Below are 142,590 nucleotides of genomic sequence, written 5' to 3'. Positions count from 1 at the left end.
AATGCTGTGGGTATCACCACCAGCACTAAATTTGGAACATTTAAATATGAAGGAAATTCTTGTCTATAATCTGTGTTGAACAAGTGATTGATAGCAGTTCATAACCTGAGGAAAATGCTATGAATAAAATGTATTTACCTCTAAATTTAGAAATCCTCCCTTCTGGACATGGAAGACAATCATAGCAGCAGAAAGGTTTTTCTTCCTTCTTGCTCTTGCTGTAACCTGGATGGCAAGCGTCATTGCACGCAGAAAGCGGCTGTACCTGTGCATAAATGAAATTAGTGGGTGTTTAAACACTGAGATCCAGCTCCAAGGGCCTTCTGGCGGTTCCCTCACTGCGAGAAGCAAAGTTACAGGAAACCAGGCAGAGGGCCTTCTCAGTAGTGGCACCCGCCTTGTGGAACACCCTCCCACCAGATGTCAAAGAAATAAACAGCTATCCAACTTTTAGAAGACATCTGAAGGCAGCCCTCTTTAGGTAAGCTTTTAATATTTGATGAATTATGGTATTTCAATATTTTTCTGGTAGCCGCCCAGAGTGGCTGGGGAAACCCAGCCAGATGGGTGGGGTATAAATAATAAATAAATAAATCATCATCATCATCATTATTATTATACATTCAAATTTTGGGGAGGAGAAGGGAGTTTTATGACAATCTCCTGCAATAAAGATAGAAGCAAGGTAATTCTTTATAACCAGCAGTAAAGTATTGCACTTATGTGAAAGGACAACGTGTCGCCACTTATCCCCTGCCCAGTGGGTCAAAGTAAGGATGAGGCACTTTTGGGATCAAAATTAGAATTTTATTTATGTACATTTGATGAGGGCTGTAACTTGATATCCACTCTGATAAGGCACAATACTTTGTATGAAATAAGCACACAGTACAGAGATAGCTGAAAGGTTCTTACAATTCTAACTTTAAACATGCCTCAGAATAGACTGTTTTCGTCTAGAATGGCCATTGGTCTTACACTTTGAGTAAACCACTTCCAGCCCCATCTAGGATCTTCATTTTCCCCTCAGGGAAAACAAACTGGATTGCCATGTCTAGCTAACTCCTAATTCAGACCTACCATCTGACAGTTTTAACCTATCTAGGATCTAACCAGGCTCTATCCAAGCCCTTTCTAGGTACTTTCCAAGCCCTAAAGCAATCCTATCTCCACTAACTGTCAGACAGGCCCTATTTGACCATTTAACTGTCAAGTTCTAACTTCAAATTCCCTACTGTCTCTCCTGATTGGGTGACACTCAACCCATTGTCTGGATGCTCAATTTACATGCATCACAAGTTATATTTCTCCAGTTCTCCTATCAAAAGGATTTGTGCTACCAAAACGATGGATGGACAATTATTATTTTATCATTATTCTTATATATTTATTTATACCCTGCCTTTCCCCCTGACATGGACTAAGGGCTGCTTACGGATGAAATGCGAACAGCTAAAAACCGGCTTGGGGGAGGTCATAAAAACAATTAAACATTAACAAAAATAACACTTTACAGAAGCATAAATGATCTAATAACAATATACAGATAATTACAATACCTGTTTAAATGCAGTTGGCCATACAATGTCTTCCACGGAAACGCTCAGGATTTTGTCTTCAGGAGCTAAGGGATCTATCCTTCCAACTTTGGCTCGAAGAAAGGAGCGGTTTGGAAATGTCACCCAATTGATAATATCAAATCCAGCAGTGATATCCCCATTATGATTAAAGCAAACCTTTTCTCCAGCACTGTTGTTAAATGAGACTCTCCTAAGGTAGCGCTGAAGCTAAATTGAAACAACAAAAGGCAAATAATATGCATATATAAGATGCTTCAAATAGACTGTATACCACCCTATACTTGGAGGTCTCAAAAGCACTGTGCGTACTTCTCAAAGTGTTGCAAAATTTCCTAAGCCTTCAATCATTGTCATAATTTTTGCAACCAATCTATTGCCATCAATAACATGCACAAGTCAGATAAACACAAGGGTGGAATCTACACACATATAAAAACCGTTCTGAATATGCCTTTTTTAAAGCGTTTTTTAAAAAAGAGAGAGATCCAAGAGGCAAGGGCAAGACAAGGTTGTGTACAGGATTGTAAATAAATGCAAACATTAGAAAATGCCAACAAGCCTCTAAGGACCTCGTTCCAAATAAGACAAATATAGGGTAACCCCTAGAAGGCCCAGCATGATTCTTCTTAGGCATGGGGTCTAAAATGGTTTTTAAAGTGAAAGCAATTAAAGTTTTTGTTTTTGTTTTTTGTTTTTTATGAAGGAAGTCATTTGAGCACCAGCCCTTTGGGCCTCACTCTGGGGCTGCTGGATCTGGGTATTTACCTGCCATGGCTCTTGATTTAGAAACTGCTGACCTCTTCCTAGCACCATAGTTCTGTGTTTGAATATGAATGAGTGCATGGGTTGCAAAGCATGCGCAAATTCATGGGGGAAACAGGAAAGCTATTGCTAACATTCAAGGCAGATATAGACATTCTCCAGAAAGAAATGCATCATGGGGAAGAACAGGGGGAGAAGACTATTGCCAGAATGTCCTGCTTAATGGCTTCCCCAAGCTGTCTGGTTGTCTGCTATAGGAAGCCCTTTGACTGAGCCAGCAGGATCCTTCCTTTGTTCTTAGTGTATTCAGGACATTACCTTCCATAACTCTTGATTCTGAAGTTTTACTCCGTCATCCACTGTCACTCTGCCTTTGTATCTAGATGGATGCATGGCCTGCAATGCATGTGCTACAGCAAAGACTGCGTTGTACACACTGTAGCTGTGGCCAGTCAGGCTCATTTCAAAGACAGATGCAGGAAGTGTCTCCAGCTGTTCTTCCCCGCTGCAGGTGTCTCTATCGTCCCTTTCTATATCAGTTTTAGGGAGAGAACAGTCAAAAGCTGTTTCCCAAAAGACCCTAAGAAAAGCATCTTCTTTCTCTGAGGTAGGACTTCTCCCCTGAATAAATTTCTGGAATCCCACAATCTCCTTTGAATGAACTGCGATGGATAGAGCACCGTGTATGATGTCTATTTCCCAATCTCTTTGAAAGGAAACTGATGTAAATTCCATCTGTGCCGTCATGATCCAAACTTTTGTCTTCATTGTTATCTCCTCCAGTTCTGAAAGCCGGGGAAACATTCTCAGAAATATCACAGTATTTATTTCACCATGTAATACCACGACGTTGGCAGTGCTACGAACAATAACCTTGTATGTATTGACCCACTCGGTCACCATATCGTTCGTGCCAGTGGTAAAATACAGTGTTGGCAAATTTTGTATAAAGTCGAAGCAAATACCTCTCTTGGAAAATTCAGGAAGCACAGTCTGTACAAACCTCTCTCCATTGTCGCCATTGATAAAAACCACCCCAATCCATATCCACCTGAAAAACAGCAGCAGCTGGAGGAGTCCTGCAGCCTGATGCTCTTCAGCAGGAAACATCCTTTGGAAGAACACTTCTTGGGTTTGGTCATTTATTATTGGAGCAGAGCCATATCCAAACTATAAGAAAAATAAAATAAAATCCAGAGATATGAAATGTTAAAAGTTATTTCCAAAACCCTGTTTATTCTTCATCCTCTATAATGACATTTCCTAGACATGGAAAGTCTGATGCTGTCCTTTTCATTCATAAATATAAATATAAAATATGAAAAGCAAAATTTTATCAGAGGAGAAAGAAAGAGTAGTATAATTGGTTTGTTTCAATCCATGGATACACATTACCTGCGAAATCTTGTAGGTATATAGAGTCATTGCCACGAAGAGACACACATTTGAATTAGGACCCACAATGAAAGCTACTGCATTATCATGCACATCACACTTGTAGTTTGGGATGAATCTGCCCCTTGTGGAGAGAAGTTCCATTGAGGCCAGATAGGTCTCTCTTGCAGTGAAATGGCTGTTATAGATGTGGAAGCCCAGGGTGAGGTTGGAGAAGATCCAGAGATTTTCATTGATCTCATTTACAGCAAATATGAAGGACAGGATGTGCTGGTAGGTCTGAGTCATATATCTGCAATCAGATTTTCATGCTGTGTCAGAGCATCTCTGCTTCAGAATATGCGCATCTCTGAATTTTACCCCATTCTATTTTGAATCCACACATACACATTCGCTCTGCTTCACATCTGCAGTGATATCCACTTTCATTTATGGATCTGTACATCTCTTCTGCTAATATTATTCTAGTAATGCCTATTACACTGATCTACTCTCACAGGGTGGGGCGACAAAATTGATTGGAGGAATTTACATGTCTTAGAAAATGGATCTTTGATGGGCAGGTAATCTAAGTCATAGTGATTTGGGGAGAGGTCTGAAAGGGAGATGTGTACTGCCTTGTGAACAAGATCTTCAGGTGAGGGAGCTGTGTGGTCTTTCACACATTGGAATAAAGGTGCATACCCTCCAACATTCCTCAGATGAAAATGGGGACATATCTCATCCCCCGAAATAACCCTCCTTGACCCCCCCATTTCTCCCCTCCCCAGGGTATTTTCTATCAGGAGAAGCAAGTGGCACCACCACCACACCAATGGGACACAGCCCACACCCTCTCCACTGTCCTGAGAAAACCCCTCCATCCTGATTTCATTTCACATCATTCCAAAAAGAAAAAAAACACACCAATAAAGAAATTTTAGAAACGGCAAGCACTGGGGTTTTGGGGGGTTTTTTTCTTTAAAAAACAACAACAATACTCCTTGCACTCTGCCAGGGCTGTCTTAAGCATCTGCGGTGCCAGGGTGCAAAGATCCACCCAGCACCCCTAGGTTGCCCAGAGTTGTTGACCCCCAAAGTTGTCGACTTTTTTTAGGAAGTAGTTGTTTACCTTTAGAACGGTTGCAGGATGTAGGGACTCACGACACCAACCAGAGGGGGTGCCAGTGCCCCATGCACAGGGGCGTATGAAGGTGGCTGTGGGTTCCGGGGGGGGATGTTGGGTGGCACAGTCCCCGCCATGTCCACCCGCTGCCTCCCCCCCCACTGCATGGCGGCTAACTGTTTTGGCTGTGAGCACAGCGCCCGTAGTGCCATGTAACGTTGTGGGTGCTGCGCGACGCATCCTGTTGCTTGCGCCAAGTTGCGGATTCCTTTGATGGGTTTTCCACTGTCGGAGCACGCCAACAGTGGAAAAGCCAGCAAAGAACCTGCAGTTCGGCGCATGCAACAGGATGCGCCGCGCAGTGCCCACAACATTACACACTGCTCTGGGCATGGCGCAGAAACCGTTAGCTGCCATGCAGCTGGGGCAAGAGCCGACAGCCGAGTGGAGCAGAGCCCGTTGGAGCACCATGGGCTCTTCTGCTGTGGGCAGCTCGGCACGAGTTCGGCAGCGAACATTGGAGTCTGGGGAAGACTCAGCATCAGAGCCCGTGGCACTCCGATGGGCTCTGCTCCGCTTGTCTGTCAGCGGACTCCTACGCTTGGCCTGGGACTCTAGGCTTGCCACCCATAAGAGCCCGACGCCCGGGTGCCGTGTACCCCTAGCACCAACAGTTGAGACGGCCCTACACTCTGCTCCACTTCCCCTTTCTTCCAGGCCAGGGAGGCCCTGCCCTCTGCCTGCCCCTGAGAGCCAGCGCGTCACACGGGCTGGGCTTAGCGACAGCAGCCTCTATTCCTTTTCACACACTCTCCAGAAGCCACTAGAAGCTGCCTGAGGGAGGAATCCAGCAGCGGAGATCATGGAAAGGCAATGGGATGCCCCCTTGTTCAGACAAATGCTGGCTCATCCTCCTCCCCAAGTTTGGCAGTGGCTGCTGCTGCTATTATTATTGCAATATCTATAAATATATACATAAATAGATCTCAAAATCTAGCCACAAATCTAAACTGTGCAGAGGTGGCTAGCATCCTTCAGATGCTGCTGAACTGCAACTCCCAACATCTCTGACCAATGGCCACCATGGCCTGCGTCAAATGGGAATTGAAGTTCAGCAACATCTAGAGGACAATAGCTTAGCCACGTCTGTCTTAAGAAAGTGACTGAAATGTAGGCATCATTCATCCTAATCAACACTCTTAAAAATGAATGAGAGTTGGAGGAAGATGCTTTGGATATAAGCACCGGAACTACAAACCATCCACTACCACCAATGCACACTGAGATGTAGAGAGTGATGGAATCCCAGTAATTTTACTCCTAGTTTATTCTAAGAATCTTAATTGAGCAGATAATGGTTTAAACCTAAAACTAACAAATGTATTATGGCATAAATGTTTTTTTGCTTAAGTGCATTTCATCATAAACTCTAACCCATGAAAGCTTATGCTATAATAAGAGTCCCCCCCACCCACCATTTCTCTTTTTTTGCTGCAACAGAATAACACAGCTAGACCATCTGGAAAATGATATGATCAAGAAATTAATTCCTTACACAATTTCATCAAGGAGTTCATGAGAGGGATGTTTTTCGAAAGTTATAGGGCTGGAAAATGTGTAGATCTGAGATATGATGCCAGCAATGATGAGGTCTCCTGACTGATAATACTTGTGATTTACTGGAAGAGGGTCACTGATACCACATTGAGCTACAGTTAGACTCCACACAGCCTGAGGAAGCAGCAGCAATACCAACAGCATTAAACATACCATCTTGAACACACATCTGTCTTAGCACTTATTCTCATGTTCCCTGAGCAGCACTGAATGGTCACTCTTTTGACTTATTGACAGCCAAGACTATACACTGCAGAGTATCAGCAGTCAGAGTGACCACCACCTGCCTGTCTTAAGCACCTGCTTTGGATGCTACAGGGAATGTTAATAGCACCCATCAGTCATGGGCCTTTGTTTTTGCTGTGGCTAATGGAACTCCCTTGGGACTCAGAGAAGACGACGAAGTAAACATGGCGAATTTGATAATTATTTGGCAGCAGTGCTATTTTTTCTAGAAAAAGAGGTGTCGGAAATCAACGTGAAGGCCTCCCTTGTTATCCTAGAATGGCAATGGCTCCCACCTGAGAGGTGCCGGAACTGAGTTCCAGTGAGTTCTGGCTGAAAAAAAGCCCTAATAAAAAAGCCCATATATATGTACTTTGTAGCAAAAAAACAGGTATGGCTTGAACAGTGAGGCTGTATTTAAGCATACCATTATGAGGACCATCTGTACTATGCATTTAAAGCAGCAGCATACTAATTTAAATAGTCATTGCTCCCCATCCCATTTTTTTTTTAAACTGCTGTTTATTAAGGGTCCTCATGGATGTTAGGAGACCCCCTCTCCCCTCACAGAGCTACAGTTCTCAGAGAGATTGATTGCTATATCACTCTGGAAATTGTAGCTCTGTGAAGGGAATATTACAGAGGATCAGAGGTTTATAATCTTCTCTTCCAGGTCGATCCAGGTTTTCATTAGCTCCTGATATAATGAAACTCAGTTGTTTCAACTGAAAAGCCCCATAAGACAGAGACCAACTGATTTTATATAGGTTCATTTTATAGGTAATCTAAGCTTCTTCCTTCTTTCCCATATGGTGGCACTGTATGAGACAGTTCTTCAAGTTTCCAGAATGTAATGTCCTTTTGATATAAAGGTAAAGGTAAAGGTACCCCTGCCCGTACGGGCCAGTCTTGACAGACTCTAGGGTTGTGCGCTCATCTCACTCTATAGGCCGGGAGCCAGCGCTGTCCGCAGACACTTCCGGGTCATGTGGCCAGCATGACAAGCTGCATCTGGCGAGCCAGCGCAGCACACAGAACGCCGTTTACCTTCCCGCTGGTAAGCGGTCCCTATTTATCTACTTGCACCCGGGGGTGATTTCGAACTGCTAGGTTGGCAGGCGCTGGGACCGAACGACGGGAGTGCACCCCGCCGTGGGGATTCGAACCGCTGACCATGCGATTGGCAAGTCCTAGGCGCTGAGGTTTTACCCACAGCACCACCCGCGTCCCTTTTGATATACAAGCTTGCAAAAGAGAAAACCTTCTCTTCTTTCATTTGTGGACAGGTGCAGCCCCGTTTTGTTTGTAATGATAAATGCCCTTTGGGTTACCATGAAGCAAAGAAGGAAGGGGAGCCATTTTGTTGCTATGACTGCATTCAATGTCCTGAAGGGAAGTTTTCTAACCAGATGGGTAAGAGACATCATGCACAGAGCTTTTCAAATGAAGCGTCACTCAGGTATTCAGAAACCCATTTCCCTTGTGTGGAGAAAATTCTTCAGAATTCAGTGAAGGATGTGGTTCTTGATATGAAGATATAGCATGATATACTCAACCATTGCAGTCCTAAGTCATTGAGAGCTGGTCATTATCTACACCAAAAAGGAAAAAAACGCCACCACTCTCTCAGAAGAAGTTATAGTGTTTGTTCAGAGAAAATCTGAAGATTGCAGAGTTACAATTTTGGAGGGAAAGTTAAAGTTATAACAGCCTTTCCATCTTAAGGAAAAGGCACAAAGAGGGTTCAGCATGCTCAGTTACCATAGAAAAGGCCAAGGGAAATACAAAAATAACTTTCAACTCATATTTATTATTTTGGTTATTTTAATATTTATTATTTTAGTAGAAAACAAATTGTGCTGCACTGCATAGAACCTTGAATTTTATTTTTCAGACATGGATGACTGCCTTCAGTGCCCACAAGATCAATACCCAAACATGGAACGGGATTCGTGTATTCCAAAGGACATCAGTTTCTTGTCTTATGGATCTCTTTGGCAGTTCTTGCTCTTTCCCTTTCTTTCATCACAGCTTTGGTGCTTTGGGTCTTCATTAAGTACCGAGACACTCCCATAGTCAAAGCCAACAACTGGAACCTCACCTACACACTCCTCACCTCCCTCCTTCTTGCCTTCCTTTGTGGTTTTCTATTTATTGGTCAACCAGAGAAAGTGACGTGTCTCCTTCAGCAAACAGCATTTGGCAAGATCTTTTCATTGGCAATTTCTTGTGTGTTGGCCAAGACAGTCATTGTGATCCTTGCTTTCAGAGTCACCAAACCAGGTTCCAGGATGAGGAAATGGGTGGGAAACAGCAGGCCACCTCCATAGTTCTTTCCTGCTCCCTGATTCAAGCCGTTCTTTGTTGTGTTTGGCTGGCTACGTCTCCCCCATTCCCAGATTTGGATATGCACTCTGTGACTAAAGAAATTGTTCTGGAATGTAATGAAGGCTCAGTCACCATGTTCTATAGTGTCTTGGGGTTTTTGGCCTTGTTGGCTGTTGTCAGCTTCACAGTGGCCTTCCTAGCCAGGAAGTTACCTGACAGTTTTAATGAAGCCAAGTTCATCACCTTCAGCATGCTGGTTTTTTGCAGTGTGTGGCTGTCCTTTGTCCCCACTTATCTGAGCACAAGAGGAAAATATATGGTGGCTGTGGAGATCTTCTCCATCTTAGCCTCCAATGCTGGTGTCCTAGGCTGCAAATTTTCCCCAAATTCTACATTATTGTGTTGAGACCTCAACTGAACTGCAAGGAGCAACTAAAAAGAATATTGACATATCTGATATTATATAGCCCTTATCCATCTTAAATCAGCTTTGATAAAGCAATCAGATATTTACAATCAGTGAAAACAGTGGGGATCTAGTAAAAAAAATAGATGTAATGTAATAAAGCATAGAGAGAAAACGGTGGTGGGAAGGCCCATTTAAGAACATCAAGTACTAATAATCATACAAATCAGTGCCTGGACCCACACAGTCCACCCTCTATGATATGCCAAGTTGGGCCAGGGTCAAGGGAGCAGACTTATTTAAGCAGGTTGTCTACATGCTAAAAGCAATAGTAGAAAATGAAAACAATTGGGATCTAGTGAAAAAATTATGAGTTATTGATAGACGTAACAAAATAAAGCATAGAGAGAAAACTGATGGGAAGGCACAATAAAAACAACGCTGGAGAAAAAATTGGGATCAAGTGGAAAGATCATTATTTAGTCTATCAATTTGTAGTGGTACGTCATCAATTGCAATTTGTTTTATATGTGAACAAGTAAAACAGTTAAATGATGTAAAAATTAAAAAAAAAGTTAGAAAAACAATACAAAATAAACATCTAAAGCTGAGACCATTCCACCTGGCTGAAAATGCTTGTTGAAAGAAGAATTACTTTCATTATTCCTGGAAAGCACCAATAGTGGGTGCCTGTCATATCTCAACAGTGTAGAAATGTTTCTTCACAGGTGGACCAGAGGAAACTTCTTAAAAAAACCACAATAGGCTTGTTTGCACCTGCAATTTGAAGAACCTCTAATTCTGCATCCGTGATTATCTACCCAAGAATTATCCAATTGACCATGATTACTTCAACTTTTTCTGTAAGTCCCAAGGGAGTTTCAGGAGCTAATATGAAAACAATGACCCAATGTGGATGGGTGTGATTAATATCCAGTGTGTTATTCAGAGCAGGGCTTAAGACAGGCGGGGGACCATAACTGGTATTGTAGTATTGGCTGCCAAAAGGTCAACTGAGTGGCCATTCATGTTAGGCTGTGTTACTTAAAGACACATAATTGAATAGCAATGAGGGCATAGGAATATCGATATTCAGATAGATTTCGTGCAAAATGAGGGGTCTTAATGTTGCTCAGTGTAATATGAGTGAACCTTTCACAGTAAACCACAACTATTATCGTTCCGGAAGCCTAACCATTGCTGCCATCATTTCTCAGATCTACACACTTTCCAACCCTATAAACTTCAAAAAAACATCCCTCTGAAGAACTCCTTGACGACATCTTGTAAGAATTTGATTCCTTTAGAATCAAGAAAATGTACCTGTGTTAATTTTTTGTAGTTAGAACAGCCAAGACTCGATGACTGGCCATGAGCTTAAGACATATTTTAGGGCTGTGACTAGATTATTATCAACCTTTATAATATTTTGCATCAAACATATTGCAACTTATGCTATAGCTGTTTATAGTTACCTTTGTCACTCAAAATTATATATTGTCAGGTGTAAACAATGTTGTTCTTGTTGTTAAAAATCCATATGTAGAATCCATACAAAATTTATTTAATATATAGAAAGACACCACAAAAGAGTGATCTGATTATAAATGAAAATGGAATTGTATGCACATCTTTTCACAATTAAATAGGGCATTTTAAATCTTGAACCAGCTTTCTCCTGGTAAATAATTTTCTTCTATATTCACAAGAGGTTTGCTGAGACTGGATTTGCGATTTAGGTTTCACCATAATTGTGTTGGATTTTCTGGACTGGACCACCCCTCCGCTGCAGGTTCTATGGTTTCCTATTTAACTTTGCTTTGCCTTCAAGTTTCTTTATAGTCTTTGATCAATTTTAGTAGCATTTATATCATTGTCATCTCACCCTTTGAGAGCTGATCAGTCTAGTAGAAAGTATAAGAATATATCAACACAAAGGAGCTCACATCTGCATAAAACAAATTTTTATATCAATAGCATTTACATGTATGAACCTGGCTTTTGAACATGAATGCATATGTCTGGTTTCTGAATAAGGTAAAAAAGGTAAAGGTAAAGGACCCCTGGATGGCTAAGTCCAGTCAAAGGTGACTATGTCGTGAAGCTCTCATCTCACTTTTCAGGCTTAGGGAGCCGGCATTTGTCCTCAGACAGCTTCCCGGGTTATGTGGCCAGCATGACTAAACCACTACTGGCACATGGAGGACTGTGACAGAAGCCAGAGCACAAGGAAACCCTGCTTATCTTCCTGCCGAGTGGCACCTATTTATCTACTTGCACTGGTGTGCTTTTAAACTGAGATTGGCAGAAGCTAGGACAGACCTCACCCCGTAACACAGCACAGAGTGCCACCCACTCCCTAGCTTTTAAACATTGCACATGAATGCATATGTCGGGTTTCATTTATTGGGGTAAAATTCAGAGATTCGTTGAATAGAGATGCACCACGTCCTGTATTCTAAATGTGAAACACTCTGACACAGCATAAAAATCTAATTGCAGGTTGATTACTCAGAGCTACCAGCACATCCTGGCCTTTGTATTTGCTGTAAAGGAGATAAATGAAAATCTCCAGATCTTTTCCAACCTCACCCTGGGCTTCAACATCTACAATAGCCATTTTATTGCTAGCAGGACTTATCTGGCTTCACTGGAACTCCTTTCCACATGGGGAAGATTCATCCCAAACTATAAGTGTGATGTGGGGGATAATGTTGTAGCTGTCATTGGGGGACCTAATTCAGATGTTTGTTTTTTCATGGTAACCATTCTCCATATCTTCAAAATCCCACAGGTAAGATTTGCTCCTGAAGCACTGGACTTTAAGAATTCAGTCATGCTTCTGATGCCTGTTAGGGGGACTTTACTGATTCGGAGATGGAAAGCAGCATGCTAGAGAAACTTGTTCTAAAGTTCTTATTTACAAAGGAAATAAATAAATTTTTTGTAAAACAACATTCTTTATGCATATTTATAGGTCGGGTATGGCTCTGCCCCTGTGATTAAAGGTCATGCTCAAGGAGCTTTCTTCCAGAGGATGTTCCCAAATGTGGACCGACAGAATGCTGGGATTCTACAATTGCTCTTGTTTTTCAGGTGGACGTGGATTGGGGTGGTTTTCATAGATGATGACAATGGGCAGAGTTTTGTACAGACTGTGCTTCCTGAGTTTTCCCAGAGTGGCATCTGCTTTGACTTTGTAGAAGCTTTGCCATCACTCTATTTTACTGAGGATGTTGATGAAACGTTCGTTGAGTGGATTAAAACATATAAGATTATTATAGATAGCACTGCCAACGTTGTGATTCTACATGGTGAAATTCATACTATGATATGCTTGAGAATGCTTCCGCAGGTTTTAGAAATAGAGGATATTACAAGGAAGACAAAAGTCTGGGTTATGACCGCCCAGATGGAATTCACATCAATTCACATCCAAAATACTTGGGACATAGACATCATCCATGGTGCTTTGTCCATTGCAGTTCACGCCAAGGAGGTCCTAGGATTCCAGAAATTCATTCAGATGAGAAATCCTTTCTCTGCAAAAGAAGATGTATTTCTTAGGATCTTCTGGGGAAAGGCTTTTAATTGTATATTCCCCCAAAGTGAGGTACAATGGGAGGCTGGAGAAATCTGTACGGGGGACGAGAAGCTGGAGACACTTCCTGCGTCTGTCTTTGAAATGAGCCTGACTGGCCACGGCTACAGTGTGTACAACGCAGTCTTTGCTGTAGCACATGCTTTGCAATCCATGCAGTCATTCAAATTGAAACATGCAGCAAAGATGGATGGAGGAAGAGGGAAGCTTCTGAATCAAGAACCATGGCAGGTAATTTCTTGAGCCCTGAGATTCAGGAGAGTTCATGCATGCCGTCATCAGCACATCATAAGTTCACGGCTGATGCTGGCATACTTTTGCTATTGTTTGGGGAAAATAATGGTGTGTTTCTACTTGTTACTTTTAAAAACATTTTGGAACCCAACTCCAAAAAGAGTTCACATGCACAGTGTTTACCCAAGGTTTGGCAAAATACCACTAGATCCTTATTCATATATTAAAGTTGTTGAAAACCACTCCCAGCCACTAAGGAAACCTGCTTCTCCAGCAACACAGTTTGATCTAGGAGCACCTATAGTCTTCACTTTGTCCTTCAAGAACAGGGAAACTGAATTCATACCAGATAGCTGACTGCTTTTTCAACACTTATGTCACCAGGTCTTTCCCTCATGTGATTTTTTATGACATGGCAGATATCCTGATGATAGGGATATAGCTCATTAAAATCTGATGGGTGATGATGATGAAGATGTTAATATAGGGTAATCAGATTTACTGCATTAGCAGGGTGCTTTACTATGATTATGAGTGAATATGAACTTTCAAGGGGGCCGCTAAAACGTAGTTTGTTGACTTCCCTGTTGTTTCAATTTAGCTCCATGACTTCCTTAAAAGAGTCTCCTTTAACAACAGTGCTGGGGAAAAGGTTTCCTTTGATGAAAATGGAGAATTAACAGCTGGATTTGATATTATCAACTGGGTAACATTCCCAAACCACTCCTTTCTTCGAGTCAGACTTGGCAAGATAGATGTCATTGCTCCCAAAGAGAAAACATTGAACATTTCTTCTAATGATATTGTATGGCCTACCAAATTTAACCAGGTATGGTCAATACATACCTAAATAACTGGAACGAAAATTACTTTGCAAAATCTTGGACTCTAAGGCTCTCATTCTGTGAATACCTACTTAGTGGTTAGACCCATTTAATACTAAACTATTAACCTCCAGTTTTGAATGTCATTTGATATTTTAAAAATATAATGAAAAATTAATCAACATGTACCCACACAAAATGCCCCTTTGACATAGTGGATACAATTGTCTCAGACTTTCACTGATTTCATGTCTGTACAGGCACAGCCCCTTTCTGTATGTAATGAATTCTGCCATCCAGGCTCTAGGAAGACTAAGATTGAAGGGAAACCATTTTGCTGCTATGGCTGTGTTTCATGCCCAGAAGGGAAGATTTCCAACCTGACAGGTAAGGGATGCGAATTTTAAATTGAGAGCACAGAGGAATGTAAAGAGATGAATAAGTGGTAGAGGAGGCAAGTCATGAAGAAGGAAAAAGCAGATTGGTTTTACTAAAGCCTGTTTTTCTCCCCAGACATGGCTGACTGTTTACAATGTCCAAGCGATCATTATGCAAACTGTGAGCAGGATTTATGTATTCCAAAAAATATAATATTCTTGTCTTATGGAGAACCTTTGGGAATAAGTTTGGCCATTGTTGCTCTTTGCTTTTCTTTCATCACAGCTTTCGTGCTGGGAATCTTCATTAAGCACAACAGTACCCCCATAGTCAAAGCCAACAACAGGAACCTCACCTACACCCTCCTCATCTCCCTCCTGCTTTCCTTCCTCTGCCCTCTGCTATTCATTGGCCAACCAGAGGAACGGACGTGCCTCCTTCGACAAACTGCCTTTGCCATTATCTTCTCAGTGGCAGTTTCTTGCATTTTGGCCAAAACTGTCATAGTGCTTTTAGCCTTCATGGCCACCAAGCCAGGGTCCAGCCTGAGAAGATGGGTGGGGAATAGACTGGCCATTTCTGTTGTTCTTTTTTGCTCCCTGATTCAAGCCAGTCTGTGTGTGGTGTGGCTGGCAACATCGCCCCCGTTCCCAGATGTAGACATGAACACAATGGCTAAAGAGATTGTTCTGGGCTGCAATGAAGGTTCAGTCATCATGTTCTACTGTGTCCTGGGCTTCCAGGGCTTCCAGGCTACTGTCAGCTTCATTGTGGCTTTCCTAGCCAGGAAGTTGCCAGACAGTTTCAATGAAGCCAAGTTCATCACGTTCAGTATGTTGGTCTTCTGCAGTGTTTGGGTGACCTTTGTCCCAGCCTATATGAGCACTAAGGGGAAATACATGGTAGCTGTGGAAATCTTCTCCATCTTGGCCTCCGGTGCTGGATTACTGGGCTGCATATTTTCCCCTAAATGCTACATCATTCTGCTAAAGCCTGAGCTGAACAGCAAGGGGCAGTTAGTAAGAAGAAGGAATGAACAATTCTGAAAGTATAAAGCCCAAATTCAGCTGAAGTTCATGCTGATTGGAATGTGCCTCTTTATTTTCTTAGCCTCAATCATCTTCTGGGAAAGTCAATGGACGTTTTTGACACTTTATTATATGTTGCCTTGGGTACAATCTCACTTCTCATGGAAAGACTCAATGCCACTTCCCAAGTAGGAGAATTTGGGTCATCTCAATCCAGTTTTCTAGAGGACCTCTCATAACCACCCACAAGCTGTGCAGTGGCAAAATTGTACAGCTATATATTTTTCCAGCTTACTACCTCTTCAATTTAGGCAGAGACCTTTTCGTTTTCTCCTCTTCCCCTTTTATCCATCTTTTATACTTTCTACGAGTTTGTTAGGACCAGGAAGCACAATTCTTCAGAAGTGTACCCCTACAAGGAAATATATTTTGTTTTTAATTGGGAAGTTTCTCTCTCTCGTGAAAATATTTCTACACACACACTTTCTTGATTTATTGCAAGGAACCCCAGACACAGCTGCAACTTCAATCTCTCACCCAAAAGTTACTGTGAAACTCTCGTTCTATTACTCTTCCACCCCCAGGAGAGGAAATTTTTAGCTTCCAGTTTCTCCCTCCTATCTGTACCTTTTCATTTCCCTTAATGTCACATCAGCCAAACCCCAGTTGTTTCCATTTAGCCATGCACTGCAACTCCTGCACTGCCCTAGTGCTTGGTATGCTATATATATGTAAGGCAGCTCTGCACGGCAATTCTATCTCTGCATTAGTATCTGTATATAAAACTCTTAAATATATCCTAGGGGAAACAACCACAACATAAATAGATTTTGAATCACTTTCTGCCAATGTTCCCCATCAAGATGTGTAATGGTTCTAGGGGTTGCTCGTGCGTAAGCCGGTGCCAACACCTGGCTGGGTTGCCTGAGTGAACCTTTTTTGACCGGACAGCCACTCACCCGTGGCTGTTTCAATCGCTGGCAGAATCCGTCAGTGGGCGTTTCTTGAACTTCTTCCAGCAAAGAAGCTCTTTGACGCCTAGTCTCCTCCTACTCTCCCTGCGCGGAAGCCTTCTGCGCAAGGAGGGTGTAGGCAGCGGAGGACCCTTACTCTCCCCGCTGGTCCCCGGCAAGGAGTCATGGGACCGCCTCGCCGATTTCCCCATCTGCCCCCCTTCTCCACTGGTGCTACGCTGATTCTCTTCCCCAGAAGATGGGCTGCCTCTCCCCATCCCTCTGGAATCCCTCTGGAGCTTGCTCTTTCCCTCTGGCACTGATGGCAGTTCCCTGACAAGATGGATTGCAAGTTATATCAAGCATTGTTCCTGAGCAAGCACCTTATTGCTACTACCAGTACACTGTCAAGCTTCTTCATTACTAACTTTATATCTTAAATTCATAGTCACTTTATACCTCTAAGCCATGTTCCGCACCCAATAAGTGTGTGATGCCTTTGCCTGGCAGTGCTGGTGGCCCATAGATTGCAGCAAAATGCTGGGCAAGGTTTTGCCCAGTACCTTCTCCGTGCAAAAGACTCATGGGAAAAAAATGTCCCATGAGCCCTTGCAAAGGGAAGGGAAAGCCTATATAATGCTTTTGCTGGAGATCAGGACCAATCAGACTGCTGGTTTTGAGTTATAAAACCTTCAATGGATCAGAACCACAATAGCTCAAAAACTGCATTTCCTTGTATGAACTAACCAGGACCCTGTAATCATCATCTGAGGCCCATCTTCACGTTTCTCCTCCATGAGAGGTCCAGAGGGTAGCAACACGAGAAGGGGCTTTTACTGCTGCAGCAGCTGCTTGTTTGTGGAATGCTCTCTCTAAGGAGGTGACAGTCCAAAATTTTCTTCCATAACCAGGCCTTTAGCCTTTAACTATCTGTGGCCTTTTAGAAGTGGGCAGGATGTTTCAAATGTATTTCTGTGTCCTCTTGGCTTCAATGTATCTATGTGCGGGAGTGGTAGGCTGACTGTTTGTTTGATGGACAGTACTAATAATAATACTAATCAGTGCCTGGTCCCACACAGTCAACTCTCTATGATACGTTCTAGGAAGCCAAGTTGGGCCAGGGTCAAGGGAGCAGACTTATTAAAGCAGCTTTTCTACATCCCAAAGCTGCAATAACCTAAACAAGCATGGGATTTCATTAAACACTTTTGATTAGGGTTATAGCTTAATTGTTACTCTGAAACACTTTGTTTCTGCCAAAACGCTTTACAGAGACAATAACTTAAAACTCTCATTTTAACGTGTTCGGGAATAAACTGATTCATATTCTAGGTTGCCCTGCCTAACTAACCCCTAATCTCATCCCAGTTATTAGCTGATCCAACTGCAGTCCTGAAAAATCTTCTGACTCTCTGGTAGTACTTTCTCAGCCATGTTTGTGCTAGTTGATCTCTACACTCAGTGCAATAAATAAATATTATATATGCTTTTGTGTTACATTTTGTCCATCTACATGAAAATGAATTGAATTGAATATTGTATGGATAGGAATTTAGGGCTGGATCTAACTAAATTCTGCTTCAATAAAATTCCCGAAAATGCATGGAGCTTATTTAATCATGACTATTCATTTCAGTTGAGCTAATATGGGTTTGGCTGATGTTAGAGACAAACTGAATTTTGTAGTTCTTAGAATATGCAGACCAGGTTATTTCTATCAGTAAATATTGCCAAGTTCCCCCATTCTCTCTCACTGCTTTGGACCCAAAATCTGCTGAGAAGAAAGGGTTTGGAATAGGTGGACCTTGGAATGCTCTTGCTGAGCTCTGCCAGAACAATATCCTCATACCAGATCAGTCAGGGCTATGTAGTGTAACTTCCTCAACCTGGTCAGCTACCTCAACCGGAAGCAGATGATTATATAAGCTCGACAACATACAAATGTTTTCAGAAAAAATAAAAAATTACAGACTGTGGAAGAACTATTGAGGGAGGGAGGAGTTGGAAAACTGGGTAGGTTAGGAATATGATGGAAAGGAAACTCGTGGTTGATACTAATAATACAAATCAGTGCCTGGACCCACAGTCAACCCTCTATGACAAACTCTAAGGAGCCAAGAAGGGCAAGGGTCAGGGAACACACTTATTTAAGCGCTTAGTCTACATCCTAAGGCTGCAATAATCTAAACCAACCTGGAATTTCATTTAAACAAACGTGGTAAGGGTTATGACTTAATTGTTATTCTGATAAGGCACTACATTTTGTTTCAGTCAAAACTCTTTACAGAGATGGTGAAGAACACTACTTAAAACTCACTTTTTTTAAAAAAAATCATTTAATTTTAATTACACCTTTTTAAACAATATTTTCCTACCTCTCTCTCCTCCCCCTACTTCCCACCACTATCCGCCTTATCGCTTAAATATTCATTCCAGATTTCTTCATATTTATCCATTTGTAAAGTCTTATATTCCACAAATTTGTAATTTTCATCAATTAATTGATTCAATGTCAAAATACCTTTTTTATCCAATTTTGTCAAATTATTACTTGATTTCCATTTTTTAATTTTGGGTTGCCCCATATTGTTAATTTCTCAAGCTGATAGGAGTCATCCTTATTATTTTTATTTATATTAATCCAAATTTTTATAGGTGCTTTAATAGTCTCCAGGATAATAGGATATTTCATAAAATTGGAGCCGAGTTTAGGATTCAACTGATTTCTCATAGATTTTTCTCTACTATGCTTCATGAAGCCAGGAACCCACTGGCAGCCCCTTCTAGGAACTTTCATAATCTAGGTTACCCTGCCTAGCTAGCCCCCAATAAAGCCCTTTTCAGGCTCTAATCTAATCCCTGTCTGAGCCATATCTGACATTTAAGCTCTATCTAAGTGCTTCCCAATTCCTATTTGACAGTTTAACCGTAAGGGTCAAACTCTAAACTCTCCACTCCTTCTCGATTGGTGATACAACACTCAGCTCAGCTTGGAATCTGTGTCCTGAGGGCTTTAAAACTTTTTGTTTCTACCCCTTTGTTTTGTTTCTATGTCTATGTACCTTCTTTATTATTGCAAAAATAAAGATGCAATAATATTAATGAATAAATGAATAAAATGTCAACTTTGAAGCCAAATACTGACTTCTCTTGTGGTACTTTCTTCTTCTGAATATCTTATTATACGGAAGGCCTTTTGTTGATGTAAATCAGTAGATGCCTCAATATCTCTTGCTATCCCAGGGAGATACATGGTTTATTCTGCAAGGTCTCACAGAAATTGTAATTCTGAATAGGCACTTATCTCCCTTATAATTATCTAATTAATTTTGATTACATGCTGCTACTTCTCCGGGTCTCAAGGCAGCTGTAGTAACCATGACAAAAACTACAAGACACAAGGATTTTATAACTATCCCCCATCCAGTTTGGTGTGAGGGTTTTGTAAATCTGACCATGGACATATTAGATGACACATCATCCTGTGTGGGGCCATTCAAATCAGGCTGTGGGACTCAATACAGAACCCAGTAAGGTATAATGTGGAGGCAAGAGAATGGGTGGAGTGAAGGAATTCTTTCACAGAAGCTACTGCCATTGGCAGTCCTGGTCTTTTTGCCTCTGGTGGCATACAAGAAGCCTGACATCAAATGCAGTGTCAACAACTCTCTTCCTATTCTCCACAAGTTCTACCAACCAGGAGACTACATCATTGCCAGCATTATAGCTCAGATATATAGATTTTCCATTCCAATCTTTTTCAGAAAACTGCCTTCTAATGACATCTTTGAAGACAGTGTGTAAGGCTTTTTTTTTTAAGTTCCTTTGTAATGCCATGTATCTGAATGTCATGTTTCTGTCCTAGCTATGCCACATTACCCTTCAGCATTGAGATGATACTGCTTAGGAGTATTTAAGAATACTGCTTAGGAGTATTTAAGAATTTCCAGGTTGTAAGGAAGAAACCGTGAGAGAGCAGTGACTGGAGATGAGGATTATTTTTTGATTTTGGTCCTTTTTTATTACTATGTTTATTGCTTTCTCTGGATTGTTTCTTATTTGCTGTGAAAGTATTGATAAGTGGAAATTGCTGTGACTTCAACATAGAGCATCTTCATTGTCCAGAGGAGGTCACTGTTTCAAATCCCTGACATCTTGAGGTAGGGGAGAGAAAATGTCGGAGACCCATGACCAGTTAGTGTAGACACTTCTGAGCTAGAGGGCAGCTCCCTATGTTCCTAAGTTATTTTTCATTACGTTTGATTTTATTTATATTTAACCCCGTTTTGAAGAACAACACTAAAGGTGATAGTCAGCTAAGTCATATTCAGAGTAAACCCATTGAAATGAAGGGAACTGGGTTACTTAGTTATTTCAGTGCGTTTACTCAGAGTATGATTTATGCCGGATATCATGGTATGTAATTAAATACCTTGAAAATTTACAGAGCTATTGGACTGTGAGGAATTCCCAAGATGTTCTGAATGCTGCATCAGCATTGTGCTGGTGAGCACAACTGCATGTAACAATAGTTCCTCATGCATACTTAGATCTGAACCATTATACTATAATGTATTCAGTAATAATGCATGGAACTTAAGAGAAGCATATGTCATATTTGGCAGCAAATTCACTCTCATAGTGCAAGTAACTCTGTTTGCAGGGTGATGACCCACATCTACCAACATATCCTGGCCTTGATATTTGCTGTCAAGGAGATCAATGAAAACCCACACATTTTACCTAATGTCACCCTAGGTTTCCATATCTATAATAGCTATTTCACTGCAAAATGGACCTATCATGCCTCACTGGAACTCTTCTCCACACTGGGCAAATTAACCCCCAACTACAAATGTAATAGACAGAACAATCCAGGAGCAGTCATTGGGGGACCTGTCTCTGAAGTCTGTCACCACGTGGGAGATATCCCAAGCATCTATAAGATTCCACAGGTAAGATGTATGAATGCAGTAGGAAAGGTTAACAAGGCATTTGCTCATCCATTTACATGTAAACAGTTTCCTTTCAGAAGTTTTATTTGCAATGTTTTGTCATGTGAGGCTTCCAGAAGTCAGAGTATTAAAAAACTCCTTCTGCATCAAGCCAGGAGCCTATCTAATCCTGCATTCTGTTCTCAAAATGGCCAATCAAATGCCTTTGGGAAGTCCACAAGCAGGACATAAGCACAACATCATTCTCCACACTTCACAGCAACTGGTATCCAGTATCTAATTCAATATCCTGTGTGATTGTGCATAAGATTCCACAGATAAGATGCATGCACTTTGATTGCTAAAACCTTTAACATTTCAAGGTATGACCTTGCATAACATCAGACATATAAAATAGATAATTGAAAATGAGATATTTCATGCAACACTGTCAAATAAATAACAAATTCCAACATATAGTAAAAAAGATTACCTAACTCCAAATGATCAGCAAATATATTGCTTTCAGTCAACTTGTGTCCAGTCAAGGTTGCAAGTGTTCAAAAAATAAAATAGAACATTAAGAATAACAAGGAACAATATCCAAAGGATCTTAAGCGGAATTCCAATGTAATTATTGAATCCTGTAACACAATAATTAAATTACGGTAGCCTGTAAAGGTACAGCAGTAAACCGAAGGTGAGAAAGCCAATAATAGATGAAAATTTTGAAACTGCCCTCCTCTGCATAGTGGAAGTAAATCATATTATTTATATGGTTTGCAGGATGAAATAACTGTATTATATAAGTAACATCTTGTTATAAATTTGTCAAAGCAAAAAACAATATCATGGGAAAATACTGCACTTATTTTGTTTGGAAGCTAGACTGCTATGAACAATTTCTATATCTTACTGTAATGAGGACTTCTGGAATTTCTGTTGCTCATCATGTTATTAAGAATTTTTTTTTTAATCTCCTGCTTTATCTTCTGTAGTGTCTTAGAATATTTAATCCAATGTCTCCTCCTATTTTCTTAGTGATCAAGGAGGTCAGTTAACTCTTTGTTAGTTTGTAGAAGGATTTTCTTTTCTTTTTCATACTCGGTACCATAGCTTCCTTTTTGTTTTTCTCTAGATGGTTTTCAATACTGTCAAAGGCTTTTTCTCAAATGCAGAGTGTGGATTTTGTACTTTGTCATTAACTGCTTCCTTCATTGCTGTTGCAGAAGTGACCTCTCTGTCTTCAAATTTCTCTGCGTTGATGGTCAGTGTGTTCATTGTTCTTACTCTATTTCTCTGCATAAAATTACAGCAAATCAGGAAGAGGAGACACATAGTTATTTTTTTCTGATGCATCTGTTTGCAAGAACAAATAAATCCTTAGAATCAGAAGTTCTGTTTAGTTTGATCAAATCAGTTATAAAGACAGGGGTCAGAGCTGCTTAGCTAAAAGCTAGTAGTACTCAATTTAAATTAAGGGGGAGATCAAAGGAGAAGGAATTCCTTCTCCATCAGACAGCTTGTTATACATCGTCTATGTCTGACACATCGATCCTGATCGATCAGTCAATCACAGGGTTGATCTGGGTCGATGGCAGCCCCAAGGCAGCTGGAGCACAGCATGCTCCTCAACAACCAGAAAGACAACGGCTCCAAAGCTGGGCTTGAAAGAGCTCTGCAGCCCAGCTGGTTTGAGAAGAGACAGAGAGAGTGAGAGGTCCTGGGGGGGAGCGGAGAGAGGTGAGAAGGAGCCGGGTCTCTGATGAGGGAAGGAGGGATCAGGACCAGCAACAGCATCACCTGCACAGAGATGGAGGGAGGCAGGAGGAGAAGATAGGCTCTCTTTAAAAAAAATATTTTTATGGAGTTTTACATTATTGTTTTTTCCATAATCACATCATGGCAAATAATAACTAATTAAATTCCCTGCATCCCCCCACCAGACTTCCCTCAACTTCCCTTTCTGGTTTATTACATTTAAACTTGTCTGCAATACTTTATTGCTTTTTGAAGCCTAAGATTTTGGGGTGAAGGAGGTCTACCCTCAGTTTCCCATCACTGCTCTCATTAATCACCATTTTATTACATCTGTCAAGAGCTCATGACAGATGCAACCAACCTGCTATGGCTTCTCCCCGGAAGTCCAGGACCTGGCTCCAATTCCAACCTGATTGCTTCCTGCCAACCACCATGCACTCCTCAAAATAGATCTTAAACAGCTGGAAGGAAAGTGCTAATATAAAAATGAAAATGTTAAAGTGTCATCTAAAGTATCATTCACACTCTGTGGCCTGGTGGAGCAGCAACCAGTAACGGCAGGGTCAGATGGGGTGCTTACCTAACCTCCCTGAACTGATGTCATTACAGTGCTTCAGATGGGGAGGCAGGAGTGTCAGAGAAGTCAACCTGATACAAATGCAATAGTGGGACTGTCATATTGACATCAACAGTGTATTTGCACTACAAAGACCTCACTTCTGCATCACCACTCCTACATGCCACAGAATCTCTGAACACACCTGACTGGTCTTTTTCTCCTCACACAACTTTTAAAATTTCCATTAGATCATATACGGCTCTCCGGCAGTGATAGATAAGAAAACCCAAGCTGCTTTCTATCACCAAATGTTCCCAAATTTGGAGCATCAATATGAGGCAATTGTCCGGATACTGCTATATTTTAAGTGGACATGGATTGGAGTAATTTCTGGGCAGGATGACAATGGAGAGAGATTTGAACAAAATGTGATCCACAAGTTTGCCCAGAGAGGTATCTGCTTTGATTTCATAGCGAGAATTCCCAAAATGTCTTTTACCAGTGATATTGAGAAGATGGTGGAAGAAGGATTTGCAATGAAAGAAAGCATTATGAGGAGCACTGTCAATGCATTGGTCATGCATGGTGAAATGGAAACCATGCTCATCCTGAGGGCATTCTCCCATGTTTTAGCACATGAGCTTCCCTCAACAAAGAGAAATGATAAAGTTTGGATTATGACAGCCCAGATGGAGTTCACTTCCTTTACTTTACAAAGAGATTGGGACCTAGGCTTCCTACATGGTGCTATATCCTTTGCTGTTCACTCCAGTGAGGTTGTAGGATTCCAGAAATTTCTTCTGTTGAGAAACCCTTCTTCAGAGAAAGAAGATGGCTTCCTTAGGGTTTTCTGGGAGCAGGCATTTGGGTGTCACTTCCCCAACTCTATGGTAGACCTACAGGATAAAGACATCTGCAGTGGAGAAGAGAAGTTGGAAAATCTTCCTGCGTCTGTTTTTGAAATGAGCATGAGTGGCCACAGCTACTGTGTCTACACAGCTGCCTTTGCAGTAGCACATGCATTGCAGGCCATGCATTCATCTAGATACAAAGGCAGAGTGATAGTAAATGGAGGAGTAAAACTTCAGAATCAAGAGTTGTGGAAGGTAATGTCCTGAATACACTAAGAACAAAGGAAGGATCCTGCTGGCTCAGTCCAAGGGTTTCCTATATCAGACAATCAGACAGCTTGGGGAAGCCATCAAGCAGAACATTCTGGCAATAGTCTTCTCCCACTTCTCCCACTCCCTATATCAACGATTACCAGGCATAAAGTTTTTCAAGAGTTTTGGAATGAAGTGGGAATGATCCACAGCCTTTGACATATCCATTGATTGTTTTTTCTTTATCCCCGCTTTCTTTAGCTTAACCACTTTGTTAAGAGAATAGTATTTAATAACACTGTTGGGGAAAAGGTTTCCTTCAATGAAAATGGAGAGCTAGAGGCTGGATTTGATATTATAAACTGGATCACATTTCCAAATCAATCCTTTCAGAGAATCAAAGTTGGAAAGATAGACTCCATGGCTCCCCAAGAAGAAGTGTTGAGGATTTGGGAAGAAGACTTTGTGTGGCCCAGCAGTTTTAACCAGGTGAGGTCCATTCATATTTTGCACCATATCTATTACTTCCAGAGTTATTCACAGTTCCCAGTGTTGATATACAAGCTTGCAAAAGAGAAAACCTTCTCTTCTTTCATTTATGGACAGGTGCAGCCCCTTTCTGTTTGTAATGATGAATGCCCTTTGGGTTACCATAAAGCAAAGAAGGAAGGGGAGCCATTTTGCTGCTATGATTGCATTCTGTGTCCACAAGGGAAGTTTTCCAACCAAACAGGTAACACATATCATGCCTAGAGCCTATCAAATGTACTTTCACTCAGGTATTATGACATTCATTTTCATTATGTTGAGATAATAGTTGAGAATTCAGTGATAAATGTGGTTCTTGATATGAGGTAAAGTCTGATAAAGTTAACCATAGCAGTCCCAAGTCATTGAGGTTGTTATCTGCACCAAAAAGGAAAGAAAAAACCATCACCCTTTCAGAAGAAGATATCATGTTTGTTTGAAGGAGAAACTGAAGATTGCAGAGTTACGAAAAAGAACTTTTTGGAGACAGCTAGTGGTGTATTGATCCTTCCCTTTTATTAGTATTATTTTTTAATACTTTATTGACAATCTTATACAACAAATATAGTCGAAACAAAATAAAAAAATCCTTCCAGTAGCACCTTAGAGACCAACTAAGTTTGCTATTGGTATGATCTTTCGTGTGCATGCACATTTCTTCAGATACTGAATTTTTTAACAAACAATAAACTTAATTTATATTTCTACTGTCTCTTGTTTTCTTCTCTATTTATTAACATAGATTTAAAAAACCACCACATAATTGGACTTCCTATCATTTTCCGATGTATATTTTCTGATTGTGAATATACCTAACATTATTAGCTTATCCTGTTTCCTTTCTAATACATTCTTAGAACAGTACTTAACCTTTGACTTATTTCATTTATATTTCATTAATCCAGGATCAATCAAATGCTGCTATAGACTTTATACCACTGTTGTAATTTCATAAATATCTCTTATATTTTCCCCATTTTTGCGCGAATGCTTGCTTTGTGTTGTCTCTCAAGCTGTTAGTCACTTGCGCCATTTCTACATATTCCTGTAACTTGTTTTGCCAATCCATTATAGTTGGAGAATTTTCTCCTTTCCAGTTCATTGCTATCAATGTTTGGGCTGCTGCTGTTTCATATAAAAATATTTCTCTTACATTTATCGGAATGTCATTGCCTATGATACTTAGTAAAAAGGCCTCTGGCTTTTTTAGAAAGGTTAACCCAATTTTTTTTCTCACTTTGTCATAAACAAGACACCAAGTAGATGTTTACAAATTTGTACTCTATATTAAAAGAAGTGGTTGGAATAATGTGTGGGTGGGAGCAAAACTAAATATAGAATTTTTCACTTCTCTGACTATGAAACACAGTACTCACCAGTTTATACCTATCAAATGACACTTTTTGACAGAAAAACAACGTATTCCACAATTATTTTTAGAGATCAATTGATTAGTTATTTCTAGTCAATGAAAATCTGGCATATATACAAGTAAAGAGCAAGTAAAATTCTCAAGAATTTTCATGTTAAGTGATAACACATAAACTGAGTTTCACCCAAAACTCTTGCATTGAGGAGTGTGAGGGGAGAAGGGAGCAAATCATCACTGAATGTGGCTGAATCTTGGTTATAGGAAAAGGAAACAGAAGAATCTTTTGGATTATGCCTTTCAACTCATATTTAATATTTTGTCATTATTTTGGATTATTTTAGTAGAAAACAAATTGTTCTGAAATGCATAGAAGCTAGAATTTATTCATTTTTCAGATATGGATGAATGCCTTCAGTGCCCACAAGATCATTACCCAAACATGGAACAGGATTCGTGTATTCCAAAGGACATCAGTTTCTTGTCTTATGGAGAAGCTTTGGGGATCACTTTGACTGCTTTTGCTCTTTCCCTTTCTTTCATCACAGCTTTGGTGCTTTGGGTCTTCATTAAGCACAGGGACACTCCTATAGTCAAAGCCAACAACCGGAACCTCACCTACACTCTCCTCACCTCCCTCTTTCTCGCCTTCCTTTGTGCTTTGCTATTTATCGGTCGACCTGATAAAGTGACGTGTCTCCTTCGACAAACAGCATTTGGCATGATCTTTTCAGTGGCAGTTTCTTGTGTGTTGGCCAAGACAGTCATTGTGATCCTTGCTTTCAGGGTCACCAAACCAGGTTCCAGGATGAGGAAATGGGTGGGGAAACAGCAGGCCACCTCCATTGTTCTTTCCTGCTTCCTGATTCAAGCCATTCTTTGTAGTGTTTGGCTGGCTACGTCTCCCCCATTCCCAGATTTGGATATGCACTCTGTGACTAAAGAAATTGTTCTGGAATGTAATGAAGGCTCAGTCACCATGTTCTACAGTGTCTTGGGCTTTATGGGCTTGCTGGCCATTGCCAGCTTCACTATAGCCTTCTTAGCCAGGAAGTTACCTGACAGTTTTAATGAAGCCAAGTTCATCACCTTCAGCATGCTGGTTTTTTGCAGTGTGTGGCTTTCATTTGTTCCAACCTATCTGAGCACAAGAGGAAAATATATGGTGGCTGTGGAGATCTTCTCTATCTTAGCTTCCAGCGCTGGTTTACTAGGCTGTATATTTTCCCCAAAATGTTATATTATTCTGATGAGGCCTCAGCTGAATAGTAGGGAGCAACTAAGAAGAAAGGATTGACAAATCTAACATTCTGTAGCCCATATCCATCTTAAGTTAGTTGTGATAAAGGAACGTGGTATTTCCAACCATTTTGGTATTATCCCATTCAATTGATAGCCATCATGTCATAGTTTAATCAGAAATGAGAACTATGTAACTTTTGCATTTTTCTTCCCTCAATAAAATGTAAATATAATGCAAATGGAGGAAAAGATACATTCAATGTTCCTTGGCCACCTCAAAAATAAGCATTAAAAAAATACTCACACAGCAGCTGAGGATTACTGCATAACCTCCCCCTCCCTTTAGATAATTTTTGAATGCAATTTATTTTCTTAAGACAGAATGCTTGAATAATTTGCATAATTAATTTTTGGAACAAAACTAACACCTTCCTTCAGTCTTCTCCTGCAAATTGGGGTCATAGCCACATTACACACCCTTTAGAGGTTTATTTTAATTGCTTTTAATCTCAGTTAACAATGTAAACATGCAAAATGATGTCATTATTTCAGCGAAAGGGAATACAGAGCTTCAGAAATGGTTAAGGTAAATATCAGCTGGTGCTTATAGTAATGTTTCAAAGTGTTGTTGTTTAGTCGTTTAGTCGTGTCCGACTCTTCGTGACCCTGTGGACCAGAGCACGCCAGGCACTCCTGTCTTCCACTGCCTCCCGCAGTTTGGTCAGACTCATGTTTGTAGCTTCGAGAACACTGTCCAACCATCTCATCCTCTGTCGTCCCCTTCTCCTTGTGCCCTCCATCTTTCCCAACATCAGAGTCTTTTCCAGGGAGTCTTCTCTTCTCATGAGGTGGCCAAAGTATTGGAGTCTCAGCTTCAGGATCTGTCCTTCCAGTGAGCACTCAGGGCTGATTTCCTGAAGAATGGATAGGTTTGATCTTCTTGCAGTCCATGGGACTCTCAAGAGTCTCCTCCAGCACCAGAATTCAAAAGCATCAATTCTTTGGCGATCAGCCTTCTTTATGGTCCACCTCTCACTTCCATACATCACTACTGGGAAAACCATAGCTTTAACTATGCAGACCTTTGTTGGCAAGGTGATGTCTCTGTTTCAAAGTAGGCAGACAATTAAAGCCGTCCTATTTTTAAAACACTTTCTCAGGTCTTCACTGAGGCTGAACCAAACAGCAAACTATTTCAAATTTGATCCCAAAGTTGTTCAACTATTTCCTCTCCAAAACTTTCTTCCACTTTAATTGTGTTGTGACGAGGAGAGGAGGAGCCCATTGTGTGAGAATTTTGTATATTTGAGAAATAACGTCCTTACCTAGAGGCTTGGACCTTTCAAGAAGTTGTTCAAAACTATTTAGGTTACATAGTGCCTGAGCTCATATACTTGTTTGGTTTAGAACATGCACGACCTGGTATATCTATAGCCAGCTACAGGCTATGTCATTCAATATAAAGTTAATTTCTGAAATAGTAAGAGGTTTGTGATTATTTTCTTTAAAAATCAGTTAATTTGTAGAGCCCCATTTGAGTGTGCTGACGCTGAGTTTCAACTTCTTGTATTTTATGAATTAAGTTGCTATTTACTATATGTTTCTCTTTTAAAATTCCATTTCTATCATTTATGAGTGTTTTCCCTAAGAAAACTGGAAGCAGATTGTAAGGGTCAAGTTTCCAAGATTTTATTCCAATCCTTGGGAAAAATCTGTGTGCCAATATCTCGTTCCTATATCTTTTCAAGAGGTCCCATAAATCTCTAAATTGCCACTCAGCAATATAGTGTACATTTTAGAACATGGGTAGGCAAACTAAGGCCCGGGGGCCAGATGCGGCCCAATCACCATCTAAATCCAGCCCATGGATGGTTCAGGAATCAGTGTGTTTTTACATGAGTAGAATGTGTCCTTTTATTTAAAATGCATCTCTTGTGGAGCCTGCCTGGTGTTTTTACATGAGTAGTATGTGTGCTTTCATTGTGGGGCATAGGAATTTGTTCATTTCCCCACCCCCCCAAAAAATTATAGTCCAGCCCCCCACAAGGTCTGAGGGACAGTGGACCGGCCCTCTCCTGAAAAAGTTTGCTGACACCTGCTTTAGAAATTAATCATGTTCTCTCTCTACCCCTTTGGTTTAAGATATTTTTAAATTGTGTTAATGACCTTAGAGCTTCTGGTTTTATATGTTTGTTAATAATAAAACTAGGAATTGAAATAAGAAAAAATCAGTTTGTGTTATGGTTTGGGGCAAAATTCCTTTGATCAACAGATGCACGTTGATTGAAATTCCTATTTCATAAGGTAACCAATTTTATTCCCTCTATATGATGTTGGACTACAACTTCCATGACCCCTGACTTAATGACCATGCTGCTTAGGGTTGGTGGAAGTTATCAGATTCAGTATGCCTCTGGATGCATCATCCTTCCTGCTCTGAAAAAAGAAAGCCCCAAAGGTGTATCCCCATATATTTCCCCTCCAGTACAGCACCCTGGGGTGCACCTTGCCTCTGGGCAGCTCAGTATGAAGAGAGCTCTGGCAACCCCTGCTTGCTCTCGCTCTCCCCTTGCTTTTGTGATCACTGACCTCCCTGAGACAAGAGGCAACAACAACAACAGGTTGATAATGATGCAAAGGGAAGCACCAAAGGGGGTTGGAGCAGTCCCCATGGCATAGGTCCCCTGCCTTTCATTATCTTGCTGGATCCTAAACCTTCATACAATGCGAAGGTCAGAGAGAAAATAAAAACAGCCTGCAGCCCATCTCCATAATTAATTCCAATGGGTTTTCAGTAGGAAGCTGAAGATACTTCACACTTATGTGCTGAAGGAAGAAATCACTAGGCACAAGGCTGCCAAGATCCTGACACAAGCCATCTTTTGGAAGCAGCACAGAGATCACTGACCTCCATCATTGGTGCACGTTTGGGCAGAAAAAATGGCACAGGTCTCACTGCATAGTTACTGGTAGTTTGACAATCAGCTTTACTGTTCAGTATCCTGCTTTGGAAAGTGAAGTGAAGCATGAAGGTAAAGTCCTGTTCAGCCATTTGGAATTGAGATTGGTGTGCATGGGAGGGAGGGAGGGAGGGAGGGAGGGAGGTCCATCCCTATCATTAGGCGTAGTGACAATGGGCCGCAGATGCTGGGGAGCTAGCAACAGTGGTGAGGTGCTGGAGAACAGCTGTGTGTCTTGTGCCCCCTTGCATTTCTGTCCCATCACTAATGTCAAAATCAGATTCAACCACTGGTCTAGTTGATTTCAGTACATGGCAGTACACTTAATTAAAGAATTTGTCACTTTTTCATATATAAAAGTTCTTAAATAGTTTATATAAAATAATACTAAACATTCCGATAGAAATACGTATACAATTTACCAGACTGATCTTTAGCTGATTGAAATTTGATGTTTAAGAGTCCTGAACCGTGGTGGAGGAAGGGGGGCAGTGTCCTCCATGTTTTCTTCTGTTTTGAAAAGGGGAAATGCAAGGGGACTGTGAGGTCGCTTGGAGCAGCAGTGCAATAAATTCAGGGTGGGCAGGGGAAGGGGAGCCAGGGAAAGAACTGAAGGTTTCAGCTGCAGTGGAAAAATATTGTCAAACAGCAAGTCTGCATTTCACTGATCAGTAGGTCTGCCCATCAAGAAATAACAGAGTGGGAGAAATATGATCCATTAGTTTCTCAAAGGCAGTCAATATTCAGCTTAACAGACATGGTGCCAGGGCTCGCCACCACATTTTGTACTTTGCTGCATCTCTCCTGGAAAAAAAATCATGCAGATGCCCGAGTTCTTACATGGTCAGACTACTGCTGATCCCAGGTTATTATCATCCAGACTTTGAAATTTTCCATATATGCAAGAGCAAGAACCTTTTTTCTGATCTACGGAGAGTGAGGGAAAGATCAGTCTTCTCCTTTTGGTTTCATCTTCGTAAGAGAGAATCTTGCCAGTTAAAGGAGAAAGAACATTCTCTCAAGTCAGTGGGCACGACCACGATGCGTACAGCCTTTGCCTCCTGTGGCTGAGTGGGAGACTGAGACTGGAGTCACAGGGCGGTGTTCTCTGAACAAGTTCTCTCCTTCAGTGGACAGCCAGATGCCGCCTTTCATTTAAGGACCAAGGCACACTGGTTTGAGGGGGGGAAAGGGGTGCCCAGGTGATTTCTGTAGCCCAACTGGTTTGAGGGGAGAGAGAGAGAGAGAGAGAGAGAGAGAGAGATGGTTGGGGGAAGAGGAGGGAGGCGAGAAGGAGCAAAGTGGGATCAGGACCAGTAACAGCATTGCCTGCACGGCTTTCATTGGGGGGGGGGGGTTGGCTCTCTTTGACAGATTTCAATTTCGGGGGGGGGGGCAAAGAAATTCCACACCGGGTACCACCTAACCTTGCTGTGCCTCTGGTCCCGGGGAAAGGCTAATTGTTCAAAATATGTTGGGCCTTAGTGACATATAGACATACAATGGTACCTCGGGTTACATACACTTCAGGTTACAGACTCCGCTAACCCAGAAATAGTACCTCAGGTTAAGAACTTTGCTTCAGGATAAGAACAGAAATCGTGCTCCGGCAGCGTGGCAGCAGTGGGAGGCCCCTTAAGCTAAAGCGGTGCTTCAGGTTAAGAACAGTTTCAGGTTAAGAACAGACCTCCAGAACAAATTAAGTTCTTAATCCAAGGTATCATTATATAGATAGATATAAATAGTGCTTTTTCTGGGGGTACACATGGGGTACACATTACTGGCACCTTCCCTCCCCCCATGTTAAAAGTGTATCTACTGTAATATCTTCATGGTGAGTACCGGCACCTTTTTAATTTTTTTAAGCTCTGGATATAAATCTCAGTGTTCTAGCAACCTCACCCCTCTCAGTTCCCAAAGAATGCTACAGTTTCTCATTGTCACTGCTTTCCCTGCCATTTTTTTCTGCCAGTAGGAGACCAACATGGGGAAGGAAAACATCACCTCGGTCACTGAGATCGTCTTGATTGGACTCACCAACCACCGAAAGACGCAGATTCTGCTCTTTGTGATCATCCTCATCATCTACTCCCTCACTCTTATGGGGAACTTGGTGATCATCTCGCTGGTGTGGACCGACTTGAGGCTCCACACGCCCATGTACTTTTTCCTCACCAACCTCTCCTGCCTGGAGATCTGCCACATCACCTGCACTTTGCCCCCGATGCTGGCAAATCTCATGAGCCAGAATGGGACCATCTCTTTCACATGCTGTGTGATCCAGATGCATGCCATTGGCTGCCTGGGTGGCACCGAATGCATTCTCCTGGGTGTCATGGCTTATGACCGCTACTTGGCTATCTCCCACCCACTGCTATATACCATCCTCATGGGCAGGTGGCGCCAGGTGCAGCTGGCCTCAGCCTCCTGGGCTGGTGGCATCATTGTCTCTACAACCAACATCATCTGCGGCCTCCGCCTCCCGTATTGTGGCCCCAACCGCGTCAACCATTTCATCTGTGAGCTGCCGATTGTGTTGAAGCTGGCATGCGCCGACATCCACTCCACAGAGATGATTGTTTTTGGAACGTCTGCGGTGGTGATCCTGACCTCTCTAGCTGTCATTCTGGCCTCCTACGGGCTCATTTTGTTCTCTGTGCTGAAGATGCATTCAACCACTGGACTGCGCAAGGCCCTCTCCACGTGTGTGTCCCACCTGGCGGTCGTCACCCTGTTTTACAGCACGATAATTGCCGCGTACGTGAAACCCCCATCAGTCACAGACCCCGACAGCGACAAGAAACTCGCTGTCTTTTACATCGTGGTCACCCCTCTTCTCAACCCAATCATCTACACCCTGCGCAACAAGGATATCCATGCAGCAGCAGCAAAAGTCCTGCGCAGAAGGGGCTTGGAATAAGATGCTGACGTCTCGTGTCATTAGTCCAGGTGTTGTCCAGTTTCTGCCAGTTCCCCTTAATGAATGCTGTGCCAGAAAGGCTAATGCGTTTTGTATTTGCATATCAAGTCTCTGCTCAGCCCTGAAGCCTAGTCAGAAGACTTAGGTTTTGAGCAGTCTCCCTTACTCTTTTGTTCCCACAGAAGCAAATCACAAGCCTTATTTGTATCTTCAAAAGGTTGTGTGGGGGCATACAGGGTATCAGGGTCATAGCTCAGTGGCAGAGCATGTGCTATTCATTCCAAAAGCCCCAGGTTCAAACCCTGGCATCTCCAGGTTGCATTAGGAAGGACTCCTGCCCGAATCCCTAAAGCGCCAATGGCAATACATCATCAGCAATATTGATCTTAGTGGACTAATGGCTTGACTCAATACAGAGGAATAGTGGAGGGGGGGAGGTGCATGATTTTGAGGGGGAGTGAACCAGACACCCCAACGCAGGGATCCCCATCCTGCCCTGCCTACCACTGGGCGTCTCTGGGCCCCAGATCCCAGCTTTGCCTTGCCACCGCATCCCTGGCCTCCTCGCTGAATGGCTGCCTGGCAAGCGTCAAGGGGATTCACCTGCCAAGGGCTGATTCGACTGGCCAAGCTCCCTGCAGTGCGGGTGGGCACACATCCAGTGTGGATCCACATGGCACTGGTGGTGGGTCTGTAACCTAAAGCATCTGTAACCCAAGGTACCACTGTACACTTTAGAACATAGGTAGGCAAACAAAGGTCCGGGGGCCGGATCCAGCCCAATCACCTCCTAAATCCAGACTACAGACAGTTCGGGAATCAGCATGTTTTACATGAGTAGAATGTGTTCTTTCATTTAAAATGCATCTCTTATGGGGCCTGCCTGGTTTAGGAAATTTTTTTATTGTGTTAACGATTTTGGAGCTTATAGATTTTTTTATGTTTGTTGATAATAAAACTAGGAATTGAAAGAAGAAAAAATCAGTTTGTGTTATGGTTTGGGGGAAAATTCCTTTGATCAACAGATGCACGTTGATTGAAATTCCTATTTCATACGGTAACCAATTTTATTCCCTGTACATGATGTTGGACTACAACTTCCATGACCCCTGACTTAATGACCATTAGGAACATTAGGAAGAACTTCCTGACAGTAAGAGCTGTTCGACAGCGGGATTTGCTGCCAAGGAGTGTGGTGGAGCCTCCTTCTTTGGAGGTCTTTAAGCAGAGGCTTGACAACCATATGTCAGGAGTGCTCTGATGGTGTTTCCTGCTTGGCAGGGGGTTGGACTCGGTGGCCCTTGTGGTCTCTTCCAACTCTATGATTCTATGATTCTATGACCATGCTGCTTAGGGTTGGTGGAAGTTATCAGATTCTGTATGCCTCTGAATGCATCATCCTTCCTGCTCTGAAAAAAGAAAGCCCCAAAGGTGTATCCCCATATATTTCCCCTCCAGTACAGCACCCTGGGGTGCACCTTGCCTCTGGGCAGCTCAGGATGAAGAGAGCTCTGGCAACCCCTGCTTGCTCTCGCTCTCCCCTTGCTTTTGTGATCACTGACCTCCCTGAGACAAGAGGCAACAACAACAACAGGTTGATAATGATGCAAAGGGAAGCACCAAAGGGGGTTGGAGCAGTCCCCATGGCATAGGTCCCCTGCCTTTCATTATCTTGCTGGATCCTAAACCTTCATACAATACGAAGGTCAGAGAGAAAATAAAAACAGCCTGCAGCCCATCTCCATAATTAATTCCAATGGGTTTTCAGTAGGAAGCTGAAGATACTTCACACTTCTGTGCTGAAGGAAGAAACCACTAGGCACAAGGCTGCCAAGATCCTGACACAAGCCATCTTTTGGAAGCAGCAAAGAGATCACTGCCCTCCATCATTGGTGCACGTTTGGGCAGAAAAAATGGCACAGGTCTCACTGCATAGTTACTGGTAGTTTGACAATCAGCTTTACTGTTCAGTATCCTGGCTTAGAAAGTGAAGTGGAGCCCACTTTCTTGAGGAGGAAGATCAGAGAGAAGCATGAAGGTAAATTCCTGTTCAGTCATTTGGAATTGAGATTGGTGTGCATGGGTGGGAGGGAGGGAGGTCCATCCCTATCATTAGATGGAGTGACAATGGGCCACAGATGCTGGGGAGCAAGCAACAGTGGTGAGGTGCTGGAGAACAGCTGTGTGTCTTGTGCCCCCTTGCATTTCTGTCCCATCACTAATGTCAAAATCAGATTCAACCACTGGTCTAGTTGATTTCAGTACATGGCAGAAAAGAGACACCATCATGTTCTTTGCCTTAGGCAGCAAAACGTCTTGGTCCAGACATACCAGAGGAATAGAAGAGCACATCTCGTTGTTTTAGCAGAAATTAATTAATTACTATGCCTCTTGTTTAAGTTGCTAATACTGTGGGCCTTTTGCTCAAGGAAAGTTCACCCATTTCAAATCAATTTATAGATTGGGTATTAGAATTTGTATGGGTTTAGGGTTGCCCCAATCCCAGAGAACGGAGGACAGAAAAGCGGGAAGGAACCAATCCTATGTAAAGGAAGGGGGGGGAGTCTCTAAGTGCCTAGGAGTTCACTGGAGCTTTCTCCATCTTTGTGACTGCAGGACCATCCTCATGGTCCTCCCAGTAGTCTTGGCAATATTTTATAATGTGCAAAAAATGTCTTTTTTAAAAAAGGAAAATCATTTGTCTTGCACATAACCATCTGACATGGTACAATGCAGGGCAGCTTTAACTTCTTCACTTAGCAGGTTGTAAAAACTGCTCAACGGGCAACCTGTGAGCTAGCTGGGATTAACTGCTAGGGGGTGAGGAGATGCTGGAAAAAGTTGCAGTAACATACAGATACCACATATTAAATTTATTTAATGTCACTTAATTAAAGTATATGGCACACACACACACACACACACATTCTTAAGTAGTTTATATAAAATAATACTAAACATCCGTATAGAAATACCGATAGAATTTACCAGACTGATCTTTAGCTTATTGAAATTTGATGTTCATGAGTGTCCCTGAGAAAGGAAAACTGTTCAAAATATGTGGGGCTTTAGTGACAGAGATAGTGATAGACATAGAGATATATATACAGTGCTTTTTTAGGGGTACTCTCATTTTGACTCAAGAAAATCACCGTTTTATAGTTGAAATCAGGAAAAATAAATACAGTAAATGGAGAAAAGTACAAAGATTCACAAAATGTTTAGAAGTATGCATACCCCTGTCGTCCCCCCCCCCAAAAACACTGGATCTATAGCTAATATAAACAGTGTTTTTACTGGTGGTATACATGGGGTGCATAGTACTGACACCTTCCTCCCCTCAAAATGTTAAAAGTGCACTTACTGTAATATTTTCATGGCGAGTAAAAAGGTAAAGGGACCACTGACTATTAAGTCCAGTTGTGGACAACTCTGGGGCTGTGGCGCTTTACTTTCCGAGGAAGCCGATGTTTGTCCGCAGACAGTTTTTCTAGGTCATGTGGCCAGCATGACTAAGCTGCTTCTGGTGAAACCAGAGCAGCACACAGAAATGCCGTTTACCTTCCTGCCGGAGTGGTACCTATTTATCTACTTGCACTTTGGCGTGCTTTTGAACTGCTGGGTTGGCAGGAGCTGGGACTGAGAAACAGGAGCTCACCTCATTTAGACCACAGTGCCACCCACCTTCCTCTTTCTTGGTGGGTACCGGCACCTTTTAATTTTTTTTTTAATTTTTAAAGCACTGGATATAAATCTTTCTGTTCCAGAAATCTCACACCTCTCAGTTCCCAAAGAATGTTGCAGTCTCTCACTGCTGCTTTGCTTTGCTTTGCTTTGCTTTGCTTTGCTTTGCTTTGCTTTGCTTTGCTTCCCTTCCCCTTCCCCTTCCCCTTCCCCTTCCCCTTCCCCTTCCCCTTCCCCTTCCCCTTCCCCTTCCCCTTCCCCTTCCCTATTGCTAAAATGAGTTGTCGTTTTCCTGCCAGTAGGAGGCCAATGCAGGGATGGAAAACATCACCTCAGTCACTGAGATCGTCTTGATTGGACTCACCAACCACCGAAAGACGCAGATTCTGCTCTTTGTGATCATCCTCATCATCTACTCCCTCACTCTTATGGGGAACTTGGTGATCATCTCGCTGGTGTGGACCGACTTGAGGCTCCACACGCCCATGTACTTCTTCTTGGCCAACCTCTCCTGCCTGGAGATCTGCCACATCACCTGCACGTTGCCCCCAATGCTGGCAAACCTCCTGAGCCAGAATGGGACTGTCTCTTTCACACGCTGTGTGGTCCAGATGCATGCCATTGCGTGCATGGGCGGCACCGAGTGCATTCTCCTGGGTGTCATGGCTTATGACCGCTACTTGGCTATCTCCCACCCACTGCTATATACCATCCTCATGGGCAGGTGGCGCCAGGTGCAGCTGGCCTCAGCCTCCTGGGCTGGTGGCATCATTGTCTCTACAACAAACGTCATCTGCGCCCTCCGCCTCCCATATTGCGGCCCCAACCGCGTCAACCATTTCATCTGTGAGCTGCCGATCGTGATGAAGCTGGCATGCGCCGACATCCATTCCACAGAGATGATTGTTTTTGGGACGTCTGCGGTGGTGATCCTGACCTCTCTGGCTGTCATTCTGGCTTCCTACGGGCTCATTTTGTTCTCTGTGCTGAAGATGCACTCAACCACTGGACTGCGCAAGGCCCTCTCCACGTGTGTGTCCCACCTGGCGGTCGTCACCCTGTTTTACAGCACGGTCATTGCTGCGTATGTGAAACCCCCGTCAGTCACAGACCCCGACAGCGACAAGAAACTCGCTGTCTTTTACATCGTGGTCACCCCTCTTCTCAACCCAATCATCTACACCCTGCGCAACAAGGATATCCATGCAGCAGCAGCAAAAGTCCTGCGCAGAAGGGGCTTGGAATAAGATGCTAACGTCTTGTGTTATTAGTCTGGGTGTTGCCCAGTTTCTGCCAGTTCCCCTTAATGAATGCTGTGCCAGAAGGCCTAATGTGCTTTGTATTTGCGTATCAAGTCTCCGCTCAGCCCTGAAGCCTAGTCAGAGGTCTTAGGTTTTGAGCAGTATCCCTTACTCTTTCGTTCTCACAAAAGCAAACCACAAGCCCTATTTGTATCTTCAAAACATCATGTGTGGGCTGTGGGAATGTTCAGGGTGGCAGGATAGGATATATTATTAATATCCTTCCTAACTTGCGCTAGCAAGTTCCTTTACTTAGCAGAGTGCATTCCTCTTTACACAGCAGAAAACTAGTTGCAAACTCATGTGAGTTTCTTAAGACAATATGCAATTCAATCTGGCTTGTCCAGATTGAAAGGTGTTTGAACATTTTCCTGGTAAGGTAAAGGTAAAGGGACCCTTGACCATTAGGTCCAGTCGTGGCCAACTCTGGGGTTGCGGCGCTCATCTCACTTTATTGGCTGAGGGAGCCGGCGTACAGCTTCCGGGTCATGTGGCCAGCATGACTAAGCCGCTTCTGGCGAACCAGAGAAGTGCACGGAAACGCCGTTTACCTTCCCGCCGGAGTGGTACCTATTTATCTACTTGCACTTTGATGTGCTTTCAAACTTCTAGGTTGGCAGGAGCAGGGATCGAGCAACAGGAGCTCACCCCATCATGGGGATTCGAACCGCCGACCTTCTGATCGGCAAGTCCTAGGCTCTGTGGTTTAACCCACAGCGCCACCCGCGTCCTGCGGTAAGACCCCCTTGAATTCCTCCTAAAAGAATGAAGACGACAGTGTCTTTATTCATAAGCAATAAAAGAAAGCTTGCTCACGATCAGGCAGAGCACAGTGTGATCCCTGAAGGCAGGCTTTAGGTTTAAAGTTACAAACGTATAAAAACAGTTTTACCCCATGAGGGAGATTTACCTAGTGACTGCAGGCTAGCAGTCCAGCAGTTCAAAGGACAAAAGGAAGATGGAAAAGACACAGAGTGGCAGCATGCCTTGTCCTTTTACCAGGTCTGGAAAGGTCACGCCTACCCACTAGTCACCTGCCAAGGGCTGATTTGCCTGGCCAGGCTCCCCACAGTGTGGGCGGGCAGACATCCAGTGTGGATCCACGTGACTCTGGTGGCGAGGGCTGGGCTGGAGCAGTGGACTCTGTGAACGCTTCGTGCCCTTCCCTCACTCGGTGCTAGGTCTGGGCTAGCATGATGGGTTCTGTTCATCCTCTGTGCTGCACCCCACCATGGCACTATCCATGTTTAGGATAACCTCCATTTTTTGACATGATTTTTGAGTCAAAAAACCTTGTCTAATACACCGAAAAATACGGTATTTAGACTTTTTTTTCATAATGATGACATACCTATAGTTTTCAGCTCAATTTAAAACGATTTGAGAAACATTTTTGCATAAGATTATACCTTGTTGCTTGCTTTCATGCAAAAGAGTAACTTCTAGAACACAGTTCCCTAGAACAAGTTATTAGTGGAAATCGGCAGTTTGACATTCAGCGTGGATTTTAGCCATATGTATTGTTGTAGGCTTAATGATCTCTTCACTGTATGAAAGCCTAGGGAGAGCATTCTCTATCCAAACCTTTCCAGTTACGTAGCTAGCTTGGTGTTAACATTTTTTAGTTTAGAAAAAGACCAAGATCTAATGTGTTTTTAAGGTGTTGAAATTAAACATTAGTGCTTATTTTGGAAATGCATTGAGTGCTCTATTCCTGTTCAGATGAGATTGGATTTCATCAGTCCTCAAGCTAATTTCTACCATTCAGCCACAACTGTATTATACCAACACATACCGTAATATATAAATATATATATATATAACCCTGTACTCATTATTCGTCTGTCAGTTGTTGTTTTTCTTGGATTGAACTGTACTAGAATTCAATGTGACATTAAAAAAATGCAAATTTTCTATTTAAAAGAAAAAACATATACAGTCAAAACACAATTTCATATTTTCTCTTATTTTTTCGACTTCCCACCCCTTGCTGTTTCTCCCCTTCTGCTGCACCCCATCTATCAAATCATAACCACAATATTATAATCTAATTATTTCTGCTGCTCATAGCTCAAATCCTGCTCTCCAGTTCATCATACTGCAATATTTATTTAAACAGTCTAAAAAAGGCATCCGTTCTTCCATAAAACACGATTAATTTTGCTGTTAATTTTGCCGGTTCTGGATAGTCCATTACTGCATCTTACTTATCCATTCTTCTTTTGTTGGAACGTCTTCTTCCTTCCATTTCTGTACGCAGAGAAGCCTAGCTGTTGTTGTTTAATATTTATGGGGAGACTTCTGCTCCTTTAATCCCTGACAGAAATGCTTTGAACTTTTTTTGATATACTCATTTTAAACATCTTTTAAAAAAAAATCTTATCACACACACACACACACACACACAAAAGGTTGCCCAATAAGGAATGCATCTCCACCCACCAGGGTTCTCTTCACCCTCCACACATCCCAGCATGCAACCACTACTTGCTGGGCAGCAGATGCCACCCCTCAGTATTAGGGGGACTTGCCCCTTGCTCAAATATATTGAGGGGGCTGAAGCCCCTTCCACCCCCGATAGTTGGTGCCCCAGTTCCTTGGGGGGGGGAGCCCTCCTCCCCCACACAGTACACATATGCACCGAGTCCCAGCCTGCAAAACCAATAGCGATTTCAATTTATACTTGATTCCACACATCAATGCATTGTCTTCATTTGCAATTTGTTCCCACTTTGCACCATGGGCAGGTGGCTCTCCAGGTGTTGCGTGTCGAGACCCCGAAACCAGCCCTCCTTTGAAGAATAACCCACACAAGGACACAGATATTAAGTTGATGTTATTGGGCAAAATTTGGCCACAGCTTTATTGAGTGATTACAGAATGTGAGCGGTATTGGCTTAGGCATTGTTTGGACCCAACTATATCTGACTCCTGCCCAATGCGCACAGAGTCCAGTAAGGGTAAACCACTGGAAGGGGGAGCCCTGTCGATGCATACCAACTCGAGCTCCCCTGGGTGTTCCCGTCAGGATTGTGTCATGGCTGTAGCCCCACCCCAGGCTTTGGACAAGATCCACATCCCTGGATTTCTTTAACAGAATACCCTTAAGCTTGGAGGGGCAGGTGATGGCCATACCTCCCCTCCCCCATTATATGGTCAAACAATGCCTAACCGCCACCCTAACAAATTTGTGACGATTGCTATGAGGTAGGCAAAAACCAAATGGCTTGTGCCAATTTGCCAAGTGGAAAAATTCCTACCAGGCCCCTCAACAGCAACCAACCAAGGTCCATAGCAAGGGCAATGACTAAAACTGCAAAATAGGGAGGGAAGGAGGGAGATTGAGGAAGCGAGCCAAGAGGAAGCCCCTGGCTCGCACCTCAGCTTAAATGGTCCTGGCCACGCCCCCACCACCAGGATTGGCTGGCTGGCCACTGACGTGGCCGGGATCCCCGGGCAATGCGGGACTTCGTCCCTGCCCCCAGAGGAGAGTGGGTGGCCACGCGCTCCACCACAACTCCTCCCCATGTTGAAGTGGAGTAGATCTGTCAGACTTGGTTACTGCAAAGTTTAAAAGAGGTAAAGGAATGAGTCTCATTGCACTCAATTAAACGTAACTCAGAGTAGACATGTACAGGACTGCCATGCAAGCGACAGAATTTAATGACCAGATTTGAATGGACGCTCTATGTATTAAAGGGGCATATCAACTGTGTTTGCAGGCCTGCGTAGTGTTTGGGAAGATGTGCCACGGGATTCTCCTCATCCCAGCAATCTTTTGTTTGAAAGTTCAACGACTCTTTTCCTCTGTGGTGTGACAATCCTGTTGCTCTTGGGATACCCAAATAACATAACAAAACAACAAACTCTTAATGAAGCAGAGGAAAGCCCCAAAGGGATTGGAAGAGTCCTTGAGTGATAAAACACACAGCCTTTATTATCTTGCCTTTATTACTATATCCACAAACCTTTGGGAATCTGGGGAGCAAAAACCTGACAATTAAACCATGCGGTGACTGTGGCCTTAAAAGGCTTTGCAGATTGGAAGTGGTATTGTTGTCAGGAGAAAACGCTGTAGCACTAGGGCTTTTTTCATAGCAGTTGAACCAGAGAACCGGAATGATGGCTCTTCACTGCTTTGGCAAGTATAGTTTTATCTTTGTTTATGACAGAATGGTGTACTATGCAGGAAGTCAGAGAATCCAGTAGCCCTTGAGTGTCCAGCACTCAAATAAAAAAAAATCACTACTTGGGGGAAACCACTGATCAGAGGAAGAACAGAGTTTTTGCACGTATGAAGTCTGTGACATCCCCATTTAAGGGACCACAGGTTAGAAGCCATAGAAGGTCATCTGCCCAAGACTGGAGAACAGTGATAGAGTTTGTCTCCATGCAAAGCAAGCATCTCACAATGTGGCTTGTTTACTATTGGGAAGTACAGTAAGATTGTGGAGCAGTGCTTTCGAAACTGTGTCATGACATGCTAGCGTGTCAGCTGTAGTGTGTAGGTGTTTGCGCAAACCCACCTCCTGGGGCTGGAATGGGGTTAGGTTAACCTCCATTTTGCTAGTAAAGCTGAATCACTGTGTTGTGAGATGATGCATGTGTAAAAAGTGTGTCACCAACATGAAAAGTTTGGAAAGCTCTGTTGTGGAGGAATGGGCTCATCTTGTTTTTGTTTTTGTTTAGCTCTTATTCTTTCAGACTGGTGGAACCTGGACTGGTACCTAGGGTTGCCACCTTTGGTCGGGCAAAAGATGGGAAACGTGGAGGGGGGAATTGGGCTGACTAAAGATTACTTTACCTGGTGCAGAATGTAATGACTTCAAAGCAATCCATTACAAAGGGTTGTTTCCAATACTGGTCATACTCATAGAGTAGACCCAATGAAATTTATGAATCTAAGTTAGCCATGAACATTAATTTCCTCACCTGGTTTAGCTGTCCAGTCGAAGCCATTCCTGGGATGTGGCTGCTATCGAATGACAGCTTCTAGGAGCCACAGGTGAGAACTGAGTGCCCAAGAGAAGAGTGACTAGTGGGGTGCCACAGGGTTCTGTCTTGGGCCCAGTCTTATTCAACATCTTTATCAACGACTTGGATGATGGACTCAAGGGCATCCTGATCAAATTTGCAGATGACACCAAACTGGGAGGGGTGGCTAACACCCCAGAGGACAGGATCACACTTCAAAACGACCTTGACAGATTAGAGAACTGGGCCAAAACAAACAAGATGAACTTTAACAGGGAGAAATGTAAAGTATTGCACTTGGGGGGAAAAAATGAGAGGCACAAATACAAGATGGGTGACACCTGGCTTGAGAGCAGTACATGTGAAAAGGATCTAGGAGTCTTGGTTGACCACAAACTTGACATGAGCCAACAGTGTGACGCGGCAGCTAAAAAGGCCAATGCAATTCTGGGCTGCATCAATAGGAGTATAGTATCTAGATCAAGGGAAGTAATAGTGCCACTGTATTCTGCTCTGGTCAGACCTCACCTGGAGTACTGTGTCCAGTTCTGGGCACCACAGTTCAAGAAGGACACTGACAAACTGGAACGTGTCCAGAGGAGGGCAACCAAAATGGTCAAAGGCCTGGAAACGATGCCTTATGAGGAACGGCTAAGGGAGCTGGGCATGTTTAGCCTGGAGAAGAGGAGGTTAAGGGGTGATATGATAGCCATGTTCAAATATATAAAAGGATGTCACATAGAGGAGGGAGAAAGGTTGTTTTCTGCTGCTCCAGAGAAGCGGACATGGAGCAATGGATCCAAACTACAAGAAAGAAGATTCCACCTAAACATTAGGAAGAACTTCCTGACAGTAAGAGCTGTTCGACAGTGGAATTTGCTGCCAAGGAGTGTGGTGGAGTCTCCTTCTTTGGAGGTCTTTAAGCAGAGGCTTGACAACCATATGTCAGGAGTGCTCTGATGGTGTTTCCTGCTTGGCAGGGGGTTGGACTCGATGGCCCTTGTGGTCTCTTCCAACTCAATGATTCTATGATTCTATGATTCTAAGAAGGTACCCATCATATCCCGCCCCTAACACCCCACCCCAGAATTATAAAGTGATACTAATAGACATAATTCAAGACACTAAATGTTAACTTGCAGTAATGGAGCACTGGAAAATGAAGTCTTCTATAGGAACCAAATTCTCTCTCGCTTATCTTCATAGATTGCTTTGGGATTCATTGTGCCCTTTCAGGAACCAAAGAGTAACTTTTCATTGTTAAGGCTGTCTCCAAGAAAATCAGACTGTCTCCAGCGGCGGCACATTGTCTCTGCAGCTAAGCAGAGCAGAATGACACCTGAAAACCAAACCTCTGTCCGAGAGTTCATCTTGGTGGGACTCAGCAGTCACCGCACAACCCAGCTTCTCCTCTTCTTCATGATTCTCCTCGTATATTCACTTACCCTTATGGGGAACCTGGTGATCATCATGCTTGTGCAGGCTGACCCTAGACTCCAGACGCCCATGTACTTCTTCTTGACTCACCTCTCCGTCTTGGAGATCTGCTACACCACCAGCACCGTGCCCCAAATGCTAGCTCACCTGCTCTCCGGAAATGGAGCCATCTCCCACACTCGTTGCGCAATCCAAATGTACACCACCATGACGCTAGGGGGCACCGAGTGCTTCCTGCTGGCTGTCATGGCCTATGACCGCTTCCTGGCCATCTGCCATCCATTATTATATACCATCGCCATGGACAGGAGCCGCCGATGGCAGCTTGCTTCCGCTTCCTGGATCATTTGCTGCCTCATTGCAGCACTGAACATAGGCTGCACCTTCCAACATCCCTACTGTGGCCCCAACCATGTCAATCACTTCTTCTGCGAGCTACCATTGGTGCTGAAGCTCGCATGCGACAACACCTATGTAACAGAAACCATTGTTTTCTGGACCTCTGTGGTGGTCCTCCTCTGTCCTCTCTCTGTTGTCTTAACCTCCTATGGACTCATCCTGTCGTCTGTGTTACAAATGGGATCAAGGGCTGGTTGGCGCAAGGCTTTCTCCACCTGTGCCTCCCACTTAGCTGTGGTCAGTTTGTACTACGGCACCCTCATCTTCATGTACTTGAAGCCAGCCTCAGCCAACGCTCCCAACCAGGACAAGCAAATTGCTTTCTTTTACATTGTGGTCACCCCCCTGCTCAACCCGGTCATTTACACCTTGCGTAACAAGGACGTCCATGGGGCCGTGGCCAGGGTGATGAAAAAAACAACCAAACTTTAAATTGCAAAGTTTAGCACTGGTGTCTTTGTTAATCAGTCCTGCCGTTGTCCCAGGGGTCTGTCAGTCACTTGCCATGACGATTACATCACAATTGCTGGATTGAGAGGGTATTGATTCTCTGCTCAGGTGTTCACACACTGGACTGGTGACGGTGCGGTATTATAATATTATCCCTGACTTACCCAGGTGGTCACTGCCTTCCGCAGGAGGGCTTCTCCTTAAATTCTCCAAAATGCAAGAAATCCATTCCACAGTAACTCAGAGAACCATTCATAAGACAGTGCTCCTTTGCAAAAGGAAACAAAGCTGGCTAACTCTTAGCATATTTGTTAAAACAGAAACAACATAATAATTTGGTCCAAAAATTAAAGACCAATGAGGGTAAGTTGATTGCAAGATCTGAAGATGTTGCAAATGAATTTAAAAAAATAAATCTGAGAAATGATGAAAAAATATGGAAAATTAAATTTCATGTCTAACCTAATCTGAATCTGATAAACTCCAATCTCATATAACAATCTCTAAACTCCACAGAGTGGTCAATAAGTTTTAAAAAGGCAAAGTCCCCAGATAAGATAGTTTCACAGCTGAGTACTATAACTAATTTTTGAATGAATTAAAACACTCTTTGTTAGAGACATTAAATGAAATTATGGTAAGTCATGTTTTTCCTAAAACATGGGAAACGGCAAGAATAGTGGTAATAAATAAAGATCCTTCTAAATCCAGTGGTACTATCATATAGCACTCCTGAATCAGGGCTTTAAAATATGTAGCTTAATTCTAGGAAATAGATTAGATATAGTAATGCATAAATAGCAGAAGATAAAACCCGGTTCATTAGGGGGCATAAACTCTCTTCAAACATACATGTGTTAAATATTCATGCTATATAAATAATGAAACCAAAACGTTCGGCAATTGAGCCGTTTCCAGATCCAAGGTACGACTGTAATATGATGCCACAATGTTATCACACTTATTATGATTGTATCATCCAGATCATTCAACTGTACTGGAACGGAGTCTACAGAGTTAAGCAAATGCATTTTCGTATTGCTCAGAATTAGACAAAGGCATCATTAAAACCAAGCATTGTACCAAAATACCGCTTGAAATTTGGAAGAAATTCCAACCTATGAAAACCTGCAGAGCATGACTGAGAGGCAAGGGTGAGTTGGGGAATGGAAAACTGGGTGAAGGGAGAAGTCGCAGCAATCAGGAACACCCCAGACTGCAGTCTGTATGGGAAAATCCAACCGGAAGACCAATTGTATACCGAGGAGGTAGTGATTCTAACATGGTTACCCTTCCTGCCTCTGCTCCTTCCACCTCCCTTGCAGTTGCTAAGTTTTTGAAGGTGTGAGAACCTTCTCTGGTGTTAAAATCAGTTGAGAATAGCTGAAGCCCCACTCACAGCTACCTGAATCAGTCTAGGAAAACAATGCTGGGAACCTTCTCTGATGTCTGAAATTGTTACTGGAGGGAGGGCATTGAAAGGAGGTGGCTATCTATAAAAATCAGATGGTTTGAGCAGAGAAACTTAGAAGCTTGTGCACAGACTGATTGGCTGCAGGGCAATGCAATCCACTGCTACCTGGGGGAGTCACTTCACCACTTCTTTGAGGGCTTCCAAGTGACAGATAGAACTGCATGTCCTGGTATGTATATATATGTATTGCTTGCTATTTAGGAATAAAATCCTCTTTTCACCCACTTGTGTTTCGTATTGCTTCTGAATCTTAAACAAAACAACCACCTTGCATTTGGCAAGACGCATTCTTTGGTTGCATATCACACTAGTTCTATTAAATAGTCATGAGGAAACAGCCACAGCCAATTAAATAATAGAAACACTTCAGAAGGCAGAGACAGCTATGTGTTTATTTTAAAGCTTATAAACCACCCTTTCAGCAAAAGCTCTCAGGCTAGCGTGCCTTGAAAGCAATGCACACAAATATATTGAAATTCAAATGTACAGTACAAAAATGTTGGCCTTTACACAACGACAATAAAAAATGCACAGAAACCTGAAACCCCAGCTACACAAAATGCTGGAATACCTGCACAATTCTGCCTCAGCCTAGTGCTGGGAGGACAAAAGTGGTACCAGGCAAGCTTCTTTGGAAAGGGAATTCTAATTACGAGGCGCCACAGGTGAAAGACGCCCTCCAGTCAGTTCTCACCTGAACTTCAGATAGCGGGAAGACTTGGTCAACGTCCAACTAGGACAGCAAGGTTCACACAGGTTTGTGTGGCATGAGGGTGTCCTTCACAATACAGTAATTTAGGATCAATGAATACATACTATTCAAAGTGGGCAGGAAGGAGGAGAGCACGGAGGTGGCCACAGGTAACATAAACAGAAGTCACTGACACACAAAGTGCCTCTGTCAGTGGAATGTTTCAAGCAGCTGTGAGGAACCTGTGGCCCTCCAGATGTTGCTGGTCTCAAACTCCCATCAGCTCCAGCAAGTCCATGACCGGGGATGAAGGGACTTAGAGTAACAACATCTGGACAGACCACAGGTGTCCTGTTCCTGGTCTGAAGGGATGACAAGCAGTTTTTCTGTCCATGTGGAGTAGCTACCACCAATACTCTGGAGTGAGGGTAAAGACTCCAGTGATGACTTGTCTAAATCAGAAGGGACAGGACTCAGGCCCAATGGCTGAATGCGGTCCTCTGGTCCTGGCTATATGGCCCTCAAGATGCCCCCACCAGGCCGTGTCTTTTTCTAAGGCTGCATTACATCTCCCAAGCCGTAACCCTCATTGGCCCAGTTTCACTCCCTCATGTGCTTCTTACTGTCCGGAATGCACTTCTGAATTTCCGAGGCTGCTTCTCACATGAGTAGTGTGCGTGTGTGTGTAGCAACCTCTAAGGCATGGCCAAAAAAAAAAAAAATGAATGAGAAAAGTGCTCCAACTAACCAACAGACATGTGGACCCAGAAAATTTGCCCATGAGGAAATGTAATCCTTGGGTTGAAAAGGAAGAGAGAAAACACCGCCACCCCAACCTAAATTAAGAAGTTTGCATAGGCCTGTCTCTAAAAACCAGTGTGCAATGCATCCAATCCAGGTAGGGATTACTGCAAGCCAATCAGGACAGAGAATGTTCCTGAAGCAGGAAGTGGGCTCTGTGAAGCTATAGCGCACATTTCCACACTGTTTGTTGCGGGCTGGGAATCTGCACAACTCTGGTTTGAGACTCAGGTTCCCAGCCACATCTACAGCATAACCTGTCCAGGCATGGGAATCCTAGAATTCTGTATTTCCATCTCCTGGAACCTCACATTCTTCACCCTGTATTATTTGTACAGGCCAAGGGAAGGGCTGTGGTAGAAGCACATGTAGGCATCACAAAGCAGCCGGCGGACATATGGGGGCAAGGATTTGGGATCCAGGCCTTGGAGCGCCTCAGGGGGCATTGCCAAATAGTCCGCTACTTCCGAGCAGGGCGTGACTTGGGGAATGTTAAAGCCATTCAGCCCACCTGGAAAAATAAGGAAATTAATAGGGTTAGGAGGAGGGGAAGAAGACAAGGAGAAAACGTGAGCAAAAGGCTCCCCCCCAAAAGTGTATCTACATGGGGGAAAATAACTATTAATTCATTCAGTTTATATTCCACCCTTCTAAAGGGGCCTGGGGTGGTGGACATCAAGAATAAAAACCCTTCAAAAACAGTTAAAACACATTTTCTCAACCAGTCTTTTCAGGGTTGTCAGGAGCTGTATCTTTCAGCCATCAAATGCCTGGGTAAACAGGAATGTTTTGAATTTTCTCCTCAAAGTCTATAATGAGGGAGACAGATGCACCTCACCATGGATGGCATCCTACAAATGGGGAGCCACCACTGGAAAGGCTCTGGAAAGGGAAACTCCTGATCTTGGCAGAACCAACAAGGCCTCACCTACTGATTGTAAAGTCTGAAGTGGCTGAGAACACAAGGAGAAAACTGGCAATGGCAAGAAATGGAAGATAAACACCAGAGGTATGTTGCTAGAATTCTGATTGCTGCTAGGGGAAAGCACTTCCTAGTTTATGCAAGGTAAAGGTAAAGAACCCCTGGATGGTTAAGTCCAGTCAAAGGAGACTATGAGGTTGCGGCGCTCATCTCACTTTTCAGGCTGAGGGAGCCGGTGTTTGTCCACAGACAGCTTTCTGGGTCGTGTGCCAAACAGGACTAAACTGCTTCTGGCGCACAGAGGACCGTGACAGAAGCCAGAGCGCACGGAAACGCTGTTTACCTTCCCGCCATAGCGGTACCTATTTATCTACTTGCACTGGCATGCTTTCGAAGTGCTAGGTTGGCAGGAGCTGGGACAGAGCAACAGGAGCTCACTCTGTCACAGGGATTCGAACCGCCAACCTTCTGTTTGAAGTTTTATTCTGTTTTTAATGTTCTGTTGAAAGCCGCCCACAGTGGCTGGGGAAACCCAGCCAGATGGGCGGGGTAGAAATAAACAATAACAATAACAACGATAACTATTATTACTCTGAACGGTAGGCCCAAGAGGCTCAGTGGTTTAGATCACAGCGCTGTGCCACCCACATCCGTCTTCCCTAGTTTATGACAGGAAGTAGCTTTGGGTGTTCTTCCAAACAGGCAGGATACAGCCACTCACCCTCACGGTCAGCCATACTGTCAAAGAAGAGCCACTGGTGGACATCTGGGCCATGGCGGGTAAACGCTACGTAGTGGCTGGTCTCGATGCAAAGGACGCCGAAGAGCTGCATGGTCTGGCGGGGGATGAAGTCAGGCAAGGAGCCCAAGCGGGAAAGCTCCTCGGGGAGATGCAGCGGGCGAGGTTGGTGGCTGCGCCGGGCACGGTGTTTGTGGACCTACAGAGGGCAGGAAATGAGGTAGAAAAAAGAGGGAAGGTCTTCTCCCTCACTCATAATGCAGTGGTACCTCGGGTTAAGAACTTAATTCGTTCTGGAGGTCTGTTCTTAACCTGAAACTGTTCTTAACCTGAAGCACCACTTTAGCTAATGGGGCCTCCTGTTGCTGCCGCGCCCCCGGAGCATGATTTCTGTCCTAATCCTGAAGCAAAGTTCTTAACCTGAGGTACTATTTTTGGGTTAGCGGAGTCTGTAACCTGAAGCGTCTGTAACCTGAAGCGTATGTAACCCGAGGTACCACTGTACTAGAAACCCAGACATCCAGCGAAGGTTGGAAGGTTCAGGGCAGGCAAAATAAAGTGCTTTTCCACACAGAACGTGTGGATATGAGATCCCCGAAACCGCAAGAATGGAGACAGCTCTTGTGCTCAGTTCCACAGGCAGCTGGTTGGCCGCTGCAGGAACAGGAAGCTAGACTAGATGGGTCACTTGCCTAATCCAGCAGGACAAATAATAATAATAATAATATTTATACCCCACCCATCTAGCTGGGTTTCCCCAGCCACTCTGGCCAGCTCGCAGCAGAATATTAAAAGCATGATAAAACATTAAACATTGAAAACTTCCCTAAACAGGGCTGCCTTCATATGTCTTCTAAAAGTCAAGATAGTTGTTTATTTCCCTGACATCTGGTGGGAGGGCGTTCCACAGGGCAGGCACCATGACTATTATTTAGCATGGAGCTCGAGAGGTGGAGGGTCACTGAATTTTGGCATTGCACATGGCATAACTGAAATTAGAGACTCCAAGGTCTATCCCTGCCTCCATGCTGGCTCTCTTTTATCACACCGTTAATGTAGTGGGCTGAGTACGCTAAAGTGATACCTTAAGACTGGAGCGTTTGAAAGTTTTCTGAGGAGAGAGAGGGGTGGCAGAGAGCGGCAATTTAGCTTCTTTCAGAAGAAGTGGCCACATGCTGAATGGTGCACTGGCCTGTTGGGAGGGAGAGCATGGCTGACTTCACCCTAAACAGGAACACTCCTGCTAGGAAGCAAGGGTGTGCTGCAATATTTTGTTGGAGGTTGATCTTATTCATGTTGACAGATTAAACTCATCGTTAATCCACTTGGCTGCCCAATCCCAAGATAATTAATAAAATAATAATAATAATAATAATAATAATAATAATAATAATAATATTTTATTTACTTATACCCCGCCCATAAGGCTGGGTTTCCCCAGCCACTCTGTGTTTTTTATATTAGGTTGGGAGCCGCCCAATCAAACATCAGTCATTGAAAAATTCCCTTAAAAGGGCTGACTTCAGTTGTTTTCTAAAAGTCAGATAGTTGTTTATTTCCTTGACATCTGATGGGAGGGCATTCCACAGGGTGGGTGCCACTACAGAGAAGGCCCTTGGCCTGGTTCCCTGTAACCTTACAATGAGGGAACCGCCAGAAGGCCCTCAGCGCTGGACCTCAGTGTCCGGGCAGAATGATGGGAGTGGAGACGCTCCTTCAGGTATACTGGGCCGAGGCCATTTAGGGCTTTAAAGGTCAGCACCATCACTTTGAACTGTGCTGAGAAACGTACTGGGAGCAATGTAAGTCTTTCAGGACCGGTGTTATATGGTCTTGGTGGCCGCTCCCAATCACCAGTCTGGCTGTCACATTCTGGATTACATTCTTCAACTACCCAATACATATTTGGGCTAAAGGTGAGATTCCCAGGTCTTAAAGAGTTTGAGGCGACTGGACTAGATAGCCTACAATCTCCCATTCCCCACTATGACTCATTTTCGCTCAAAGATATTGCAGAATTCTCTGTGAACTGCTTAAAAGACCATTTTTGTATATGCGGTATACAGATAACATGAAAGCAATGAAATTCTATCCCACTTTGATAAGCTGGTGACCAACCCCACGGTACCTGCTGACTGCAAAGCTTGCAGAACTGCTTGATGTGGCGAGCGCCAAAGCTGTGGTCCCGGTAGCAATCCGGACACTCAGTCACAGCCAGCCCTTGGCAAATGCAGCACTCTCGAGGGCCTGTGATGGGTTGATTGGACACATTTGGGTCAGTCAAAGAAGTGGAAGTCTTGGGTTAAAGACGCAAATAGCCTAAAAACACACACGCACAACAACTATAGCGATGGTAAACTAGAAGCACTTCCACTGCACTCATTCCGAAAATGCCTTTCCAACCCAGGATTGGAACTCTTGGAAAAACCTTTCTGTTCTGCAAGTTTGACTAAGAAGCCTTTCCCCCCCCCAGCAGATAAAACGAAGTCCCTTCTTCACCCAACTTTATTTCTAGAAGTCAATTATCAGAAGTTTGTGCTTTTTCCAAGGAGCTCAAAGTGGCTGAAATATAGTGAGGGGGTTGTTGTTGTTGTTTTGGTAGTGTTTCCTCCTTCTCCATTCCTGTCCACTTGTAGTTTTCTCCCTCGAAAGTAGACCTCTTTATTTCAGGGGCTGGGAACCCATTTTTCCAACCCAAAGGCCACGTTCCTTTGAGTAACCTCCCAGGAGCAAAAAGCCAAATGCCTGTGACTTTATTCCCCACCAGTATATCCAGGAGTAATACACCTTCTTTGTTCTTTTAACCACCAGTCTATTCATTTCTTCTCTCTGTCTCTCTGTCTCTCTGTCTCTCTCTCTCTCTCTCTCTCTCTCTCTCTCTCTCTCTCTCTCTCTCTCACACACACACACACACACACACACACACACCCTTCCTTCCTTCCTCACACTCACGCACCAGCCCTCAGGATCTTGCCCACTATGGAATGTGTCCCTTGGACTAAAGAATGGCTTCTCATCGTTTCTGTAAATTATTGCTTAGCTTCCGGAGGGCATGGAGATACAGCATTTTTTTAAAAAGAAGGACAGGTTCCTCAAATCCATCTTCATTCCCACTCCTCTTTTCTTTCTCAAACACTTTCTGCACCATACCCTCTGAGACAGTCCTCTAAAAAAACAAATCATCATCACCCTTTCCCCTCTTCACTTCTGCCTCTCATCACCACCACTTACTGTCTTCCAGAAGGTCAGTCAGGTCAAGTTCCAGGCTGGGCTGTATGGTGCGAAAGGCCTTGAAGTTCTTCCCATTCCGCGGCATCTGCAGGATGAGGCAAGAGGGGGCCTGCCAGGGAGCAAGGAAGCACGGGGAATGGGAGAAGAGGAAGAATGGATGGGAGTTATTGATAGGGCCCTTTCCATAACATTCACCACACAAATGAGGTCTCCTTAAACACAGGTGACCTCCATTTTTGGAACCTGTTTATGGTCTCTTGCAGGACATGCATGGTGGTGGGGAACTTGATCCCAACCATCTTTCCAGTCCTTGAACTCACCTCTGTGAACTTGAGGTCCCCAGTGACCAGAGACCCCTCCAGAAGCTCCTGAACCGTGGGCACTGCCCGGGTCAGGTGATCCTCAATAAATATCTGGTAGAAAATGCAGCCGTGGGGGTCCTGACCAGCAGAGCTTCATGGGAAGAGGATAAAATAAAGGTGAGAAGACATCAACATCTAAGCGAGCCACCTATCCTATTTACTCATAGTTCACTCAACCCTTTCCTCCAATCTCCACCCCCTCACAATTCACCCACAATTCCCTTTCAAAGGAGGTGGGGAGCTAAAACACTGTGCAAAGTGTCTCCCCACCTTCCAGTCATGCCTGGGCCACTGGCCACCTCTGCTGCTCCTGCCAGTTGGTGCTTATGCTGGAGTTGGAAGTGGCCACTTACTGACAGCCATGTGAGCTGCAGCATGACAACGACCTTACATTTTTATGTCTATAAGAAGATATACACACATGTAACAAATGAATGGTAAGCCTAACTCACCGAATCTGGAAGAGTGGCTCCATTTTCAACACTCGGAAGAGCAGGGTGAGAAATTCCTCTGGGTCTGTGAGGGGAGAGGACATGAAGTAATCAAGCCCCACCAGCAACACCTTTAATTCAAACATATCAGTTTCCTACCCGTCACATCAATTTCTTAAAAACAAGCAAAAAAACCTAACTAATCATGCTGCCTGAGTTATCAAGTTGAGAGTTAAGAGCATCATCCTCTCTGGCAACGTGTTTTATACTGCAATTGAGAACTGGATTTTAATGTGGCACTTTGAGGGCTCAATTGTTTGATGCACAAAGAATGGGGGAACAATGCTCTGAGGTTCACAGAATCCATCTCCCTTCCTAATTCGTTATACAGAGTTATCCAACACGCAAGCACACCACAGCACTGCACAGGCTGCCATCAAACCTTTTTCTTCATGGGTGAAGCCAGAGGAATGTCCAGCCGTCTCCAGAACCTTCCGCAAGGCCATAATTTTGGTGGCACAGACATATCCATTCCTGTCCCCGCAAAAAAACAAAACAATAACAACGGTGGTGTCATTACCAGGTTAGACTTTGAAAGAGAGAAAGTGGCGGTGGGGAAAAGCAGCAGCAGTATGTAACACATGCTTATAAGCAATACTACATTTTCTGCAAAATCACTCTGAATTCTACTGAAATGGGAGCATTTTAACGGAATACAAGGCTCAGAAGAAACCCGAGTAGCTCAGAGGCTTGGTCAAAGAGGCTTCGCTTAACTGTACTTATTTCTTAAGGTTTACAAAGAAATGGATAAACAATCTTCTGGAACTCCCCCCCCCCTTTTCTATTTTTTTTCCATTACATGTTCACCAGCAGAAATTTAATGGATTTCTTGGGAAGTGACTCAAAGTATGGGAAACTGGGGAAGCAAAGAGTTTTTTTCTGCAAGGCCCATCAAATTTTATATATCTTAATGTAACTTTGACTTCACTTCCCCTTGGCGATGTCATCACAGAGCCAAATCCAATTATCTATGCCGTATTATGATATTATCCTATCCATTACATACGGCTCCTGATGGCATAGGCCTGGTCCAAGGAAGAGGAGGAAGTAGCCGAGGCATTTTAGCCATGGCTAGGGTGACACGAACTTACTTGCGTAAAGGGTTGACAATCTCCGTTCTCAGCAGATCCCGTGTTTCAGTGTAAGACGGACCATCGTTCTTGTCTGCTGGGCGCAGCAGCATTGAATCCAGCACTGAGGTAAAAGTGAACATACTGAAAGAGAGAAAAAGAGAAAGTGTGGTTATTAAGATGTCTGAATTCTGTCCCTGCCACCTCTTAGGAACAGCTTCTAGCATTTAGTCCAGGGAATGGGAATGGAGAAGAAGGTATGTATGTCTTGTAAGCCCCAAAGAGGACAGAACCAGCCTTTTATATCTACCTACCTACCTACCTCTCTGTGTGTACAAAGTTAGTAAAGGGGATGTGGGTAGCGCTGGGGTCTAAACCACTGAGCCTCTTGGGCTCACCGATCAGAAGGTCGGTGGTTCGAATCCCCGTGATAGAGTGAGCTCCCGTTGCTCTGTCCCAGCTCCTGCCTACCTAGCAGTTCAAAAGCATGCCAGTGCAAGTAGATAAATGGGTACCACTGTGGCGGGAAGGGAAACGGCGTTTCCGTGTGCTCTGGTTTCTGCCACGGTGACCCATTGCACCGGAAGAGGTATAGTCATACTGCCCACATGACCCGGAAAGCTGTCTGTGGACAAACACCGGCTCCCTCGGCCTGAAAGTCAGATGAGCGCCACAACCCTTTGACTGGACTCAAGCGTCCAGGGCTCCTCTACCTTTACCTAAAGTTAGTATATATGTTCCTGTGATTTCAGCAAGAAAAAACCCCTCACTCAATTTTCTTTATGAGGCAAAACATTTCAGCTTCTGCCTTCATCAGCCGCTCTAACAAAAATGAAATGATATTGCTTCCAAGCTGGCAATTATGGAGCTTTGCTGAAGCTCTTTACCACCCTCTAAGATAAGATCATGCAATGTTTACATGTCCAGTTATGCAGAAGTTATCCCTCCTTGCTAAAATTGTTGGATCTGTTGGCATCTCTGCTGCAAATACTGTGGTTGTCAGAACGGAAATGTTTAATCAACTTGCTGATCCACCTATTTGGTCTCAAGTGACAGATTTGCGATTTCTAAAATATGTGCGGATATTCTGGCACGTCCAAGTCCCAAGAGACTGTGATCTACTCACAGTATAAAAAGACTGACTATGATCTACTCATTGTCATTGGCAGGAGTTGTTGAGCTTTTTTTATGGGAGGGTTGGCCAAAGGTGATCACTAAACTTCATTCCATGATCTACCTGCAACACCTGCGATCTACCAGTAGATTGTGATCTGCCTGTTGGACATGCCTGTATCTACATGAAATAATTTTTGTGGGGTGATATCCAACAGTCATCCTGTTTACACAAGGAATTTCCCTTCCCTCTCCTCCTCCAAGATCTGTTCAGAGCTTCCATCTGCCCCAGTCTTAGGAAGCAAATTTCTTGGTCTCTGCATCACATCAGCTCCCCGCTGCAACCTTACCAGAAGAGAGTGGCATCCAGGTAGCAGGAGTTGCAGTGGCCTTGGATCCCCTTCTTCCATCCTGAGAGATGCTCCATGCCCTGGTCACCTAGCGGCGGCGGTGGCGTGTCCTCTTCCACTCTGCTGCTGGCGTACCCACGGAAGTCTTCGGGAGGATGGGGAGAAAGGGAGAACAGGTGAGGAACAACACAGGGCCTCCTGGCATCTTGCCCTTTGCCTGGTTGCTCACGGATTTGACCTTGTGATTTATAGGCAGTGGAGATGCCTCTGGGGTTCCCAGTGAGCTGTTAAACATTAGAAGTGACAGGGAAAATGGGTCGGTCTTTCTCCTCCACCCCCTAGGATGAAATCACTGTGTACACACCTGGGAAGCTGCATGACACCAAGTCACTCCATCGGGCCATTTAGTTCATTATTGTCTACACCAGTGTTTCCCAAACCTGTTGTTGGACTACAACTCCCATCATCCCTAGCTAGCAAGGCCAGAGGGTCAGGGGTGATGGGAATTGTAGTCCAACAACAGCTAGACCCCCAACATTGTTCTACACCAGGCATGGCCAAACTTGGCCCTCCAGATGTTTTGGGACTACAACTGCCATCATCCCTAGCTAACAGGACCAGTGGTCAGGGATGATGGGGATTGTAGTTCCAAAACATCTGGAGGGCCAAGTTTGGCCATGCCTGGTCTACACCAATTGGTAGTGGTTCTCCAGAATTTCTTTCTCAGCCCAACCTGGAGATGCCGAGGGCTGAACCTTGGGAAGCAGATGCTCTACCACTGATCTATGGTCCTTCCCTCATATACTGGCAGAGCAGTGGGGAGGTGATTAATGCTGCAAGATGCCTCTCAGCTTCAATGGGCACAGAACAGGGATACACCTGATGGGATGGCTTAACCTTCCAAGGAACGCTTCCATCTCTCTTGTTTGGGAGTCACTGGGCTTCAGCCCTCCGCCCTTCCCTTGCTCCCTCCACAGCCAGCCAGTGTGGAATAATGGCTAAGAGTGCTGTACTAGGGGTATCTGACTCCCAGTAAGTTAGCAAAAAAGTATAAGACACAGGGCTGGATTCAGGTTTGATGAGGCCCTAAGCTACTGAAGGTAATGGGGACCTTTATTTGTCCAGCTGTCCTTTGTCAACAACAAATTGTCGCTGTTTTTTGTGATATTTTAGGGAGCAGGCTAGCAGGCGGGGCCCATTACTTACATCATAGGAGCCTACACAACACAAAACACTGTTGCTGTATGTAGGTTTTATTTGTTTTTTATCTTATCTTTTGGAAATGTACATCCAGGTTTTTTTCCTTTACATTTTTTGAGGGCCCCTAAATGGATTAATCTGTTTCAGACTTTAAAAAAACCTAAAACAACAATTTAACAGGAATTTTACTATCTAACGAGACCATTGATCCACATTACTTTCTGTGGGAAAGGGTGCCTTGGTTTTAAAATGCTTTGGTTTTGGAACGGACTTCCAGAACGGATTAAGTTTGAGAACCAAGGTACTACTATAATGTTTAAATTTGGATGTGTATGATTGTATTGTTATAATTTTATACTTGTAAAATCAAAGAAAAATTATTTCAAAAAAAGAAGAGCTGTACAGTGGTACCTCTGGTTGGAGACGGAATCCGTTCCAGAGGTCTAGTCGGTTCCCGAGGTTTCTGCAACCTGAGGACCACTTCTGCGCATGCACGCATGGCGAAACCCAGTAAAATACTTCCGGTTTTGCCGTGCACGGATCCCAAAGTTTACGTAACCAGAGGGTTACATAAACGGAAGTACAACTATACTAGGAAGACTGGGGTTCAAATCTCCACTCAGCCACGGAGCTCACTGGGTGACCTTCGGCCAGTCACCACCTCTCAGCCTAACCCACCTTACAAGGTTTTTGTGAGGATAAAATGGGGAAGAGGGATAATCGCATGCTCCTCCCTAGAGGAAAGATGGGACATAAACATATTTATAACGATCTACGCCATACCCAAGGGATTGCAACGCAAAACAGGGTTCTCCAGATTCTGCAGAGAGCCGAAGCGCGAGTCGGGACGACAGTGGCGCAGCTTGACAAAGAGTGCTTTGTTGGGTTGGCAGTGGAAGTAGCGGGTCCCTCTGTACTGGCCGTCCGTGCATCCCGAAGGTAGCGGTTCCTCCTGGAAAACATACAAGGCCCATCCTTAACAAGATTCTGTAGCTGTGGCTTCTGCATTGGGGGGGCGGGGCTTAGATGAACCTTTGGGTTCCTGCCAACTCTACAGTTCTATGATTTTATGACCTGAAGCCTTCAGCTTGCGATGGCACACGCCATCTTTACATACCAGCTGGGCCTCCGTTTTTAACTAATAGCAAGACAAGACTCATCGCACCTAAACAGGCAGTAAATGAGTACCGCAGAGGGGAAATAACAGTGCTGCGAGATTTAAGTTCAAGCACATTTCACGTAAAACATAAGATAAGCCTGCTGGATCAGGCCAGAGCCCAATCCAGCATTCTGTGGCTGATCGAATGCATGTGGGAAGTCTGCAAATTGGACGTGAGCACAAACAGCACTCTGCCGACCTGCAATTCTGAGAAACTGGTGGATCCTTAATCCATTACAGCAATGGTTCAAGCTTCCAGTGCTGAAGCACTGTTTGTTTGTCTGGCCTTGCTGGATGCATGAAGTGTGTAAATTCATGGCTTTTGGCAATTTCCAATGGGAAGGAGAGTAACTGAGCAAAACGTGTGCATCTTTGAAATGTGAAGTTTCCAAGATTAACGATTACCAATGGTCCACCCCAAGAGAGACTTGCAACTAGGCGGCTCAACATCAAACAGATGACGGACCAGCGTTCTGCCCCCACAAGCGAAAGATAACTATTTTTGGTAGAGCATATGGAAATTCACTGAACAGATTTTATACTGGAGCCATTGTGTGCAACAAAATGAGCACGTGATTCAGGTGGCACCCCCCCCCCCAGCCTGCCACACCCTTGTTCTCACCAGCTCCAGCCCAGCAATAGCTTCATCCTCATCAGGGGGCTCCCCGATCCATCGGATCACCCCGTAGATCGGCGGATCGTTCACCTCCACCACGGAATTGATCTCCAAGAGGTGGTGGTTATACTGCTTGTCCTCCTCTTCCTCTTTGTCTTCCTCCTCCTCATCTTCTTCCTCTTCCTCCTCCCCATTTTTATTCTTCTTCAAAACTCCCAATTCTTTTGTCTTGTGGTCCCCCAGTTCTCTGGAAGGAGCCAAGCTTAGGGGCTCCTTGGGCGAGCACTCTTCCAGTTTGGGGGGATACTTGATGGATGAGGGGGACGGGCAATCTTCAAATTCATCTGAGGTGGGTGAAGAGGAATTGCTGGGCAAAGTCTCAGGGATTCTGTCAGCTTGTTCTTTAGAGAGGGAGAGAGAGAAACAACAGCAGATTACATAATCCAGCACCTCAAGCCTAAAAATATGCTTCCAATTTGGCCGCTAACCCTCCCAAGTGTGCAGTTCTGGAGTTCAGGAGAGAATCTCAACTTTAAAATGGAGGGGCAGGGAAACCTGAACAAGTTCATACCCTTAAGGGTATGAAATTGGCAATGTGGGACAATGCCTAGGAAAAATTTCGAAGGCCAACAGGAAAAGGGGAGGGGGCTGGTCTCATCGCCTGGTCCCTCTCACTAGCTGGAAGAAGAATTTTGCAAAAACACAGAAAACCATCTGAATTTGCATAAAATTTATAAAATGTAACTGTCACTGGTTAATTTTGAGTGGTGTATACACAGCTTTACTGAGTTCCTGTGACTTCCGGCTGCCAAAAAGCCCCATGTAAAGATATACCTTTGCTTTACTATTGGCTGGGTAGCAATATATACTTTTTAAAAATGATGTTTGTTATCAAAATGTCATAGAACCTGACCACCTGACGCTTTTCATTATTCTATTTATTAATACTACTATTATGCAGTGGAAGACAGGAGTGCCTGGCGTGCTCTGGTCCATAGGATCACGAAGAGTTGGACATGACTAAAAGAGTAAACAACAACAACTACTACTACTATTATTATTATTATTGTGAAAAGTTGTCAAAAATTGAATAACACTTCTTAAAATCCTTTCTTAATCCCTCTGTAGCCAGCCAAGTAGTTACATGTGCCTGCTAACAAAGAAGGAGGAGGAGGAGGAGGAGGAGGAGGGGGGGGGGAGGAGGAGGAGGAGAAGGGAAACCTCAGGCCCAAGGCTCCTCTATTTGGCCCTTGAAACTCTGCCCTCACTGGTCCCAATCTGCAATCCTGTTCAATGCCTTTGCCTGGCTGGAATTTGTCCTTGAACCCCGATTATGCCTCTTTCTTTTCCGGACAGAGGATAGGGAGGGGTTTGTGAGCATGTGTAGAAACCAGCTTGCTACGCAAAGGTAAAATTAAGGTTCATTGGCCTGCCCACATTTGCCTCTCGCCCCAGCCACCACTGGGATTTATTTGTATGGCTAAACTACTGTAAGTGGTACTGGCAGCCACAAACATTTGACAGCCTTGTCTTCCATTAAATTGCCTAGAGATTTAGTCTTTGTGTGAAGCAAGTTCCCAAGAGAAGCAAGGTCACTGGAATGAAGCCATGCGCACGTGCAGCTTCTCTGGGACTGAAAAGTGAAACTTATGTTCTGGAAGAGGTTTGTGACTAGCTGAAGAGTGGATCAGTGAGATCGCTGAGTAGCAGTGGATCAGTGAAGCTGTGCAGAAGCAAGGACACTCTTGATGGACTGTGGTTCTTTTGGGAGGGAGAGATAGCAATTCTCTCCAAGTGTGCCTTTCTCCAAGGAAATGTTTAGGAACCTTGTATATACTGCAACCAATTAAGCTGTAAAAGCCGATATAAAAGTCATTATGTCTGACCGCTGGTCTGTCGTGTGGATTAATTGTTTTCCATCTGTGCTCCGGCATTCCACCCACACCGAGTCTCTGCTAACTGGTAACTCTGCTGGACTAGTGCCCACTGGGGAACCGTTGCTGGACCCACTTGGCAGTGCATTAAGATCGGTTAAATCATAAACCCCACAGTATGCTGGGATAACCTCAGCCAGTAGAGCAGGAGACCCTTAATTTCAGGCTTGTGAGTTCAAGCCCCATGTTGGGCAAAAGATTCCTGCATTACATGGAGTTAGATTTGATGACCTTTGCGGTCCTTTCCAACTCTACAGTTCTATGAATACTAACTGATGGGATTCACAAGTGTGGAGGACACTGCTTTTTCAGGGGTCCTGCTTCCAGGTTTCCCATAAGTATCTGGGAAGAGCACCAGACCAGATGGACCATTCCTGGACTCCTTTTTATGCAGCCTCCAGAGGTTTGCACAGATGGAAATGAGGCCCTTGGACTGATATACCTTATTTTTCATTCTATAAGATGCACCTGACCATAAGACGGGTTTTTAGAGGAGGAAAACACGGAAAAAAGTATTCTGAATCAAATGTTGTTGAAGTGGAAGGGGGAGGGAGGATCAGGCTAAGCCATCACAACAAGAGGAGCTGAGCAGCTCTCCCTCTTGCTGTGCTGGGTTCAGTGATAGCTGCGCAGATAGCTGCATTCGCTCCATAAGACGCACACATATTTCCCCTTACTTTTTAGGAGGGGAAAAATGTGTCTTGTAGAGCGAAAAATACGGAAGGTCCCTCAGACCTGCTACATAAAAAACAAACAAAAAACCAGACGGCATCCCCAGTACTTTCGTTATTGTACAACTCACCTTTGTGTACTTTAGAGATGGGCAGGAGCATACCATACTCAGGAGATGGGATATGGCACAGGACACGGTTTCTGAAGAGGCCATCCCAGGACCCGACCGGTTTATCCTGAATGAGACGGTGAAAAAAGAGTCTAGGGTCTCTGGACTGGCTGCTCATCCCCGTCCCCTAATCACCACGTGGCACACCTGGGGTGGGTGCTAAGGCGGACATTGCCAGCATCTGCAAAGGGCCCACACATAACAGAAAGCCCATGGATGATAGCCCTCAGGCTTGCTGTCATGGGGAGGTAGACTTACGGAAGGGCTTGGTGAATCCATTGAGAGTGTCTTGGGCCTTCAAAACCTGGAGCCCACACTGGGCATACCCAGAGCAGTAGGTTGGAGTGAGGCGTGGAGGCCAGGGTGAGGAATTGAGGGAACACAAGAATCTGCCTTACTGAAGTGTTCCTCTTTCTTTCCTGCCTCCTTTCCTTTGTGTGCCATGTTTTGCCTGTGGGTGAGGCCTGTCTTGTTCTGACAGCACGTAAACTGCTCTGGGAGCCTTTTTGGGTTGAACAGCAGGGTACAAATGCTCTAAATCTGTGAGGAACCCTGTTTTTTCAAAAGCGAAGCCATGGACCCCATACTTTTGACAACGTTGATATTTCTATGGTGGTTTTTGTTATGTGAACGGTGCCACGGACCCCCCTGGGTGGGTTATGCAGTCGCCCTGGGATCCACGGAGCACCAATTAGGAGCCACTGCACTAAATCAGTCCATTAATACTGAATCAGAACAACTGGTCCATCTAGTTCAGTACTGTCTGGACTGACCGGAAGTGCTTCTCAATAATTCCAGACAGGGAATTTTTCTCAATCTCACCTGAAGATGCCATTAATTGAACCATGGATTTTCTGCATGCAAAGTAGATGCTCTACCAATGACCCAGGACTCAGGGGCGGACGAGACACAAGAAGCCATCACTAAACATGTTTCCTGAAGCACCAGGAGATTTAAAGCATGTTGGCCGGCTTTAACATGGGAATAACTAACCAACAAAGGTCCGTATAGTAAAAGCTATGGTTTTTCCAGTAGTGATGTATGGAAATGAGAGCTGGACCATAAGGAAGGCTGATCGCCGAAGAATTGATGCCTTTGAATTATGGGGCTGGAGGAGACTCTTGAGAGTCCCATGGACTGCAAGAAGATCAAACCTATCCATTCTTAAGGAAATCAGCCCTGAGTGCTCCCTGAAAGGACAGATCCTGAAGCTGAGGCTCCAATACTTTGGCCACCTCATGAGAAGAGAATCCCTGGAAAAGACCCTGATGTTGGGAAAGATGGAGGGCACAAGGAGAAGGGGACAACAGAGGACGAGATGGTTGGATAGTGTTCGCGAAGCTACCAGCATGAGTTTGACCAAACTGCGGGAGGCAGTGGAAGACAGGAGTGCCTGGCGTGCTCTGGTCCACGGGGTCACGAAGAGTCGGACACGACTAAATGACTAAACAACAACAACAACTAACCAACAGCATTTATAAGGTCACAATGCCCATCATCCCTGACTTTTAACTCACTTTGGGGGATCTAGTACTCAAAATGGGTGTGAGATTAAATATTGCTTGCAGTATGGAGAGTGGGCTCCTTCAGCCTGAACCCCCCCCCCAATTCCTCTTTCTGCCTCCCACCAGAGGGCAGTAGAGAAGGGTTGACACCTCCTTACCAAGTGTATCCCCACGAACACCCCAGTCTCCTGTTTCTTGGGGAGGTAGTCGCAGTACACCACCGTGCCAGTGGGGGTGCTGTCATCCATCTTGAAGAAAACACGGTCCCCAATCTCCAGTTCCGGAGTCGACAAGGGATCTCCCGTCGTCAGCTGGATCCGCGTGCATTCCCGGACGCTGCCTCTCGGGGGCGCCGGTGGGCTGCCTTCGGGCAAGTCATCCGGCTCAATCCGGTTGACAGGGACAAAGACTCCACAGTTCTCCCGGCAGGAGAAGAACTTGTGGCCTTTGAAAGTGCCGTCGGTGAAACCCTTCCCGGCTGCTGAGCCCTACAAAAGTCAAGGAACAGGGCTCATCTCAAAGGTGCTCCCTCCCTTATTTCTCCCCACCCCTATTTTATCCTCACCGCAACCCTGTGAGGTAGGCTAGGACAACAGACCACAACTGGCCCAATATCACAAAGTGAAGTGTGTGGCCAAAGAAGGATTTGAACATGGGTCTCCCCAATGTTCTGAGAACATATTTTCTTCCATATAATCCCTTCAGCGTTCCCTACACCATTTCCCTTTTCTTGTGTGAGAGAAAGAGCTATACAGGTTGAAGCTATGCATGTGAAATCCTTTTTGTGTTTGTTGTTTTTTGCAATTATACTTTGCCCACTGAGTTCAACGTTGAAATAAATTAGGACAATGTGGGGCAAGAAACAGATGGGCAGATAAAACTGTGGTGCCCGTGTGTGTGTGTGTACAGGTCTTATCTTCCTTGGAAGAAGGAACTAGAAACCTGTGTGCTAAGGAGAGAATATATTCTTTTCTCCCCCCCCCCAAATTTTTAAATTAATTTTCACAAAATTATAAACAAACAAAAAAACACATATCATAATCTTATTAAAAATTATACTTATTAACATTGTTAAGCGACTTCCTCGCTTCCCCTTTGTTGAATTTCCATGCATATCCATTTAACGGTTTTCCAAAACGGAGAGAATATATTCTGCACAGACATATTTTTTTGCAAAAACAAACCTGCTAACGGACTCCACAGAAGATGCCCTTCCCACCAACTCACCACAAGCTCAACACCAAAGATGATGCTGGTATTGTGCTTGCTCTTGTCTATGGGCCCACGGTATCGAATGATGCCTCGAACTTTCTTCCCGGAGGCGGAAGTGATCTGGACCCTGACTTGGTCTCCCTCCCGGAGGGTGCTGAGCCGCTGCATCAACTGCTCCTTCTTGAACAGCGCAAGGCGCTCATCTCCGTTGGTCACAGCTTCCAGGAGTCCAGAACAGGCGCCCGTCAGTTCCACGGCTACCCGTGGAGGCAGCAGAACCACTTTCTCCGTATCCATGACCCTGACCCAGAAAGTTCCGTCTGGCGATGCCCCGCGGCCATCCTCTAGGCACAGCAGGCTGCCTCTGGCCACCTTGACCTCCCGCCCTGCCTTGCTGGGCCCGGCAAAACTTTTCACAGCAATTAAGAGTTGCCGGGGCTTCATTGCTGCTGCAGAGGTGAGAGACAAACCAATTGCCTGTGTGAGGAGAAAGGAAAAAGAACAAGACAGTTTATTAACTACAGTATTCCCTCTATTTCTGACATTCTTGCCATGAGTAGGGCTGGGCGATATCTGGTTTTCAACATTGCGATATCTCACCAGCTAAACATCGCCCGCCCAGTGGAACGCCCTCCCATCAGATGTCAAGGAAATAAACAACTACAGTGGTACCTCGGGTTAAGAACTGAATTCGTTCCAGAGGTCCATTCTTAACCTGAAACTGTTCTTAACCTGAAGTACCACTTTAGCTAATGGGGCCTCCTGCTGCCGCCACACCGCCGCCACACGATTTCTGTTCTCATCCTGAAGCAAAGTACTTAACCTGAGGTACTATTTCTGGGTTAGCGGTGTATGTAACCTGAGGCGTCTGTAACCTGAAGCACCTGTAACCCGAGGTACCACTGTATCTGACTTTTAGAAGACATCTGAAGGCAGCCCTGCTTAGGGAAGTTTTTAATATTTGAGGTTTTATCATATTATTATTATTATTATTATTCTACTGGGAGCCACCCAGAGTGGCTGAGGAAACCCAGCCAGATGGGCAGGGTATAAATAATAAATTATTGTTGTTATTATCATCGCATTATACCAATATATCACAATGTCTGAAATAAGGATGGAGCTATGTAGAGGCATTGACTGGCTTCACGGTTTTCCCCACATTGTGATTTTTTGCATAGCACACAAACACACAGAGAGAATCATAGTACTGTAGAATAGCAGAGTTGGAAGGGAACACGGGGGTCATCTAGTCCAACCCCCTGCAATGCAGGAATCTTTTGCCCAACACGAGACTCGAACCTGCAACCTTGAGATTAAGAGTCTCATGTTCTGTGTACTGAGCAGCAATAATCTGTTTAGGTGAAGAGGAAGATCCATGTCGTGATTCGCGGTATATTGCCAGGTCAAAAATTATGAAACCGGTATCACTATATGGACTTCAAACCGGTTTTGGGAAACGAGTGCTGGTCACTGTGCAACACCGAAAGAAAGGACTACCAGGCTTAAAAGGAACTGCAAGGCTTTCAGAAGTACAGGCTTAGAGGAACAGCATCTGCTCTGTGTGCAGAAGTTCCCAGGTTCGTCCCCTGAAAACTCTAGGTAGGGTTGGGACAGACCCCACCCCCTGTCTGAAAACCTGGAGCGCTGCTGCCAGTCAGTGTAGACTGAGCTAGGTGGACCAATGGTCTGACTCAGTAGGAGACAACTTCCAATGTACCTATATAAGGAATCTTCAAGGGGGGCCCCTAAAGCCAACAAACTACAGCACAGTGGTACCTCGGGTTACAGACGCTTCAGGTTACAGACTCCACGAACCCAGAAATATTACCTCAGGTTAAGAACTTTGCTTCAGGGTGAGAACAGAAATCGTGCTCCGGCAGCGCGGCAGCAGCGGGAGGCCCCATTAGCTAAAGTGGTGCTTCAGGTTAAGAACAGTTTCAGGTTAAGAACGGACCTCCGGAACGAATTAAGTACTTAACCCAAGGTACCACTGTACTCTGGTTTTGGGGTTGGGGAAGGGAGACATACTCAAAACAGCCCTAGGTGCAATGCAGGGGCCATTTGAAATGGCAGTATTTTTACCCCTATTATCCACCCCAGGGTGGATAAAAATCATTGATTTTTAAAAATAAAAAAATCAGATTTGTTTCATTTAAAACAGATTTTTTAAAATTTAAATTGGATTTTTAAAATAAAATGCTTTTGGAGGAAAAATCTTTCCAAAGCTAGTTTTCTATTTAAGTTACATTATAGTCCATCAGGAAATAAGGATTTGTTTTAAGTTTTTCATGTGTGCTAAAACTCCGTCTAAGTGTTGTTGTTTTTAAAAAATTGTTTGACCACATCAGTTAACAAGCATGGATACATATGCTATAATGTTATTGTTTTAGTTAAATAAATTGTTCCTAAGGAAGTGATTATTTTTCTCCTTCCAAAAAAGTGCAGCAGAAAAGTTGCCCAAATATAAACAGTTAACTTATTAAACCTCACAATAATTTCATAATTATCTATGTATTTCTTATAGTATAACAAAATCAGTAATTTTTTATTTAACTAAAAAGCGCTCTGAAAAATCATTATTCCAAAAATGAAACCTTCATCTGGTTGTAAATATTAAGATTACACCAGCAAGAATAAGTCTTTCTGTAAAAAAGAAATGATTTTAATCAAGTGTTACTGACTAGTGATCTAAATCAATCTGATTTAAATCAAATCCACAACATTTGGACATTTGGGGGCTGTCCCTAAAACCATGGAATCTAGTCACCCATTCTATAGTGTACTGTTTTCAGTGGGACTTACATCTGAGTAAGTATATTTTTAGATTTATTTATTTTATTCCATTTTACATACACCTCCCACCCACCAAGGAACTCAAGGGGCTATACAGTGGTACCTTGGGATAAGTACTTAATTCGTTCCGGAGGTCCGTTCTTAACCTGAAACTGTTCTTAACCTGAAGCACCACTTTAGCTAATGGGGCCTCCTGCTGCTGCCGCGCCGCCGGAGCACGATTTCTGTTCTCATCCTGAAGCAAAGTTCTTAAACCGAGGTACTATTTCTGGGTTAGCGGAGTCTGTAACCTGAAGCGTATGTAACCTGAGGCGTATGTAACCCGAGGTACCACTGTACGTGGTTCCCGCTTTTCAGTTTATCCTCACAACAGCCCTGTGAGGTTAGGCTGAGAGATCATGACTGGGCCAAGGCCACCCAGAGAGCTTCATGCCTGAGTGGGGATTCAAACCCTGGTCTCCCAGGTCATCGTCCAACGCTCTAACCACTATACCACACTGGCTCCAGAATGCTGGGCTCTGGGTGAATAAAAACGCCCAGGAACCTTGCAAATTACCAACGGCATATACACAGAGACACCTCCCACCCTTTGCTTACACCCACACCAAACCTTTATAGCATATGGATACCCCCCCCAAACAACATTAGGAACTGCAGTTTGTTAAGCGAGCTGGGAATTGCAGCCCTTTGACGTGTAAACTCTGGTTCCCATGAGACTTTTGGGGACGTTGTGTGCTTTAAATGTATGCTGTGGACGTGACCTTTGCTTTTCTGGTTTAGGACCAGTTTTCCTGAAGCACCAGCCTTCCCCAACCTGGTGCCCTCCAGATTAGAACCGAAGCAGTGTGAATGACCCAAGCACAAACAGTATTGAATGCTGGGAGGTATGTGACTTCCCCATTAGCATCATGAGCACAAATAATCATAAACTTGCAATCAAAACAACATTTGGAGGGGTCTTCTCTCTACCACTTTCTGTGTTCAAACATACCTTAAAGCTGATTTACCTTTAATTGAACGAGGGTATTGGCCTACACTTGTTGCCATACTGGATCCAGTATATGCAAATAAGATATAACTTGGTATGCAAATGCCAATATAAACAAAATATATGCACAGCGGATTAATATATTTTTCACTCCCCTGCACCTTTAGAATTAAATTGCAGACTTTTCTAACGTAAAAGACTTTTCTAAAGTAAAATAGAAAGAGAGGAAGAGGAAATAAATGCCCCAAGAAAAAAATTAGTCAAACTCAGGAATTTCCCTGTCAACACCCTGTTTCCTTCCTTCCGCCACAGGATTGCAAACTTTAGAAACCACCTCATGTAGCGGTGCCTTTTAACAACAGCTTGAATCTAAAGACTCATAAGGCTCATCAACTTTGTCCCCCCCCCAAAAAAAAACTTTACTTGGCTGTAAGCTCTGCACCAAACTGGAACAGGAGCAAGCCAGGTTGGCTTTTGTCTGGTCAGTTGGCAATCGCATGGCCCTCAAAGTTCTTAGCCACCTTGTTATCCGACTGCTTTCCTCCATGCATGCATATTTCTTAATTTCTGAAAGAACGCAATGGTTGCCAGGCTTTAGGCCTAATTAAAAATCACCCCTCGAGGACTACCTTGCATTCAACACCCGCCGTGGAATGTCCCGATCTGCGAGCCCTGGGAGGCACTCTGCACGTGCTCAGATGCCTCCCTCACATCCCAAGACGTTCCCATCACGGCTAAGCCTTTGGCTGACACTGACCCACGAGCGCAGACACACCCCGACCTGGTGAGCCACTTGCAGGTTGCAAAAGGGAAACAAAAAAGAACTATTCGCTTTCCGAAACAAGTTAGCATTTAAAAACAAACAAACAAACATATAGATAAGCAGATTCTCGCCTATGTGCAAAAAAATCAGCAAGTCAAAGGCTGCCCCAAATGCAAACTCACCTCTACCCTTCAGCTCCTACCTGGAGGCGGTGACTTAACTTTTTCAAGCGCATGCAACAAGATTTCCCCCTACTGATGTTGGAACCACGTTTAAGGAAGTTGCCTCTGCTTTTAAAGGGGCGGAAGGTGAGAGCCAATGGGAAGCGACGCGAAAGGGAAAGGCGACCAATCGGAGCGGAGGTTGGGGAGGAATAGAAGCAGATGTAAACGAGGAAGGAGAGAGAGATGAATGATGCTGGGGGTGGGCGGAGCTTAGCTGAGGCTGAAAGTAGCTTTAACATCACCTCTGTACCCTGCTATATATGGATAATGCCGGATAATGATGACTTGTCTCCCACCTTTCATCAGAAAGTTCCAGGGCGGCTTACAGCAAAATACAGCATTAAAAACAGTTTAAAATTATAATCACAACTGGTGGGAGACAAGCCATCATCACCCAGAAGTTCGTATAAATTTACAGTTCATCATGCCAACTTCAACTGGCTGGTGCTGTTTTGATAAAATCTTGCTTAAATGGGCAGCAGTAGGCAAGCTTAGCTATCCTACCCCTCCTTCTGTTTGGTTGGCAACCTCAGTTTAGACCTATTTTTACTGCCACTAGTTGCTGTAGTGAAGTGTTAAGTGCAGTAAAATATCTGAACATAAGCGGAAGATTCATTGGTTTTGGAGGAAATATTTTGCATAGGTCTATATATAGCTTGTATATTGTCTTTTCCCTTTATTTTCTCTCAGTTTTCTGTTTAAAAATGTTTGATACTTGATGCTAACTATTTTTGTATATTGTTTTTTCTTGGAAATATATAAAAATAATAATAAAAAAATTGTCCAGTAGCACCTTAGAGACCAACTAAGTTTGTTCTTGGTATAAGCTTTCGTGTGCATGCACACTTCTTCAGATACCAGATACTGTATTTTCTTTGTTTTTCAAGCTTTAATTTTTATATGTATATAAAAAGCTTACATTTATAAAAAGGAGATTCTTTGCTTTTGTTCCGCTGTTGCACTCACTGATTTCTTCTTCCCAGCCAACAGGACCAAAAGCCAGCGATGATGGGAGTTGAAGCCCAAAACTACTTAGAACATGTAACTTTGTGTGAGTAGCTATACGCCTCAATTTTCGCTAGAGGGCAGGAAAGGTTAAGGAATCTGGAAAGCCAGAAAATTTCACTGTATTTCACCTGTCGTTTCCAGGCTGGTGGTAAGGCTAACTGCTCACCCGGTTCTAATTGAAAACAGCAATTTGGAGTTCCAGCAGATAAATTCTCTTTTGTTTCTTCAACCTTGCTAAGCCACTCCTTCGCTTAAGTGTGTGAGTTTGATGCTGTTTTATACAGAAACAGAAACTATTCCTTCCATCAGGAGGCAGCAAGTGTGCAGGTCAATATTCAGAGGCAGGGAGTGCCTTGTTTTCTTCAGTACCCCCCTCCCTCCTGCCCACCTTTCCCCTTTCTTCTTCTGTCCCAATTTCTAAAATGAAAAGTTCCTTAGAACACCCTACTCAGAATTAACTCTATTCTAGCACATCATGAAGGGACGCGGGTGGCACTGTGGGTTAAACCACAGAGCCTAGGACTTGCCGACCAGAAGGTCGGAGGTTCGAATCCCCGTGACGGGGTGAGCTCCCATTTCTCGGTCCCTGCTCCTGCCAACCTAGCAGTTCGAAAGCACATCAAAGTGCAAGTAGATAAATAGGTACCACTCCGGCGGGAAGGTAAACGGCGTTTCCGTGCGCTGCTCTGGTTCGCCAGAAGCGGCTTAGTCATGCTGGCCACAGGACCCGGAAGCTGTACGCCGGCTCCCTCGGCCAGTAAAGCGAGATGAGCGCCGCAACCCCAGAGTTGGTCATGACTGGACCAAATGGTCAGGGGTCCCTTTACCTTTACCTAGCACATCATGGTTTCATATTTTCAGGGCATGGCACAGTGACTATGTGCCTCTAAGTAACACTTGCTGGGCATGACCATGTTTGCAGGATTACTAGAAGTATCTGAAAGCCTTTGTGAGGTAGTAGCTACAGCTCTGGGTGAGGCCTGGTTGTGGGAGCCAAGTTCAAATTTCCACTCAGCCCTAAAGCTCCCACTGGGTTATCTTGAGCCACTAACCCATTTCACCGGGTTGTTATGAGGATAACATCGGGGGGGGGGGGGCAGAACATATACAGTGGTACCTCGGGTTACATACGCTTCAGGTTACAGACTCCGCTAACCCAGAAATAGTACCTCAGGTTAAGAACTTTGCTTCAGGATGAGAACAGAAATCATGCTCCAGCGGCACGGCGGCAGCGGGAGGCCCCATTAGCTAAAGTGGTGCTTCAGGTTAAGAACAGTTTCAGGTTAAGAATGGACCTCCGGAACGAATTAAGTAGTTAACCCGAGGTACCACTGTACACTGTCTTGAGCTCTTTTTCTTGGAGAAGAAAAGCAGGATATAAATGAAACAAGTTAAAATCTGGCTGAACACTCTTGCTGAAGGCAGGGAGGCTAGAACAGATGGACGATGGAGAGGAGGGCTCAGGCAAAATCTAATTTGGGCCACTAGCCTACTGTACAGGGTTGCCAGTCAGATGTTAGGTTTGTAGAAATAGGGAGCATGTTCATAACGTATTGGAATGAAAGGATACAGGAGGTACCATAGCTCCATGTAAGGTAGTAAGGGAGATATAGGCTTAAGTATACGGGAACTTTGACTATATATGGAATACGCATTGCCAGTTTGTGTAGACCAGAGATGGGTTCCTTCAGAAGCTGCTGGATTGAAGCTCTTAATTCAGCCAGACTACTGACCATGCGGACTGGGGCTGATGGTTCCACAGGCTCCCCATTCCTAGCCAGACTGAGCTAGGTGGGCCCTTAGTCTGCTTCCCTAAAAGACACCAGGCTGTGTTCATTTCTTGGTGAGCTTCTAACAAACCCCATCTTTTTCTGGGAAACATTTTTTTTTGGGGGGGGAAATATGTACAATTAAAAAAAAAAACTTAATTGGGCCACATTGCACAAAGTTAACCCTCTCTCGTCACAGTTCATCAGGGCTGTGTGACCACGCTGCTGAGAACTGCTGCGATCATTTGTATTGACAAACTCTGGATTTCGGAGTTTGTTTTTAATGATTATCTTTACAAAAACAGCGCTGTTCAACTCCAAGCAGGGCACTTTGTGAACCCTCACTCTTGTCTCCCTTTTACTTTGATTGAGCCAGGAAGAAAAGTACGAACTGTCCATTTCTCTAAAAGCAAAATTGGTGTACTGTATTTTTCGCTCTATAACACGCACCTGACCATAAAACGCGCATAGTTTTTAGAGGAGGAAAACAAGAAAAAAATATTCTAAACGAAACAGTGGATGTTTGTTTTTTGTGGTTCATGCAGGGATGCTGCTAATAATGCAGAAGAGGGGTTTAAGGGGAGAAGGAACACGCGTGGGGTGTGTGGAGAAGGATGCTGCTAATAATGCAGAAGAGGGGTATAAGGGAAGAAGGCTCCTCTCCTCTCCCGCATTGCTCCTTTAAAACAAGCAGGCTCTGCTTCTCTCCCTCCTCCCTGGCTCAGCTCGCTGAAAAGCTTTGCTGCTATTTAGCGAGCTGAGTGGTGAGGAGAGAGGGACAGAGAGCACGGTAGATTTAAAGGAGCCAACCAGACAGGAGCCGCTTACACCTGTGTAAGCGGCTCCTCTCCCGCTTTGCTGTTTCAAAGCGAGCCGCGGAGGAGGGAAGGAAGGGGAACCATGGATCCTCTGCTCACGACTGCAGCAGATCCCCCCGCCATCTGTAGGCATTCGTTCCATAACACGCACAGACATTTCCCCTTACTTTCTAGGAGAAAAAAAGTGAGTGTTATGGAGCAAAAAATACGGTAACTCCCTATTTTATTTTATTTTTTTAAAAACTTCCCCAGGGCCGATCCCTTTAAATAGTTCCCCTGTCGATCTGTCCATCTCCATGTAAGTAGGACAAGAATCAGTTCTGGTGGTCAAATCCCCTGTGTTTTGGCCAGTCCTGATAAAGCCATTTTATAAAGAGGCAATGTGGTGTAGTGGTTGGAGCGTGGAGTGCAGGAGGCCAGGGTTCAAATCTCCACCTGGCCATGAAGCTCACTAGATGACCTTGGGCCAGCTGCTGTCTCTAAGCTACAGTTTCCCAAACTTTGGTCTCAAGCTGTTTTTCGACTGCAACTCCCATCACCCATAACTAGCAGGACCAGTGGTCAGAGATGATGGGAACTGTGGTCCGAAAACAGCTGGAGACCCAAGTTGAACCTACCATACAGGGTTGTTGTGAGAATAACATAGAGAGAGGGAGAGCTAAGTGTTGGGCTCCACCTTCCACCTTGAGCACTAGGGAGGAAAGTTGGTATATACAAGTGGTAATAATAATAATTTTTGTAGTAATAAGGGTATTACCGAACTGTGGATTTTGGAGAGTTTTTTTTAAATGGGCCTACACAGCTATCTTTGCTCTTTAAGGGATCATTCTCTCATTCTTTCTTTCCATTCAAGCCAGCAGAAAAATATGTGGTGGAAGCCCTGGGATTGCCTGGCTTGTTTAAAAGAACTTCTTTGAAAAAGGAGGAGGAGGAAAGAAAGAAAGAAAGAAAGAAGACAGGAGACAGGAGGATCTCACTGAGAAACAGTTTCCATGTCTGGCTGCTGGGAATGCAAAGTTTTTATAGAGTAGGCAGACAGATGTTGGACTGACACTGAAAATCAGTGGGGGCTGTGAAAGCTTTCTGGGGTTCATTTGGCAGGGCCAGAAAGACAGGAGTTACAGCATCATTGGAGACGATGCTGAGAAGTTCTAAGGCCTCCCCCCAAAGTCCAGCTTGGAGCAGGAGCTAGGAAAAGATTTCAAACTTGTACCGCCCTGTGCGCTGCGCTTTGGCCTAACTCTGCACGCTAACAGACGGATGGTTTTGATTAAGTTAAGGAAGGAGAAGAAAAGAGCGGGCGGGGGGGGGGGAGAGGAGAAGGACACGTGCTTTGGCCTGGGACATCTCTCTGTTTTTGCAAAGGCCACATGCGTCACTCTCCCTCGTGGGCCATGGAAATGGGAAACGAAAGAATGTTAACCCCTTGGAGTGTGGACTGATGGGGAACCTGGGGAGCTGGCTTGCATGGATAGAAGTGTTTCATGGTGTTTTGCTCTCGGGGAAGAGGGGCGGTTGGGATTGTGAGAGTGGGGCCTGTTGATCTGGAATGGGGTACACATTCAATTTTGTTTGCATCTCAATGAGAAACTACCTAATTTGAACTTCTTGAACAAATATGTGAACCAAAACGCAAGCGTCCTTTGAAATTCACCGCCCCTCTGAATTTTGCAATGCAGTTCTCCAAGCACTGTGTGCAAAAAATGCATGTATTAGGAGAAAGTGTGCATAAGAATGCATTCATTCGTGAAAATATTATACCAAAGCATACGGTTTTGCAAAATGTGTGTATCAATCTAAACTGCATACAAAAATGTGCATATTAGGAGAAATTTATACCAAAATACTGGCAGGTTTTTTAAAATTGCAATTTGGTAAATTTCTGCAGAAATGTAGAGAAGAAAATTTAAGAATGGAAGAATGAGAAGGAAGAGAGAAACCAAAACTGACAAAATCATCAAGTCCTAATCTGAAGCAATGAAGATCGCATTTGGTGTCTGCACCGAAGATCAGAGTTTTATTGGGAGGAACTTACTATGATGAACTCCAGAGCTACTTTTGAAAAGCAGCATTTGCCCATCCCACTTGCTCTGATCTGTGTCACATTCCAATGACAGGAGAGAGATTCCCAGCCAGTTAAAGAACGCACTAAGGGCTGCCACAGGGAGGAGGGAGCAAGCTTGTTTTCTCCTGCTCTGGAGGACTTGAACCAATGGCTTCACGTTGCAAGAAAGGAGATTCCGACTAAACATTCGGAAAAGCTTTCTGACAGTAAGAGTTGTTCAGCAGTGGAACAGACTCCCACGAGAGGTGGTGAACTCACCTTCCTTGGAGGTTTATAAACAGCGGTTGGATATCTGCCATGGATGCTTTAGCTGAGATTCCTGCATTGCAGAGGGTTGGACTAGATGACCGTTGGGATCCCTTCCAACTCTAAAACTCTATGATTCTGTCCCTGCCAAGTTAGTTGTCCAGTAACCTGGATAGAAATTATCACCATTTATTTGCATGGCACTTTCCTATAGAAAACCATAACCAAAGCAGTTCACAACATCGAGAAATATTACATTCAGTAACAATTCTAGGTTGTCTCGGGTTGGACTAGAAGCTGGGAGTTGACACATAAACTACGTGAGAAGGACAATCGTGACTTCAAGGAAGATTGGGAACTTTTTACAAACTATTAAAAAAAACCACACAAAATGATTTGGACTCCTTGGCAGGTTTTGAATAAACATCCACAAATTTATTAATAGAATATATGACGGACAAGGTAATGATATGTACAATTTTTAACATGTAGAGAATAATATGTGCAAACAAATCAGAGAGGGGAGCTGAGGAAAGTCCTTGGTGGGGGAGGAGAGGGAGGGGTGGGGGGGAATAAAAAGGGGGAAAAATAATGTAATGGATTATTTGGACTGATAATTTGTTTTGTTGAAATTGTCTTTTTTTTTAAGGAAGAAGCTGGGATATCAGGGCTCAAATCCATACTCAGCCATAGGAATGTCTGTGAGTTCAGTTGCCTTGTACAGATGGATCCTTACCTTGGTTTCACCCTACAGACAATGGGTTAGTCAGGGAAGTGACAAAAGAATTCCAGTGATCCTTAATGACTAGGGATGCCTTTGTTAGTGACCTGGAACTCTTGTTCCCCTGCCTTTGGAATGTGGCACTACTCAGAGCTAGTGGGAGGGGCAGGGAAATACTTTATTATACCAAGTCTGGAGAGAAGAGAGAGTTCTGAGTCAAGCTGGACTTGGTGCATTGGTAGCAGGATTGTGGTGGTAGAAACTGTTGCTCTTGGGGGGCGGGAATCATATTCAGGATCAGCAAGATTGCTGCCTGCTATAGGGACGTGGGTGGCACTGTGGGTTAAACCACAGAGCCTAGGACTTGCCGATCAGAAGGTCGGTGGTTCGAATCCCCGTGACGGGGTGAGCTCCCATTGCTTGGTCCCTGCTCCTGCCAACCTAGCAGTTTGAAAGCATGTCAGTGCAAGTAGATAAATAGGTACCGCTCTGGCAGGAAGGTAAACGGCGTTTCTGTGTGCTGCTCTGGTTCGCCAGAAGCAGCTTAGTCATGCTGGCCACATGACCCAGAAGCTGTATGCCGGCTCCCTCGGCCAATAAAGCGAGATGAGCGCCGCAACCCCAGAGTCGGCCACGACTGGACCTAATGGTCAGGGTCCCTTTACCTTTACCTTTAGGTGTCTCTTGCTTCCAATATGCTCTGCCTGCATATATATAAAACCAATATTACAAGTTGAGCATCTAAAACCAATATATAAAACCAATATTACAAGTTGAGCATCTCTGCAGTTGCTCAATGTCATCCAAAAGAAACTAGCACCCCTCCAGAGCTGGAATCCAATAACATGTGAGGAAGTCACAAATTCCCCATCCTTGTAACAGTCTATTCTGGTCCTCGTCTGTCTCTCTCTCTCCTCCCCCCCCCCCCCCCGTTTATCCCAGCTTCCACTTCCTTCCTCCTTCCTTTGTAGTTTCCTTGCTACAAAACCTTAGACTGCAGTCTCCTTAAGACAGAGACCTGCTGTTCCATTGTATTCTGCACAAATAATCATAAAGCTGAGCTGTGCATACCTGCCAGATTTCAGTTTGAGCAGGGTCCTAGTGTTTGCTCTTCTTCTAACATCAAACCCAGGCACAGCCAGAGGTAGATCCGTATGGGTTTGGGGGACAAGGCCGGTATCTGAGGGAGGCCCCTAGAATTTTATATCCAGGACAAAACACTACATATAAGCTGACTTCAAATAAACGGCTTTTGCAACAACTGCTCCTAAGGCAACAGATTAAATATAAAACCCTGCCAGACCCATATTCTTCCCCTAGTAAATTGGTAATCCTAGTCCAGGAAGTGGCAGTGCCTCTGAGCACACACAGAGTACCATATCCCATCTCCATGCATTTAAGATAATTGGGTGAGCTTAGTTTCTAAGTGTGGTGTTGGGAGTAAAAGAAGCCTTCACCAGAATACTACCTTCCAGATGTTTTGGATGCAACTCCCACCAGCCTCAGCCAGCAGAACCATAGTAATCCAAAGTAGCTGGAGGGAACCAGGATGGCAGAAACTGGGTTAGAACAGGTTGGACCAGGACCTGGCTCAAATCACCTGCTCAGTGTCAAATCTCAATGGGTGACCTTGGGCCTCCTAATCTTACCAAGTTGTCATGATAATAAAACGGGGGCCCGGGAGCAACAATATTGCACAGTCCTGTGTTCCTTAAAGGAATGGCAGGACGAAACCCAAAATAAACCATTTTAAAGAGGTAGTTTCAACATTGTCAAGAACAGATCCCCGTAATAATGTGTTTTAAGCAGACTCAATGCCCATTGAAAAGGCATGACTTCCAAATAGCCCTGGAAGCCGCAGCTTTTTAAGGGTAGTTCAGTGAGGAGGAACTGCAGCTCCCAGGATTTTCCGTGCTTTAAATGCGTGTCAACTTGTTCTGACGTTCATGTTTTGCATAACACCGATGCAAGCACCAAACACGCAGCTTTCCGGGTTGGGAAGTGAGGTGGGTTGAAATCCACGTTATGTTCCAAATGTTGAGCTTTGGAGCATCAAAATATCTGCATATAGGCAGCTGCACCATTCTTTCGTGTGCTCATATAGGCTCTGTCACCCTCTCCCTGCATGGATGAAAAAAACTGGCTTCGCGCACACCGCACACGCTATAATCAGAATAATCGCAGCGTAGCTCTCAGCAGGCGCAACGCGTCCCTCTGCCTTTAACAGCCTGTCTGGGTGTGTCCAACCCGTGCATAATAAGCAGCCTAAGGAGGGCGGGCCCTGCTTGGGCTGCCTTCCAATGGGCTCCAGGTAGGCTGGTCCATCTGGAAGGACAAGAAAGGGGGTGGAAGAGGTGGTTCCTTTTTCATTTTCTCGGGGAGCGTGAGATGGGGGATTATAGAACAGCCCAGTTCGGGTTCTCTCCCCCCCTCCCCTCTTCCCTTCGTGGTGGGCGTGGCTTAAAGTGACATATGGGGGCATGGTTTGGGTTTTCTGAAGAGCCAATCAGCAGTGAGGACGGGAGTGGGAGGGGGGCAGCTGGAGGAGAGGGAAAAGTTTGTTTGGGGAAAGTTTTTCTTTATTTTGTTGTTAAAAAAATATTAAAGGGGGAGAAGGCGCGGAAAGAGGTCTTGCGTTAAAAGGGGGAGAGCAGAGGTGAATCGAACCAAAACCTCCTCCATCCAGCCCCCCATTTTTTTGGAGGGGTGGGGGGAGAGGGAAGGGGCTTGCAACCCTATTAGGCTGCATCCACCGATTCTCCCCCACCCCCTGGAAAAAATGGGCGCAGCGAACTGCGAAGACGAGGACTTAGAATTCAAGCTGATTTTTGGAGAAGAAGAAAAGGAGCATCCCGGAATGGGGGTCCCCTTGGAAGGTGAGATGCGGGTTGTTATGGGGGCTTGTGATGCTTGGTTACAAGGAGGGAGGTGTGAGAATATATGGGGGGGAATCAAGTTTTTTGTGTGCGTGTGTCTGGTGTAGCTGGAAAAAGTCCCCCCCTCCCTTTCCTTTTTAGGACAAGCGGGGAGGGAGATGGCACGAATGTTCCCATCTCCCTGCAGGAAGAGTCTGTGTGTTTTTTTTGCTCCGAGAGTGAGTAATCGAATCCCTAAAACACGCGGCCCACGCAAATGGTTAATACTATTTGCAATCATTTTAAAGATGGGTGTTGCGTTTCTGCCCATGCTGGTGAGGAAAGTGCGTGAGTGAATGAGAGAAGAAATCGGTCTCGAGTTTCACACACGCCCCATCATGCTGCTGTGAAAATTTTGGAATCTGAAAACTTTCAGGTTGCACTGAACTCTGCATAGAATGTGGGGTTGTTGGTTTTTTTTTTGTAGCTTCTGAGTTCCTGGGACCAATAACTGGTTAACCCTTTAATAATAATAATAATAATAATAATAATAATAATAATAATAATACAGAAAATAGTATTGATCAAAAAGAGTTAATGTGTGCGCTGCTGTGTGTGGAAGCTGTGAGCTGGAAAATCTTTGGTTCAAATTGTGGTTTAGCTGTGACCACATTGGTTAATCTGAAACAATGATGGGGGCTGTGTGGCCCTCATGATGTTACTGGATGATTATTGGTGTATTTTTAAAATTTATTTTTCACCCTCTGTTCACCCTAGGGTCCCTATTTTAAATTTTAAAAACAGTTGATAAAATTTACAACCGGAAAACTAGCATGAGTCCTAAAGATCTGCATCCTAAGTGTCAAAAGACCAGTTTGAAGTGGACTGCAGCTCAGACCATAAGCCTTGCAATGGCTGATGGTAGCTTGAGTCCAGCCATATCTAGAGCAGAACTTGGGTCTCCAGCTGTTTTTGCACTACAACTCCCATCATCCCTAACTAGCAGGACCAGTGGTCAGAGATAGTGGGAATTGTAGTCCAATAACAGCTGGAGGCCCAAGTTTGGGAAACACTGAGGGGCACAGGGTCCCCACACCTGGCCCAAGGTGACCTAGGATTTCCTAGCCACTGCCACAGTGCGTGAAATGGTTGCCTACCTTATAGGGTTGTTGTAAGTACTGCTGAGCTCCTCTACATTAACTGCAGTTAAGTCAGTGGTGGTGAAACTGGGGGTCTCCTTCACTTTGGGGCAACTTTCCCCAAGCCGTAGGCAAGTCATGGGCGGGGGCAGAGGCAAAAGTAGGTGGAGTGATGAATGCAAAGTTCCTTATTATACAGTAGGCTAGTTTCTGCAAGCATACACACACATCTCTCTCTCTCTCTCTGTCCTACATCCAGAAAAGCAAGGGGGTATTTATCAGAGTTCAGGGGCATGTTCTAACAGGGCAAAAACTCTCAAGGAGAGTCTGAAGCAGGGCAAATCAGGAGTGTGGCCTGGGGAGAATCGTGAGGGCCAGGCAGAGGAACTTTGAGGGCCACATTTGGCCCCTAGGCCTAACACCCCTACTCCTATGTTAAGTCCCTTTGGTGAATGTACTCTTTTCCACCTAGTTGGCGAGAGCAGGCTTTGCCTCCTCTCCCAAAGTGGGGCTTAAACTAGCTTGGTTACAATTGCAAGCAGAAATATATATCTGGCAGAGGGTATCTAGTCACAGGTGGTGCAAAATGCCCAAGAAGAATGAAACGAAACTATAATTCCTTTCTTCTGCCAAACCCTCTATCAGTTTGAAAAGTAGGCTTCTGCACGTTCAAAACGGCATAATAATAGCATCCTAGTGTTAATGCATATGTGCCCACACACAAGAGAGGCTGTAAACAGGTGTTTGTTCACTGTATAGTTAGTGACTGCTTTATCTCCAGTTAAGTCATCTGGATGCTTAACCGCTTGCAGTAGGACATGTTGGAACCAATGTGTTCTTAGGGGCTAGCACCTTAGTTGCAAACGTTTCTTCAATTTTCATCGTGAATTAAGAGAAATTTTGGTATTTCCCCAAGCTTCCCCCCCCCCTTTCAATGTCTGAAACTTGTCTCATGCGCACAGAAACACCCCTGTCAAAACCAAACTTAAACCCCAATCCCCCAGGATGAACATTCACCCCAGAATAATTTAATTTCTGTTAGCTTGTTGTCGCAGCGTAGGGTAATCCCGGAGCATAGCGGCACCTTTAACCAATTTATTGGGCCAGGAGCTTTTGTCGGCCAAAACCCTCTTTCTCAGATGCTTGAAGTGGTCACGTCAGAAGGAAGAATTCAAAACTCAAAATACCACATTTGCAAATCCAGGCTTTGAATCCTGAAATGGAAAAATGTGGGTTGCGTGACATGCATTTCCACAGGCATATTTGAAAAATGAGAATGGGAGGTGGGGGTGGTGATGGTGATGGTGGGGGGAAATCCTTCCCCCTTCTTTTATTTTCTTAGAAGAAGTTTGCAACTCCCATTTCCCCCCACCCACCCAATATCTGTCTCAGAAGCTGGTATAGGGGACATTCTTGGCCCTGTAGCCCCCTGAACTTGTGGGGGTGCTTCTGGAAGGGGTTCAGCTGAAAGCGGGCTGGCTGCCCCAAAATATATCCACACCCTGGCTGAGGGCGCTGCTGTGAGGAGGAAGTTGGCAGCCCCCTGTATGAGCCAGCCTCCGAGGCGGAGGTAGGAAACTGGGGGTTTTTTTTCCAGAGAGAAAGGTCAAACTGTCTCTGGGCAGGCGGCGTCTGGTTCAAATGAAATCCAGATGGGGTCTGAGAGGGCCTCGGGATCCCACAGAATCCAGCCCCTCCACACTGGCTCCCATCCAAGGCCTTCAAATCCCGGGTGTAGGGGAGCTGGGGTTGTTGGGGGGGGGCTTTTGAGATGGCGGCAAGTGGGGAAAGAAGGGGGGGCAGACACACTTCAAGCCTCCCGCATACGGTTTCAACTAGCTCCCTGCAACAGTGCAATTTTCCTTTTCGTCTTTTGGCCTGCGCCCCGTTTCCTTGGCAACGGGGGTCCCTGCCAGTGGAGCCTGGGGCTTTGGGAAATGGCCCTTTAATTGGGTTCAGATGGCGGCCCCTCCCTGACAGTCTCTCTTATTTTCTCTCTCTCCCCCCTTTTCTCCTCCATCCAACTGGATCCTTGTCTCTGGCCCACAAAACAGGGTGGAGGCCCCGAGAAGACTAGGCCAAGTTCAGGGGGAAGTTTCTAAGCCCACGTCCCCCCACCCCACAAAAAACTTTTTCAGAAGCTTTTGTCTCAAAAAGGGAGGCGAGCCTTTGGCTTTCTCCCTCCACCTGCCCCTCAACCCAAGGCGGGTGCAAGCTGGGAGGGCAACTCCTGGTGGCAAGATGGGAGCCACCCCACACTTTGCGGCTTTCGCTGCAGAGCAAACCAAAGCCCCTCTTAGCCCAGGATATCCTGCTTCCAACAGAGGACAGCCCGGTGCCTCTGGAAAGCTCCCAAGCACAGCAGCTCACCTTGTTGTTGTTCTAAAAAATCCTAGGCACATGGCATTCAAAGATATACTGCCTCTGTTCATGGGGTTTTTATTTAAGTCGCAAAATGGCAATGCAAAAAATAAAGGATGCAATCTGACCAGGTGGGTTGCAAGCTTCCTTTACGACCCATCGAGAGCAGTATTGTCTGCTGCTGCCTTTGCAAAACTCATGTTTTGGATTACAACTACCATCAACCCCAGCCAGCACCAAAGGCTCACCGAGCCCAGTGCCCAGTTCTCAGCAGCTGCCAACCAGACACCTATGGGAATTTCCATTGGTGGAGGCAGAACATTGGGATAGAGTGCCTCTGAACCTGCAGGTTCTGTTTCGTTACAATGCAGCAGTCTCAGTTCGAGCTTTGTTTGCCTTTTTGCCTTCCCAGATAAAAGGCTGCCAGTCTATTTGTGTGTGTGTTTGTGTTCTTGACTAGGGACCCGGGTGGCGCTGTGGGTTAAACCACAGAGCCTAGGACTTGCCGATCAGAAGGTTGGCGGTTCGAATCCCCGTGACGGGGTGAGCTCCCGTTTCTCGGTCCCTGCTCCTGCCAACATAGCAGTTCGAAAGCATGTCAAAGTGCAAGTAGATAAATAGGTACAGCTCCGGCGGGAAGATAAACGGCGTTTCCGTGCGCTGCTCTGGTTCGCCAGAAGCGGCTTAGTCATGCTGGTCACATGACCCAGAAGCTGTATGCCGGCTCCCTCGGCCAATAAAGTGAGATGAGCGCTGCAACCTCAGAGTTGGTCACGACTGGACCCAATGGTCAGGGGTCCCTTTACCTTGTGTTCTTGACCTACCACCTTCATTCTTGTCCTGCCTTCCGGTTTTGCCAATTTCCCTTAATTCTCTCCCACACAACCACACATGCATTGCCCTGCGAATACCGCACAACATCTTCCAGCCGCACCACCCAGGCAGGAAACAGTTGCTGCTCATTCCCGCTGAATATTGGCAGAAGGTGGAGCGAAACAGGGTCCTGGGGGTGGGTTGTGTAGTGCAGTCTTCCACCAGCCTGCAGCTCCCATCAGCTCCATTTTTGCAGTTCACAACACCTAGAAGGCACCAGGTTGGCAACAGCTAGTGTAATGTGACAAGACTGGCTTGGATGGAGAGTTGAGGTGTGAGCCATTTGGGTGCTGTGATCCACTCCCTACCGAGAGAGAAGATGACGAAAAGCAGTGGCAGGAGCGGAGAGGTCACAGCCACGCAATCTCTTTAAATCACTTTTGCACCACTTTAAGAGTCAAGGAGGAAACTGGGAAGTGTAATTTGTTAAAGGCGCCTTGTTTGTTTGTTTATTTGCCTTGTTTGTTTGTTTATTTGTTACATTGAGATGAGGATGAGCAGGGTTTTCAACCCTGGCCTTCCAGGTATTAAGTCCGGCACTCTTAACCGCTATGCAATCACTGGTTCTTGAAACTACAATTCCCAGCACCCTTGGCAAACTACACTTCCCAGGATGTGGGTGTTACCAGAAAGAGAGAAGCTTTAAATTAGAAGCAGCTGTCAGTCGAGAAAGGGTTGCAGGGCAGAGAAGAAGAAATCAACTTTCATCTTTCTTTCTTTTTCTCCTCTTTATATCTTTATCCAAATATTTGCTGTGTGTATGTATTTTGTTTTTTCTAGGGGGAAAAAAAAGAGGATACCTCTTCATTTATTTAACTTGTGGGTTCCCCCCCACCCCAGCCAGCTATATTTAATATCCATCCCATGGGGTTTGGGTTCTTTGCTTTCTCTCTCTCTTGACGTATGCAGGATGCCATAGGCGAAAGGAAAGCAGGCAGTTGGATCCTCCTTCCAGAATTCTTTGTTGCTGAAAAACCTCCCTTTTTGCTGCTGCTGTTGGTGGTGGTGGTTGTTCCCCTTTATTGCTCAGGCCCTCCCTTGGATTAATTTGACAATCGGGTTGCATATTTGGTGTAATCAATTCAGCTACTGCTAGCTGTGGGGAGGAGGAAGGTAGAAAGATAGCAACTCAGTAAGCTAGTTTATATTGAGTCAAAGCCTTGGTTCGCCCTACACTGACTGGCAGCAGCAGCTCTCCGGTGTTTCAGACTGGGGGTGTTTCCACCCGTATCTGGAGATTCAACCTGAGGCCTTTTCCAAACAAAATGGATGCTCTGCCACTGACCTATGACCCTCACTGCTCTCTTACTGTTAGATGTTCTGATCAGCCATCTGTTGGCTCATGGCTTCACTAGGGGGTTCTCAATTCGTTCAGGTCATTTATACCAGGGGAAACTCCCAATAAAAATAACTAATCCTTACAATCTAAAAAAAAAGGCACAGCATGAAAGGAAAAAGGGAAGGAGAGGGAAGAGGAAAATGCATGTACCCGGGCACTAAATTCTTACTGTTACAAGGCTCTTACAGTGACCAATTGGTATAGAAATGAGCTGCTCACATGGCTCTTTAAAATTTAACTGTGTTATTCAAATGGAAACTTGCACATATACGCAAATGCATTTACCGCTTCGTGAAACAGCATGCAGATTGAGGTCCTCTTCAGAGCCATAGAAGCTAGAAAGCTTTTGCATTTTTCAAAAAAGATGGTTCACAAGACATCGCATTGGTGCGTAAGACAATCATGGGATTCCATGCAGTTTAGCAAATTGTGTTCCCTTCTACTAGTAGAAAGAGGTAGTGCTCATATCACTACCCATCTGTGGTCTGTTGGCCTAAAAGTATACCTGCCACTTTTTAGTAAACTTACGGTAAACCGTAAGATTTTTTTCTATCGCTCTTGTGACAGCTGAACAGAGAATCACTTGCACATTAGATTATCCTCTGTCACCTTTGAGGTCTCCAAATTCCATTGGGTCACACCCACACTTAAAGCACTTTGATATCCCTCAAAGAGTCCTAGGAACTGTAGTTTGCCTCTCTAGAGAGCTACAGCTCCCAGGAATCTTTTGGGGGAAACCACATATTTTAAATATACATTAAATGTGTTTTAATTGTATGGTATGGATGTGACAATTGTGTTTTGGTCCTTATTGATTTATTAACGTGCCCACATGCTACATCTGTCAACAGCTAGTGGAGAATGTAGCCCCCATGTTCGAAAGCAGTATACCTTTGATTGCCAGTTGCAGGGTTAGGGCAAATAACTGGAAATGGCTATCTCTATCTTGTGATCTTACTAAGCTGTTAGAATGCTGTGGCCAGGTAAACCTTTGATTGACTCCAACATGGTCAATCTCTCTCTCTCTCTCTCTCTCTCTCTCTCTCTCTCTCTCTCTCTCCTTTTCAAATTCATACATTTCATTAATTTTACAATCATTTTAACATTGCAAGGTTTGACTTCCTTCCCCGTCTTTCTGGGGTTCCTTAAATTTATTTTTTAATATCTTCTGCATATCCAAATTCATTTAATTTGCTCATTTAACTATCTACTTTAAATATATACTCTTATGAAACTGCAGGTTATTACAAAAATCCTGCCAATGTTTTTATCTGTTTGCAACTTATCTGTAAATATTCAATAAACTGTTTCCATTCTTTTATAAAAAGTTTGTTACCTTGATTTATTATTCTTTCGGTAAGTTTCACCATTTCTGCATATTCCATAAGTTTTTGTATCCATTCTTCCTTTGCTGGGACTTCTGCTTCTTTCCATTCTGGGCGATTAACATTCTTGCTGCTGTAGTCGCATACATGAATAAATTTCTATACAATTTAGGTAGTTCTGTCTCTATAATTCCCAAAAGAAAAGCTTCTGCCCCCCCCCCGTTATTTTAAGCATCCTTTTCAATTTATTATATAGCATTTCCCAGTAAGCTTTAACCTTACCACAAGACAACCACATATGATAAAAAGAACCTTCATTCTGTTTGCGTATCTAACACTTGTTTGATTTAGATTTATACATACCGTACATTTCCATGTATAAGACTAGGTTTGTTTATTAAAAATTCATGTGAAAAATGGGGGGGGGGGTGTCTTATACACGAATAGTGCATAGTGGGGACGTGGGATTGGTTGCTGCCACAAGCCGGAGATTGTCAGCGGCTATAGGGCGTGTTATTGGTGGCTGTGGCATGTGCTGATTTTGATTGGCTGTCGCATTGGCAATTGGGCGGTACGATAGCTGGCTCTTGCGACGCGTGCGAGAGGCAACGCAGGTCATGCGGGTGAGCGATTTTCTGCAATACCCCCCACAAAAAAGCTCAACAACTTCATTTTCTTAATTTTTAGTCCCCCAAAATAGGGGGCGTCTTATACACGGGGACGTCTTATACACAGAAAAATATGGTATTTGCCAGTTTCCTCAGTGTTAAATACCAACAATATACAGTGGTACCTCAGGTTAAGTACTTAATTCGTTCTGGAGGTCCGTTCTTAACCTGAAACTGTTCTTAACCTGAAGCACCACTTTAGCTAATGGGGCCTCCTGCTGCCGCTGCACTGCTGGAGCCGGATTTCTGTTCTTATCCTGAAGCAAAGTTCTTAACCTGAAGCACTATTTCTGGGTTAGCGGAGTGTGTAACCTGAAGTGTATGTAACCCAAGGTACCACTGTATCATTTTCAACCAACATGGTGGTTCTCATCTCTTTCTTTTCCCCCTCTATCTCTCTTTTTACAGACCTGGATGCGGACAGCCTCCCTGCCTACTGTTCACTTGCCCTGGGAGACCCGCCTCCCTACACCTCTCCCCTGGGAATCCCCTGCCCTCTGCATCTCGGCGGGGGCCGTGCAGGTATGCACTCCCCCCCACCCCGGCCGGCCGACTTGGACGGCGACACCTTTGAGAGCCAGCCAGCCCGGCGTGTCCGCCTCGGAGGCTCCCGTGTGCTGGAATGCCCGAGCATCCAGATCACCACCATTTCGCCAGGCCGGCGGGCCGAGGAAGACGACTGGGACTCCTCGCCTCGTGACTACCTCCTCCTGGAGGCTTTCGGGGGCTACCGCGAGACCACCCCGTCTTCCGGCTTCTTCACCCCGAGCCCTGCCAGCAGCGGCAGTGTCTCGCCTTGGAGCTTCTTTTCGGACGACGAAGCCCCAGCCGGGGACGATGTGGAGCGGGAGCTGAATGAGGCAGCGGCCCGCTTTGCCCTCAGCTCCCCCTTGGGTTCTCCCCGGGGCTCCCCCAAGCCGTGGTCGCCCGCCGACGAGTCGTGGCAGCCTTACGGCGCCAGCTATTCCCCGAGCCGGGGCACAGAGGATGGATGGATGCTCCTGGGCCCGCGGCCAGCTTCACCCTGTGGCAAACGGCGGTACTCCAGCTCTGAAACTCACTCTTCGGCATCGCCGTGCCTCTCTCGGAGGGGCAGCCTTGGAGAGGAGACCCCAGGGGAGACCGTGGAGGCAGGAGGCGACACGGCACCCTTCAACTGTACTGGAGCCCGGCCGGCCGAAAGCATCCCCCAGAAAGCCCGGAAGACCTCGACCGAGCAGACAGTGGCCCTGACCAGGAAGGAGGAAGGGAGCTGCAATGGGGAGGATGGGGGCAGCGGCACCACGGGGGGCTACGGACTCGGCGTAGGGCGCAAGGAAGGAATGGATTACCTGGCAGTGCCTTCCCCACTGGCCTGGTCCAAAGCTCGCATTGGAGGTCACAGCCCTGTGTTCAGGTAAACCGAGACTCTAACGCTCTTTAAAGTTTGTATAAATGGTCCCCCTCTTCCTTCCATGCAAGGATGTTGAGAGTTTGGGTTGGAACCGTGGCCTGAGAGAGGGTTTCTAAAAGCGGTCATCCAGATGGCTTGGGGAGATTCCCAAGCAAGGCATGATGGGAATATCCGTCTTGTGATGCTTAGCAAACTGCAGTCCCCAGGATTCTGTGTGGTTTCCAACAGGATATTAAAAACACAATAAAAGATCAAACATTAAAAACTTCCCTAAACAGGGCTGCCTTCAGATGTCTTCTAAAAGTTAGATAGTTGTTTATTTCCTTGACATCTGATGGGATGGCGTTCCACAAGGAGGGTGCCACTACTGAGAAGGCCCTCTGCCTGGTTCCCTGTAACCTCACAGGGAACTGCCAGAAGGCCGTGGCACTGGACCTCAATGTCTGGACTGAAAGATGGGGTTGGAGATGCTCCTTCAGGTATACTGGGCCGAGGGCGTTTATGAGCTTTATGAAAGTGCTTTAAATGTATTATGTGGATGGGGCTTTGCTTCTTATCTTCCTCACATGTTCTTTAGTTCACCTCTGGACTATCCGTAGTTTACAGGCGGGATTGTGGAAATTTAGGTTTGTGCAATTTAAAGTGGATTAAAGTGCTCTGGAGCAGCAGATCCACCTTTTAAAAATGGACTTTTGGCAGGTTCACAGGGATGGGGGAAATGCGCTAAAACGTGTAGTGTGAACAAATGATCAATGAGGAAATGCTGGGCTCCCCCCCACCCCCAGCAGGAGCTTACTAGAGCTCAGCTCTGGCACCTCTCAGGTGGGCGCCATTGTGATTCTAAGAGAGCATGGGAGAAGTTCATGGTGAGCTCTGGCACCCTTTGCCCCCCTGGAAAAAGAGCACTGAGGAATTGTATAACCACTGCACAAGCAAATCAAGATGAACCCTCATTGTCATATAACCTGCCCACAAACAAATTAGAAGGAATGCACAGGAGTCTAGCTTTTTTGTAAGCTTTGCGCAAGCTAATCAGGACGAATGCCCAATTAGCAGGGCATCTGGAGCAGCCCCAGCGATTGCAGATCTTGCTGCCCTCCTAGCGTGGATCCTAGCTATCTTCCTCTAGCACCCAAAGACCTTCACCTGAGCATGCCGTTGTCGGGAACTGCGGTTGGGGGTGGAGGCCATGGCTCCCTCCCTCTCCCACCCTTAAGCCAGCCGGTTTGAATTTGCCAGCGCCATTGCCGGCTCTGTGGTTTGGCTGCCAGAGTTTCTGTTGTATAAAAACAACTTGTCAGACCAGACCAGGCAGAAGGGCTGGTGTCTCCAGTTACACATCCCAGACCCCAGCTCTGCATGCGGTGCTGGGGGCGGACGGGTGGGAGCTGGCGTAAACACGCAGTGCCTTGTTCCCTGTTAAGGTAAGCAGCTGGATTGGAAGAATTTCTCCTGCATGGTGGATCCACGTCATGACCTTTGAGTTCGGGGGCAGTGGCTCCATCCATTCCCTCCTCCGCCCCATTTGCAGTTCCAAAGCCCATAGCCAACAATATCCTGCCAAGCCAAGTCCCCCATTTCTTCAAAGCAGAACTTAGCATCTCTTAAGCCAAGCTTGTGAATGCAATGGGTTAGCCTGCGACAACAACCCCACGAGAACTAAAATACAGTAGACCTTGCATATTTTGCCTCCTCGTTTGCAGAGGTTTCTATAAGGGTGATACTGGCAATTTCGGTCAGCCTTGCAAAAGCTGAGCTGCTGCATTAAAGGGACTAAATTTGCAAGTGCCAAACTGCTGAATCTAAGAGGTCTACCAGTAACTCCTGATTTGCTTTCTGTCCACCCCGTATCTAAAACCCCAAATTGATTTCTGAACTTTGAATTTTATTGTTATTCATGTTTTTATACTGTATTTTATGCTGCTTCTACAATTAAGTGTTTTAAATTTGTTGTTAGCCGCCCTGAGCGCGGTTTTCTGAACCGGGAAGGGCGGGGTATAAATAAAAATTTATTATGATCATCATCATCATCATCATCATTATTATTATTATCCCTGCTGTACAGGCTAGTGAGCTGTATCACTCCTCTGCAGCCAGCATAGAAACCGAGTCCATTGTCCGGGGTTGGCAAGAGGCACTTTTCCATCCACAGAATGTTGTAGGAAGGACAGAGAGCTCTCTGCAAGGCTAGTAACTTTTGTGGAGTTACACATAAGGCAGATTGAATTTGGGGCCACGTGGTGGCCACTGGTCTGTTTAGATAAGGGCATAGGAAGAGCCTGTTGGATCAGACCTATGGCCCACCTAGTCCATTTCTCACTGTGGCCAGCCAGGGTCCCATGGCCAGTTCACAAAGAGGACCTGCATGTAACAGTGTCTATTTGTGATTCCAGTGACTAGTATTCAAAGGGATAGTGTCTCTGGCAGGAAGGCGAAGATAGTCACTGTGGCTAGGGGCAAACGGATATCCTTATCATACCTGAAGGAGCGTCTCCACCCCCATCGTTCTGCCCGTACGCTGAGGTCCAGCGGCGAGGGCCTTCTGGCGGTTCCCTCACTGCAAGAAGTAAAGTTACAGGGAACCAGGCAGAGGGCCTTCTCTGTAGTGGCGCTCGCCCTGTGGAACGCCCTCCCATCAGATGTCAAAGAGATAAACAACTACCTGACGTTTAGAAGACATCTGAAGGCAAACTTCAGGGAAGTTTTTAATGTGTGACATTTTAATGTATTTTTCATTTTTGTTGGAAACTGCCCAGAGTGGCTGGGGAAACCCAGCCAGATGGGCGGGGCACTATTTATTTATTTATTTATTTATTTATTTATTTATTTATTTATTTACTTACTTACTTACTTAAAGCTATCCAGGATGGTGGCCATCACTACTTCTTGTGGGAGAGAGTTCCACAGTTTAATGATGTGCTGAATGGAGAGGCACTTTCTTTTGTCTGCCCCGAGTCTAGCATCGTTCAGCTTCATTTGAGAAAAACTTCTCTCCATCCATTTCATGCCGTCCAACGTTTTATAAACTTCGATCATGCCTCTTCGTACTTGACTTTTCTCTAGCTATAGAATTGGAAGGGACCCTGATGATCATCTGGTCCAACTCCTGTCCCGTGCAGTGATTAAACCTGCGACCCTGGTGTTAGCGCCACCACACTCTAACCAATGGTGCTACCTCAAATTCTGAGCTACAAACTCAGGTTGCAACCTTTCCTCATAGGGTAATTCCTCCCTTCCCTTGATTGTTTTGGTTGCCCCATTCCGAACCTTTCCCCTCTCTGCAATGGACCAGTTCACGGAGAATTGATCTAGCTATGGCGGTTCGCTATGATGGCAAAACAGATCATGTTTTGAAGCTGCATATCTCTAGATACACTAACGTGAGTTTGACCAAACTGCGGGAGGCAGTGGAAGGCAGGAGTGCCTGGTGTGCTCTGGTCCATGGGGTCACGAAGAGTCAGACACGACTAAACAACAAAATCTCTAGATATAAGCTACTGTGGACAAACTGCGAAGGGAAAGACTATAGCTTGGTGGTGGAGCATCTGCTTTGCATGCAGAAGGTAATCCTTGGGCATCCTCAGGTAATCCTTAGGAGAAGCCCCTTTCTGAAACCTTGGATACCTGATTCCAGTCTCTCTAGACAATAATGAGCTATACTGTATACAATTTGACTTGTAGTACATCTTCCTATGATCCTATGCTTTTATGCTCTCCTTGTGGGCTTCCAAGGGCCTCTGATTGGCCACCATGTAAGAGAGGATGGTTGCATGATATGGTTCTTAAATCTGAATCCAGCAGGGATCATGATCCGGCGCAAGAGAAGTGTGAAATACGTACTCATCAGGAGTGTGCTCTGGATGAATGCCAATGTGAAAAGTTATCTGGCCTCTGACTAGCCCCTCAGCTACGGCAAGCTCATAATTGGTGATGAGCAAGCCAAGAGAAAAAATATATGTATTTGAAATACATGAGGGCTAGTAACTCATTGTAGATCCCTTTGCAAGCCTTGCAATTTATGTTCTTAAATATTACTAACTGCAAACTCGGGAAAGGAGGCTGGAGGTTCTGCACTGAGTGCCTGTGAGCGTTGTAGGTGGGGAGAAATTTAGCTGGTCAAATCTTATGTGCCTTTTTAATAGTTGTTTTGAAGCATGAACTCTGGTAGTGCCATCTTCCCCTGCCATCCTTTTGCAGCCAGGATGGGGGGAGCTTCACCCACCATCCATTGGAAGAGAAGCCACAGCATCATGGTAGATCGCATGCTCTATGTGTGTGATGTTCCAGGTTTGATTCCTGACATCTTCAGTTCAAAGGAGCAAGTGCCATAAAAGACTGCTGCCTGAGATCCTGTCAATCAGAGTAGAAAATGCTGAGCGAGCTAGGTAGACAAATAACGTGGTTTGTTACTTAACAGCTTCTTGTGTTCCAGTTTCCTCTTTGTTGCAGCTATGTATTAAAGGTACACAAGTCCCCTGCTGCATTCCTGTTTGGGTTGCGAGCAGGAGGAGGTTGGACGCGGTCACTTCTAGTGCCTAAGTCGTCAACTTCACGGTCCCTCCTTTCACCCATTCCCCAGGTCTTCTGCTCTCCCCCCTCTGGACTGGCCTCTCCCCAGTCAATACGAACAGTATGAGCTGAAAATCGAGGTGCAGCCCCGAACTCACCACCGAGCCCATTACGAGACGGAGGGCAGCCGGGGTGCTGTGAAGGCCGCTCCAGGAGGACACCCTGTGGTGAAGGTATCTGAGGGGTGGGGGGAGCTAACAAGAACTGGGATAAGAATGGGACCAGGGGTTGGGTGGGTGGGTGGGTGGAGGGACAGTGAACTAAAAAAAAGTTCCCACTTCGCATCTCTCCTGCAACCACAGTCTCACAAAATGACTGTAGGCCAGGCATAGGGAACTCATGGCCTTGAAGTCATTGGACAACAACTCCCATTATCCCATGAACTTTGGCCCTGATGGGTGGGGCTGATGGGATCTGGAGTTCAAAAACTTCTGGAGCATTGAAATGTATGGTAATGTGGAAAAGGCAATAATGCACTCTTCTATGTATCATGGTTTCGTCTTAAAAGTGGGCCGAGAGTACACCTGAGCATGTGTAGAGTATATTCTCACCACATAATCACAGGCTCCACCTCCATATTTGGGACAGGAGCTAGTAAGGCTTTCAGGCTGAGGGTTGGTTGCCACCTTTGCCATTTAGCCAGGTAAAGCCAGCTTTGCTTTCGACACCATTTACTCCGTAAGAGCTCATATGCATTTTTGATTTTCTGGTATTGTTGTTATTTTTAAAAGCCCTCTCCTCTGCCCCCAGCCTCCAGGGAGCTTGTTGTCAACGTAGTTTTTTTAAAAATATATCTATATATAAATATCTCAGCATTTTCAGTCAAGCTAATCCAGAAGGGAAACTTCCTCCTTTTCTTTTAATTTTCTTTTCTTTGAGGGCTGGTTTGAAAGTCTCCATCCAGAAATTTGAAAGATGAAAACTATTCCCACTTCAAAGGCTGCTTGCGGGGGCCAAAAAAAGGAAAAGAAGGAAAGACAAATGTCACGGATTTTGTTTGCAACAAATTGTGAAATAGCTGCCCGCTAAATTTAGATGAGTGCCTTTTAAATAAGTGGGAAGGTTGAAACTTTTTTTAAAAAACAGAACCAACCCACGACTTTATGAGAGTGAGGGGGTGATATTTGACCCGCTTGTTCTTGTAGTGACAGGAAGGTTTGATCAGTGCGTGTGTGTTTTTGTGCTGTGATTGCAGCTTTCCCTATACTGTCCTCCATCTCTTTGTATCCTAGTTTCCCCAAATTACGATGTGGAGATCTATATGTACATTTTCCTGGGATTGTGTGTGTGGGGGGGGGGAGTTGGCATGAAAAGCCGAGGTCCATGCTTTCTCTCTTCTTGTCGTGTTCGGCCCCCCCCAACTCCGTTTTTGTGTGTGTATCCTTCCCCTTCCATTCCCCATCACATTCCCCTGTAACCAGGATCTCGGGGCTGCCCTTTCCCACGCTCTCGTTTCAGATTCGCAGCGCTGGTCTCCTCCTGCATCCAGCCCCTCTGCGTCACTCTTAGGGATAGCAAGTCGGAGTGTGGTGTGTTTGTATGTGCGCATGTGGGACAAATACCCCCACCCCTTGCTCCATATGCTTTCTGGCAAATTCCACGCCTCTTCTGCTGGCGTTCAGAACTTGCCCTTCCTTGCAGGGAGGCAAACCCTCCGTTTCCTAAAGCTGTGCCCCCTTCCCCCTTTCTCCTGCCATCTCCCTGCTTCCCATGCCCCACCCCGCCCTTTCCAAAAGTTGGCATAGGTTTCTGCAGGTTCCAAGACCGCTTCCACTGCCCCCACAATCCTTCAGGCCTCAGATCCTTCCATCTTCCATGGCATGAGTGGGGAGGGGAGAGGTAAAAACGGAGCGTTTTCCTTTAAGGCTCAAATCGACTGCAGCTGGAAGTCTTGGCCTCTGATTGGAAAAATCTGGGCGTCCCTGAGGCAAGACCACCGATGTCTCCAGCTGCAGTGGCCTTTGCCAAAGAGGGTGGCTGGTAAGGAGGTGGTGGAGACAGGGAGTAATCAATATGTAAGACACACAGAGCTCTTTTCATGGAATAGAGGCCCACCTTCCAGGTCTGTGATTGCACAACTTAATTTAAGACAGGGATCAGCACCCAGAATTTTTTATTTTTTAAGACTGAATAAAGTCTCCGGAGAATTTGAAGCAACCATATTTCATACCCACTGCAGTGATTTTTTTTTTTAATGACAGCCGAACCTTCCCCTTCAGCTGCTAAGTGTTTATGAACATTCTGTGACGTCATAGCCACAGGGTCTTGGACAGACTGTTTCCTAGCCCTGCTGTCTCTGAACCTTCTGAAGTGGTGATGGCCAGGAATTTGAAACTGGGACTTTTAAAACATGCAGATCCGTGACCACCCATTGCGGGTTCTTCTTGCAAGGAAATGAACCGGGCCACCCCTTTGCCACATACAGAGCATCTGCCATGACGCAGCGTCACAGAATGTTCAGAAGTGGACGGGAAAATTCACATGTGAGATGTCCCATTACAGAATGCATTGGCTGGGGATGGTGGCCAGATTTTGGTGGTCAAGTCTCTTTGGCTGTGCAGGAAAATGTCTGGGGTGACTATTTTCTCCTAGAGGGGCGGCAATCATCACACTGATTTTGCCACATCCTCAGACGAACTCAAAAGCTCGGTCCGCGGTCATGGCAATAAGATGAGATATTTTATTTCAGAGAAGCTTACCATTCTCCTTTACTCCCCACCCCAGCTTTTAGGCTATGATGAGAAGCCCCTTACCTTACAAATGTTCATCGGCACGGCGGATGAGCGGAACTTGCGTCCCCATGCCTTCTACCAAGTGCACCGCATCACTGGCAAAATGGTTGCCACCACGAGCTATGAATCCATCATCAATGGCACCAAGGTCCTTGAGATGTCCCTGCTGCCTGAGAATAACATGGCTGCCAAGTAAGAATTGCTTTGCGGGGCTTTCGAAGAGTGGGGTGATGTGGTTGGCAAATAAGCCCAATTATTTAAAAAAATGGAAATTCCTCCCTACGTAGCAGCAAACCTGATTTTGTAACTGAGTATAGATGCTTAACGGGACGCAGGTGGCGCTGTGGGTTAAACCACTGAGCGTAGGACTTGCCGATCAGAAGGTCAGCGGTTCGAATCCCCGTGACGGGGTGAGCTCCCGTTGCTCGGTCCCTGCTCCTGCCAACCTAGCAGTTCGAAAGCACGTCAAAGTTCAAGTAGATAAATAGGTACCGCTCCTGCGGGAAGATCAACGGCGTTTCCGTGTGCTGCTCTGGTTCGCCAGAAGTGCCTTTGTCATGCTGGCCACATGACCCTCGGCCAGTAAAGCGAGATGAGCACCGCAACCCCAGAGTCAGCCACGACTGGACCTAATGGTCAGGGGTCCCTTTACCTTTATAGATGCTTAACAGAGAGTAGCAACCAATCCTGTGTTGGATGAACATACTTAGTGAATTTACAACACCCAGGGAGGTGGGTTTGTGCAGTTTCAGAAAGGGAATATATTTACAGGGCAATAAGGTAGACCGTCCCCCAGGTTCCATCCTGTGCCACTCTCAAATTGAATGCACCCATTATTCTTGTTTTGCGGGTGCTTTGGGATGAATGAGTTTTAGAAAAGAGTGCTAGATCTCAACAGGCGCTAGCACCCATCATGCTCAGGCAAATGCCAGGGTCCAGTTGAACTTTTGCAGGTCTCCAGCTTCCTTTTCATAAAACCAGTACAGCTGTTGCCCGCCATGTTCTTTTCCACCATTTTCTTTACCCCATAATGCCTCTGGGTTTGCAGTGTAGTGGGGCTCAAGGCGTTCTGGGGGAAAGAAAATGTTGGGTGGCTGTACTTAGCCAATGTGTTCTGGTCTACCCACTGAAAAGAAAGAAAAAAGAAAAGAAAACCCTGTGTTGGGGGAATAGAAGAGGGCACTTGCAGAGAGTAACCCAAACCTGTCAGTGACCCTGATTTTCCCCAAGGCAAAATGTGTCCTAGTTATCAAATGCGTGTGTAGTTTCGATTCAGCTCTAGGCAGGATTCTGATGCTGGTAGGAGACAGAAGCTGATGATCTAAGAGACTCTTCCTTCTCTACTATTCTCAGGCGGGGTGAGGGACCCTTTTAGCCCAAGGGCCATATTTCCTTCCAGGCAGCCTTCTGGAGGCCACATGCCAGCGGTGGGTGGAGCCACAAGCACAAGGGGGAGGAGCTACCCACTGGGGGCAGGTCCCAGATCTGGAGGGCAGATCCAGAAGGAAAAACGGGGAGGAGCAACAAATGCAATGTTTAGCTTAGTACAGGAGCCATGGTTCTTGCTTATCCCTCCATCCAGATGAGCAAGAAGCATCACCAGAGTTCAATGGAACATTCTAGCCGGGCAAAAGCACTCGAGGAGGGTGCAGAGCAGGCCTGGCAGGAAGGGGTGTGGCTAGGGTCCCAAGGGCCCAACATGGGCCTATTTAACCCACAGGACTGAGATTTGCCATCCATGTTTTGAGAAGGAGGTGCATAACATGAACAGTGAACTGCCGTGGATTCACAGACAACTCCCCCTCCCCTTTCCCCCCCTGCACCAGTATTGACTGCGCTGGGATCCTGAAGCTACGGAATTCGGACATTGAGCTGCGCAAGGGGGAGACGGACATCGGGCGCAAGAACACCCGGGTGCGCCTGGTCTTCCGGGTCCACGTCCCACAAGGAAATGGCAAGGTGGTCTCTATCCAGACTGCCTCTGTACCCATCGAGTGCTGTGAGTGCCCTCTGGGGGTGTCTCATGTGTGTATGTGTATGTGAGAAGCAAGCTTCCATGTAGCTGCAGGTCAGCCCAAATCCTAAGGTCGCATCCACACCAGACATTGAAAACACTCTAATACCACTTAACTGTTGCGCCCTCCTAAAAAAAAAAAAAAGCACGGGAGCTGTAGTTTGTTAAGGGTGCTGTGGAATTGTAGCTCTGTAAGGGGTCTCCTAGCAACTCTCTCAGTACCCTTAGAAAACTACAGCCCCCAAGGATTCTTTGCACAGAGGGAGCCATGACTGTTTGAAGTGGTATAATGCTACGCTAAATGTATAGTGTGGTTTAGATGATCAGTGCAACAGTGCCCCCTGGGGAACACACAAATGTGGAGTCCACAGGCCTGTGAGTTACGTGGACTTATATAGAAGCGCATGCATACATAAAGGGCGATGCGGTGGTGTCACACACCATGCACTGGTGTGAAAAATAATTCATTGCGACTTGGTGTATTGATCAAAAAGTCACATGGAGCAAGACGTAATGCGTTGTAAAAGGAACTGTTAGAAATTGGGACGGAAGTGTTAGCATTATAAATGCAATAATCCCTTCATCTGAATGCACTCATATCTCTGGAGATCAAGAAAAACAAAGGTGATTTCCCAGAGTGCAATGCTGATTAGGCCAACTTATGCTGATCCAGTTGTGAGCACAAAATGGCGGCTGATTCATAAGAGGCTAGGCCAGAGGCATCATGGAAAAGGTGGATTTTAGAGAGAAAGAGGGAGGGTGGGTTTGGGGAGGCAGTTCCCTTGTACACTGGGTGTATTCTGTTCTTCATTCCTCTTAATGGAGCACTGCCTCAATTCCTCTTAAATGGGGCTGTGCTTGTGCAAGGTGATCTCTCCTTTGTGACCCCCCCTTTCCTCTCCTGCCCGCAGCCCAGCGCTCAGCTCAGGAGCTCCCCCAAGTGGAAAACTACAGCCTCAGTGCGTGCTCAGTACATGGCGGAGAAGAGATGGTGATCACTGGTGCTAACTTCCTGCCCGAATCGAAAGTTGTCTTCATTGAACGAGGCCCCGGTAAGCAATGCGCAATTTTTAACTCGTGGCGATGGGGCGGCAGCTTGGCCTTTGATTGCTTTGGAGCACGGGTCGGTCATGACAACTGAGAGATGGAGCATCCATCTTCTGGGGCAGTGTACCAGATGCTGGGGACAAATAGCAGATGATGGCTGTCTCCTGCACGGCCAGTTGGTGTGCTCTCCAGAGAAATACAGCAAGCCTTTAACACCTTTCAATCCCCTGCCCTCATCATCCTTGTTAATAGGCCCTCCCCTCCATCTGATATTGGTCAATTGCTTTTCTTGTTGCTGTTTTGCTTCAGATGGAAAACTCCAGTGGGAGGAAGAGGCAAATGTCAATCGGCTGAAAAGCACAGAGGTGAGAATTCTGGACAGTGATCTCCTCACGTGGGAAGTGAATTTGCAGCCTGGCTTTTTTCCTGTCAGGAGTGGGGCTAGGTTTATGAAACACATTTAGTGGGGAACAGGGAGAGACTTTTACTGAATCTGGATGACAGCAGGGAAATCCTGAGTTGGACCATTACGCTGGAGAACAGCTGGTTTGTTTGTTTTTAAAAACCTCCATGTTGGTAATTATTATTGCCAGGAACAGGTATATTGAGGGGAAATGCACACATAAAGGCTCTTGGAGATTCAGTGCAGGGAAATAAGTCCCGGTAGTTTTTCTATTGATACATGCAACGTCCAGGAAGGGGAAACTGTCTAGGTGCTGTTGGATTATAACTCCTATCATTTGTGGCTGGAGTCCAGTGGCATCAGAAAGGCCTCGGGAGGCCCCTCCCCAGCACGAGTCAGATTTATTATTATTATTAAAACAATGAACATTGAAATAGATGGGATATAAAAGGGATAGAGAGATAAGGTGGGAAGGAATCAAATTCTGCCAAGTGGAACGGTCACTGACAGGGGCTGGTCTGGGAATGGGGAGTCCATTGGCAGTTATTCCCAGATGAGCTGATGGAATCAGCCTTGCCATTTCATCTTTAGTTCATCTGCGGCCCAGTGGAATGGCTGACGGTGGCATCCGCTTTGAGCTTGTACACAGAGCGGGATTGAAAGTGTGTATATCCTCTCATGCTGGAATGGAAACAGTCAGGTTTGGATCTTTTCATGAGGAGCAGGAAGATGATACGAGGGAACCCAGAAATGATTTTGAGAAGTGCTTCTGTAAATGCCTGCTCATGATCTGTGGCTGGTTATATAGATAGGCAAACCTCCATTTGGCAATTTTTTACCTGAGCAAGGCCGTGCAACACATCATCTGCTGCTTTTTCCCTGCTTCCACAGGCCTCGCTGACCCTCACTGTCCCCGAATACAGCAACAAACGAGTGTCCCGGCCTGTTCAGACCTATTTTTACGTCTCCAACGGACGCAGGAAAAGGAGCCCTGCTCAGGCCTTCAAATACTTACCTGGTACGTCAAAGTTCAAACTGGAAATGGGGGGGGGCGAATATTGAGGGGGTGTATGACTGCTAAATGGGACACAGGTGGCACTGTGGGTTAAACCACAGAGCCTGGGACTTGCCAATCAGAAGGTCGGCAGTTCCAATCCCCGCAACGGGGTGAGCTCCCGTTGCTCAGTCCCTGCTCCTGCCAACCTAGCAGTTCGAAAGCACGTCAAAGTGCAAGTAGATAAATAGGTACCACTCCGGCGGGAAGGTAAAAGGCGTTTCCGTGCGCTGCTCTGGTTTGCCAGAAGCGGCTTAGTCATGCTGGCCACATGACCCGGAAGCTGTAAGCCAGCTCCCTTGACCAATAAAGCGAGACGAACGCCGCAACCCCAAAGTCGGCCACGACTGGACCTAATGGTCAGGGGTCCCTTTACCTTTATGACTGCTAAAAGTGATATTGATGGCTTTTCTTTCTCCCCCCACCCTTTCCTCTTCAACCCACCCATCTCATCCAGTGATCTTCAAAGAAGAAGCACTCCCAGATGCCCCCCATCGTGGTTTCGCCCACACCGCTCAGAGTTCTCCTTTCCCACTACAGCCGGCACAGGGCGCCATGGATTTCTCTCCCTCCAGACCCCCCTTCCCTTACTGCCCCGAGCGCTCCCCGCCGTGCTCCCCCTACGGCCCCGACTGGAACCCTTGCTCCTTCTCCTCCCCCAACCGCTACAACCCTGCCTTCCGCTTCCCTCAAAACGAGGCCTATAGGGGCGTCAACCTCTCTGTGCCTCTCCTGTCTCCAGCGGGCCTGCCCCATCTCCATGCCCTAGAATGCCGCCCACCCCACTTCCAGCCTTCCAGCCCACAACTTGGCGCTCAGCCACCGGGGCGGGGAGAGAACCGCAGCGGGGAGAGGACTCCGGAATGGACAGATCCAGAGCTGGGGTCCCAAGAACATAGCGCCAAAGAGCTGGAGAAATCGGGGTTCGATGGTGGCTTCCGGGATAACTTGCCCATCCACGGGATCACGCTGGAGGAAGGTAAAGCTAGAGCTGTGAACGGGGGGGGGGGGCACAAAAACATGTCTTTGCGTCTTCTCTTGAGATATTTAAAGGTGATAGATGATAGATATAGATAGATAGATGATACATAGATAGATAGATAGATAGATAGATAGATAGATAGATGATAGATAGATAGATAGATAGATAGATAGATAGATAGATATAGATAGGTAATAGACAGACAGACAAACAGACAGATATTGTCAGAATTGTGGTAATCTATGGACCGCCCCAGACTATTGGTTCATTGTGGATGCATTTTTCAATACAATCGTACCTTGGAAGTCAAACGGAATCCGTTCCAGAAGTCTGTTTGACTTCCAAAACATTTGGAAACCAAATTGCAGCTTCTGATTGGCTGCAGAAGCCCCATCAGACATTTGGATTCCAAAAGAACTTTCTCAAACCGGAACAATCACTTCGGCCTCCGGGAGCCAAAACATCCAGGTTCCAGAGTGTTCGGGATCCAAGGTACGACTGTATGTTCATGACACACTAATAGTGTATTTTCATGGTGGATTTTATCTGCTTTTGTTTGTAACTGCTGTCTGTACAACAAAAGCAGGGTAGAAAAAATGTTTGTGGTATTCAGAATTTACAGGATTTCAGCAGGTTGTTATGAATATGCACTGACTGGAAATGAAGCTTTTGCAGGCACGAACAGTATTCAAAAGCAGGATCGTGTCTAACCACTCTGATAGCATTGTGAGCATAAGTCATCATGTATGCACAGTAAAAAAAAAAAAAGGATGCCTGGAGGCCCCAGGTGTCAGGAGGGTATGGAGCATGCAAATGTCACCTCTGCAACCCCAGGCCACAATATTCTGCAAGTTCCACCTGCTGATCTGCCTCACCTGTCCTAGGCCACAAGTGGCCCCTGGGAAACATAAACTCAGCTGCACTGCTGGTGGTGTTATTCTCTTATTGCAGATGTTGAGTAGAGAAATTAATAAATTTCAATTTGCCTAGGTCATGAACTTGCTTAGGTGAGCTTTGGGTAAGGACAGGCTGAGCAACTAATTCAGTCCCTCTTTTTTTGTCTCTCAGGAGGTCAGCCATAGGTCTATTCCACTGTGTGTGTTTTAGAGAATGCACAGATTAGCCTTTTAACATATGCACTTCTTACTCAAAACACATGTTTTTAAGGTTAAAATATGCACTTTTCAGTCATTCACATGTAAAAGAAACCCACACGTTTTGCACATCTTTTACATAAAAGGCGTAATTTTGTGCACACTTTTTGCACATCAGAAATGCATAGCAGAATCCAGAGAACTGCATGATCTGACTAGGAGTTGTACACCAACCCACAAGCAGGCTCAAGAGGACCAGATCCGCCTGCTGCAAACAAACAAATTTCTCCCCAAGCCCCAGGGGGGACCTTGAATAGTTTGCCACTGAGCTCCCAAGGCAGCACTTACAAGGCTTCTCTCAAGCCCTCTCCATCTCGCCCACATTGACCTCTTTTCTCTCCACAGTAACCGAGATCATCGGCAGGGACCTAAGCGACTTCCCCGAGCCCTCCTGCGAAGGCAGGCGGAGCTGAGATGCCGCTGGATTGCGGGGCGCTCAGATCTTCCAAGAGAAACCTGGAGCTTTGACCCAGAGAAAGTTTGCAACACCAAAGATCACCCTGAGTGGCCACTTTTCAGGGACTCTCTGCGTCCATGAGTTTTGCCTCTGACATTTTCCTGCCTATCCTTTTTATTCATTCATTCCGCCACTCCTTTCCTTTTCCTGCCAATGCTTCCATAAAGGGCAAAGTCAGCCTCAGAATGGCCATGGGTGGATCAAGGCAGTGGCTCTCCGTTCTTGGACGTCCCGGCAGAAGAAGCCTCGAAAGGAGCTCAGCAGCAGAGCTACCACTGCGGTGGCCACCTGTTCATCCATAGTATCTGGTCTCAGAGATATGCAGCATTCTGGACCGAGAAGTGGGCTTGCACATCTGGCTGTCATGGCCCAGAGCGACCTTATCTTGTGACTCCTTTAAATATTGGCCAGTGTGGGGCCCTGTTGCAATGAATTCCATAGCCCAGCCTGGCCTTCCATTTGCCAGATTGCCCTTTCCCTTCTGCTCATCCGTCCAGTCTACTGTGCATTTTCTCCACTTGCTCTCGGCCATGTCCGTCCATCCAAACAACCTCCCATCTTCCCTTGGCATTGAGAAGGGCTCCAAGTTTCTCCTTGGTGGTGATGTCTAAACGACTTCCGAAATGGCTTGTGCCATAGGTTCCTGGAGACAGGGCTGGCCCGAGACATTTTGGCACCTGAGCTGAACCACAAAATGCCAGGGAGGAAAGGACTAGTGAAGATCTACATCAGGGAGGGTGGATAACGATCTGTGCTGGGAACAAGGATGGAAGGAGACCAGCAACACCTCCTATTCAACAAGAGGGACTGAGGAAGCGATAGATCCGGCCTACAAGGAGTAGCAGGCGATGCATTCCTTGGAGGCCAGATCTGCTGCCCTTGTGTACCCTGAGGTGGTTGCATCCCCTTGCCTCATGGGTGGGCCGGCCCTGCCTGCAGAACCTTATCAGAAGGTTCCTTGGCTAGATGAGTAGGAGTGCAAGGAAAGTTGCTCTTGAAAGGCAGAATGCCCCCGATTCCTGATCTTGCCTTGCAGTGGCAGGGAAGTGTCGTGTAAATTCTCTTGCATTTGTTCAGTTGCTTCAGGGCATTGTCAAGGAGTGTTAAGCCTGGAATGTGTCATTATATCAGGGCTGGGGAATCTCCTCCAGATGTTGCTGGACTCCAGCTCTCATCAACCCTGACCGTTGGCCGTGTTGGCCAAGACAGACAGCAGCTGAGTCCTGACAACTTCTGGACGGCCCCAAGTTCTCTATCCATGCCAGTACATTTCCCAGGCTCTGTTGTTTGCTTGCAGGTATTCCTTGGCAAATGCTCTTTGGCAGGCCACTCTGTGGGTATGAGAAGCCCATGGCTCTCCAGATGTTCTCCCACCAGCCCCCACCAACATGACCTGTGGTCCAGGGTGATGGATGTTGGAGTTGAACAGCAACATATGGAGACCCCTGATGTCCCACCCTCTCCAACCCCTCCACCCGTCATCTCCTGTGGTGCAGTGATCCTTCTGAAGAACAGTCGTGATGAATTTTTTCCTCGATGGTTGCCAGTTTCCTTGTTCTGGAATTATTTTATAATTGTGCCCTTGCTGAAGAAGCTGCTGATGTGTGTGGAAGGGGAAAGGAACCGTACCACTGTTGTCCTCCCAGCTTTAATATATATGCTTCCAAGTTGGTCCGCGGGGAGGGAAATCGTTTCCAGTCGGGAGAAAAAGCCATAAGACTTGTCACTGGTGCTAACAGTAGTCCCTAGTCCTCATGAACACTCTCCCTTACAAGGGTTATTGTAATAGGTGAAGAGGCACATAATGTTTTCAGAGCAATGGGCTGCTTTGGAAATGGCCTTCACTCAAAAGAGATGTGTGTTCCTCTCCAGAGTTGACCAGGTGAGTGGGAAGCGGAGGGAAGTATTCTGTGAGCTTGCAGCAGGAACTGGCTGTGCACAGTGCTGATTGGCTAGTGCTTGTGACGCAGCCAGGACCCCCCCCCCGCATCCTCAGAGCAGTTTTGCACATTAACTTTTTTAAAAAACAAAACCAAGAAGGTGTTGAATTAATAAAGGTCAATACTTTATAATAAAGTAGGTAAGCTGTCTGAAGTGGCAGCATAGGAGACAGATAAGCCTGATATAATTCATCCAGAATTTTGATTGGCCGGTATGCACATTTGTGAAGCTAGGCTTGCTCTGCAGCTGAGAGTCCTGTGAGCTCTTTTTGCACCCTTACAATCACAGTGATTTTTTAAAAAATCAGAGTTCTAGGCCCTAAGCCTACGAGGACTATTCTAGAAAATGTGAGGATGCTGGCTGCCTTGCACAATCTCAACCGTCCCCGTGACTCCATTCTCCACATTTAGCAGAAATGGGATGTTTATGCAAAACACATCAAAGTATTCAAAATTATTTCTTTAACAACATTTATTCAGGTTTCAGAATCCCAGCTTTTCTGAGCCAACAGTTTGCATTATCTGGGTGATGAGTTTTCAATCAAGTGGAGAATACGCCGTTAGGCAGTTTGAGAGAGGGTGCTGCCACCGAACTATAAACTGGGGACTGGCAACTCAGAGTTGATAGCAGCTGTTTTTAAAAGCATTCATCTCCTCCCCCCAAAAAAATAATTGGGCATCTGTGTGAGGCTGGTAGAGAGCAGAAAGCTCAAAGAAGGAAATGAAGTGTACCACAGTAACTTAATAGGGTGTTTTGAAATTTGGAGAGAGTAGTTACGCCTAAAGTTGATTCCCACCTTCCTTAAATCCTGCTCCTTGAGATTGTGATCAGAGACTCAGGGATCGGAAATGGTAAGGGTTAATTAACAGCCCCCCCCCCCCAGCGTTTTCCTTGTTGCGGAGGAGTGGCTGGCATTTTATATTTTTGATATGTACTTTGGGGGAGTGGTGGGAATGTTCTTTTGTAATTAAACGCATAAAAAAGGCCTAAAGGAAATAATGCTTGTTGTGCAATGCTGTCTTGTGTGTGTTTCTGCCCCGGAGGTATCTGAAAGAAAGGGAAGTTCTAGCAAGCAGAGAAGCAGCTGGAGGAAATGCCGAACTGAAGTTTATCGTCTGGTGATGGTTATCTTCCCTTTCTCTTGTTTGTGATGTCCATGCCCGAGAACTGTTGCTTTGCAGCTACACTGGGTGTGGGGGGTGGGTGGGCTGGGGCACGGAGGGGGACACACCAAGGGTTTGCAGAACTGCAGAAATCTATGGAGGGAGGGAAAACAGAAGTGGGAGGTTGTGGGTGTGGGTGAGAGAGAGATGGATGGGAGAGGGAAATGAACAGAATCCGATGGAGAAAAGCATGGGTGGTGGGCTGGCACAATGACCAGGAACTATCCACGCTGCACCATTTTGTTGCAGGTTGCACTTTATTCAGGATTCATCCTTTTCAACTCAGCTATATGCCTAGCAGTTGTCTATCACCATCCTCCCTTCTCTTAGGGCTGCCATATGTCTGGACATTACCTGGATTTCAAAGGCGGAATTGATGTCCAGTGGGAATTTATCCAGCATCTTTGGCAAGTCAATTGAAAAATCTTGGGGGTTTTTGACATTTTTGTAAAAAAACATTTGTCTAAAAAAAAAAAAAAAAGCCCAACTCTCCTGGTTTTTACTTTTTGAAATATGGCAACCCTACTTCCCTTATTCTCATTTTCATATTGTACCCTGAGCGCTGTGGGCTGAGCTTTGGCTATGTCAAGGAATGTCTAGAAACATTCCCAACTGTTAAGTGGGAATGAATATGGAAGTGGCTGCATGTAGAACTGGTGCCCCACCTCGTCCCCCACATAAGCGTTCCTTGCATCAAATTGTAGAGTCGGAAGGGACCACAGGGGTCATCTAGTCCAACCCCCTGCAATCCAGGAATCTTTTTTGAAGACATGGGGCTCAAACCCAGAACCCTGAGATTAAGAGTCTCTTGCACTAGCAACTGCATTTGTCATACATTCCACACCTACTCAGGTGTGGAGCTAAGGATGCTCCCAGAGCACCCGCCCAACTCCTGGTTGCCTGTGTGCCAACCCTACATGCAAATCGGTTGATTCATGCCACCAGGATGGTTGGTATAGGGAAAGGAGGTAGGGAGTTCTTGCGTAGGAATGCCTGTGGCTGTTCTAGAGTCACAAAGTCATGGAATGATGCAGATTGTGGTGGCAGCCACGACTGCTGTGGCCTAGTTTGGGATGTTTAATTTTTGTGCGTGCGCATTTGCTGCCCTGGGCTGCTTTGCGGGGGAAAGGATTGGATATGAATAGTGATCATCGGAACTGGAAATTGCCAGAACTCATCTAGCACCTCTCAGTTGGGTGCCATTGCCATTCTAAGAGAACGAGGGAGGTGTTTGTGGTGAGTTCCGGCACCTATTTTTCTAGCAAAATATAAAAGATGATGATAATGGAATCTCAGTCAATTCATCGGGCTTGGAGAGGTGCTCTGGTCTGCAAAACGGTTGAAGGATGACTAGCTGAAATGATGGGGGCGGGATTCAGGAGGTGGACATGGAGGTCCTCTTCTACAATGTCTATTTCAGGGGTCAGCAATTTTTTTCAGCAGGGGGCCGGTCCACTGTCCCTCAGATCTTGTTGGGGGCCGGACTATATTTTTGCAGGGGAAATGAATGAATTCCTATGCCCCACAAATAACCCAGAGATGCATTTTAAATAAAAAAACACACATTCTACTCATGTAAAAACACACTGATTCCCGGACTGTCCGCGGGCCAGATTTAGAAAGCGATTGGGCCAGATCCAGCCTCCGGGCCTTAGTTTGCCTACCCATGGTCTATGGGCTGGAAGTGCACAGCACACCTGATGTGGTGTAGTGTTTCACTTGTAACAGACTAGGGAGGCCTGGATATAAATCCTCACAAAGTCCACTGGGTAGCTCCTGGGCTAATTGGTACCTCTTTGCCCAAGGCAGAACAGCAAATGACATAGCTTTATCTGTGCTCACAAGACACACATCAAGGTTCACACCTGGTCAGGTTTTGGCACCTGTGGTACACTCTGCGTTCCTCTGTTAATATGCATCGACAACAACTTAGATAACTAGCCATTGGCTGCTCTTTCACAGCATCCAAAACCAGCTGCCTGCAATGGGCACCTCACTCTGCCCAATGTTAGGGCCGGCCCTGTAAGCAGACTTGTGGTGAAGTATACTGCCCTGAGCTCTATAGGAGGGGCAGATGAGAAAGGACCTCAATGGACAGCCCAGTAGCCTGGGAAGGAGTTTATCCCCTATACATGTTTTGATATCAGCAGATTCATATCTTTGAAAACAAGATGCAAACCAAAACACAGCATGTTTTGAAATTTCACTTGTCCAGATTGGGCAGTGTCCTTTTTCAGATAAGTACTGTGCACAAAGGTGAACACATTAATGCAAAGTGAATGTTAGTGAAAATACCACACAAAAATACATCAGGGAAACATGCTTTGCAAAAAAAATGTGTATATTAGGGGAATTGCATAGGAAAATGTGTGTTTTAGGAGAAATTAGCCCTCAAATGCAGATGATTTTTCCTGATTTTTTTTTAAATAATAAAAATGCAAACTGACGTGGAAATGTGGAGAGCCTGAAAAATGAGAAACTCAGAGGAACCATCACACTGACATATTCACCCATCCCTAGCAATGAGACATGTATTTTCTATGTATGTTCTACGGTTTTGAATTCATGCAGCACAGTCGTCTTCTGTTGATATGCCGGTGAAGGCTGCGCTGTCTACGAGGAGCGAGGGGGAAGAATTGCTCAGCTGCGCTGCCCAGGCTCTGGCTGAGAAAAGAAAGCGCTCTCTGCACAGGCTCAAAGCCACGCTCTCCTTTCCTACCACCGTCCGGGTGCTGAGCTCCAGCTCTGATTTCAAAGCCTGATCTATTCTGTGCGAATCTTTTTGAGTCGGAAGGTACCCAAGGGGTCAACTAGGGTCCGACCTCTTGCAACGCAGGAATCCTCTCCGTTCTCTCTAAAAAGAGACGAGCAGCACTGGAACCTGGCTTTTAAATATTGGGGTGGAGAGCGGCTGTCCACTGAATGCGCCCGTCCCATTTATTCGCTGCTTGGTGTCACTAGCCAGAGATGGCAGGACTTGAACCTGGGACCTGCTGCGCGCTGAAGCTCGAGGTTGTAGCGCGGTTCGTCCTGAGAGTATCTCCCACAGCGGGGAGGGGAAGCGGAAAAGGGGGAGAGAACAGCAAAGAGGTTGTGAAACAGAAAGTAAAGGGGAAGATCCTGGCAGCGCTGAATCTGCTCCTCGCCCGGAAGGGAAGTGGGATTAAGCTTGCAATGTCTGCCGAGGGTGAGGCCTGAAATTGAGAGGTTTCCCTGCCGCAAGGAACGCTTCCAAGAGAGAGAGAGAGAGAGAACGAGGTAACGGAGGGAAGGGGTTTGAGTTGAGTGGGCTCAGTCTACCTGCAAAAGGAGAGGCAAAAGCGAGGGAGAGAGTTTGGACCCTCAGGCTCCTTTCTGCCTCTCCACCCTGCACCCCCGCCAGCCAATAATGATCGCTGCGACTTGGTCCAGGATTTCCAGTAAACGTGGCTGTCTAATTCTCAGCCCTAGGCAGGTAAGGTTTCCAAAGCCACCGAACACGCCTGTGCCTATATATAGCAGGAAATAAGGCACCCACGGGCTTCTCCCGCGTGTTCCCTTACTCTCAGACAGCCCTAGGCCCATTGCACTTGGTCACGGCTCCAGGTGCCACCCAGATAACAAGCATAGGATGCTGCCCTGTCCTGAGTCCCCCTTTTGCTCAGGTGCTCATTGTGTGATTGGCACCTTTCTATCCCGTTTCTATCCCAGGAATTCCAGGTGGTGTGCCTGGTTTTCCTCTTCCCCATCCTCACAACAATCCTGTGAGGTGGGTGGAGGTGTGAGTGAGTGACCCTAGGGCAACCAGTGATCTTCATGGCTGATGGGGGGAGGGCGGGATTTGAACCCAGGTCTCCCAGGCCCAACCACTGGCTCCGTTGTGTAAATGCAGCAGAAATCCTGGAGAATGTGCCAAAAGAGCTGAGCCCTCTCCAAGGATCTCAAACTGCCAAAAATTCAACAAGGCATCCCCAAAAGGTGAAGGAGGGAAAGGGCAGGAAACCTTTTGAAGCTCTGATTAGAGCAGGGCTGGCCGACGCAGGGTCCTAGAGTCCTCCCTCCTGAGTTTTGGGAAGGAGGTGCGAGGCAGTGTTTGAAATTAGCCAGGCACCAGGTGCATTTCACACCTGGCTATTGACCACTTGAGACCAAGTGAGGGATGCCTGCACGCTAGGATGGCGCCTGACACCTTCACCATCTGGAGGTGCGTGCCTGGGGATCCTTGAATCTTGACTGTTTTCACACACTAAACCTTGTAGGAATAGAGCAATATATAAGTGGACTGTCCCTGGATTGAGTGACTTTAAGTTCTCAAAGCTCTTAACCTACCTCAAGGTGTTATCGTCTGAACTAGCCAGACATTTATCTGAGAATCAATCTTACCCCCAAATGGCAACTAGACATTCCTTTTTGGCAACTGCAACCTTGGTTTAAGGATCCATTTGGCACATAGCTTATGCAGTGGTACCTCAGGTTAAGTACTTAATTTGTTCCGGAGGTCCGTTCTTAACCTGGAACTGTTCTTAACCTGAAGCACCACTTTAGCTAATGGGGCCTCCCGCTGCCGCCACACGATTTCTGTTCTCATCCTGAAGCAAAGTTCTTAACCTGAGGTAATGTTTCTGGGTTAGCGGAGTCTGTAACCTGAAGCGTCTGTAACCTGAAGCGTCTGTAACCCGAGGTACCACTGTATATCTGAGTTTCTTACACTGGTGGGAGGGCTCTAGGACCCTGCTAGAGCCTCACACTTCCCAGTGCCTCTGGGAAGGTAGCGCTATGACTTGGGGTGTGTGTCAAATTTTGGCCTTGGTTCTCCCCATCACCAGCCTGTGGGTTCCATGTCAAAGTACTCTTGCGACTCACTTAGTATGAAAAGTTGGACTGCCTTGGATTAGGGTGTGGGATGAGGAGCTTGGAGACCAGGTTTCAAATCTCCGCTCCATCATGAAGCTCACTGGGTGACCTTGGGCCAGTCGCTGCTCCTCAGCCTAGCCTACCTCACAGGGTGTATATGGGGATTGAATTGCGCATGCCATGTTGGGCTCCTTGGAGAAGAAGGGTGGGGTAAAAGGTAAAGGGACCCCTGACCATTAGGTCCAGTCATGGCCGACTCTGGGGTTGCGGCGCTCATCTCGCTTTATTGGCTGAGGGAGCCGGCGTACAGCTTCCGGGTCATGTGGCCAGCATGACTAAGCCGCTTCTGGCGAACCAGAGCAACGCACGGACACGCCATTTACCTTCCCGCCGGAGCGGTACCTATTTATCTACTTGCACTTTGACGTGCTTTTGAATTGCTAGGTTGGCAGGAGCAGGGACCGAGAAACGGGAGCTCACCCCGTCGCGGGCATTCGAACCGCCGACCTTCTGATCGGCAAGTCCTAGGCTCTGTGGTTTAACCCACAGTGCCACCCGCAAATGCAATAAATTAAATTTAAAATAAAAATAACCCCACACTATTGGATCATGGATGGGTAGGGATTCAAACTCACACTTGCCATTTTGTCTGCTCCTCTTTGTCTGCCTCTGCCTTCCCACTTGCTCTTATGAGGGCTTGGGCTAGACCAGGGGTCAGCAAACTTTTTCAGCAGGGGGCCAGTCCACTGTCCCTCAGACCTTGTGGAGGGGGGCGGACTATATATTTGTTTTTTGGGGGGGATGAACAAATTTCTATGCCCCACAAATAACCCAGAAATGCATTTAAAATAAAAGGGCACATTCTACTCATGTAAAAACACGCTGATTCCCGGACTGTCAGCAGGCCAGATTTAGAAGGCAGTTGGGCCAGATCCGGCCCACCGGGCCTTAGTTTGCCTACACTTGGGCTAGACGGACATGTAAGCACCTGGATGTTTTTTAGCCCAGAGCTGGAAAGAAGACAAAGTCCCTACCAGAGAAGAATGGCAAACCAAGCTAATGGACTATGCCGAGATGGCAAAGCTGACTGGAAAGCTCAGAAACCAAGAGGATAAAAACTTTATAAAAGAATGGGAAAATTTTTAAGTTACTTAGGAGACCACTGTAAGCAGATGGAAACAAAAAGCAGGATTTTGGTTCACTTGTAGTGTAAAAATCACTGTGGACAATATGGTTTGATATAAAAACTGGAGTACGGAAGAATATGCAGTTGTGGATGTTTAAAATGAGACCCCATGGAGGGGATGGGGGGAATTCTTGAGATTCGGAGAATCTCTTTATACAGATATGTTTTTACTACTGTAAAGGTAAAGGTACCCCTGACCATTAGGTCCAGTTGCAGATGACTCTGCGGCTGTGGCACTCATCTTGCTCTATTGGCTGAGGGAGCCGGCGTTTGTCCGCAGTCATGTGGCCAGCATGACTAAGCCGTTTCTGGCGAACCAGAGAAGCACACGGAGATGCCGTTTACCTTCCCGCCGGAGTGGTACCTATTTATCTACTTGCACTTGATGTGCTTTCGAACAGCTGGGTTGGCAGGAGCAGGGACTGAGCAATGAGAGCTCACCCTGTTGTGGGGATTCGAACCGCCAACCTTCTGATCAGCAAGACCTAGGCTCTGTGGTTTAGACCATAGCGCCACCCGCATCCCTATTTTTTACTACTTTTTATTACTGTAGTTTATGTTTATTTGTACTTTGTATTTGTAAAACCAATAAAAATGATTTCATTAAAAAAAGACATTTAAGGTGCCTCTTTTTCTTCCCCCTTCGCTCACCTTTAAGGCAGGCCTTATAGCATGAGTCAACGCTGAGTGAGCTTCGCTGCTGGCAGATGACCCTTCGGGAAAGATGGCTGCTCCAAACAAGTTCTATGAGGAGATCACTGACCAGCACCTGAGGGACTGGCAGTGTATTGGCCGGGGAGCCTTTGGGACCATCTACCGAGCTCGACATGAAGACTGGAGGATCGATGTTGCTGTGAAGATTCTCAACAGGTACTGGGAGCAGGTGGAGGTTGGGTGGATGAGGAGCGAGCGAGCGAGGTAGCGAAAGGAAGTACTGTTCCTCTCCCCTCGTACGATGGAACCTCGGTTGTTGAATGTAATCTGTTCCGGAAGACTGTTCGACTTCCAAAACATCCAACAACCGAGGCGCAATGGGCGGTCAGCAAAATCCATTGAAAAAAATGGAGACATGCACCTCGGAAGCCGTTTGACTTCCAAGGCGTGTTCAAAAATGGAAGAATTCACTTCCAGGTTGTCGCCATTCGAAAGCTGAAACGTTAGACTTCCGAAGCGTTCAACAACCGAGGTTCCAATGTACATGAATTTTACTAAGGTAGATTGAATAAAAGCTTTTAGGAATGCAAGTCCTAAATGCTATGGATGAGGAATGTCGGCACTAGGGGGCAAAATGTGCCCCCCAGCCCTCTCTATGAGGCCCTTGGGACTCTCCCCAGACCACATCCTGTGTGCAAATCCTATTCTAGAAAGATTAAGTTTACATTTGCTTCCCAGGCCAATTTTGCCTCTGTTTCCCACTCCTCCTTTAAAGCAGATATTTCTGAAGGCTGTGCAATAAATAATGGTGGACTGAAATGATGATGGTGATCCATTAGAGAATTCTGATTTGTGATAATGCAATGGACATTCTTTTTTCCTTATCTAAAACCCCTCTCTCTCACACACTACTGTTAGACCTTTTTTTGGGGGGGTGGACATATTGGTACTATTCAGGTACCTGTGTTTATTTCTCCACTAGGGAGAAATGGGGGAGAGGTATAATTTCCCCCTTCCTCAGATACCGCTGCTCTGATCAAAATCTCCCCACCCCCAATGAAGTGTTTTTTTTAAATAAACAAGGTGGTCTTGCTCATCAAGAGCAGAATAGGTGGGAAGAGGAAAGAGTTGAAGGTTCTCCCAACCTTGTTTTCTCACCTGAGTCCATTTGACAGTTCAGCAATCACTGGAGAAATGCTTAATCGAAAGAACACACAACAACAGAGACAGACAGACACACACACCACCTTGCAGGGATCACAAAGTCAGTTAAACTAAGGGGAGCCTGCTGGATCAGGCCAGAGGCCCATCTAGTCCAGCATCCTGTACTCACAGTGGCCAAGCAGGTGTCTGCTGGAAACCAGCACACAGGATTCAAGCCTCCTGTGATTTCCAACAACTGGTGTTCAGAAGCATGGCTGCCCACAACTGTGGAGCCAGATCATAGCCATTGTGGCTAGCGGGCCCATCAATAGCTCCCCCTCCCATGAATTTGTCCATTCCTCTTTTAAAGCCATCTAAGTTGGTTTTAAATCGCAGCCTCCTGTGGGAGCGAGTGCCATAGTTTAGCATCCTTTTAGCTCCATGCTCAACATAATTCTAAAGACCGCCTTGAGGCAGAGGCTGAAAAATTGAGTCTCCTTTTTTTCAGGGGAAGAAACCTTTCCAGAAATTGTAGGATTGGTTTCATCTCATCACAGCACACTGAACAGTCCACAAACAGCCACCCATCTTGTGACTCCAGTCTGGACAGGTTCAGGGGCCGTGAGATTTATGAGGTCGGTAATCCCAGTTTGAAGCCATTCTCAGAGTAGTAATAATAATAATAATAATAATAATAATAATAATAATAATAATAATAATTTATTATTTGTACCCCACCCATCTGGCTGGGTTTCCCCAGCCACTCTGGGCAACTTCCACAGAGACCAAAAATACACTAAAATGTCACACAGTAGCTTCAGTCTCCAAACCCTTTCTCCTATTGCTATTCTACCTTCACTTTTGACTCTTTTACCTCCCCCCCCACCGCCATTTCCTGCAGCAGTACATCGTTCACCCGGGAGGAACTCCTGAAAGAAGCCCGGGCCATGGAAGAGGCGCGGTTTACCTATGTCCTGCGTCTCTTTGGCCTCTTTGTGGGCAGAGTGGAAGCGGACACGAAGCTGGCTGGCTTCGGCGGTGCTGCTGGTTCGAATCTGGGCCTGGTGATGGAGTTCATGGAGAATGGCACCCTGTCTGCCTTGAGGTACCGGGTCCCTTTTGTGCCTTGGGCCCTGCGAATTCGCATCCTCCACCAGGTAGCCCTGGGGATGAATTTCCTCCACAGCCTCAAACCCCCGCTGTTACACCTGGACCTCAAGCCAAGCAACGTTCTACTGAATGAGGAGCTCCACGTCCGGGTGAGTTTCATCATTCCCATTTCGTAAGTGGAGTGGGCAGTTCAGAGTCATTGCCTGTGTGCAGACTTCTGGGCAGGCTGATATTCTCTGCAACCTCTGAGTGAGTTTCAAACTTTCAGTGAAGCTTATGGAGTGGTACAAAAACAAAGAAGACCTGCATGGAATATAAGGACTAAGAACATGTTTTGTTGCAACTGAGCCATCTGGTTGTGCTGCTGCAGATGCACCATGATCTGCTTTGGAAAGTGGAAACTGCAACTCATTTCTCGTGCTGGATCAATCCCAGAGGAAGATAGACAGGGCAGTTTGCTCTTAGAGAAAGTGAAGCTTATAATTGCTACAAACTTTAGCAAAGTGATCCAAGACCGGGGATTAGACGTGTACGAGGACCATCAGTTGACTTCCTGTAGGGTGGGGAACTTGTGAACTTCCAGATGTTGTTGGGGTTGTTGGGCTCCAATTCCTGCCAGCCCCAGTCAGCAAGACCCAACGGCTGGGGAACATGGGAGTTGTAGTCAAATGATGTCTTTTGTGGAAGAGGCATGGGTTCCCTGTCCTTGTCTTAAGGGGGCAACTGTTTGACATAGAGCAGTGGTTTCCAAAATCCAATCTGCAGAACTCCAAGGTCCCTCACAGGGTTAGCAAGAGCTCTTCAAAGATTTGATTTTAATTACATTTATATCCCATGTTTATATCCCACTTTCCCCAAATGTCATCCCTGTAACAACCATGGCTGGCTGAGTGGGGATTGAAACCTTGGTCTCCTAGGTCCTAGTCCAAAACTCTAACCACTATACCACACTTAGCTCCCTTGCCATTATAATGGCCCTTGTCATTATAAGAGAACAAGGGAGGCGCTCATGGTGTGTTCTTTTTTTAATAGAAAAATAGCAATGAGTATATTTCATTACAGTATTTTGTACTATAAAGGCTTTTGTTTAGTTTAAAGCAATATACAAGCCTCATAAATCAAATGCCTCCTTAGCTTTTCAATTGGTGGAAGTGGGTAGATTGTTCTTATTTAAATATTTATTTTATTTTACGAATTGCTTCTGTATGAGGCATCCCAGCTATCACGTAACAGAAGGTGGAGTCGGTCTTCTGCAATGTATAATTGCGTGGGCGGATGACTCAGGTTGTTCCAATTTCTTTCTGTGAAATGGGTGCATCTCATTCTCCAGCCACTGCTTACATCACCTCCCCCCTCCCTCCCACATCCTCTTGGTTCAGGTGGCTGATTTTGGGCTCTCCAAGTTCAAGCGAGGGACCACTCGGAACGCCAGCATCAAATCCAGGGAAGAGGAAGAGTATGGCGGGACTCTGGAGTTCATGCCCCCTGAGGCTTTCACCAATGTGAACTACAAGCCGACCCCAGGCACAGACGTCTACAGGTGAACATGGGTTGCATTGCCTGTGTTGGGCAACAGGGGGCACTGCAATTACGTGAGCGACATAGAGTTGACGGTCATTTGGCATGACAAGCCAGTTTCTGAATGAAAGCTACTGATATCTACATGGGGTAATCCAGTACAGTGGTACCTCGGGTTACATACGCTTCAGGCTGCAGACTCTGCTAACCCAGAAATAGTGCTTCAGGTTAAGAACTTTGCTTCAGGATGAGAACAGAAATCGTGCTCCGGCGGCAGCAGGAGGCCCCATTAGCTAAAGTGGTGCTTCAGGTTAAGAACAGTTTCAGGTTAAGAACGGACCTCTGGAACGAATTAAGTACTTAACCCGAGGTACCACTGTAGTCCCATAAATTCTACTGTGCTCTTTTCCTTTCTGTTTGGCATTGGTTACCAGCGTTCAGTGGTAGAATCTCAGCCTGTGTGACCGTACCCCTTTAGTATGCGAGCTCCCTGCTCATAAACACTGGATAAGCTTGTGAGATGGAGCAAGGAATGGGGCTATGGAAAAGGTTGGTCTACATAGGAAGAGGATCTTGTTCAGGGCAGTCTCTCCTGAGATCCTGATTCTCTTGTTTTTCTCTCTCTTCAGCTACGGGATTCTCATGTGGTCGTTGCTCACTGGCGAAGACCCTTACGCACGTGAGTCTTCTTCCGGTTTCTTTCTACCTGTCAGAGATTTCGCAGACTACTGTGAAATATTATTTATTAATGGGAACAGGCACTGAAGAACCATCACAAGAAAGGAAAAGAAAGCAGCTGCCTATCAGAGAGCTGGGATGCGGGTGGCACTGTGGGTTAAACCACAGAGCCTAGGACTTGCCAATCAGAAGGTCAGCGGTTCGAATCCCCACGATGGGGTGAGCTCCCGTTGCTCGGTCCCTGCTCCTGCCAACCTAGCAGTTTGAAAGCATGTCAAAGTGCAAGTAGATAAATAGGTACCGCTCCGGCGGGAAGGTAAACAGCGTTTCCATGCGCTGCTCTGGTTCACCAGAAGTGGCTTAGTCATGCTGGCCACATGACCCGGAAGCTGTACGCCGGCTCCCTCAGCCAATAAAGCGAGATGAGCACCGCAACCCCAGAGTCGTCCGCAACTGGACTTAATGGTCAGGGGTCCCTTTACCTTTAACAGAGAGCTGCAAAGTCTGTGTGTGATTTGGCCTATCCAGTGATTAGACGGGATTAGCTAAGGCAGCCTTTGCCAACAACAGTCCATATGTTGCTCACTGTTGTAGGCAATATGCTTCTGTATACCAGGGAGTGGGACTCACAAATGGGGAGAGTACCATTGCGCTCAGGTCATGCTAGCTGGCTTCTGATAGGCATCTGGTTGGCCATTGTGAGGATAGGATGCTGGCCTTGGATGGGCTCCCAGTGTGGTCCTTCTTATGTTCTTCACCTGCATCCCTGAGATGCTAGCTGGATTCAGGGGAACATCCAGATAGGGTCCCCACCCCTGCATTATCATGTGGTGCACTCTTCTCAAGAGGACTGTACCACATGCTTTTCTCCTCAGCTATTAAATTTGGCCCTTGACGGTGTGTGACGAAAGCAGGGGAAGCCTTTGGGGAAGAGCAGTAACTCAGTGGACCTTTGCATGCACAAGGTCACAGGTTCAATCCCCAACAGGATCTCCAGGTAGGAATGGACCTTGTCAGAAATCCTGGAGAGCCATTGCCACTCTGTGTAGACAGCTTTCTTTGTTTCCACACTAAGGTGGCATGTGCCGATTAAATCCCCTCCCTTCAAACTGCTCAAAATTTGGCCTGCCCCCTCCCCATTTTGCAATTTAATCTGCAAATTGTCATGTCTTATAAAAGAGCCGGGATGGAGTAGTCAATATTAGTTAAAAGGTAAAAAGGTAAAGGACCCCTGGACGGTTAAGTCCAGTCAAAGGCGACTATGGGGTTGCGGCGCTCATCTCACTTTCAGGCCGAGGGAGCCGGCGTTTGTCTACAGACAGTTTTCCGGGTCCTGTGGCCAGCATGACTAAACCACTTCTGGCACAAGAGGACACCGTGACGGAAACCAGAGCAGCGCACGGAAACGCTGTTTACCTTCCTGCTGCAGCGATACCTATTTATCTACTTGTACTGGTGTGCTTTTGAACTGCTAGGTTGGCAGGAGCTGGGATAGAGCGACAGGAGCTCACCCCGTCGTGGGGATTCGAACTGCTGACCTTCTGATCGGCAAGCCCAAGAGGCTCAGTGGTTTAGACCACAGCGCCACCCATGTCCCTAGTCAATACTACTGGGACTCGGACTCCGGAGAACTGCATATGAATTCCTCTATTATACTGGGCCTTGTGCAAATCTGCATGGCCCCTTCAGAATATTTTGCATACAACCTGTGTTTCCGTGTCTGCTTAGATGTTCCTCCTGGAAATATGAGCTCCATCATCAAGTCACTGATCCCCCAAGGCCAAAGGCCCAGTACTGAGGAGCTGGAGAGGATGGCCAGTAGAGTGTTGAAACTAGAAGACTTGATCAGGCTGATGAAACTCTGCTGGCATCACAACCAAGACCAAAGGCCGTCCTTCCGAGGTAATAAATGTGACCCTTTCCCCCACCACAAGAGTGCTAACATCAAGTGGAATATAATGTTTACATTTCATTTGAAAAGGTGATAGTGGTTCATGACAGATAACTTAGTCAAAATGGGAAACGGTACCAGAAATCACATCAGTTCATATGTCCCTTTGCAAACAGGAATAGAAATCAGGCATTCGAATACAAGTAGTATTCACTGTTATCAATCCCCCCCCCCAAAGTCCACTATTTGCTGTCATTCCGCACCCACCCACCCAGTCCATTACTGATGACTTTACTCTCTGCTCCATTAGAATGAATGGTGTGGAATTATATAGCAGTAATGTAATGGATTACATTATTAAATTTAGCCACAGTGAGCCAAATAACATCTTTGCAGAACCTGAACTGCAGCGGAATGGGAACAGTGCTGCATGCATTGGGTACTAGGGAGAGGGCCTTCTCAGCGGGTGCTCCTAGGCTTTGGGGCTCTGTCGCTTGTTCTTCAGCTGGCAGGTAAAGACTTTTGCACTGGCAAAACGAGGGTGCTTGTGCTACCTGTAACTGTGGTGTGATTCTGAATGCACAGCTCCCACCCTGCCCCTGGGTGCGTAAATGGCTTGAGGTCTCTGCAGGTCCTTCCCTGCACACACACACACATGTTGGTTTTTTGCACAAATTTTCCATCGTAACAACTTTATAACAAATCTTTGGCTATCACAGCCTAAGACTTCCCTCAACTCCTTCTAATGGTTTTCTAAATTCCTCTCTATTTTTGCATGTTATAGCTATACTTATTGCTCTAAATCCTCTCTTACATCATCTATTTTTAATCCTTTCCACAATAATTTATAAAGTCCTCCTTACAAAACTTCTTGTAACCCTACAAGCAATGTTAAATAATTACAATTGTCTTTCAAAGTCCTTCCCTCATTCTCATCCCCCCCCATTTTGCTTAGAGTGCAGCGAAAACACAGAGGATGCCTTTTCCCAGTACAAACGTCACATTGTGGCCGCTGTGCGCAAGGTCCAGGATTGCTTGGTAAGTTGCAGTTTTTCAGACAGCCACCAGGTGGTAGGAGTCCTCTATTTTTACCTTGCATAGATAATACTGAGGAGAAATAATAGAATCATGGAGCTGGAAGGGAACATGAGGATCATCTCGTTCATATCAGGTTGCTGTTGTTTTTAAATTCTCCCTTGTTGTATCCCCTCAGTAAGCTGCAACAGACAATCATTTTAAACACACACATGCACACACACACCGTCTGCCTGGTCTGTGGTAAAACAGCTCCCAGTTGCGACAATGTGGACATTCTCCTTCATTGGTTAAGAAGTCCGTTTAATCAACAAAACAATCATTTTTAAAAACTATTTTATTGAAATTTTCTCAGACAAATGAGAAACATGTAACAACAAACACAACATACGTAACAATACTTGCCTGTGAACTTAGTCCTGGCAATACTTGTGCAGAAAAAAGAAAAGTGATGCAACAAGATGACACGATAATACCTAAGGTATAGAAACAGCAATCTGGAAGACCAAAGGAAGTAATTTATACATTTTAAAGGGAAAGGTAAAAAATGGTTAGGTATAATACCAGCCCACAGTGTTTTTTTTCTGGGGGGATGCAGGGGTATGCATTCCCCTGAACATTTTGTGAATCTTTGTACTTTTGTCCATTTACTGTATCCCCCCCCCCCGATTTATACTATACAATGGTGATTTTCTTGAGTCAAAATGAGAGTACTCCTAAACAATTTTTTCTTAAGAAAAAAAGCACTGCCAGTCCATAATGGGTGATGAAGACCTGGGGGTGGGGTGGGGGGGAGAGACTGCCCCGTTGGAAACCAAGTACAGTACCTGAGAATGATGCTTTTGGATTTAAGCCCTCTAAATTGTCTGTTACATTGAGTTTTCTCTCCTCTGGTCCCATTTAAAGATGGAGAGCTCTCCTTCAAATGAAACCAGGGTCAACTTGGATACGATATCAGGAAGAGTCAATTCTGCCCATCAGGTATCGAAGCCCTTGGACTACGAGGTCCCGCTAACCTCTTCCTATGAATTTGAGGAGCAGCTTAGGACTTTAAGACTGGAAGAGTTTCCACACAGACAAAATGGTGAGTGGGGTTTGCGAAATGGGTCTGGGAGCATTTTCTACTTCTAAGACAGTAATTGACTAAGGGAAACTTCAGCACAAATCTTGCTGAGATAATGGGTGTGCAGAAGTGAGAAAGAGTTTTATTTATTATCACACACACACACACACACACACACACACACACACATTTTCAGGTAGGTGTTGGTCTGACGCAATTGAAAAAAACTAAAAAAAATGTCCAGTAGCACCTTAGAGACCAACTAAGTAGTTCTGGGTATAAGCTTTTGTGTGCATGCGCACTTCTTCAGATACACAGGCTTCTTCAGATCTGAAGAAGTGTGCATGCACAAGATAGCATATACCCAGAACTACTTAACTGCTCTCTAAGGTGCTACTGGACAATTTTTTTAATTTTTTCCGACTGCGTCAGACCAACACAGCTACCTACCTGAACGTGTGAAAACAGTAAATGCTGTCCTCTTCCTCACCCCCAAGTCAAGGTGAGGGCCTAGGGTAGCCTTCCTGTTTGGGCACCTGAGGTAGTAAATGCAGCAAGTGCCTCTTCCTGGCTGTAAAAAACACAATAATAAGAAATTGGACAACCTGCTTCCTTTTCATGAGAACAAGTATCAGCCACCTGAGACATCCACCTCCCTCTTCCTAAAGGAAGGTGGCTAGCAGATGCCTTTTCCTGCACACGAGGCTCTAGAGCAAAGACAGAAATAATGGATTTGGATTGTTGGTGGCACTGTAGTATGTTTGTCCAGTGTTTTGCCTCATCTCTGCTTGCCCCTCTGTCAAAATTCTCCCTAATTTTGCATCCTGGAGGACAGGAAGCATTTGGGCTCAGTCCTCATAGAAAAAGTGGAATGTGGGGTATGCGTAGGTCAATGGAGATGAGGAGCTGCCACAACAAACCTCAAGTCTCTCCTCAGCCAGCCAGCCCCACCTGCCTGCCTTACACCCAGGAGGTAGAACTACCTGCCAGCTTGCTTCTCTTTTGTGATGTTTTCCTTGTAGAACTCAGCAGGGAAAAGGTTGGGGGACAAAACTAGAATTAGTTTTGTCTGTGCCTGCCGTTGTCTGTGGTTCCAGCTACTTCCTTCCTCTCCACCAGCCCCAATGGGCACCAGCCACTGCTGGCCTATGTGTGGATTTAGGCCTCATTTAGCCCTTTTGTCACAGGCAAATCATGAGGGAATGTCACCTTGTGATGCCATGTCCTCTTCAAAATGTACTGTGTTCACTTGCCTTTATCCCCCCCCCCACTTTTCCTTTTCCTTTCAGAGGCTGTACCCATGAGAGACTTTTCCAAAATAAACCGAGAAGGGAAATCTGGGCTTCACCGTAGTCACAGCGCGCGGATCGGGAAAGTAAGGTCACTTCTATCAATGTTACCCATCGAGGCTGAGGAGAGTTGGATGGGTTGGGGAAATGGAGTGTATAGCACAAGCTGGGGGCTTTGGCGAGAAGCCATTGGTTGGGGTTGCTGTGGGAACTGTTGGGTGGAAATGGACAGTGAGGGCTCAGTGAGGGACGGTGAAGGGCCACCAGCTCTGAACTGGTTTCTGGCCAAGCCCTTACACAAGCACGAAAGGCTTGTATCCCCTGCACACACATGCAGGGCCTGTGCCACTCGTGTTTGATCTAATCCAAGATGGCGGCTGTGCTGGCATCTGCCCTGCCAACTCACCTTGGAAGGATCGACTGGGACACCAGCCTTTTCTTGACTGGGAAAGATTACAGGGTTTGCCTCTTTTGAGATAGTTAAAATGATTCAGCAAGTCACTGGTGTGAACAGAATGCTTTGGGGGCTCAAATGTGGGGCCACTTCCAATTACGTTAATGTTTTACTCTTCAAATTTGCTGAGGACCCGAGCTATGGATCGCCTCCTCACGAAGGGGTGAAGATTCGAAACTGGCCCAGGCATGCAGGTAATTTTTCTGCCTTTCTAAAAGGGAGTAGACCCTCTTTCTGCTGCAGCAGGGATGGGAAACTGTTCTCACTCTAAGGGCCCATTCCCTACAGCAAAACCTTCCAGCGGACAGATGCCAAAGGCAAATGTGTGTGTGGTGGTCAGAATCAAAATGTGGGCCAAGCAAGGGATGCAGTTCTTACCTTTGTATGGTAGCCTGCATTCCAGCTATTCAGCTATTCAAAAGCCCCCCAAAGCTCATACACCCCTCAAACAGGGTTCATCTCACACTATCAAAGTCCCAGGACACATTCTAGCCATGCCAAAGTACTTGAGGTGGTTGAACGTTTGGCCCAGTGAGAGGTGCTGCCTCAGGAGGAAGCATCATTTGCAGAGAGCTCCAAGGGCCGGTTAGGGAGGCCTGGAGGACCACATTTGGGGCCTGGGCCTGGGGCTCCCCACCCATGTATTACAGGGATACAGAGTGAAGATAAGACACAGACATGCCACCTTTGGGCAGCAAATCCACTTCAGAACCACACTCACTTCATTTGGGCAGGTATACAGGCTTCCAAAGTGAATCCAACTCGTTATGGGCATCTAATATGTCCTCTCTCCAGTTGCTGTTGTTTTTTAAAGTATATTCTATTAAATTCTCAAAAGTTGAACATTGTACACCCCAAAATAAAATCTCACAAAATGAGAAAGTAATGCAAATCTCTCGAGACCATTGGTAAACTCTGAGAATTGGCCATCTTCCACATGACAAAGACTGCACCAGCAAAAATCACACCAACAAAAACAATCTCTGACATTATTATTGTGGAATATAGCAGGCTGGCAGCATAAAACTGAGGATGCCACTTTTCAGGACTCCAACACATCATGAATTTTTCTTTCATTTTGTCGACCTCTCAACCTATTTTCCATGGGGTTTTTTTCCCTCCCCCTTTGCTGCACCCTATCTTCTATCTTTTATATACCATAACAACAATACAATAATCTCTCATTCCTTCTGTGACTCATAATCCTGCTTGCAAGTTCATCATGCTATAGTATATCTTTAAATAACCCCCCCCAAAGCTTCCATTCTTCCACAAACAATCATAATTGTTCTCTTATTTTGGCTGCTAGCTTTGCCAATTCCGCATAGTCCAAATTGGCAAGTGCTTTTGACCTGCTTGGAGCTCTGACTGCCTGGACTTTCTGACAACTGCGAAGCCATCTCCCTCCCACCAGTCCAGCCATTTGATTCTGGGGGGCTTGTCCAGTGAATGGGAAGGGGTAGAAATCTGTGCTGGAGCCAGAGCAGCCAGATATGTGTGTCATTAGAAGAGTAATGGTGGGAGAGAAGCAAAAGCTCATCCCACTTTTTTTGGGGGGGGGGGGAGAAACACCACACCTGTTCCTAGTGGGAAGTGCATCTGTCATCAGACTAGCTTGGCTGCCTGCTCTCATTTTAATTATCACTTGCAGTCCCCAGGAAGTCTCTGCAGTACCGCTGTGGCTTTTTGCTCCCTTTCAGAAAATTAAGTGCAGCCAAGCGCTTCCTCCTTGTAAAAAAGGGGATTTTAAAAGGGAAATGCCGTGGGGAATGAAGGTCAAGGTGGATGAGAATTAGAACTGTGTGTAACTGGATGTAGCACTGGCATGTCTGGAAGAGAAATTTGACAGCTCCTTCCAACTTTACCTCCCTGTTCATAAGCTGTGAAGTTGGGAACTGGGACATTTTTTAAAGGGATTGTGTGTGTGTGTGTGCAAGGGCACGGTGAGGGGCAAAGCATAGGGCAAATTTAGCAGCAGTGATCACATTCCCTGTTGTTGGAAAGCGCTTCCCCACTCCACAATGCCCCGCTTGTTTTCCCCCCTTTTACCCACAATGCTCCACTGCTGCTTCTAGAATCATCTAAAGTGGATTTTAGAACCTACAGCTTACGGCCACCCCCACATTTTGTACCGATGAGTTCCTCAAATTATACACTGCATGGCAAAGCTTGTTCTTGTCTTCCAGCCTTAAAACGTCCCACCTAAAAGTTTCATGAGATGAACCCAAGTTCTAATATGATGAGGGACTTCCTGCTTTAGGCAAAGGAGGGAGAAAGCTTGGAACCAAAATGAGGCACAACATGCTGTGAACTGGGTTTTTCCACACTGGAGAATGGTTTGGGGCTTTGCATCCCATAAGTGGAGGAACCTATCAAGGGAATATAGCAAGTCTTGTAGAAAAACAGGCCAAACTTCAGCTCCCAGTTGTAGATTGTGGACAGTTTGTCCTTGAGAGCATAAGAAGAGCTTTTCTGGATCAGATCAAAGGCCTATCTAGTCCAGAATCCTGTTCTCACAGTGGCCAGTCAGATGCCTGTGGGAAGCGGGTTTCAGCAACAGAACAGAAAAGTTGGCAGGGCTGAGGTTTTCCCCCACTCCAGTTTACACCAGAACCTTTTTTTTAATCTTCAATTAATTTGAGCGTCAGGGGATGGGGAGAGGACAAACAAGTTTATCCTTCAAGTCCCGAACCCTTGACTGAAAGTGGGGGGAAAGGGAGTTCCAGAGGAAGCACAGATAAAAAGCTTGTGATGGCTAGCTTCCTGCCATGGTCCCCTCTCAGCCACATATATGGCATCCATGTAAATAAGCTGTGTGCCCATAGGGCTCTCCTGTATGAGGGGGAATCCTGAGCGAGTCAGGAATTCCACTCACATGGAGGAGCACCTACAAATGTATGTTGTGATGCACATGCAAGCTCTTTACGTGGACACTGGATGTGTGGCCTGGAAGTTTATGGCCTGTTGCTGTGGCGGCTAGACACCAGAACCTCGTGAACCCTCAGGCTTTCAGTGCCTGAGGGAGTTTATGTTAATCCCCGTCTTCAGTCAGCTCTCAATGGGGCACTCGTCACAAGGCCTAATGACGACCTAGCATGAGGTGGGCCAACATGGCACCTTCAAGGTGTTTTGGTCTACAACCTCCATCATCCCCCAGCTGGCATAAGTAATAGTTGTGAAGGACGCGAGTTGCAGTCCATACATATGTGGGATACTGCGTTGGCTGACCCTGGTCAAGCATGGGAAACTACTTTCTTAAAGGGAAAAGTGAATTGCTTTCTTGTCTTTTTAAAGAACCGAAGCGTCGCCCCCTTTCAGACTCGTTTACCGTCCCATCGTATCCACCCTACCTGCCTGGATTCTGGCCTCAACCTCAGGTAAGGGAACTGGGGGATACAGGGAGGTAACAAGGGTAGGAGAATGGTTGGAGGGGGGCGGGGTTGGGAAAGAGATGAAAGGATTCCTTAACCCAGCGGTAAGGGTGGCCTCCATATAATAATAATTAATAATATTTTTATTATTTGTACCCCACCCATCTGATTGGGTTGCCCCAGCCACTCTGGGCTGCTTGTGACAAATATAAAAGCTTAATAAAACACCAAACATTAAAAACTTACATGAAAATGTAAAAATAATAATAATAATTGTGTACTACAATTCCCATCAGCATCAGCCAGCAGTGGTCATGGGTGATGGGAGTTGGAGTCCACCACATGTTGACTCCTCCTAAACTGTCTCATATGTTGGATCAGTCCATTTCGGCTGGAGCCACTTGGCCTTGAGTGGCAGCATCTCTTTCGGCAGCGAAAATACAATAGTGATAAATTGAATACATAGCAATGTGCTGCTGTTCCCCAGTGCCCACCATCAACTTCTTCGCTCTGCTTAATAGTAGAAATGCCCCTAGTGGACTGTTCCGGGTAAAACATTGGACAGTTGGGACATATGACCTTATGACTCACTAAGTCCAATGCAGTCGCAGCAGCACCCAGCCAGCCCAACAGAATGATCTCTCCAGGGTGGCAAAACCAGAAGCTTTGATCAAGCCCTTGGCAGGCCACCAGATGTAGGTGGTGAGCCTACTAGTTGTGCAGCCATCGCTGATGTCATGTTGCGATTGACTAGGTTTATATGGTTGTCCTTTTTAAGGCAGCCATTGCTAATGTAGATAATGAATGGCCTGGTCTGTTTTCAGGGACCACTTTGTTCTCCAGGCACTAGTCCAGGGCTGCAACGTTCCCGGCTATCTCTTGGCCAAGGTCCTTGGACTGTTTTTATGGCATCACTTAAGCAATAAGGGGTTGAGAGATAGGCAGCTTCTGTACTTGGACGAGGCGAGATCATCGATTGCGTTGGGCTTGGTGAAGAAAGGATGATGGATGTGTGCTTCTTGAGAAATCCCCTGCCGGAGAGGAAGACTGACAAGCACGCTTCTGGCTTCCGAGAAGACGCAGCAGAAAGCAATACCGTGTTGTTTGGATGGTGGAATATATAACAGATACTCACAATGGCTTGAAATGGTTTTTTTAAAAACAAAAACAACAAAACAAGATTTCAAGTTGGGTGCTGAAGGGGGTGCAGCCCTGAAAACAGCCCTGTGTAGGGAAGCTTTTTAAGGTTTAATGTTTTATTCTGTTTTTATATGTGCTGGAAGCAGCCTGGAGTGGCTGGGGCAACACAGTCAGATCGGTGGGATACAAATAATAAATTACTGTTGTTGTTGTTACATCCTAAAGGTAGCTTGCTCCAAGTTGATTCCCTCTTGACATTTCATGTTTATTTATTTGACAAGCATTATTTATCCCACTCTTCAGCCAAAAAAATAAAATAAAGAGGCTCGCAGAGCCAGTGATAAGACAGTCCTTGCCCTCAGTCTTACAGTCTAAAAGATGTAGCACAAAATGAAAGGAATCGGGATGGAGGAGTGGAGGGGAAACAGACTCTTTTCCCCTGTTTTAGATGCACCATACATCTGAAGCACATCCGACAAACACTTAAATCACATGGCTCCCTCCGAAGTGGGAATTGTAGCTTACTCCTCACAGCTAGGATTTGCAGCACCCTTAACAAACCGCAGTTCCTGGGATTCTTTGGGGGAAGAATTGTGTGCATTGAGTGTTTGTTGTCAGTATGTCAAATGCATAGTGTGACACTACTTGTATTGATCAGCTAGAAATGGAAAGCTTTCAAGGGGGAGAAGCCCTACGGTGCTGGTCTTTCACCAGAGGTGATGGAAACACCCTGCAGGGATATGTTTCCTACGGGGGGCACTGTTTTCTCTCTTTCCATACTCATACGCCCATTTATTTATTTCTCTCTCTGCCTCTGTCTCTTTTTCTCCTCTTGCACCGTGTTCCAGTCATTCTACCAACCCCAGCAAGATGTATCCCAGGACCACACACTCTTGTCACACTTTAGTTCTCCTAGAGCTCCACAGGAATGTGAGTACCTAAAATAAATGACAAAACCCAACCACACCATTCAGTGGTACAACCAACTACGGCCCAGAATAGAGCAGTTCAGTACCAGCTTGAGTGTCACAACCTCAAACAACTTGAATCCTGATTATCTCTGGGATGTCTCTTTCCATATGCACCTCCCCACAAATTTGAGGTCATCTGACGAGTTCCTGCTTCAGATTCCATCTTAGAAAACATATTTAGAAGACCTCTGAAGGTAGCCCTGTATTGGGATATTTTTAATGTTTGATGCTTTATTATGTTTTTTTTAATATGTGTTGGAAAGTCGCCTGTAGTGGTTGGGGCAACCCAGCCAGATGGCCAGGGTATAAATCATAAAACTATTTTCTAGTTTTATAAATAACAGTTTTATAAATAATAAAACTCTTATGATCATGAGGATTTCAGTGGTGTCAGAATGCCATGGCTGATAGATGAGTTACTGCATATACAGTGGTACCTTGGTTTTCGAATGCAATCCGTTCTGGAAGACCGTTCGACTTCCGAAATGTTCAAAAACTGAAGCAGTTACTTCCTGAAGCATTTACCGTATTTTTCGCTCCATAAGGCACACCACACCATAAGATGCACCTAGTTTTTGGAGGAGGAAAACAAGAAAAAATAATATTCTGAATCTCAGAAGCCAGAACAGCAAGAGGGATCGCTGCGCAGTGATCCCTCTTGCTGTTCTGGCTTCTGGGATAGCTGTGCAGCCTGTATTCACTCCATAAGATGCACACACATTTCCCCTTACTTTTTGGGAGGGAAAAAGTGAGTCTTATAGAGCAAAAAATACAGTACTTCTGGAAAACTCACTACAGAAGTCAAGTGGCACATTTGACTTCTGACAAGCATTCGAAAACCGAAGCAGTTACTTCCGGGTTTTCGGCGTTCGAAAACCGAAACATTTGACTTCCGAAACATTCAAAAACTGAGGTACCGCTGTAATTGAAATCTTTCGGAATACTGCAATTTTTTTGGAAGGATGTAGTTTGAGATGCAGGTTTCTGAATGCATATGTGAGGACTGGAGCAAAGACCCTCCCCCCTTAAACAGGAAGGGAAAAAGGTAATAGGGAAGTGACTTAAATCAAGTCAGAAAAAGACAGACAGGCAGAGGACTCAAGAAGAGCTGTGCAGGATCAGGCCTGTTGCCCATCTCATTCAGGTCTCTCACTGGCCCGCCAGTCAGAGATTGTGATCCTCCTCTCTCCCTACCTTGTTGGAAAGTCACCCCTGTTGTTGTTAAGGTGATAACTAACAGCCTCTTCTTCTCCCCCCCCCCCCAAGATGGTGGAATCACTATCACAGGCCATGGCATCTCAGGAATCCAAATTGGAACCCATAACACCCTGGTCCTGGAACAGGTTCATGAGAGCAAACCCAGGAATGAGCATTAATCGATGCCTGCCGAGTGTGGGAAGTTTCTTATGGACAATTCAGTTTCCTCTGCTTCAAGGGACAAATGCGCATTCCAAGCATAAGTGTGATCTTTCTTCTCTACGCAATTCTCATCAGGACGCAATAACTCTCTTCTAGAAGCGTGCCGCGAGGCCTATACACACCCTTACCACCTAATCCAGAAGCAGCACTGCTTTTGACTTGGTTGCATAAACCCAATCTGGGATGAATGAATGTTTATTTGCATCAGCCATTGGCCATAGCAATAAAACAACAATGCAATATACGAATAATAGAAATAAAAGTCAATTATATAAAAAACATTTTGGGATTTTGAATCAATATTCAGATGGTGGCTCTTATTCTGATTGCCCCAGCTAAAACCTTGCAACCTTTGCTGTCATCTGCTCATCTTGATCTGCCAAGAGAAAGGACACTATGGCAGTGGTTTGGCGACCCGGAATGGACAATAAAAGAGGGGTGATAATCTCATTCCTCAAGTCTTTATAAAGAGTGCAAGCCAGCCACCGATTTGGGGCTGCTAAAAGACACCTGAAGCGAATTTACTGCAAATCTCCCCCCTTATTTACTGCATATGTCTCCCTCAGACAGAAGTATAAACTTCTGAGAAAATGGGAAAAACAGAAAGCAGAAAGAAATGCTTGGAACATCTTAATAAAGGCCTTGCATGATAAGGACACCTCCCTCTTCTGGCATATTATATCAGGCCTTCTGGAGAATGATCGCAACATGCCAGTCTGTACTATTGAAACCAATCTGGAAGTTCAATGCCAAACTTCATCTCACCAAAACAGTCTCGCTGGGTCATCACCCCCATTCACTCAGCATCCTGCCTGGTGTGTGGAAGTGCTCAGGGATGGAGGTTTTGGGGAGCCAGGTACCCAAAAACGCAGACGCAAGAATAGAATTGAAATCGCTGTATTATTCCAATGCGTGTGGATTCTGGAAAGCAAGCTTATAAATTGGAGCCTTACATTAAGGGGCAGAGATACAGCAAGAATTAAGGCGGACGCTCGTAGATGTGGAGCCCCTGTTAATTCTGCCAACTCAGCTCTCCCCTGCCTCCTGCGGGGGGCCCAGAATCACAATAGCAGGCGCGGAGAAAGCCAGCCAATGTCTCCATACTTGTTTCATATTTCTTCTTTGGCGATCACTCATAGCAGAGTAAGATTGTCTTCCATGAACACAGTTTTAAAAGTGAGTCTGTAAGTGACTGTGGGGGCCAATCCTGGATCCACACGTCCTTCCACAGTGGGGACATAGGTTTGATCATGGTGAGAGTTTGCCAAGCATGCCTTCCTCTTAGTGCGTTTCTCCCTTTCGTCCTGAGTTCGAGTGTCTTCAAAACCCATGACACCTTTGGCAAAGGCTGTTTCCCAGTTGTCGGTTTTTATACTACATTTCATACATTGTGATATATCGGTATATCGCGATGTCCCCCCCCCCCCGGTGATATATCACAATGTTGAAAAGCAAATATTACCCAGCCCTAGTGGGCGGGTGTTTTCATCAGATGTCACCCCCCACCCAGTGTCCTAGGACATATCAGGAACAGACAGTCCAGTCCCTGTAGCATCTTGGGTGGTATCTGATTAACGATACTCTTCCAGGAAAAGTTTTTGCTGGATGGCTAAGCAACACCTTAAGTCAGGCAAGAAAGACACATGAGCAGAGTTCGAGGGCATGTTCCAGCCAGCCAGAATCATTCCGCTAAGGTGCAATGCAAGGCAAGTGAGGGGAGTGGCGAGATTCAGCCACACACCAGCAAATTCAGGTTGCAGTGTTACAGTCACTAGGGTGCCATTGCTCCACAGTCTTGCTTCTCCAGAAATCGGACATTTTTTGCAGGAAAGAAAGTGATGGGGAAATGCACTGGAAAGTGTGGAGTAGCCACTCATTTATCGTAGGTGTTTTATTACTTTTCCAGTTTCTTTCAATTAAGATCCTGGTTGCTACTGTCATGTACATAAGGGGTCTAGTTTCTTTTTTGATTTCTGGTGGCATTATACCTAGGAGGAAGGTATCAGGTTTTTTCTTAAACGAGAACTTAAATAGCTTTTTAAATTCATTGTAGATGTTATTCCAGTCAGGTCCAAATGATAGAATATCTGCAGTTAGCTATGATGACAGGGAGAGTCAGAGGTTATCCAAAACAGAAAGTACAGAAAGAATGGAAAATCTTTAAAAAATATCTGAAAATCTATTGTAACAATAAACATCTCCTGGCAGAACTAGAATGATTCTTGTAAAATAAGAAATATAATGTTTTTGGTGTCTGATGAAAACAAAGAAAGTAATACAGTAATCTGGAACTGTGTGTGAAAAAAATAATAGAAAAAATAATACAATGAGTCTAACTGGAAGTCAGATGTGTTTATTTTTTCTTTCTTCTAATTCTTTCTTTAAATCTCTCTCTCCCCCACCCTTTCTTCTTTTTCTTTCTACCTTTTTTTTTGTCCTTTTTCTTTTTGATCTGCTAAGAAAGAGATAAAGAGATAAAAGTTAAATATGAAAATTTGAGCAAGTTAAAGTGATGTTCTGTAATTTTTCAACTACTGTTAAAGATGGTCAATTGTAATGAACTGATGCAGTCGTTATTGTGGATTTTTTGTTATCGTTGAATCTTAAATAAAGTATTAAAAGAAAAGGAAAGTGTGGAGTAGCAACGGCTCGATGCAATGTTGTGTAACCTCCCAGCAAACAAGGAATAGAATGAATGCTGGATAAGCAACCAATGTTGTCTGAAATCCCTGAAAACTTTGTGCTCAATAAAACGGGTTGTCTGGAAGCAGCCATTTCCTCCTGTGATTTTGCCACTTGAAATATCAGGAAGGGATGTTTAAGTGTGCATGCAGGTATGTGATGTAACTGCTGGCTGGCTCTTCATTTTGCTGCTTGAAATGCCAAGCTGGAGCATCTCCCTGTCATCAGAGTTCCTCTGTTTTGAAACGGCACCTGGGGTGCTTTGTCCTCTTTGTAAATATTTAGTCTACAAATCTGGCAAGAGAAGCACACGCTCCCCAGAAAGCCACGGGTGGCACTAACACCTTGTTGCTGGCATCCGTCTGTACCTGGAGACACATGGCAACCATTGTTTCGGTTCCTTTACCATCTGAAATTTTATTTTTTAATTTTTTTCAAAGGTTTTTTTTTGGGGGGGGGGAATGGGAGAAAGAACAACATGTTTCACACATTATAAAGAGAACAGCCATGGGGTGTGGCGAGAGGCGGAACCATGTCATAAATTTTAAGCACATCCAGACACATTTAAAACAAAGTATCCTGGGAAGTGCAGAGTCTTAAGGATGCTGGGAATTGTACTTGTGAGGGGGGCAGCTACAGTTCCCAGGATTCTTTGGGGGAAGTCACATGCTCTAAATGTGTGTTGGATGTGCTTTAAAAGTACAGTGGTACCTCTGGTTAAGCAATGACAAACCTAGACAGCATCTTAAAAAGCAGAGACATCGCCTTGCCAACAAAGGTCCGTATAGTAAAAGCTATGGTTTTCCCAGTAGTGATGTATGGAAGTGAGAGCTGGACCATAAAGAAGGCTGATTGCCGAAGAATTGATGCTTTTGAATTATGGTGCTGGAGGAGACTCTTGAGAGTCCCATGGACTGCAAGAAGATCAAACCTATCCATTCTTAAGGAAATCAGCCCTGAGTGCTCACTGGAAGGACAGATCCTGAAGCTGAGGCTCCAATACTTTGGCCACCTCATGAGAAGAGAAGACTCCCTGGAAAAGACCCTGATGTTGGGAAAGATGGAGGGCACAAGGAGAAGGGGATGACAGAGGACGAGATGGTTGGACGGTGTTCTTGAAGCTACAAACATGAGTTTGACAAAACTGCGGGAGGCAGTGGAAGACAGGAGTGCCTGGCGTGCTCTGGTCCATGGGGTCACGAAGAGTCGGACACGACTAAACAACAACAACCACCTCTGGTTAAGAACTTAATTCGTTCCGGGGGTCCGTTCTTAACCTGAAACTGTTCTTAACCTGAGGTACCAGCTAATGGGGCCTCCCGCTGCCACCACACTATTTCTGTTCTCATCCTGAAGCAAAGTTCTTAATACGAGGTACTATTTCTGGGTTAGCGGCGTCTGTAACCTGAAGTGTCTGTAACCTGAAGCGTCTGTAACCCAAGGTACCACTGTATGTTGTGGATGTGCCCTGTGGTGGGTCCTGAGTAAACCTCAGTTTAAAAAAAAATTAAAAATCTGCTTTTTTAAAAAAATATTAATTAAACAAATATAGATTTGCAGAAGTATATAAAAGCCCTGCACTGTGAAACAAGTGCCTTTATGTATACTAATGCAATCCTATGCACACCTCCCCTGTTTCACTAACTTGAGTGAAGCTTTGGTTATGTGCACACCACAATTTAGGGTGTGTTCATTGCCCTCAGATAGAGAGAATTGATAAGAATAATGATCTGTTGTGACCTTGACGGAAGCATACAATAGATGAGCCTTCTTGTGGTTTGACTCATTTCCCCCCTTTTCTTATCTTTTCTCTTCCTTCCTTCCTTCCTTCCTTCCTTCCTTCCTTCCTTCCTTCCTTCCTTCCTTTTTCCTTTTTCCTTTTTCCTTTTTCCTTTTTCCTTTTTCCTTTTTCCTTTCCCATAATGGCTTATGTTCTATGCCATGTACTTTGATATTTTTTGTAGTTTTTTCGCCTTTTCCATTATTATTATTACGGATTTTTCTTTTGTAATATTGGTTGTTTACATTTATCTGTATTTGTTTAAAGCTCTCTCTCTCTCTGTGTGTGTGTGTGTGTGTGTGACTAGTATGTGGGAGGCGAAGGTTCGAATCCCCGCTTGGCTGTGTGGACCTCGAGCCAGTCCCTGCCTCTCAGCCTAACGTACCTCAGAGGGTTGTGGTGGGGTTTAAACGAGGAGGCAGGGAGCCATGTGTGCCGCCTTCAGGTCCACAGAAGAAAAATGTAGGCTTTAATGTAAATTAAAATAAAATAGGCAGTTCTCCCTCCACAGGGCTCTTCCCCAACATCTTTCAAAGACCTGAAGAACAGGCGGGAAGAAATAGGAAACGCACTTGTGCAAATCTCCTGTCTTGGCCCTTGCTGGGCGTCCACTTTTCTTCTTGGTCATTTCAGGCTGCCCCACCCCCTGCAATTTGGCTCTTCAGACAGGAAAGCCTTCATTGTCTCAATTCCTCAGCCCAGGCGCTGGGTCAGCCTGCAGCTTGCCTTGGGCTGGGCTGCAGGAAGGAAGCGTGGAGCCTTCGGTCTGAGTGGCCCTGGCCGTCCGCGCCAGAGCCAAGTGAATGGGAGAGGCCTTATCTTCTGGCGAAGGCTTTCCTGTGATGCAAGCAGGGGGTGGCGGGGAATGCTTCTGTGTTGGCCAGTAAATCTCAGCCCACAAATTCCACACCGCCCGGCTGGCATCCTCCTCTCGCTCCTGAAAGGGAGGGCTCACGTTGGCTCGCAGGCAGAAATTCAACGGGTCATGGCTCACTTTGTTGGTATCCCGCAGAAACTCTGCACCTGTTGATCCCTCCCTGCACCCTGTCAGACAGGGGTGCCAACTTGAATAAAATATTTGAAGGGGGTAGGTAAGCCCCACATAATCAATCACATGACACAGTGCATGCACACCATTTGAATGACAATGCCCATCAACGTTCGGGGGGGAGCACCCTCAAAAATTTTATTGGGGGAGTGAAGGGACCTTGGCCCCTAGTAATTGGTTCCTATGCCATCAGGCAGTTGCTTATTCTTATTTCAACCATCTTCCAAGGAGGTCAAGGCGGCATCCATAGCATCTCCGCTCGCGACGACCCTGTGAGATGGGTAAGCTTGAGATTCACCAACTGGCCCAAGGTCACCCAGCAAGCTTGGTTGCTAAGGATGGAGAGGAATGGGGCTCAGTGCTCTCTGGTCTAAGTCCAACATCCTGATCCACTACACTTCAACTCCAGACTGTCCAAGATGCATAGAGTCTAGGCTAATGGCTAGACTAGACTAATTGGCTAGACATTGGCTAGACATCTAACCATTGGCAAGACTAATGTTGCCTACTCTGATTGTCAGAAGCTCTACACAATCTTAGGCAGAAGAGCTGTGCTCCTCCGGATCCTGGGGTGAACTTCAGTAAGTGACCTTGAACCAGCTGTTTTCTTCCTCTCAGCCTAAAACCCATCACAGGATAGTTGACAGCATGCTGTGGATGGCAGAACTATATTTCCCCACTTACATTTAGCAAAGCTAAGTCCTCTAAAGGGATGCGGGTGGTGCTGTGGGTTAAACCACAGAGCCTAGGGCTTGCTGATCAGAAGGTTGGCGGTTCGAATCCTCGTGACGGGGTGAGCTCCCGTTGCTCTGTCCCTGCTCCTGCCAACCTAGCAGTTCGAAAGCATGTCAAAGTGTAAGTAGATAAATAGGTACCACTCCGGCAGGAAGGTAAACGGCATTTCCGTGCGCTGCTCTGGTTCGCCAGAAGCGGCTTAGTCATGCAGGCAACATGACCCAGAAGCTATACGCCGGCTCCCTCGGCCAATAAAGCGAGATGAGCGCCGCAACCCCAGAGTTGTCCACAACTGGACTTAATGGTCAGGGGTCCCTTTACCTTTAAGGCCTCTAAAACTCAGACCCAGGGGCCAAATGTGGCCCTCCAAGCCTTTTGATCTGGTCCTCAGGACTCATCGTGCACTGCACACCTGCTCCCTGGCACACCCCTCATGGGCCTTTTGCATCATGGGCATTTTTGCCTGGCTGGAATGTGCCATTGAATCCCGATTATGCCTCTTACCTGCCTGGACGGAGGACAGAGTCAAGCTTGTGTGTGTTTGCGTATGAACTAGCCTACTGTACAAAGGTTATGCTTGTGGTCCGTGCCCCACCTGATTTTATCCCTGATTTTATCCATGTGGCCCCTGGAAGAAGGGAATGTGGCTCAAACAGGTTCCTCACCCCTGCCTTAGTCCACACTTTGGATATGCCTTCCTGAGCCCCTTGGAGGAAAGGTACCAAGAAATAGCATGCAATCATATAGCAAGTCAATAAAGAAACAGAAGCCAGAGGTTGAACTTGAGACTTTTCATTATACAGCACACAGGCTTTACCTCTGAGCTCCTGTTAAATTCCTGCCAGGGGGAAATAATAATAATAATAACCTAGCAAGTCTATTTCTCCCCCCGCCGCCCCCGTGAATGCACAGACGAGCCGTTCTGATGTGCGTCGGTCCTCCTGACCACCGGTCCCGGTGAGCGAAGGGTTAACTCCAGGCCCACTGGGGCTGGCGATACACGCCAGTCTGTGAAGGGCGGTTCATTAGAGAGCCTCATTAGCTCCTGGAAGGGCAGGCAAGGGGAACTCTCTGGGGCCTGTGTGTGGGCAGCGAGGAAGCTAATTAGCGACACAAGAAGATGGGTGATTGATGGGAAAGGAGAGAGCGTGGGTGGGCGCGAGAAAGGAGCAGGCAGGGATGGGTGGGAGGCAAATCTGTCGAGGGGTGCACCCTGCTCCCTACTTTACCAACCATGCCTTATATTTACATCACTCTTTGAATAATAGTAATAATAATAAAAGTAATCCTGCCTTCTGGGCCAGAGGCGATTTTGACATCCAGCTGGCGTGCTTGTTATCGAAAAGAACGTACCAACTGAAGAAGCTGAAGTGGGTATTGTGAGAAGCTGTCTTTGGTACATCTAACTCATTTTTGTTTACACTGACTGGCAACAGCTCTCCAGGGTTTCAGAAGGGGGCAGTCGCAGCCCTACTGGGAGACGCCAGGGTTCGAACCTGGGACATTCTTGCAAGGCTCTACTACCTCATGGAGGCGAGGCCTGTCGATGGCCATTATCCATGGTGGTAGAAAAAGGTAAAGGACCCCTGGACGGTTAAGTCCAGTCAAAGGCGACCATGGAGTGGTGGCACTGACCTTGCTTTCAGGCTGAGGGAGCTGGTGTTTGTCCACAGACAGCTTTCCGGGTCCTGTGGCCAGTATGACTAAACCACTTCTGGTGCAGCAGAACACCGTGACGGAAACCAGAGTGCACGGAAACGCTGTTTACCTTCCCGCCACAGCAGTCCCTATTTATCTACTTGCACTGGTGTGCTTTTGAACTGCTAGGTTGGCAGGAGCTGAGACAGAGCAACGGGAGCTCACTCTGTCGTGGGGATTTGAACCGCTGACCTTCTGATTAGCAAGCCCCAAAGGCTCAGTGGTTTAGACCACAGTGCCACCCGCGTCCCTATATAAGGTAAAGGATCCCCTGGATGGTTTGTTGTTGTTGTTTAGTCGTTTAGTCGTGTCCGACTCTTCGTGACCCCATGGACCAGAGCACGCCAGGCACTTCTGTCTTCCACTGCCTCCCGCAGTTTAGTCAGACTCATGTTTGTAGCTTCGAAGACGCTATCCAACCATCTCGTCCTCTGTCGTCCCCTTCTCCTTGTGCCCTCCATCTTTCCCAACATCAGGGTCTTTTCCAGGGAGTCTTCTCTTCTCATGAGGTGGCCAAAGTATTGGAGCCTCAGCTTCAGGATCTGTCCTTCCAGTGAGCACTCAGGGCTGATTTCCTTAAGAATGGATAGGTTTGATCTTCTTGCAGTCCATGGGACTCTCAAGAGTCTCCTCCAGCACCATAATTCAAAAGCATCAATTCTTCGACGATCAGCCTTCTTTATGGTCCAGCTCTCACTTCCATACATCACTACTGGGAAAACCATAGCTTTTACTATACGGACCTTCCTGGATGGTTAAGTCCAGTCAAAGGCGACTATGGGGTTGCGGCACTCATCTCACTTTCAGGCCAAGGGAGCCGGTGTTTGTCCACAGACAGCTTTCTGGGTCATGTGGCCAGCTTTACTAAACCGCTTCTCGTGCAACGGAACACCGTGACGGAAACCAGAGTGCATGGAAACACCGTTTACCTTCCTGCCGGAGTGGTACCTATTTATCTACTTGCACTGGTATGCTTTCGAACTGCTAGGTTGGCAGGAGCTGAGACAGAGCAGCAGGAGCTCACTCTGTCGTGGGGATTTGAACCACTGACCTTCCAATCGGCAAGCCCAAGAGGCTCAGTAGTTTAGACCACAGCGCCACCCGCGTCCCGACATGATGACCATGCTCTGTCTCCACAGATGGAGGCAGCAATGCTTCTGAAGACCAGTTGCTGGAAACCACAGGAGAAGAGACCATCCTTGCGCTCCAGTCCTGCTTGCTGATTTCCCACAGGCAACTGGTCGGTCACTGTGAGAACCGGAGTCTGGGTCTGATCCAGCAGGCTCTTCTTATATTCTTAGGTTCAGGCTAGATTATGGTTACCAGATTTTTTCCCAATGAATCTGGGGACACTTTTTTTTTTTTTGAAGCTGAGTAGCAACCGGGAGTCAGTAGTGGGGATGGTGAGGCAAAAGACCCTGGGCCCAAGCATACATGCATATTGTATAAAGGTGCAAAGCCCTTCTTTCGCACCCTGTGAAACATAAATGCACAGTTTTGAGAAAATTGGTCAACAGCTGGCTGGCCGCAACTCCCAAGCCTCCCCCAATCATTCAAAACAAAGGGGGAAGGGGACAGGAGACTGCACACATCATATGTGCACAAGACACATCATATGGGGACTTCCGGCGAGGAAAAATGGCGACTCCTGAAGCCAGCCAGAGCCACCTGCGCTACCAGGCTGGCTCTGGGCTGCTGAGGCTGCCGCTGCCACGTTTCCCGGGGACAGATTTGCAAATCTGGGGACTGTCCCTGGAAACTGGGGACATCTGGTAACTCTAGGCTAGATGCTCCATGCAACCAATGAAATGCTTGTCTCAGGGGCCTCCAAGAGATGGCCATTGGAGTGGCAATTTGCTATGTGCTTTCAGCAACTGGGCAAAGAGCAGCTGCGACCACCATAGTAGCTGCTGGCCCTATCTTAGACCATTTGTTCCAGTGGCGTAGCGTGGGGGGTGCAAGGGGGGCCGGCCGCACTGGGCGCAACATCTGGGGTTAGGGCAAATCCACGGGTTAGGGGGCGCAAATTACTTGCCTTGCCCCGGGTGCTGACAACCCACGCTACGCCACTGATTTGTTCTGTCTGTAGCAGATAGTTTACTTTCAAATTTTTGCCTCTGAATTTCTTGCTGCGGTGGCACCGGCTCTCTCAGAGCCACTTACCCAGAGTGCTTCACCCTGAAAAGGGACACATACACACACACTCTGCTTGGTCCTTCCTAGAGCAAGTCAACTAGGAGGTGGAGGGGCTGGCAAAAAGATTTGCCAGGTGGGTGGGCAGTTGGCAGCAATGGCAGGCAGTGGTGGCTGGTGCCAAAAGGCACTGGTGTAGGGGGGGAGGCCAGGGGCCCAAACGTAGGGGGCATCAGAGCCAATGAAAGAGGGTTCTACAAGGATAATACTGAGGCTAAAGAGGAGGAGGCTGGCAGCCAGGGCCACCCCCTGGAGATGGGCAGGTCACAGCGGACTGAAGTTGGTGGAACTTTGCCCCATTCCTAATGGACCACTCAGCCTGGCAAAACCCTGAGGCAAGCAAGGCCTAAGGGCACAAATTGGCCACTGCTCTGCACTTGCTGCCTGAGGCAGTTGCCTCAGCTTGCCTAATGAAAGGGCCAGCCCCATGGCCAGGGATAGAAAAGCCTATGGCCCTCCAAGTTGCTGCTGGACTACAACTCCCATAATTCCTCCTGCCCATTGGCCATGTTGGCTGGGGCTGATGGGAGTTGGAGTCCAACAACATCTGGAGGGCCCCATAGTTGACTGCCCCTCCTTTAGACAATGTTGAGCTAGATGAACCAATCGTGTCACTTGGTGGATACAGTGGTACCTTGGTTCTCAAACTTAATCCGTTGCAGAAGTCCGTTCCAAAACCAAAGCGTTCCAAAACCAAGGCACACTTTCCCAAAGAAAGTAATGCAAAATGGATTAATCTGTTCCAGACTTTTAAAAACAACCCCCAAAACAGCAATTTAACATGAATGTTACTATCTAACGAGACCACTGAACCATAAAATGAAAGCAATAAACAATGTACTGCAGTCACACAATCAATCAATCAGTAGCTGAACTGGGTTCCACACAGTCAAAAAAACAAAAACACAGAATAAATAGCAAAAACAGGCGGCGTAACACTCAAAACAGAAGTGTGGCCCTTAAAATGGAAGTGTGACACTCAAAATGGATCATGTTCAACTTCCGAAAAAAGTTCGCAAACCAGAACGCTTACTTACGGGTTTGCAGTGTTTGGGTTCCAAGTGGTTTGAGTACCAAGGCTTTTGAGAACCAAGGTACCACTGTAATGTCAGCTTTCTAATGTCAGAGAAGGTGCAGTAACAATTTTTGGAGGCACGGTGGGTCTCTGGAAATGGCTTGGCATAATGTCCCCATGTCTCACCATTCCGCAGCAGAAATCCAGGTTGTGTTTGCTGATCTCCCACTCAGGCACTGATCAGGTCTGAGCCTGCGGAGCTTTTGCTACATCCGTTGCTCTCTGACCTTGCCCTGGAGCCAAGTCACCCAATCTCATGTGGTGGTGGTGGTTTCTCTCTGCAGGAATCCTCCAGCCCCTCTCCTCCGTGGGTGGAACTCGCCAAACAAGCTCTCCTCACCTCAAGGCCCCCTTCATAGAACCAGGGCAAGGACATGAAAAGGAGCCTGCCTCTGTTTCCTACTCCTCCCTCACCCAAACATGCTGCGTTTGTGTTGTCTAGTGAGGGTTACAGCGGAAGCAAAGAGGAAAGGAATTCGAGAGGGAGAATGTGGCTGAACTGAGCAGCTGGAGAAGGCAGGCGTTTCCTGGACTAAAGTCCTAGTGGGAATACAAAAAGCAGGAGAAGAGGAGGTAAGAGGCTGTCGTTTGGTGGTCTCTGGGGCAGTAGGGTGGGAGACATGCCCTGAGTGAAAACTCATATAAGGGGAAAGGGTGTCTTCTGTCTTCAGTTTACCATCCTGTCCCCTCCGCGCTTGGGGCATCCTGGAAATGCCTGTGTGGGCAAGAGAGAAATACAGTGGTACCTCGGGTTACATACGCTTCAGGTTACAGACTGAAGGCTAATCCAGAAATAGTGCTTCAGGTTAAGAACTTTGCTTCAGGGTGAGAACAGAAATCGTGCTCCGGCGGCAGCAGGAGGCCCCATTAGCTAAAGTGGTGCTTCAGGTTAAGAACAGTTTCAGGTTAAGTGCGGACCTCCGGAACGAATTAAGTACTTAACCCGAGGTACCACTGTACAGACCTAGAAGAAGCTTGCGGATTTGGCA

General features: G+C 45.7%; 6 protein-coding genes and 1 long non-coding RNA gene across 9 annotated transcripts in view; 5 read left to right on the top strand and 2 right to left on the bottom strand.

The window, feature by feature from the left end:
* The window catches only part of LOC310748352, a 3,137-nt gene extending 1,958 nt beyond the window's left edge, over nt 1-1,179 (bottom strand). Inside the window, exons 1-2 of the long non-coding RNA XR_014541304.1 lie at nt 916-1,179; nt 139-265 (exon numbers count right to left, since the gene is read on the bottom strand). This is a non-coding gene — a long non-coding RNA (uncharacterized lncRNA). The remainder of the gene's footprint in view (nt 1-138; nt 266-915) is intronic.
* A 31,697-nt stretch (nt 1,180-32,876) lies between these two features.
* LOC310747326 (olfactory receptor 2J2-like) lies at nt 32,877-33,812 on the top strand (the record flags this gene model as incomplete). Its single annotated transcript, XM_083581692.1, has 1 exon — nt 32,877-33,812. One exon carries the CDS (start codon nt 32,877-32,879, stop codon nt 33,810-33,812), a length of 936 nt encoding a protein of 311 aa, XP_083437818.1.
* Nucleotides 33,813-37,813: 4,001 nt separating this feature from the next.
* LOC310747325 (olfactory receptor 2D2-like) lies at nt 37,814-38,743 on the top strand (the record flags this gene model as incomplete). Its single annotated transcript, XM_083581691.1, has 1 exon — nt 37,814-38,743. One exon carries the CDS (start codon nt 37,814-37,816, stop codon nt 38,741-38,743), a length of 930 nt encoding a protein of 309 aa, XP_083437817.1.
* Nucleotides 38,744-45,103: 6,360 nt separating this feature from the next.
* Nucleotides 45,104-46,039, top strand: LOC310747324 (olfactory receptor 2D3-like; the record flags this gene model as incomplete). Its single annotated transcript, XM_083581690.1, has 1 exon — nt 45,104-46,039. One exon carries the CDS (start codon nt 45,104-45,106, stop codon nt 46,037-46,039), a length of 936 nt encoding a protein of 311 aa, XP_083437816.1.
* A 1,865-nt stretch (nt 46,040-47,904) lies between these two features.
* On the bottom strand, nt 47,905-70,604 carry LOC310747082 (ubiquitin carboxyl-terminal hydrolase CYLD-like). 3 transcript variants are annotated; one of them, XM_083581398.1, is made up of 15 exons: nt 70,498-70,604; nt 65,784-66,245; nt 64,715-65,044; nt 63,013-63,118; nt 60,283-60,677; nt 59,285-59,453; nt 57,302-57,446; nt 55,860-55,982; nt 55,151-55,242; nt 54,730-54,793; nt 54,236-54,368; nt 53,916-54,024; nt 52,813-52,931; nt 50,667-50,883; nt 47,905-49,534 (listed from the first exon to the last, which is right to left on the bottom strand). In XM_083581398.1, exons 2-15 carry the CDS (start codon nt 66,210-66,212, stop codon nt 49,350-49,352), a joined length of 2,616 nt encoding a protein of 871 aa, XP_083437524.1. In that variant the 5' UTR covers nt 66,213-66,245; nt 70,498-70,604; the 3' UTR covers nt 47,905-49,349. The 3 variants fall into 3 exon arrangements, with proteins under 3 accessions (XP_083437524.1, XP_083437526.1, XP_083437525.1); XM_083581400.1 differs by having other exon boundaries at nt 70,518-70,579; XM_083581399.1 differs by lacking the exon at nt 70,498-70,604 and adding an exon at nt 70,182-70,341.
* Nucleotides 70,605-79,494: 8,890 nt separating this feature from the next.
* Nucleotides 79,495-106,471, top strand: NFATC4 (nuclear factor of activated T cells 4). The gene is made up of 10 exons (XM_083581401.1): nt 79,495-80,042; nt 88,135-89,122; nt 93,699-93,861; nt 96,413-96,612; nt 98,247-98,419; nt 99,346-99,486; nt 99,791-99,846; nt 100,776-100,902; nt 101,396-101,917; nt 103,420-106,471. The coding sequence occupies exons 1-10, from the start codon at nt 79,946-79,948 to the stop codon at nt 103,485-103,487; spliced, it is 2,535 nt and encodes an 844-aa protein (XP_083437527.1). The 5' UTR covers nt 79,495-79,945; the 3' UTR covers nt 103,488-106,471.
* A 3,139-nt stretch (nt 106,472-109,610) lies between these two features.
* LOC310747099 (receptor-interacting serine/threonine-protein kinase 3-like) lies at nt 109,611-133,160 on the top strand. The gene is made up of 13 exons (XM_083581433.1): nt 109,611-109,893; nt 113,317-113,524; nt 115,353-115,710; nt 116,941-117,101; nt 117,709-117,758; nt 119,486-119,659; nt 120,604-120,686; nt 121,590-121,767; nt 123,036-123,121; nt 123,620-123,683; nt 126,784-126,866; nt 128,849-128,930; nt 130,238-133,160. Exons 2-13 carry the CDS (start codon nt 113,379-113,381, stop codon nt 130,345-130,347), a joined length of 1,575 nt encoding a protein of 524 aa, XP_083437559.1. The 5' UTR covers nt 109,611-109,893; nt 113,317-113,378; the 3' UTR covers nt 130,348-133,160.
* Nucleotides 133,161-142,590: the final 9,430 nt, after the last annotated feature.

Source organism: Podarcis filfolensis (genome assembly GCF_964270895.1).
Source record: "Podarcis filfolensis genome assembly, chromosome: 13".
Lineage (NCBI taxonomy): Eukaryota > Metazoa > Chordata > Lepidosauria > Squamata > Lacertidae > Podarcis > Podarcis filfolensis.
This window is presented reverse-complemented; position numbering and strand designations above follow the sequence as displayed.

Excerpts from the sequence above, each read along its gene's own strand:
- NFATC4 (XM_083581401.1), top strand. The coding sequence starts at position 79,946 with ATGGGCGCAGCGAACTGCGAAGACGAGGACTTAGAATTCAAGCTGATT. Across the intron at positions 100,903-101,395 it reads GGCCTTCAAATACTTACCTG|TGATCTTCAAAGAAGAAGCA; the intron begins GTACGTCAAAGT and ends CATCTCATCCAG. Across the intron at positions 101,918-103,419 it reads CGGGATCACGCTGGAGGAAG|TAACCGAGATCATCGGCAGG; the intron begins GTAAAGCTAGAG and ends TTCTCTCCACAG.
- LOC310747082 (XM_083581400.1), bottom strand. The coding sequence starts at position 70,550 with ATGCGCTTGAAAAAGTTAAGTCACCGCCTCCAG. Across the intron at positions 65,045-65,783 it reads TCTTTGGTGTTGAGCTTGTG|GGCTCAGCAGCCGGGAAGGG; the intron begins GTGAGTTGGTGG and ends TGACTTTTGTAG. Across the intron at positions 60,678-63,012 it reads CATCTCTAAAGTACACAAAG|AACAAGCTGACAGAATCCCT; the intron begins GTGAGTTGTACA and ends CCCTCTCTAAAG.
- LOC310747099 (XM_083581433.1), top strand. The coding sequence starts at position 113,379 with ATGGCTGCTCCAAACAAGTTCTATGAGGAGATCACTGACCAGCACCTG. Across the intron at positions 121,768-123,035 it reads GTTTCCACACAGACAAAATG|AGGCTGTACCCATGAGAGAC; the intron begins GTGAGTGGGGTT and ends TTTTCCTTTCAG. Across the intron at positions 123,122-123,619 it reads ACAGCGCGCGGATCGGGAAA|GACCCGAGCTATGGATCGCC; the intron begins GTAAGGTCACTT and ends AAATTTGCTGAG.